Raw genomic sequence first — 144,179 nt, forward strand, 5'->3', positions numbered from 1 at the left:
TTGACAAGAATATTCTTATACAGATAGAAAAGAGTAGCATCGTGAACTATCATTTCATGCTTCTGCAAGCAATTGGAGAGCAATTATATCACACTTAGATGGACCCATGGCTAAGGGGCCATTCTGAATGACTGCTTTCCAGTTAGTGAACAACAGACCCACTTACTGGAGTTGCCAGACCAGGGTCGATAAACTTGTGTGTTACTTTTTATCAGAACTCCAGCCTCTGACTTCCCCTTGGAGGTGACACTGTTGCATAGGGACTGGATCACCAGACACTGGTCAAAGGTGTCAAGAAGATGCACAACGCTGAGAGCAGGCTGACATGTTTTGTTCTTTTAAGTAAAAAGCAATTGATCTTTTCTTATTTTGTGACTTGTAGCTGGGATTGCTATTTTGTTTAAAGGTGATCTATAAAAATGTAATGTGGAGTGAAAAGGGTAGATGAAATAGCATATGAGCCTATCAACAGATCCACAGTTGGACTCAGGTGATGTAGCTGGCAACAGCCAGAGGGCAGAGACAAGAGTGACCAGAAGAACTGGCGCTGGGGCTCAGTCCCAGTGTCTCCTCCAGAGCCCGCAGAACAGACCCTCAGGCTTCCAGACCCTGTCGCTGTCCACCGGTTCGTCCCGTTGGCTCCTTGCTCCCTTTCACAGAAACACACTGCCAGGAAGATGCTCAACAGAGGCACAGGGTCCTAAATATTATGTAACAGATGATTAGCTCATATTAATTGTACAGAGTAATGGGCTTCTGTCCATACTTACCTGGCTTCTTCAACACCTCCCTCTTTCTAACACCCTCTCTGTCCCCTCTCCTCCAACCCCAAGAGCCACTAGGAAGCAGAAGACAGGGTGAAAAGCTTTACACTCACCCCATGATTGCTGTGCTCTTCCATTTAAAAGGTGGCGCTGTAACACAAGGGCTTTCTTATTGGATGGGGAGTGGAGAAAGCCCAATCAGAAGAGCCCAATCAGAGGAGCCCAATCAGAAGAGCCCAATCAGAGGCACCCAATCAGAAGAGCCCAATCAGAGGCACCCAATAGAGGAGCCCAATCAGAGACGTCCAAGCCGAGGAACGCAAGCAGAGGCGTCTTCAGTGGAGTGGAGGAGGGGGGCCGCGGGCTTCACTGTTACGTTCAGGAAGAAAGATGGCGCTGAGCTTAGGCTCTCCAGATGCAGCTTCTGTGGGAGCCCAGGCTGAGGCTAAACTAGTGAGATCCGTGGTCCCTGGAGCCCAGACCGAGAGGAGAAGCCCGGCCACCCTCCCTGAAGGGCCTTGCCCTCCACCTGCGGCTGGTGTCACCATGGCCAGGACGCGGATGGACTGGCCCCGAGCATCCTGCTTCCCCGTGGCGGTCCCCGGGCGCTCCGCACCCCGCTCGAGGCGCCCTCGGACCCGCGGCCTCTCTCGTGGACGCTCGCCTCCGCAGCATCCGGGTCCCGCGCGCTGAGCTCGCTCCTTGCCCTGGCCGAGCTGCCACTTCCGGTGTCACTTCCGGCGTCGGAGCGGGCGAGCCGCCCTGAGGCCCCGCCATGCCTTTGTAGGGCTCTGAGGACGGGGAACACCGAGTCCCTCGTGGAAGGATCCCAGAGCTGCGCCAAGCGACCTCATAAAAGTGGTCCCCGTAAAGTGCGACCCAGAGAGTGAGCCGTGGAGCTGGGACATGGCCGTCAAGGCAGGCCGGGAGCGGACTCTGTCTCAGAGGACCTGCTGTCCTCGGGGCGACAAGCCTGCGGTCACACAGACGAAGATGGAAACTCCAGCCCAACGGCCGGGCCTCCCCACTCTCCGACGGCCACCATGGAGGGGTCTTAGTGTCCCCAGAGACAAGGCGTGCGGAGATCCCCACGCAGGCCACTCTATCTCCATGGCAACAGGACACTCTGCTCCTCTCCTTCAAGTCCCACGTCATGCTCCCTCTTTCCCAGCCCCATCTCTCACTTTGGCAAGGTGGAGGTGTGTGGAGAGCATCAGATTTTACAGGATTATTATTATTATTTTTTTTTTTGCGGCATATGGAAGTGATTTTTGAAGATGGAAATACATGGAATAATGTGTAACAGTCTTAGAGTCAAATCAAACAAGTAGTGACTTGACACATGGTGTCACAGTGTATTCATCAGGATTAAACACAGGAGTTTTGGGCTGGTTTCACTTGTGGGAGAAGTATTGTGAATTAGATAACTGATAATTCTCTTATTTCAAATACACTCCTTGATATGCTATGCATTTTATCTCAAAATACATGCCAATAAAAATTCACTTACCTAGTCAAAATGCTTGCCTACTAAAACTTTACCTATGAAACTGTCAAGAAAACACACACAGACAAAAAGCCTTATCAGAATTATTTTATTCACATTTATCCTATGTGAGGTTACCACTACTTCATTTGACAGTTTAAAAATCATCCTGTAAACAAAATTAAAAAATGACAGCAGCAACAGCTAAAATAAAAACAATGTGTAAGAAAATAAAAGGAATGTGTTGAATATTCATAATAAGCAAAGGAAATGTGAACATGATTGTGAATTCGACAGAAGAAAATTGTCTCCCACCGTCTGTAAAAAACAAAACCATAACTGAAAAAAAACAGCAAGAATTCAAAGTGCAGGTGTGCTAGCTTTCATCTCCACATCTTTTCAGGAAATAGAGTACTATTCTTTTATATAAAGTGACAAGTTCCGTTTTAAAACATGTAGTTACGTAATCTTACAATATCTCTACATGGATTTAATGGGAAGATAGTCATATGCAATACATAGTATCATTTCTTGAGTCTATGCAAATGGTAAAGTTCATTGTTTTATTTTTTTGCTTTATTTGCAGTGAGTGACAAGAAGCTGAAAATCCAGTGTCAGAAGCATAAGTAATTTTACTTTTTCAAAAACAAAACACAGAAAAGCAAAAGTCTATCCCGAGCCCTCTGTGGTCTTCGCTGCTACATTCAGATTTGCTGAAACGAAAGCTGCTTTGCTTTCAGTGGATTCTGTTCAGCTGACAACAACAATCAGAACAATTTGTTAATGCAAAATTGTGTGTGTCCAAATTGGTCAAATATGAGTGTTATGCCAATATTATATAAAAAATCACCTACACTTTAATAGTTGTTTGGAACCCCAAATGTTTTCTCTTGAAGGGGAACACTTATAGAATGTGATTTTAGAATAGTGGGCTTTTATGAAATATATTCCAAATCTTAAAAAATGTTTTTATACTTGCTGAAGTGGTATAGGATTTACCCCAGCTGACAATACCTTTCCTTCTAGAACATTTCATCTTCCTTACAGACCTAATTTTACTTAAAAGCCCAAACCCACAAATGATGCTGCCTTAGCTTTAAACAGCACTGTTTTTAAACCATGGATAAGGCTCAACAGCACAAGTAGTAAGTTATAATACACACATGTCACTGACAGATTCATCTTTTGGGGGGAGTTCACTGGTAGCCCCCCTCCCCGAGGTGTTTAAATATTTCTCAACAGTTTTCATCATATTATAATATGAAAACATTAGGCTTAAAGCCAGATACTAATAAATATTTAATTTAAAAGAAAAGAAACCGCAACACAGAAGAACATAAAAAAAAAGCCCCTTGCCCCCGCTTCCTCCCTGTCCCCAGTGAGGGTGCCACCCGTCAGCCTGACATGGCTGAAATCTCATAGTCACTGGCCGAGGTGAGGGGTTTGCCCATCATCCGGGTGTTTTTTGCATTGGTAATCCTGGCCATCATGCACACAGGCTTGTCAAAGTACTTGACCAGGGCAGGCTCGGTCAAGAGGGACGCCAGGAACTGCTCGAAGGTGATGGCCCAGTCCCGGTCTAGGCTGGTGCTCCGGGGCAGTGCTGCCGTGCCCTGGCCACTGCGCACCAGGACTGTGTCCTCCCCTATGTCCTCGCAGTGCAGCTTGTCCTCCTCGTGAGAGCCAGCACTGAGTACTGAGTATGAGGACATGGAGCTGTCATCCTTGGTGTCATCGTCAGAGATGAGCATGGAGGAGCAGGCCCCATTGTCCCGGGGTGAGGAGTCCTCCAGCTTAATGTCCTCCATCTGCCCCCCCAGGGAGTGTTCCTCACTGTCCGCTGCCAGGCTGGCCGGGAGTGGCTCTGCAGACTCCACCATGTAGGGCTGGCCGGGCCCCTTCTTGGGGAAGAGCACGCCTGGGATGGCTTGGCTGCAGGGCTGCCCACTGCCACTAACCCCACCCTCCTTGGCAGGCTGGGCGATGAACAGCTTGCCCACCTCTCCGATCTCCAGCAGGAGACTGGTCACTGCTGCGGTGGCGTGGTACAGCTCCTGCTCGTTGGGGTCCTCGCTGAACATGTTATACATTGTCTTACACAGCTCAATAAACTGGCCCTGAAAAGTGAGTGGAAGTCACAAAGATCATGAGCTCCTGTGGGGAGCAGAGAGCAAGATCTGAAAAACCATTGAAATGATGGAGTGACTCCTAAAGAACCCCAAAAAGTCCTCTATGGGGGATGGATGGACACATTGTTTAGTTTCTTTATTGGGATTTCTATTCCTTTTTTAATCTGAAAATTTCAAACATCCATGAAAGTAGAAAGAATGAAATAAGAACCATTCATGGACCTATCACCTAGAGTTAGAGGTCATACTTTGCTTCATTATCTTTTTTTTTTAATTGAAAAAGAAAATCCCACAATCATCCCATCTCACACCTACCTACTTTCATAGACACCTCAAATTTTCTAACTTTAGCACTCTCGCGACATAGCCCCTCATCTCCCCAGAGTTAACACCTTCATTCCCAGTCAGATGACCTCTCTGTTCTTCTGTTAGGAAACTTAGCATTTACCCTGTTTTGTAATTATTTATATTACTTTTTTCTCCCTCATTATGCTTTAGGTCTATTTATTTATTGGGTAGTACTGGGGTTTGAACTCAAGGCTTCATGCTTGCTAGGCAGGCATGTTACTGTTCAGCCACTCCACCAGCCTCCACATTTCAGCTTTTTAAGGAAAACGTGTAGCAGACATCTTCCTGGGCTGGCACAGAGATATGAAGACTGCACGGGCTTATCTTTGGAGTGTTTGTGGGTATTTTTTATGATTGGGGTGAGATATTTGTACTCTCAAAATTGTGTATTTTGTGACTCAAATTTTCTCTGAGGAGCTCATTCTCACATATATTATTTTTGCAAGAACAAATTTTTATTTAAGAATAAATAATGTATTTTTGATGCATAAAAATAGATCCAAACAGATACTAATTAAAAGCCCCTAAGTTACCACTGACGTTGAGAGGTATTTATTATACATGTATGGATGACAGGGGAAAAAAAAAAACAAACAGCTTCAGGGTTAGCAATGAATGAACTAAATGGGTAAGCACTTACCTGATTCAGTTTGGGTAAATCCTTAGCATTCTTTGATTTAGACTTATTTTCTGGGGTCCAGAGTCTCAGATAATTACGATTTTCTTGAGAATTTGCCCTCTTTCCTAAAAGCCAAATGTCAAGAAGTAAGCATTCATAGGTCAAGAAACAAGTGCTCAACTAGCAAAATGGTAAAAACAGAAGAGAATATGGTACCTTTGTCTTGCCTCAGACTCACTGTGACAAAGCCATCATCAGCACTCTGTTTGCTTCTGCTGTCCAACCCAACAACTACCAAGAGATGTTAAGAGAATGGCAGGATGTTATATAATAAAGCAGGGACTTAGCATTTGTAGTAGAAAATAGAAGAACTGTAGGAAAGATGGCCTGGTCTAGCAGACAAAGCAAAACCCAAGCACTCCCAGTTAAATTGGAATTTCAGACAAACAGCAAGAACATTTTTGGCCACAGTATGTCTCTAATATTACATGGGGCATGCATATTTATACTGAGAAAATTATCTTTTATCTGTATTTCGAATTTTACTGGATGTCCCATGTTTTATCTGACAGTCTCATCCCAGGGTGATGGATTCTCCCAGATTTCTTTCTAACAGTTTGGATTCAGTACACAATTAAAAATTAAAGGGATGAAGTCATGTGGTTGTCAGAGCTTATAAAACATGCTGGTGGTTGTCCCAGTGATGTGATTTCTCTCCCTTCCTTGCCATATTATCATCTTTGTGTAAGTGAGATTGATTTTTTGCCAGGCCCTGAAAAAGATCAGGAACTTAACTTTAATTTCTGGGAAATTAAAATCTATGTTGGTAGAAGGAAAAAAAATTCTTTTGCTAAAATGTTATGTGCTACCAAGTCCCTCAAGATTCATAGTTTGGCATTTCAAATGTATGATTTTTAAAGAACACATTTATAACTTTTCTTTTTCTTCTTAAAACTGGACATTGCAGTTGGACTTCCAAAAAGGAAGGTGTGCAATGCCCTCAGAACTGTGGACTTTGTCAGCCGGAAGAGCATATCCCCAAATGTGGCTGGCCTAAAAGTCACCTGACCCTTCCAGTATATGGTGTCAGACAGCTCTTCACCCAGACAGCCGACAGTGTACTGTGCCCACAGGAAAATTCCTCCTCTCTGAATGTTGAAAATGACTTAGGAAACAAGTAGATATCTAAAATATTTCAGTGTTGTAAGTGTATGCAGTGGTTATTGTGAAAATGTTTAAAAGCTATGTTTTCAAAGAATTTTTAATGACATTAGCATTTTCACTGGATTTTAAGTGAAAAACTAAGATGCAAAATTCTATAGGTAGCTGGGAACAGGTGGCTCACACCTGATCCTTGCTATTAGCAGGCAGAGAGCAGGAGGATCATGGTTCCATGCCAGCCCAAGCAAATACAGTTCATGAGACCCCATCTTGAAAAATCTAATGTGGTAGAGCACTGGCCTAGCAAGCATGAGGCCCTGAGTTCAAACCCCAGTGGCACCAAAAAGAAAAGCTCAAAGTATAATTAATAAAACACATACACACACTAAGTATTTTAAGACTGACATTTAAAAAAAATAAAATCGTATAGGTAGTTTGATACCAGTTTATACATGTATGTTTGTTTGTGCATACATAATCATGTACTTTATATAAAAATAATGAATAATATTTCAAGATATTGTCAGTTATTTTTGCGTGATTAAGATTTGAAAACAGTTTTATCTCATCTTACATGTTTTAATCTATCTTTAAGAACATTCAACATTAAGCAGTTCTACTTTTAGAATTAGAAGAACATCGTTGGTGAGATGTGGTGCATGCCTGTAATCCAAGTTACGAGGGAGTTGAGGCAGGAGGCTTTCGAGTTTAAGGCCAACCTTCAATGACAAGAACAAAGCTCTGTATGTGCTTAGAACAGATGCAGTTTTTTTTCTGAGAGTTTTCCATACACAGTTGGCTGTGGATATGGAGGAGGACCGACTGCATTTTAATCTTTGTAGGCCACATGGTTTCTGTCTCAACTGCTTAGTTCTTCCAGTGCAGCATGAAAACAGCCACGGGCAATATATATGAATAAGCATGGCTGTGTTCCAACAAAACTTTATTTACAGACACTAAAGTGAAAATTTGATGTGCTTTACACATGGCAAGAAATAATAGTTTAGTTGTGACTATAAAAAAACATTTTAAAATGTAAAAACCATTCTTAGCTCACAGACTGTATAAAATAAAACAGTGAGTTGAGTTTGTCCTATGGGTTAGTTTGCCAGCTCCTGTTAAGGGACCCAGACACACATAGAAACATGGCTTCTAATGTAAACACCAACAGCAATTCTGGACAGCTGTATACTAACAGGACAACATTCTTAATGAGCCTGGTCCCAGCAGGGGAGGGAAGCAAACACGTAGCTTGTCCTGAGCCAGGGAGTCTCAATATTCAGGTTCCCTTTGGGAGATTAAAGCACCTGCTCCCCAGTGGGGGCCTACCCTTGAAAATTTGAAGGGAAAGTAACATATCAGGCAGCCATACTTCTTTGGCTGGCTAGCTTTGGAGACAAGTCTTTTTCCAATAACAGAGGGCCCTGTGGACAATAAATATAGTGCCCTAAAGAGAAAGGTCACCTACCATGAGTGCATTCTGGGGTGATATCTTCAAAGAAGTACTGAGTTGCTTCAAAAGCAGAGTCTGGCTCATCTTGATCAGAGGATGGCTCTGGAGAGGGAGAAAACATGGCTATCACATTGGCAGGACTGTACTCAAGGAATTATGGGAGGATGAAAATCCAAAGTTCTAATGGTGAGATGAATCACATGCTAGAGGCTTGTTGTCTCTTAAACCTGAGTACAGGTCACACCATTTCCATCCCCATCTTGTTTTTTAACAACGTCACTCCAAAGTGTCCCTTTACACTTTCCTTTTTATGGAGAATCGCCTGAATTTTTTTTTTTTTGAATAATACTTTACAAACCAAATTTAAGACATTGGATGAAGAAAATACCCCAATCTACAGTTTTAACCTCTATCCTTCATGCCAGCCTCTTCTTATTTTTACTTTTCTAAATATTTTCTAGCTATATCCCAGCTAAGCCTTGTTTACAGCTGAACTCAAAACCTCAGCATTGTGCCTGCTCATTTCTGCCAATGGTAAAATGGCTCCCCCAAGACTCAGACACCCAGCACTATCTCCGTCATGTCCTCTCTCGCAATCCTTGTGTCCCACATGTGACCAAATGTCCTTTCCTCTTCCTTTTCCAGGTGCCTGCACTGTTTTCTATGACCCCAATTCCTGTTTGAGGCAGGTGCTGATTCAGGAACTGAATAGTAGCTATTCAGTTTGTCCTCAATGGCACCTTTTCTGTCAAAAACAGGCAGATGGCACACACCAAAAAAAAAAAAAAAAAAAAAAAAGAGATTTCATTACAGGTCCTGCTTACCCATACATGTGCTGCTCCGTGTGGCTCACTTACCAGGCAAGACATGCATTTTGTACAGGAGTTTGAGTTTCTCTGTGAGGTCCCCGTGGGATGCAGCACCTAGAAGTCACAGAGGTACAAGGGTCAGGTGTGCAAGTGATGCTCCCAGGCCTAGTGGCCCCCTTAAAAAGGCTACTTTTTAAGACAAAAAATTGGAACCAAGATAAGATGTCTGTGATTTTTCCTATGTTTCATTTTAGTTTATTCTGACATATCTACCATTCTATATAATTCACCGTGTCTTTTTTGTTTTGTTTTGTTTTTGATGGGACTGGGGCCACCACAGCTTCAATCCAAAGAATCCTGTTACTTTTTTTCCTTTAAAGTCCATATTTATTCCAGAAATCTAAAAATCCTTTGTAAACATATATTCTCAGAATGCTCAGATATAGATGAGCCAATCTTGGAAAAAGAAGGACAAGAAGAACCAGATGAACTGTGTTGGAAGGGACACCAGGGATTGTGTCGTCCAAGCTTCTGCTTCCTGCCAGGCTCTCTCTCCTCTCCCCTATCCACAGAAGGCAGTGGTCTCACATCTGCTGGAATAGTCTTGGATAGGACCTCACTACAGCCAGAGATCCTGTCCCATGGTGTGTTAAATAGTGGAAGTTCTTGTTGTTTTTACTTTAGGCTAACGGATACTTAACCTGTGTTTTCAACTTTATAAAGTCCACAAGCCCCAAGAAATGTGAAATTTTGTGTTGATGTGTGTATGTCCACAGCTCTTATCAGTTCTTAAAGAATCCAGGACTTAGCTGGGGATTGGTGGCTCACACCTATAATTCTAACTACCTGGGAGGTTGAGATAAGGAAAATTAGGGTTTGAAGCCAGCCTGGTGAGATAGTTCACAAAACTCTATCCTGAAAATACCCAACACAAAAAAAGGGCTGGAGACTCGAGTGGCTCAAGTAGTAGAGTGCCTGTCTAGCAAGCATGCCTGAGTTGAAACTCCAGAATTGCCAAAAAATAAAAAAAAAGAACCCAGGCCTTGGAAATGGTTCAGAACCCCTACCCATGTTGGACTCATTAAAGCCAAGCAGGACAGGCCTACTGCCCTCTCTAGGCAGGGATCCTTCTAGTTTCCCACGTGGCTGTTCCTGGTCCTCTCCAGCTTGTCCTTTCAAGGCAAGGCTATTGTTTCAGGTTGCACAGCTCTGGAATTTTCAACTGTGTCTATGACAGGGTTTGTTTGCACACCCTTCCCTGTTCTTATCCCACCACCTTCTATGCCAATTCTCAATCAATATATCTCTGGGTAGGGTTCTAGAAGAAGTTCCCTTTTGCTGTCTCACAACGATGAGAAAAGAAACAGCCTTTGAGACAGACAGTTCTCCTTCATGTCTCCATCATGACTCACTAGGCCTCTTGGTTCAAGTTAATAACAGGTATTTGTTGGTTGGCTACAAATGAGTATCTTAGCAAGTTAACTTTCACAAGACTTACTTTTTTTTCTTTCTCTTTCTCTCTTTCTCTTTCCCTCTTTCTTTCCTTCTCTCTCTCTCTCTCTCTCTCTCTCTCTCTCTCTCTCTCTCTCTCTCTCTCTCTTTCTCCTTACTTCCTTCTTTTTTTTTCTTTGTCTTGGCATGTGCCTGTCTCTCTGTCTCTTCAATACTGGAGTTTGAACTCAGGGCTCTGTACCACTTGAGCCATGCCTCCCACCCAAATCCTCCATCTTCTGCTTTACACTGGACTGTGGTCCTTCTACCTATTCCTCCTGTGTAGCTTGGATGACAGGCATGTATCACTATGCCTGGCTTGTTGAGATGGAGCCTCACTAACTTTTTGCCTGGGCCTCATGATCCTCAGGATCTCCACCTCCCGAGTAGCTGGGATTACAGGCATGAGTCACCATGCCCTTCGCCAGCTTTCATTATGAGAATAATAATAAAGAGGATAGGTGATGCTGTGGTTTGAATGTTTGTGACTCCTCGGCCCCCCACAGTCCATCCCCAGTGTGGTGGTACGAGGTAGTGGCCCTTTGTCCACTAGAATCACCAGGGCTCTGACTGTGGGATTGGTGCCTTACACAAAAGGCTTGAGGGACCCTCCTTGCTTTTCTACCATGTGAGGATACATAGAAGGTGCCACCTGTGAGGAATAGGTCAGGAAAGAAATTGAATCTGCTGCTCCCTTCATCTTAGACCTCCCAGCCTCCAGAACTGTGAGCAATTAACTTCTGTTGTTTCTAAATTACAGAGACCAAAGGATTTTGTTAGAGCAGCCAGTACTGACTGGCCCAGCACAAGCCATGCCTCTCACCATCTGGATTCAAACCCAAGTTTGTAGTTGTGTGCCCTTAGGCAAAGTGAATGCGCGTGAAACACTGGGCCAGTGCCTGGCAGAGGAAAGGCTGAAATTATGCCAGTGCCTGCCAGTGCCTGCACAACTTCCCTTCATTCATTGAAAGGGCTGGGGTGTGAAGTTCTAAAGCAGCCTAGCCATGCCTGACCTCATAAAAGGCAGTTCTGCCAGGCTCTCCTCTTTAAGCACACAGAGGAGAGCTTTATACAGCCATTATTATTTTAACCTAAGAAGACTCTCTCCATGTCAAAAGTTTCCAGCTGTCTCTGACTTTTCCACATGTTGATACAGATTAATCGTGCTCTTCAGAATCTTTTTTGCACTTTTTTTTGTGTGTGTGTGTGTGTGTGTGTGTGTGTGGCACTGGGGTTTGAACTCAGGGCCTCACGCTTGCTATATAGGCACTCTATCACTTGAGCCACTCTGCCAGCCCTGGAATCATCTTTTGTTCTGTGCCTGACTTTTTGCCTTTCCTTGAGCATGTTAAATAGGGTCCAAGGTTACAGATTGGCACAATTAAAGTACAGAAGAATTCTTTCTTGTTTCCTTCTGGCAGGCTGACTGATGCTTGCTGCATCCAGAACCTCACGGAAGCGGGGAGGAGGCTGGGACCAAGCCTCTTACAGATGTCTTTTTTTCCTCTTACAAATGAAACAAGAGTCTAATAAGAACACAGGATGGGACAAATGAGGCAGTGAGGCTGTTACCAGCCATTGCTGCTGAGTGCTGGGGGTGGTGTGTGGTCATCGTGTGCAGTCCTGCATCCCAGGAAGTGGAGAGCAAAGTGCAGTTTGGTCTCTGTGGGTTTTCAGCCTGTTATTAAACATGTTATGAAATGTTCTTCAGAAATATTAAGAAATTATATATAATTAAGCTTTACATGAATGTAATTATACATTACATAGAATATATATATATATATATATATATATATATATATATATATATATATATATTTGTCAAAAAGAAGCAATCCAAAAAGGACTGGTGGAGTAGCTCAAGTGGTAGAGCACCTGACTAGCAAGGGTGAGGCCCAGAGTTCAAATCCCAGTACCACCACCACAAAAAAAAAAAATTTCAAAAGAAGCAATTGACCACCCAGGCATTTCTTTCTCTGCTAAATCTATCCTTTGAGGTTTATGCTGACATTTTTTGATTGTCATATGCAAATATGTATTGTCTGATTGTTTTGAGCTCATGTTGACAGCTGTTCCATGTGGAAAGCAATGACTTATCCATATAACACAGGCAGAAACTAGAAGCAAATTTTGTGATCAGTTTACAAACTGATCTGCCCTCTAGACCCAGCCTGCGGGGGAGCACAGGAATGTGAGGTCCAGGGGCTGTGTCCCATCATCCCCAGCCTAACTCACGCAGTCCTGTCACATCCTTACTTAGTCCAGAGACAAACTCCCGGAAGTTAATCAAGGAGTCCCCATTTTCATCTAACAACTGGAACAAGCGGGAGGCCAGCACGTCGGAGTGAGCGCCACACGCCCATGGAAAGAGAAGCACAAACATCCCCTTGAACTGCTCAAAGTCGATGCGATACTGCTCCAGGTATGGCAGGCTGGGGTCATGGCGGTCCAGAGCATTGCTGCTTCCACCCCAGTAGCAGCTGGTTAGGTGCTCAGCCTGAAAAAGAGTGAGGAAGATGTGCTTCCCATGGCCCCAGATCACATCAGTATTACCCCAGTCGCACCATAGTCAATCTACAGTGTGTGGTCTCTCTGCTCACACCTCTACAAATAGCTCTAGAAAATTCCCTAGCATCAGATCCACTATGGTGAGAACAGAGACCCAGGTTCAGCAGACAGCTTTCTGATCCTGTCCTTGGAAACAAGGCAGCATCTTTTTTTGGGAGGTCATGGGACTCAGGGAGAAGAATCCTCACATTTTAGGAAGACTAGAGAAAAAGCAATTGGTAGAAAGGTCTGGAAAGACAGCCAGCCCCACACAGATATTTACAAATAGCTCTGGGTGGCAGGTGAGGGAGACTGGGGGAGCATGACGAGGAGGACTCTATACTTTTACTTCTTTTCCTGCTGCACCATCTGACCATTTCACTACAAGCAGGTATCCATGTGGCAGCAGAAAGAAATCCTTCAAAACTGGTCTTTCTCCTTGGCCTAGGGATTCTGAGAAAGAAGGGTGTCAGCTGTGAGCTTGACACAGAAATTCTGTTCTTACTCAGAAAAGGAGCAAAGAAGACCGATGTCTAAAGCTGTCATCATTGTTTGCTGGACACGGTTGTCAATAAGATAAGAAAGAGGAGAGGAGGGAGGAAGGAGAGGTGGTGAGAAGCAACAAGGTTTCCTGCAATGCAGCCTTGGCCCAGGAAAGGCAGTGACAATGTCTCTCAGCGTCTTGGGTGTATTACTGGCTACAGGGCAGAAGCAGTGTGAGGGGAGGTTCAGGTTACTGTGGCCTGCTGGTTAAGCCTACTCTGAATTGTCATGTGTGGCTAAAACCCTGTGGACAAAACATGTAGTCTCCTTTACCTGAGCTACATCAATTGGTAACAGTCCTCCAAAGCAGTCTTCTGAGTCAGGTGACCTGGCTGTGGTCACCTCCATGATGCTCATGACCACCAGAGAAAACAGTTCACACAGATCATCTCCTTTATCCCTCATGAAACCCCACAACCCATCATTGGGGGGCAGATAGTGAAATGGAAGGACCAATTTGGAAAGAGTCCAGGACAAACTCCATAAAGGAACTCAGAGACACATTTTCTATCAAACTGCCTCACAGTACAGTCTGATACCATTTTCCCCCAAGTTTCACCCCCAAAGCCCAAGCAGCAAGCTTCTTGGGAGAGGGACCCCATCAGTCCTTTGTATTTGTAGGGGAACTCCCACAAACTGGCTTTGTTAAAGACCAAAACGTCTGGCAGGGCTGGGCGCCAGTGGCTCACACCTATAATCCTAGGTACTCAGGAGGCAGAAATCAGGAGGATCACAGTTCAAAGCCAGCCCAGGGCAAATAGTTTGTGAGATCCTATCTCAAAAACAAAAATCAGAAACCAAAAACCAAAAAAACCCAAACCCATCACAAAAAGGGCTGGTGGAATGGCTTAAGGGGTAGGCCCTGAGTTCAAACCCTAGCACCACAAGAGAAAAAAAAAAGCCTGGCAGAGTGCCTGATATACATCAATGACTAAATATGTGCTTGTGAAAAATGAACTGAAGCCAATTGAAATGTTCCAAAGTTTCAAGAAAGCATCCATAACAAGGTTTTTTCTTTTTTTTTTTTTTTTGTGGTACTGGGGTTTGAACTCAGGGCTTCATGCTTGCTTGCCACTTGAGCCCTCCACTAGCCCCCTAACTAATGTTTTTTTATTTTGGATTTCAGAGTACCAGAGACACCTCCCATTCCAGAGTCCAACCAAGGGTCTCTGGTTCTCTTTTGGGGCTCTGAGGACTCAGGCCCTTGTGTTTGTCAATGCACGTTAAGGGAGGGTCTTGGAGGACAAGAAACGCTTGCCTTCTTCTTTAGGCATGGTCTCAGGGTTCAAATGTCACACCTGGTACCTGAGGTCACAGAGCAGAAGCAGCCAAGCCCAGGAAAGATGAAGCTTCGAGGTTCTCCAGATCTGGGACTTCTGTACAAACAGCATTGTGTTCCTCCTTCTGAGGTGCCCCAAGTCCACCTCCTCTTCCTACTATCACAGCCCTTTCTCTTGCCTACCCCCAGAGTAACCCCCACTTCTCTTTAGTTCTCTAGGATCCTGGTCTTACCCCACAACCACGCTGCACAGCCGATTCCCCTGGTCCTCAGCCCGCCTGCCAAACCTGGCCTTGGTCAGATCATCCATTTTCCTTTGTGAAACAGAGGGCCCCTTCTTTATGGATAAACAACCAACACCGAGCAGCTAACTACAGGTGTTTAACTTGTATGAATAAAACATTACTGAACTGGCACATGGTGGAGATGTCACTCTCAGGTGCTGAATGGAGGCTGGGTTGGGACTTCTGTCATCCCCTCTGTTGGTAACAGTGTCCCTGTACAAAGCTAACAAGCCATGAAACTTTGAGGACCTTGGTCTTTGGGTCTCAGTTCTTCATCAGAAGGATATGAGGGCCAAGGTATATTGATAATTGTTAATGGAATACACACTTTTGGCACATGTACTGGGGGGAGAACTTTACCAGGCACTAGAAAAACGCAAATGAGTAAGGCAGTGGTGCCCTCTAGTGGCTACCAGGCAAGTGGGCCCATCAGCAAGAACATTTACTCCAAGCTGTCCCTCTGTAAGAATTGTCAGGGTTCCACCCTGACCCCTGTGCCTCTTCCTCTGTCTTCTCCTGTACTAGCTCTGCATTGCTCAAAACAGTCAAGTTTATTTCTGACAGTATATTTCAGATTGTGATAACATTGGTACTTACATCAAAGGGATCTTTTAAATACTTTCCCTGCCAATTGTCACATTTTAACTGATCATGTTGCTAATGATAGTTATGGCAAAAAGTATTTTTTAGAAGAAAAATATACACTGATTTTATTGCTAACATATTTTCTTATTGGGGATCAAGACTGTTAGGTGCTCAGTTATAAAATGGAAACCACAGAAATGTAACCAATGATGCTTTTTCTGAGACATTCAAACAGCTTAATATTATCTTTTCCTAAGGGTGCTTTACAGCTTAATATAGAAAATTATAAGTTACAAGAATTTCAGCCTGATTTTTAAGAAAGCAATAACCTATTTTCTTAGGCTCAAGAAAAGAGCTACAATATTATCTGCAGTAGAAGGAAGCTAACATAGCAACTTAAATTAGTCTTAAGAATCTGCTTATTTTTATACTAAGTACTACAGTTTTGAATGCCCAGCTCTGTCTTCCTGGTCATGTATGCAGAGACTCATGTACCTCTTAACTTCACAGAAAAATCAAGAACTCAAGGAATTATTAAAGTGAACCCTTTCATCTTTCATCTCTTTGAGTGGGCAGAGATTTGCTTTGAAACTCACCTTGAAGAGAGCATAAAGTTCTTCCAGCTCATCAATGGTGAAGGAAGTTTCTGTCACAATGGTTCGTACCTGTGAAAGGAATAAGAATGGTGAATTTCACAAACTCAAGGAATGCCATATTGGGAAAGCCCCTCATCTTTTTTGGCTAAGCCCCCTTCAGTTCTGTCATTCAGGGATTCATGAGCCAGCAGGAGAGGGATCACGAATGGAAAAGGTCTCCTGCTCCTCATCAAAGACTTACCACGTTGCGTTTCGTGGTATCCTCCAGTGTCTGGATGACTTTCAGTCTCTGCTTGAACCTCATCTGATCAATCAAATCTGCTCGGATAGTTCCAAATTTCTGCAAAGGAGCCATAATGGTATTTCTGAAAAAACCTGCTAAAGTGCACTGTCATGTCTTCAGAGTGGCTGAAATTCTTAACTCATGGAATAAAAGACTTGTCACATGACAGGTGACCTAGACTATACTCTTATTTATGGTCTTAAAGCCACTTAGGGACTACAAACAAACAACCTGGGAATTCTGAAGCATCTCTCGGCTGAATGAAATTTCAAAGTCAAACGTGTCTTTCTCAAGGCAACAGCTCAAGAAGAAGAAGGCATAAATTAGGCTTTGAGTGACAAAATGCTTTAGAGAAACAATGTTCTTGACAAGAGAAAGGAAAGATGAATTAATAATAGACTAGAGGGTTGGGTGAAATAGTGGTAGGAGGCTCCCAGCTCCTTCAACAGTAGACATCCATATGGGCCAGGAACCTATGCCATGTGCTCTGCAGGCACGTGCTGACCTGGCACCTCTTCAGACTCCAAAATGCCTCGCACTGCCTGCATGTTTGTGGAACTAAATTTCCCATCTGATGGTAGAGAAAGAACAAGTAACGCTTTATGTTTGTTAGTGATGCAAAAGAAAAAGAAATTCTACTTCAAGTATGAGGCCTGATACATGCTAAACAATGCCTGCAATGAATAAATGCATTTAAGGATAAAGGAAAAGTGAGAGACAATACTAAGTGTTGGCAAGAGTAAGGTGCAATCCAAGCTCTCCTATACTGTTGCTTGGAGCGTCAACTGGCACAGCCATTTTGGAAGTCTTTCTAGCGATATCTACCAACGAAACAGATGCATTCCTAAGCATCTTGTACCTAAAGAAAAGTGTATATAGGTTGGACTTTTAAGTGTATACAGTGTATATGGGTGCCTGTACAGCTGCAGGCCTAGGGACTTTACCCCACATGGGATGTAAAACCACTGGCTTACATTCTAATTAAGTAAAGGAGTAATATCATCTGATTCTGGTTTAGAAGGACCACTCCATTCCCAATGCTTTATGCCTGTCTGATGTGCTGCCCAACACACTAAGGGCTCCATTAGTGGCTAGCATTGTCAGATTTAGGAAATAAAAACAGGAAATACAGATAAACTTTATTATCAGTATGTCCTAGTCAACATCAGTCCTGTATTTTATGTAGTAACTCTATAAACAGCACTGCTGTAGAGCAGTGCTGCTCCCTGTATATTTCCTAGGTTGTGGATTACAGCAAAAGTCTACGCTTTTCGAGTTCTTTCTACCTTCTCCTTATTTTTGAAAGGCCTAATTCATGGAGCTAAGCTTTGACCCAGGCATTCTTTCTCATAATCAGAACAAAAGAATACACTGAAATTTCTGGCCATGGCCAGCCTATCTTCTACCAGTAATGCAGGCAGTGGTTGCTATGATGGTCATCATTAATAAGACAGACACATGGACTCATACCTATTGTCCATATGCACAAACTATGCCTGTGTGTGATTAGCCACATCTTCCCTACTCAACACTTCTCACTGGACCAGGTCCCTTGAACACAAATCACCTCTGATGGCTGTTTGTCTGCTATAAGGCCTACAAAGGGCCTTCCAGAAGGACATGTCAGCCTATAAGGTAAACTTTAAGGCTGGAACTTTTCTTCTACTTCTGTATAACTGTCAAAAGTACAGAGCCTCACTCACAGGGTCCACACAGAGAAAAATGACACCTCATCTATCCACATAATCTCTTTCAATAAGGGCTTGGCAGGATTTATAGCAAGTGAGATTTCACCCACGAGGCATTATGGGTTAAGTTATGATCTCACCAGGTGGATCAATTTCAGACCAACCTGGGAGCCCTGGGCCCTATTTCAAAAGATGAATGTGCTTTCAGTACTTCTTTCCTACTTTTCATTTATATGACTAATTATTCTGCAGAACAAAAAGAAAAGTGCTGTGCTATGTACCTCAGAACACTCAGGTGTCACGCCTTAGTCCAAACCAGGTTACATTGGCTTCAGTGATCAGTGACCCCATTCTGCACTTAGGGCAGTGAATTGCAGCCCCTACTTGGAAACTCATGGGGAGCTTAAAAATAATTATTCTTGGGCTTTCTCCAGAGATCCAGATTTAATTGGTCTGGAATGAAGCCTGGGGATGTATATTTTTTTAAAAAAAAGCTTGATTTAAAAAGTTTTAAAGTGATTTAATGCACAAGCAGGATGGAGAACTACTAGTCTCATGGTTAGAAGGGGGAAGAAGATGGGCAAGGATCTATGGTGCTCTCTTTAAGCTCATCTATAAGGTGTTGGAGAGCCACTGCAAATGAACAGGTAGTGACAATTAAGCAGAGAGGAGGCAACAAAAACCCAGCCATCATGTGTTAAAGAGCAGGTAAGGCAGGCAGTGATATAATCAGAAGTGCTGCCTTCCCCAGCAGAGGAAGGAAGCTGTCCTGGGTCCTTCAGTAGGAGGCTTGGCAGCCTCAGGGTACCATTAGGGATCAGCCAGGCAGGATGCAAATGGAAACCAGCCTTCCGCCCTGTCTCAGTTGTCTCTTTCCCATTAAAAAAGGGCAAAGTGCCAACCTCAGCGTGTTGCTAGCTTATGTGCTGTCAAGAGTAAAGCTGAGTTTCCATACTCTAAGCAGTATTACTTTGATCCAGAGTCTTGTAACAATAAAGGTTCTGAGGGGATGCAATCCGCAAGCACAAACCATTGCCTACAATCTTACACGATCTTTCTCTGAAAGAATAAGTCATCCCAAATTTCTGATAAGAGCATTATCTAAAAGTCCTGGGGCAATGATTTTTAAAAATGCTTTAGGATAATAACCAGCATTGAAAACAGTGAAGTGAAATAGCATTTTTGTTGTTGTTTGGTTTTTTTTTGAGACAGGGTCTTACTACATAGTCCAGGCTGGTCTGAAACCCACTTGGTAGTCCAGGCTGACCTCAAAATCACGATCCTTTTACCTCCATCTCCAGAGTCCTGGAATTAAAGACATGTGCTTGCTACCATATCTAGTGAAACAACCATTATTAATTTCTGATAGTGGAAATATAAATGGGAAAATCTTTATGGAAATTGTACAGTGAGGGCCAGAGGCTTGGAAATCACATTTTTTTTATCTACTGCTGCAAATTAATTTCTAGGATTCTAAGAATATAGTCAGATGTGGTATTTGTGTTCAAGTTTATCATAGAATGCCATTATCAGGCTGAAAAATTAAAACAAGGCAAAGTAAATGTCCAACAAAAGGGGACTTGTTAAATAGATTTTGTTAACTCATTAATGCACAATATTAATGCACAGTTTATTGAAATCATGCCTTCTAGCTGGGTGTGGAGTGTCAATGAAAATTTAAAAAATAATTATCAGTCTTTCTCCCATAATGAGTTAAAGATACATATTTCTGACGAGGTTTCTAGATTCACACTGGTTTTAAGCTTTGACTTTAAAAGAGATTTCCTGACCTTTCCTATTGCTTTATTTCTCATCTCCAGCTTGGTGCTAGCTGGAAAACTAACAATCTCGAGTATTCTACAGAAAGCACAGCGTGCCCAGCAGAACATTCGTGCTTTCTCTCACTTAATGACTGTTACTATAGAAGTTTACAGAGCCAAGGATGAAGAAATAAGAAAGCAAGTGTCACGGGCACTGAATCCCTGGCACCCCACAAGCTTCCAGCAGCTCAGGGACACATAGTCAGTCCTATGGTCTCTCCACCCTAGAAGCTCCTTCGTTCTGAACTCAGCAGTAGATCAAACTGAGTTAAGGGTATCACGGACCAGCAGGTACCTCCTCAGCAAGGTCAAGCAGTTTCACAGAAATCCCAGGACTCGGGTCCATGCTAGCCTGTAACAAGGCATTCATAGGTCTCAGATTATCTACTTCAGAAGATTCTTAAGTACTGAGTGTGGAAACAGGGAATGAATCAACCTGTGAAGGTCGCCACACCTGCTCCCTACAGCCTTTCTCCAATCTGCCCAGCTGCTGCCAGATCAGGCTTGAGAGCAAGTGTAACAAAGTGAAGGGTCAGATCTCATTGTGCCATTTGCTACCAAGGACTTAGACCTGCTGAATGTCCTAGGCTGCATATGGTGTCTATTTCAGGAGACCAAAACTCTCAGCTAGCAGGTAGCTGCCTACCTCTGGCAACTGGTTCTCACAAGGTAAAAGGAAGCAGGTAAACCCAGGGGTTGCACTATGGTTGGAATATTTTTGTCCTCTCCAAAACTTGACTCCCAATACAACAGTGTCCAGAGGTGGGGCCTTATGGGAGGTCTTTAGGTCAGGAGGACTCTGACTTTATGAATTAATGCTGCTATTAAAAGGGCATGCAGGAGTGGGTTCTCTTTTCTGTTCCTCTGCTATGTGAAGACATGGTCTTCCTCCCTTCTGGAGGACAGTGTTCAAGGCACCATTTTAGAAGTACAGAGCCAGGGCCTCAATCAGCCAGCACCTTGACCTTGACCTTCCCAGCCTCTAGAAGTGTGAGAAACTAATTCCTGTTCTTTATAGATTGCCTAATCTGTGGTATTCTGTGACAGCAGCACAAGATGGTCAGTGTGGGACACATGTCCAGCTGGGTGCTCCTGGCAACCTCAGGGCACGGTTAACACCCTGAGGAGGCAAAGCCTACCTCGTAGGAAGTTCCGATGAGTCCGAAAATGTCCACCGCTGGATAGGGCTCCACATCGTCACTGAGCAGGGAGTGCAGGTGAGGGATAGGAGGCAGTGTGCTGTCTTTGTTGGTCACACTGTCTAAGTACCTACGGGAAGACGTCAGCAGTCACTGGAGACTAATCAAGAATTCACCCATTATAGTTCTTACTCATTTCCTGCAAACTCCGCATTTGAAAACAAAACTAGCACTTCCTTAAGATCAGAAAGAAAAAGCATATGAACATAAATCCTCAGTCACAGACAGATGGGGACATCATGACTGCCATCAAGTCAACGGGGACTCATGAAATGATGGAGAAAGAACCAGGGGAAGAGACCCGCAGGCGGTTTTCCAAGCTGGATTTAGCACTGTACCTTCCCAAAACAGTCATGGCCTCTCCGTCATCCTTGCAGTTCAACAGTTTGTCCACATTTGCATCCAGCACAGCCAGGGCCAACTGGAATATCACTTTGATTCCTTCATAGAAGAAACAATCCACGACCACCACTGCACTCTCAAAAGGCATCACGCTAAGAAACAGTGTGAGGAACCAGGACAGGGAAATGGTGGAGATCACACCCAAGTCCTGCATGCAGTCGTACAGCTGTGGGACATAGTCGCGTGCAAGCTCTTCAAAGACACCTTGGTCCACCAGTGCACCTGTGAGGGCGTGACACAGAAGGACATCGGTTAGCCCTACCTCTTCTTCCTGAACAGCCCAAGCACATGGCTTGACTGTAATAATCCCGTTCATAATCTAGTCCCTTTCTGCCACTGTCCACCACTACCGAATACGAATGACCAAGGTATCCACATAGCTTAGGTACCAGCTTAGCTCTGACAGCCTCTTCTCCTTCTGGGGGTCTTCCTGTCCCATTTTTCTACCATACAGGAGCAGTAACATGACAAGAATAAAGACTGTTGGAAAACCCAGTTTACAAAGATTGCATGACATACACTCATTTTGTTGGTGATGCATGAAATATGCTCCTATGTAGCTCCAGAAATACCTGTAAGCAGCTTCTTTGGCAAACTTAAAAGAATTCCACCTGTATACATTCATAATCAACTAAATGACATTGTTGGAGAATATTTTCAATGAAGTAGATTTGTTCCTAAAAGTTTACAAATATGATAGAACACAAGAGGGAAGCATAGAGCAGGCATACCACAAGGAAAAATTTGTCCTGATAAAATGAATGTCTAATACTTGAGAAGGGATTACAAGAAGTAATGGCAATAATTCGGTGGTTGTTTGCTTTATAATGAAACCTTCTGAAATATGCCTCATAAACATAGCATTGGATAAACCTTTATATGCTATTTTCTCCCTCCAAACAATGCCACCTTGGATATTTCTGCTTTCCATAGGTTTGATCCTCTTTATTAAGTAATTTTGGTTTTTTTGGTCAGGCCTCTTTATGTTTTTTTTTTTAAGTTCTTAATTTTTTTTATCATGCTGGAGGTACATTGTGGCATTTACAAAGGTTCTTACAGTATAGCAAATACATCATAGTTGAATTCACCCCTCCTGTCTTTGTTAATGGTTGGTGTATTTGGTGTAGCTCTTACATGTTACAAAGTGACCCACACATCAAGTGTTTTCTAGAACAATTTCTGTAGCAATGATACCTGTGGATTCTGTTAGACTCCATGAGGCTCTTTTTTAATGTTCTTAAATTGCCTTTATAGAATAAAACTATCACAAAGAGCAAGAATCAACTACATCTCCACATTTCACAGGTCACCTTCTTTACAGCTATATTTATTCAAGCTCTGGCATTTCCATCTTGAAAAATGAGCAGCCTGCTCCTTTGTCGCTAATGGCAGTCTGGACATGGTGTTTGAGCTGGTTCCAAGCTAAAATCATCTTGCCGATGAGATACGAGTTCAGATGAGAGCCACATGCCCACATACCGACCACTCTGGTGTTGTAGTAATCCGGAAGCATACGTTCACACAAGGCCACGAGCAGCCAGAAAGCTTCTTCCTCTTTGGCGTAAAGAAGCAGCACTGAAGTGACAATATTCATGGCCTAATGGATGAAAGAGGATGTCATCAAATACATCAAACACACTTTAAAGTATAAACACATTTTTAACCTAAAAAACTGCTGAGTTATTTTTATAGCCTCCAGCACTATCAATCTTCTTCTGAGTTTTGCTTTATGATCCTTTAAAATGTAAAAGCAAGTAGTCTTTGAGCCAGTGATTGCTAAGTCTTTATTAGCACCACTGTTCATCTAACTGAACCCTACACGTGTACAGGCAAATCCTTATTCCAAAAATTTTGCCCAAAGGCTGTTTGGCAGAGCTTTCAACTTGCTAAAATCTCTCAGTATTCTTAATCTTTAACTCAGTAAGGTAAATATTTCCTTTTAACCTTCCAAAATGGCTTCTATTACAAGTAGACAGGTTCTCCTCAGAGAACAATGAAGCCTTTCAAAGTTGGAGGCCTGGCCCATTACTTCTATCTGGGTAAAAAGATGGTCATGATAAGTAACAGTGATTAAATTCTAAAGTAACCTTACTTTATTAAAAGATACTATCAGGCAACTCATAACCACTCAGCAGCTCAAATATGTTAATAGTCCCCTTAATTAGAAAAGGAAGATCAAAAGGTAAATATGAATTCTGTTATAGTAGAAGCCAAGTAACTAATGTACTTCCTTTGATCTTCCAGATTCCAGAAATTGTTCCTCAGGCTTCTACAATATAAAAGGTATTTTGGCCTAATAGGCTCTTTCTTGCAAGTCTTATTACTCTCTTAAAAGTGAAATCATTATGAAAATTCCACTTGAGAATTAACCTGCTGTTTCTAGTCCATGATCACGGTTACAGTCAGTTCCTAGGCCAAATTGGTTTTTCAAGGTTCTGGACTAGGAAGTGAGGGACAGGGAGACATGAGACATTCCAGTAACAAGTCTCATACAGCTAAAATACAGCTGTATGAGAAAAAAGCCAAAGCTACAAAGTTTAATTAATCAGTTTGGAGGCATATTTAAATTAAGTCTGATTGAGAAGACAAATAATGGGGTACAGTGAGACAGGTGTGTGTGTGTGTGTGTGTGTGTAGGGGCAGGAGTTAAGCCTTTTTCACTTTTTATCAGGATGGTCAAAGAAGGCCTCTCTGATGATGTGGTCTTTGACTCTTGGAGTTTCCCAAATTGTCCCTAGGTGATTTTAGTTGGCACGCTGGCAACATTTTTGTGTTATGCTGAGTTAGACATTTATTTTACTGTGTATTAAAATGTAACCCTAGCACAGGAAAGCTGTGTTCCAAGGACATTATTGCTTGAGAGGATGTGCCCATCCCCAGGGAAAGCCCTGTGCTGACATGCAACCTGTGCCTCCAAGGTGGGATGAGGGGAAGACCAGGAATGGTCAGAAGGACATTTCGCAGGTCACCCAGCTAGACAGTGGCTGGCCAGGAAGGATACCATGTCTTCTGACTTCTTTCTCAGTGTAGTAGTTCTTGACTCAGGGTGACTTTGCTCCTCCAGGGAGATTTGGTAATGTCTATAGGTAATTTTGATCATTGCAGGTAGGGCTCTCACTGGCGTCAAGCAGATGGGGTCAGGAATGTTACCAATATCCTACAAAGCATTGAACAATGTCCCCACAAAGAATTACCCACTCCACAATGATAGGGCCATGGTTGACACATCCTGGTTCTGCAATAGCTCCATTAACCATAAAGCTTTCCTTTACAACACTGACTGGCTACTGAAACAAAAAACTAATTTCTGAAAGTATGAACTCTCTGTGACATTCACCTGGCAATACCCTATGTTGGGATTCCGAAAAGCGTAGGCTGTTAAGACTCTCCTCAGAGCAGCAATGCCCATTTCATTCTGGAAAGCTGGGTGCTCTGGAAGGGAGCGGTGTAAGTCCCTCTCAATCTCTTCAGTGGCAAGATTGTACTTCCCCATGGACTTCTCCACCAGATCCTCATAGTACCCAGGATGTGTGGCCTTTTCATTGATGGCACCTGGGAAACACACAACAGATACAAAATTTAAAAAGGAGAGGGGGAGTGGCCAGGCATGGTGGTGCATACCTGAGGAAGGAGGATGGAAAGTTACGGGCCAGCCTGTCTGCTGAACCTCCTCACTCCCCTTTCACTTGGAGGAAATTTGTAAAATAAAATCAAATCCATACAGATGTGGTATGTTTCAATGACACCTAAACTGGTTCATTTTCCTGTGGCCTGCTTTCCTGTTCCTGCTTCATAACAAGGATTTAAAAAATTCTCCGAGCATTTCCAGGCTACAAAACTGTGCTCCAAGCAGCTTCTACAGACAGTTCTGAGGGTCTTCTTAGGAGTACAGGGGTTGGCAATCAGAGAAAGCCAGCTTTGTCCTCCCCCCTCTTCTCCCTCCCTCAACCACAGCAGCTTTGCTTTTATTTTACTGGGCTTTTGTTAAGATTTCACTTGTAAAGAAGGATGCCTTTCAAAGTAAGTTTGAAGCTATTTGCTAAAGGGTTAGCTGTGACGGACTTAAGTAGCCACATGGATGGGTAGGAGGAGGATGTAGGACTGGAGGAATTTTAAAGTTGCAGGCAGTGGACAGGGTATTCCTGATAACAGTGAGCCATGTTACTGATGGGAGATTCAGATGGCAGGAGTGGGAGTGGAGAGCTGGGCTGAGAATGCTCACATGAGATATTTGTGTTAAGACTCTTGAAGACAGAAAAACCAAATAGGCAGATATCTAAAGCTAAATCTAAATACAAATCTATATTGCTACTAAGAAAATTGAATTCACATGAGCCCATACCTCACACCATATACCAACACCAAAAACACTTAAAGATAAGACCTGAAACCAAAAACTACTAGAAGAAAACAGCAAAAGGGCTCTTAAGCCAATCATACACAAGGCAAAGGCAGGAAAAGTAAAAATAGGTAAGTAAGAGTATATAAAATTTCAAAGCTTTGCACAACAAAGGAAACAATTAATAGAGTGGAAAAGCAGCCAATAGCATGGAAGAAAATATCTTCAAACCATGTATCTGATAAAGAGTAAGTATCCAAAAAGTAAAAAAATAAGGAATTCATATAACTCAATAGCAAAAAACAAAAAATCCAAAAAACCCAAACAACGATAACAGACAGACATGAAAGCACAGTGGCAAATTCAACAGAAAAAAATTGTGCATCAAAGTACACCACCTAGATATGAAAAGGTGATTCATAGATCGGGAAAATTTGATAATGGGCTTACATGTAAATATATATTTAAAACTCTTACACTCTGTAATTGAACTCTTAAGCCAGGCTCATGTCTGTATTCCTAGCTGTTCAGAAGGCAGAGATTAGGAGGATCCCAGTTTGAAGTCATACTGGGCAAATAATTGAAGAGACACTATCTCCAAAATACCCAACACCAAAAAGTGCTGATGGAGTGGCTCAAGTGGTAGAGCACCTGCCTAGCAAGCGTGAGGCCCTGAGTTCAAACTCCAGTCCCACCAAAATAAATAAGTAAATAAATAACTCTTTACACTCTGTCATTAAAAGACAACCTAATTAAAAGTGGGCAAAGAAGATAAATGAATGGCTAAGAAGCAAACTAAAACCTTCATGAGCCATCAAGGAAATTCAATCAAGACCACAATGAGAAGTTACTTCCTATGACTAAGATAACTGTAATAAAAAGATAGTAACAAGTGTTGGGGATGATATGGAGAAATCAGAACCCTCCTTCTTTGCTGATGGGAATGTGAAAAGGTGCAGCTGCTTAGGAAAACATCCCACCAGTTGCTTAAAAAGTTAAACAGAGAAATTCCACTTCCAGCTCCATACTCTGGAGAAATGAAAGTGTGTACCCACGCAAATGCTTGTACATGAATGCTCACAGCAGTAATATTTGTAATAACCAACTAACTAAATGCTCATCCATTGATAAATGGATAAAGAAAGTGTAGCACATGTCTACCAGGGTAAATTTCACTATAAAACAAGGAATGAAATGATATATCCTACAATGTGGTTGAACTTTGAAAATGTTATTTTAAGCCAGGCATAGTGTTGCATAACTGTAATGCTAGAACTTAGGCAGAGGCAGGAGGATCATGAGTTCAAGGTCAGTTGGGGTACACCATGAGTTCAAAGCCAGCTTGTGCTACACAGCAAGACTGCCTCAAAAGTCCAAGGTCTGGGGATAGAGCTTTGTGTAGAGTGCTTGCCTAGCATGTGTAAGGCCCTAGGTTCAATCCCCAGAACTGCAAAACAAAAACAAAAACAAAACCTAAGTGAAAGAACTCAGTTACAAAAATTACACATTGTATGAGTCTATTTATATGACATATTCATTCAGGGTAGATAAATCTATAAAGAAAGTATATTAGTAGCTGCCATGGGGATGGGAGGGGTCTTGAGAGAAATGGAGAATGACTGGTAAAAGGTATAGAATGTTTTTTTCTGTGGGGGGACAATGACAATGACAATGTTCTAAAATTAATTGTGCTGATCACTATGCAAGTCTGTGAATATACTAAAAATCATTGAACTGTACACTTTAGTAAATTGTGAGTTAAATCCTAATAAAGCTTTCACATGAAAAAAGAAAAAACAAAAAATTATGTGTAGAATGACAGGGAAAACATTCACAGCTTGGAAGCCATAATCCCTGACCCACTGGGCTGGTTCATCCTTGACACTGATGATGACTGAGAGCCAGGCGACCAGTCAACCCTGCCTAGGGAAAGGCGGCGTGGTGCACAGCATCAGAACATCGACTTTGGCTGTTCTCAAGGGGACCTATGGCACGTCACTTCAGTGGGCCACTGAGTCCAGGTGCTGGGGCAGTGGCCTTCCAGGTCATGGGAAGTGGGTGAGTCTCAGGATGGGTTCCCCAAGCAGGAGCTGGGGGACAAGCTGGCTTCTACATGAATCCCACCCCAGTGTGTGGAAATATGGGCTCAGGTATCCACCCAACAGAGGGCAATGTGCAGACATGTCACCCTGCAATGGCACAGGAAACATGGGGTATCACCCTACAAGTATCTACCTCTGCAACAGCACTGTGTAGGGCTGTCGTGCGCTAGTTTCCTGGTGCTCCTTCGGAGTTTCATTTTCATCTAGAATGGGACTATAAATAACTTCTAATTTGAATGAGGAGTAGGAAATGAACTTTTTCATTACCGCCAATGATTGCAAGCTGGTTGTCAAGGTGACCAGTTCACCAGAACACACAGAAGACAAAAGAAGACTGTATAGTACTGATCAACTTGATCTGTAATTAGAGAAAATTTGACTCGAGTTTGGGCTTCTAAATGAGGTGCTGTGGCTGGCTTACTTCAGGAAAATGAAAAAAAAAAAAAAAAGAAGACAAGTAAACGAGACTAGAACAAACCAGGTTTACACAAAATAGATACAATCAGTTATTTTTCAGGACTCAATCCTCATACTTCTGAGATGTTTGTGTATCTTATTATGGGCAACTTGACCATTTTTATATACTTTTAGAAAGAGCTAAAGGTTTTTAAAGGCTTTTCTGTAAATCTGGTAACTACTTTTTTCAGTTTAATGTCATTTTTCAGTAAAGGAATTTAATAATGGTACTTGTGTTAGACCATCTCAGACTCAAGTAAAAATATTCACGTAAGTCTGTTTAGCATGATTTTGCCTTCTAAGCCTCCAATCTGGATTTAACAACTGATTTACCCAAAGTTATATTCTGGTGTTGGACAGGAAGACCCCTGGGAAACATGGCAGAAATAAATAATTCATAAGTTTTAAATAACTTTCATTATAGTATATTGCTAAAATTGTTTTATTAGTTTTTATTTGTTAATCTTACTGTGCCACATCTTTACGTTAAACTTCATCATTAGAATATATTATGTATGTATAAGAAAAAACCTGGCACATATAGGGTGCGGTACTATGGTGGATTCAAGCATCCACCCCCAAGGAGTCTTGAAAAGTATCCCCTGAAGATTGGTAGAACTGCTTACCACTCAAGATAGAATATAGGGAGCCACCTCTGCAGCTCCAGTGATGACCAAAGACTTAAGGAGGAAGGACAGTCAAGGAGGAGGAGGCTTTCTATTCCTTCATTTTCTCCCACCTCCCCAATCCAACGAGGGCCCTATGGGCCACTTAACCACTCTCAATGAAGTCATCATAGCAAGGAAACACGAACTCCCCAGATCACAAAGTACTGCACTCCCTTACTTCCGGTTCTGTTTTTCCTCAAATAGCCTCATTTAAGAAATGGAAGAGACCATTTCTTGGTGTTGTCAACATTAAACTGCTTACTGTGGTCCCTACAGAGTAACTGACACGCTGCACTACTTAAGTGAGGAAATGTGCTTTAGCTGTGACTCGGGGACCCGCTCATTGAAAGATGCTGGGATCTGTGCTTTAGCTGTGACTCGGGGACCGCTCATTGAAAGATGCTGGGAAACAGACCCCCATGTGAGAGCTGGGATCCGGGTACCTGAGAGCAGTAACCAGAGCTCCCCACGCATGCTCTCGGGGATGCCCTTCAGCACCAGCTCCCGCGTTTTCTCCGTGCGGTACATGCAGATGCCTTGTCCATACTCAGCAAAGTGAATCTTCCAGGCTTGCTCTTTCAAAAACTCCTTGGCCTAAAAGACATAATGAAACCTGACTACATTCCAAAGTACTCTGAAGAAGATAAAGAGAATTGTGATGGAAGGTCACATCTTCCCTGGTGAATGGAGCAGTCAAGTTCTGGACAGAATTCATGAGAACGGAGAACTCAGATTTTCTGAAGTTCTTTCTCAACTTCACACATTTATCATAGCCTGTGGTTCTGCAAGGAAGCTAAGTCAGAATTCTACTTACCTGACAAGGGGCAGTAGAATGCAAGTGAAAGTGAAATGTTTTTTAAACATGAGCTGAGAAATTGTGTACTTATTTGTTGGTTGACTTTTCCAATAGTTAAAAACAAAACAGTCACCCTTACCTTCTATAACTCTTGCCCCCTTCCATAAAGCCACTCTGAAACCTAATGACATATTTAGATAAAGATTGGCTCCATTTTTAAGGAAAACTCTCCATTTGAGACTTTTATAGACATTTATGTCCATTCATATAGACCTTTATGAGTTTACATATATGGAAACATTTTAATGGTATTGTTCTAATATGGCAAGTTTAGGGAAACAGCAAGAGGCACCCACCAATTTCGGGTTGAATTCCTCGGGAGACCGCTGCCGGTACATGGTCATCAGGGTCTGTGTGGCTGTGGGGACACTGTTGCTATTGAGGTTAAACTGGCGCTCACCCTCAGCATCAGAGCTGGTGCTTCTCTGGGGACTGGAGGAAACAAGGCTGCTGGGCCGAGAGTACACCTGCGGGTGCACAGAGGAGCAAGACGTTGGGAGGAGGTGGGCACTGAAGCCTACAGCTCTAGTGCTGTCTGTTTAGGTGGCGATAAAACCTTATGTTTTCCTAGATGTTTCTGCTGAAGAACCAGGAGAAACACAGCTAGTTGACACTTGGGCAGGGATTAGACAGCTGCATGGCTTACAGGATACAGCATTTCAATGTTCAAAGTAGGCCTACTTTGTATTTTAGATGCATGTTTGCAACAAAGTAGTTGGCTGTTTGTTGCTCTGATTTGCTATATGCAAAAATGCCACTGATCAATCAGGAGCTCATGGGACTGACAAATTTCTTCTCTAGTTTCTGCTGCCTCAAAAATGTCCATATAAATGGGCCGGGCAGTCAGAGACCCAGATGTTATATATGATCTTACCATCTTTAAACTCATTTTAGGTTATACCTAAGAATAAACTTGCTCTATCACTCCAGCTAGTCACCAATTTTCTCAGTGCTTCCATTTCCCTGAATGTTAGTCCAAGGCCTAATTCAATGGAAACCTGATGTCATCATTGAAAAAGTCATCATCATGAAGCTGTGTTTCAGATCTGAGAGATTTTATTTAGTGACTTCTATACCGTTCCCAACAATGTCACTATTTGGACAGGAGTCACTTGCTGTGTAATCAGAGCAAGTCATTTAAATAATATCCTCAACTGTAAAAGAGGCTCAGACCAGATGATCTCAAAGGTTCTTTCAGCTCTGTGATCCCAAATACAAACTCCTTGAGAACTAAAGGTAGTGTTTTATCCTAGCCTAGCTACAAAGCTGGATGATCAACCAAAACAGACCAGGCTGTGAACACTCTCTGGCAGAGTGTAAGACAATCCCCACCACCTCCGGGTGTCTTGCACGCACCTCATCATCTGAACTGTTGTAGCTTCCTGCGAACTCTTTGTCTGAGTATATTTTAGAAGTCGTCTGCTGCAGGAAATCGGAGATCCTCTGCACTAGAAAGTCTCTGTCTTTCAAATTGGCAAATAGGAAGGTCATCCTGTTTCTCGTGCTGATGGACAGAGGGCTTGGGAGCACACTGGAACTGTCAGCCTTCTCTACGATGGTCACCTGAAGAAACATGAGGCAGTCAGCATATGGATCAAGAGCCAGTCAAGGGCAGCCTCCAAGCAACATGGAGGAAGGACACAGCACATTGACTGCTCTGCAGGAATGACCCCTCGTTTACTGAGGCAAACTGGTTCCTTGACTCTGTCCCAATAAAATAAAAGTGCTCACAGCAAATCAAGCTGGAGTTTATACCCAAAACTGGAATTACCTTGCTGCTTTCTAAGCTGGTCTTTCTAGAACTGCTGGTTCTAAACTGGAGGTGATTTTGCCCCCACTACTACCCCAGAAGACATTTTGCAACATGAGGGGCATTTTGGGTTGTCATAAGTGGAACAGCTGCCCTGCAATAAGTCTGGCCCCCAAATGTCAACAGTACGAAGACAGAGAAACTTTGCTATAAAGTACTTCTTTGTTTTTCATTAAACTCTCATGGAGCCATGCGAGAGAGGGCTCCTAGCTGCTACATCATCCATAAGGCACAGAAAATAATTCAAGATACTGGTTCCTTTTTTAGACAGATTTTAAAACACCACCCATCCATCAAGCATCTCATTTAGACTCCAGGGCTTTACATTCAAAGTTTGCAAGGATCTATCCCTGAGCAGACGTGATGTAAACAGCTTAATTGCAGCCCTATCTGCACTAGCAGGGTGTGTGTGTGTGTGTGTGTGTTGCATGCGCGTCCACTGAAGTCTGTCTACTACAGTGGGAGAAAAGAAGGAAGGAGAAATGTCTGTCTTAGCTCTGAACTGAAGACAGATTGGTGGCTTTTAACAGGACTTTCATCAATGGAAGTGTTGAAACTACTTTCTTTAACACTTTAGGAAAAACAATCCCATGGCACACATTACATGGTTTCTTTGAAACAACTCTGCCGGTTTCCCAAAGCTTAGTTTCTTTCCCTCTCTTCATTTCTATCTGCAAGCAGTCTCGGCAGGGCCAACTTTAATCTGCACATCTCACTGTTGTGCGCAGAACTTAAAAACTTTCTCCCCCACTCCAGGCTCAGAAGCTTATTGAAGCTATCTAAAAAGTTTCATGGCCTCAAGTGCCATGTACCGGATATGAAATATGTATATATGTGAATACATAGTTATATGTGTACTTTACATATAAATATTCCTACTTTTAAAGTAACCCTCGAGACACTTGAACGCGAACATAATGCAAAAACAAAATGCTACAAAGTGAAAAAAAATAACCTCTTTTCATGAAAAGGATTTTCCCGTGATACTTCACATGTGCTAAACAATGCTTATTTTAAAAATGTTTAAAAAGCTTCTTCTTTGTCCTTTTTTTGGTAGTACCGGCTTTTGAATTCAGGGTCTTACACTTTCTAAGCAGATGCTCTACCATTTGAGTCATGCCCCAGTCCATTTTGCTTTAGTTATTCTTCTTTTCTTCTCTTTAGTTATTTTTTGAATGGGGTCTTGCTTTTATGACCAGGCTGGCCTGGACCATGGTCCTCATCCTTGCACTTCCCGTGTACTGGGATAACAGGTATGTGACACCATGCCCAGCTTTTCATTGGTTGAAATGGGGTCTCACTATGTGCCCGGGTTGGCCTTGAACTGTGTGTGATCCTCCCCATCTCCATCTCCCAAGTAGCTAGGATTACAAATGTGAGCCTCCATGCCCAGATAAAAGCTTCTATTCTGCTATCAAATTTTTGCTGGTTCTTTTGGTTATCAGGTGTCTGGGACTAAATGGAAGATGCCAGAAGGCTGAAATTTTGTATCTAAGACACAGGCTAGTAGTATATAGGGTTTAGGAAAGTCAAATGGACCATGAACCCAGGAAGAGGAAATCTCCCACATAAAACATCTGGACATTCACATGAGTTATAAAATATTTTTCACTGACAAATGAGTTTTAGTAAAATTCTATGCCATAAGCTTTGTGCATCAGGAAAGGAGGACAGCCACATCAGAGTTTTCTACAATGTATTGAGACACATTTCACTTCCAACTTGGCTCATAAAACAGACTGGAATTTTGTCAAGTCTCAGTTGATAGTGAGCGTTTTGGAAGTAATTAATTGGGGGGGGGTACTTCATCTGGAATCTCTGACTAATGAGAATGCTCATCAACTGCTCAGCTTCCTGCTTCTCCACCCCAGTTATTTCTTTAAAACCCACAGCAATAGGATTCTGTGTAAATATTCAACATGTGACCATTTGGTCTATGTTAAACCAATATGTAGAATTAACAATCTTCCATCAATATTTCAACTTATTTACTAAAAATAATAAAGCAATCCCTGGCCTGCACAATTCTGGAAAACAGCCATACCAACTAGGATGCAACATTTCACAGAGGCGCCTAGGCTTCACTCAGCCTGGCAAGGTGCCGAGGGTCACAGTGAGAACTGTTCCGCTCAAACAGACTCTGGAGGATGGTGGGGGTCCCAGGCCCTCGTTTTCCTGACATGACCATTATCTAAAGGTAATACAACTCACACCAAGTCCTCTGCCTCGCTCATTAGTTGGGACTAGGGACTCCCCCATTAATGTACCTCAGTAATTCATCAGGCCAAGAGGACCGCTCTGCTGTCTCAGTGACTGTCACTTTAAAGCTTCATCCTCTGACCACAGCATGCTTTATTTCTAAACATGGCCTCCACAGACTGGCTTTCCCTCTGATTTACTCTGAAATGTGACCAAATGGCCTCTGCCCTACTAGGGCTGAGGATATCATCACCTTCCTCTCAAGCCCCTGAGCTCTCACTGTTGTGCTCTCAGTGGCACCAAAATGGACACAGAGCTGGCTGGACCAGAGACCCAGGGTGGTGACCACAAAGAGGGCAGATATCTGGACAGCAGCTTCTAGACCTGCTCTGCTCCTTTGGAAAACAGTGATGACTCGCTCAGATTAATCAGTGGTTTAGCCTAAGTCCCAGAGTGCGTTTCCCTAGCTATTCCAGGTAACTCTGCTTTACCTATTCAGGTACTATTTGATGAAGAAAATTACATTTAGAACAAGGAGAAGAAAATTACATTCAGTAACAGGTTATGGCAAAGACTTCTAAGAAGGTAAATTTGGTGCTGGTGGCTCATGCCTGTCATCCTCACTACTTGGGAGACTGAGATCTGGAAAATTGCAACTTGAAGTCACCCCGGGCAAATAGTTTACAAGATCCCATCTCCAAAATAATCAGAGCAAAATGGACTGGAGATGTGGCTTAAGTGGTAGAATGCCTGCTTTGCAAGTGGGAAGCCCTGAGTTCAACCCAAGTCTCATTAGGAAAAAAAAAATTGCAGGAAAATGTTATAAAGTCCATTTTTACAACCAAACATAAATACAAATGATCTAACCCCCCTCAGAATTCATCACCAACAAATTATCATGCTCTCAAAATATGTTATAACACCAGTTAGCTGACTCTATAACAAATAAGGAGAATTGAATTTGTTAATTATTCAATATTTTGCATGGTTTTTTGTGGTACTGGGGCTTGAACTCAGGGCCTACACCTTGAGCCACTCCACCAGCCCTATCTTTGTGAAGGGTTTTTTGAGATAGGGTCTCACAGAACTATTTGTCCAGACTGGCTTTGAACCACAATTCTCCTGATCTCTGCCTCCTGAGTAGCTAGGATTACAGGTGTGAGCCACCAGTACCTGGATTTTGGATTCATTTTTGACCCGCCAATTCAGCATCTAGGAATTTGTAACTTAAGGAAATTGTGCCTATGACTGGGAAAAACTGGAAACGATGAAAGGCCTAATCATAGGCAAATGAAGAAATTACATATATACATGTAACTGAATAATATGCAATCATCAAAAATTACATTGTGAGAGAATATTTAATGATTGAGGAATAATTTAAGATATATTCTCAGTTATTTCTTAGACTTTTACTTGCAGACTAGTCTTCACGGGGTCTGGGATGGGCTTAGAAGCTGGCCCTGAGCACACAGCCTGGTCGTTCCACTGCAGCAATCAGCACAACAGGCCCAAATGAACACTTGGCTGTCTAACTCAGGACTCAGAGTAGCACCCTTGGGCCAAGCTGTCCTCAGGCTGTGAGCCAGGCGTAAACCATGTTTTCTAGTTTCTGTTCCAATGCTTTAATATTTTGGGGCCTTAGTGACCTTGGACAAACAGCCCCTCCCAGGGCTACCGATTCCTAGAACACTGCTTTCATCAGTAATCCAGCCAACCCAGAGCCCACACCCAACCACCTTCTTTATCATGTTCACACTCAGGGCCATCATTTCCCTGCACTAGTCATGCCAGGGCCAGGAACCAGACAACCACGGATAGCCACGAGCCTCAAAGTTCACATCTACAAAACTGTGTGAACCAGCCAATCCTAAGACTGCGATTTCCCTCAGAAACCACAGTAAAGGGTGTTGTCCTCATTTTTCCTTGCTCTTCCTTCTCCTGAGTAACCCTGGTGCTTTCTGAGCCATTTGGATGGCCTCTCCTCTTAGGTACTGTGACCACAACAAGCTATCTTTCCATAGCAGTCATCCCCTGATCTGTATGCTTCACCACCTCATAAGCACAAAAGCTTCTTTTGAAAAACCAGGCTACTTCTGAAAGATGAGATCCCACAAGTCACAACTGTGACAACAAATGAAAGGATGATAAGTGCCACCAATGCATTACGAACATTCACTGATAGTTAAAAGTCAACCAGTTTGCTAGTTAAAACAAAACCATCAAACAAAAACAAAACTCCTGATTCACATAGAAAAGTATTATAAACAGAACTTGATACTTACCTCACGGAGCGGGATTATAAGGCTGCAAAGGTTTTCCTCCTTGCTGGTGAAGCAGATGTAGTTTGTGGAGACAAACATCTGCCCCAAAATGTGCATTTTGTTAAATGGAGTCCAGAGGGTGCAGTCAGTGTGACCATCTAATTTTTCATCTTTGGGCAGCCGGAAAAGGGCACGGTACCTCTCACTCTTTGCCCTGGCGTCAAGATCACTGGAAAGTGATAATTACAATTCACTTACACAAGAACACTGGTCCCCCAGCCCGCCATCACCCTTTATGATCTTTCCTGTCTCATCCCTCCCTGCCTTGGCTTTGCATTGGTGTTAACTCTAACCTAAGAATTTGAAGGCACAACAAAATTATTTTAATGGATGAGGTCCCTTGTGTAGCCATTTTAACATCAGCATCTGTAATGCCAAAGAACCCAGGGGAAAGCACACCTCTAATCCCAGCATTTGGGAGGCTGAGGCCTGGACAAGGAAACCCTCTTGCTAAAGAATGCAATCGTTTCTACCAAAGTTATCACACTTACTCTTATCCAAAGTCACCTTTGGGATCTTATCTTTCAAGACAAGACCTAATGAGAATGCAAATAGCCACGTCAATCTGCTGGGTGTCCTTTACAAACAAGACTGCACAAAGAGATCCTGGAACAACCCACCCAGTGGAGGACTCTGGTTTCCAGTCTCAGAAGGATCTCAGTTGACTACAGACTTTTTGGAAACGAGTCCCTTTTTCCTGTTCAAACCTCTCCCCTCAAGCTTCCACCACCCTCAGCCACTCCAGGGTCCGGTTTATGGCTCACAATGCAGACAGGCTGAATGCAAAAGCTCCCCCAGTGGATCCTCTAGTTATGAAGTCACCACATTCTCACCAATGCCTAAGGCATGAGCCCACATAAGCATATGCTCCACGCATCCACAATACGTTCTTATAGCTTACTCTCTATGCACACTTCTGCCCCTGCACCTACCCTCACCAACACACCAGCCTCCTTCCTTCAACCCTGTTTAATTTTTTCCTTTCTAAAAAAGTAATACCCCACTCCTTTTACCTTTGCATTTCTTTACAAAGCAGTCTACACTTGCCTAGTTGCTTTCTTGACTATCATTTGCTATTTAATCCACTGCAGTAATGACATCCATCCCCCACCATTGTGTCAAAACATGTCTCAAATCACCAGCATCTTAATTAGGACCACTACTTTCAGATGCCAGCTAGGACCTGATAACCAATGAGTTACAGTTTCATGTGTCTTACTGGATTGGTCTCTGACTGGATGTTCTACAGAGCTATCTCTTCCTTCTCTCATTCCTCATCTCAGTGGAGGGCAAGTCCTTGCAGACAGTTACCCTCTAGAGGCTGACTTCTCCCTCACCTCTTTCTGGCTCTGCTCCCAAATCCAGACTTTCAGACTTCTCTGCAGCCTCTCTTCCTCCCATGCCCTGCCTTTTTCTAGCCATATGGTGGACTGATCTCCCTCTGCACTCTTCCCCTGGGTTTCTCCCTTCCTGTACTTCCTTCTGCTTGGAATATGCATCATATTATACTTACATAGGTAATTTCTCTGAAGAGCCCAGTTCAGAGCAGCTCTGCTAAGAGCCACGTGAGCTGAGCTCAGTACTTGCCATATGTGTCCATAGAACCAGAAGGACTCCCCGCACACTGTGTGGACACCAGTCATGTCTGTCTCTCTTACTGAACTGGGAATGAGTCTTTCAATATTGTATCTGTACCCCGGAAGTTGTTCAGAAAAGCTGATGTGAATCAATGAATGAATGGGCTCCCTGTTTCTAAGGTGACACTCGAAGTCTCTACCACCCACCGTTTTAGAGCAGACACTTTCTTGGGAGATTTCCTTTTCAGTTTGGGCAGGGATCGATCTTGCTCAAAGCCTTCATTGTCTAAGAGTTGCCTCATGGCGATGTTGGCAAGCTGTTCCATTAACTTGAATGTCTCGTTGATGTTGAGGAACACAGAAAAGAAATGTTCGCTGGACCGTGTGCTCACTTTGATCACATCCGGAAGAAGCAGTGTGGCATTCTTCTCAAGCTGAGTGATGTCCACCCACCGGATCACCAGCTTGGCTGAGCACAGGTGACAAGGCTGGGTCAACAACTGTTATGGAAGATACTACAATCCTACAACCCAATTCCTCAAACCCACCAAATTCCCTTAACTGACCCCATCACTCTTGCCTTGTTAGTCTGAAGAGCAAAATATGGACCATATAATCTGTGATTGGGATTATTATGGATTTAAGTCCATGTCTATTAAAGCAATTATATCTTAGCAACTCTTTATTGCCGAATGACTAATTTCTTTACAAATATCAAACTGAAAATAATTAAATCTGCTTGTGAAATAATAAAAAAAATAGTGTTAACTTAGTTACATACAAAGATGTATTTCTAATACTTGATCTGGTTTCTGGGCTCAGGGAAAGCCTCAGTAGACTTTACAAAGCTTCCCTCTTGAAATTCTAGATTCCTTACCTTCCCTTCCCATAAGGAAAGAATAAAAGCACAGGTGGTTAATACTGAGGTACATCCAACCCTGCCGGGGGACCTTCCCTTTCCAGTAGCTGCAGGAGTAATAGTTGACAAGTTTCTCTTCTTCAGGCATCCCAAACAGTCTGTGGAATTTTACAATGGCTTCCTTAAACTTCTCTGTGTCATCATCCTCCTTCACATCATTGATTTTGTTATATTCTGCAATGATACCCTAAACAGGGGTAAAATGCAAAGCGACTGGTGTTAATATGGTTGAAATGTACATACTGGAAAGAAATCATTTTTAAGGTAAATAAAATCATTAATTCTTTTCAAAGGCAACCCCCCACATTCTATGCCAATTAACAAGTAGTATTTCTATGATGAAAGATTTTCAAAGGATTATATGATGTGTTTAGTAGTGCTATTTACTTAATTAAATTCACTTGAAATGATGCTCAATTTATTTTATAAATGAGGAGTTGTTTTTACTAAACTTTTCATGATAGAGCCATCCTCAAGGTCAACTTCTGCCTTTCTCAAAATCAACAAAACTTCACCATAAAAGAAGAAGAGAAAAGAAAATCAAACACATATCACTAATGGACACTTGACCAGAGACTCACTGTCTCAGAGCCGTTCATAACATCAGGAAGCCTTGGAGGAAAAAAACAAGTTGTCATTTGAGCAGAGATGAGAGCAAACTTTATAGTTGAGAAATGAGAGTAAATTTATTTCAGACACAGCTGGACAGGAAATGAAGTATTTGCATAGCAAGTAACTGGCAAATCTACTGTTTAAGCATTATAGTAGCTTGAGAAGTCATTCCTTGCTACCCAACTCCTCTGCAATTCCTTCAAAACTGGCCTCTACACTCAGCGCTCAATACAAAGTGCTCCCTTGAATTCTGTCATCATTAACCCCCGACCTCCAGCTCATCTTCATTCCCTCTGAGCTCAAGGTGAGGTCTCAGCAGCCTCACTAAGTCTGTGTGAACTTGAGCATCTCTGATTCTCCTTGACATGAAGGACCCTTTCTGAATTCTCAGGACAGGAAACTGCAACAGCCTCATCATACCCAGAATTCCTGCCTTGGCGATCTTAAGCTTCTAGTATATTCTTCAGGTTCCCTACAAATTTATTGTCTTAAAAATAATTTTGATTAAAAAAAATCATATTATCAAAATTCTGTGTGGTTCCTCAACTGCTGCAAGTCCTAGATTCTAGACAGTGTACATTTTGGATCCATCGACACCAAAACCACCCTGTTTCCTACTAATAACTCAGTCCAGACAGTCCAGGGCACCCTCAGGGCTCGAACACGACATGAGCTGTTACCGTGCCGTTTTGTGTGCCTAAAATCTAGAACAAGATTGTTACCTGTTTCATTAATTCTACCAAACCCCAAAGTCTGCTTTAATTCATCCCCACTGCCATGTGAACCTTCTCTGAACCATATTCTTCCCCCCCATATAAGTCCTATTCATTTTCTGCATTGTGTGTTGAGGTGTTCCTTGAATTTTATTCCCTGATTTTCCATGGCCAGTCTTTCCCTCTTGCTGTCAGCAGTTGTGACAATGAGGGGTGATAAAAAGAGAGGGGACTTCAGTCTTCCAGAACCCCCATCACCATCAACTCTCCTTAAAAGTAAAATATGAACAACAGCTATACCAGTGAACAATGGAATTATTTTGCTAACACGACCTCGTAAGAATTCTTCAACCTGTTCATCTAACAGTTCTCCAGAAATTACTACAATGGCTTCCTGAGTGGCCTCCCATCAGGGTTCTTTCCACACTCTGATTCGGTATGGCCACTTCCTAGAGCACAGATCTGAGCATTCCAACCCTCAAAACCTCCAAAGAATCCCAGTAAAAAAGAAAAGAAATCCACACTGGATCTTGTGCCACAAAATCCCTTCTCCAAATGTTGTCAAGTCATCCTTTCTGGGTTGGGCATAAATATCTCATTCCCTATGAAATTAAGCCAGTCTTAAATGAGGTCACTTCTATGCTCTTTTAATTTACATTTTGGTGGAAAATCTTGTTTATATGTCCCTCCACCACTGAATATGAGCTCCAAAAATAAAGTGTCTTGAACATTTTTTAATCACCAGTATCTAGCCTAAAAAGCTCAATACAATATTATTAAATGGAAAGATGCTGTCTTCCCAAATTAGAATCTCAATCTCTCAATCTCTCTCTCTCCTTGTCTCTCTGTCTCTCTTTCTATCTCTTGACAGTACTGGGGTTTGAGTCTTAAGTTGGTTGGCAAGCACTCTACACTCAAGTCAAACCCAGTTCTTTTTGGTTTTTCAAATAGAGGCTTGTGTTTCTTGCCTGGGGCTGGCCTCAGACTGCAATCTTCCTACCTGTGCCTCCTGCAGAGCTGGGATTGCAGGTGCATGCACCCATGCCCCACTTGTTTGTTAAGCTGGGGATCTTGCTAACTTTTTGCCTAGCCTGGCCTCAAACTGTGATCCGGCTGATCTCTGCCTCCCAAGTAGGTGGAATTACTGGTGTGTGCCACTGTGACCACCACTGCAACCGAGCTAAATGTATCTCAAGAGGTCATGTGTTGGTTTTCATACACAGGATGGTAGTGTGGCTGGTATGAGAAGTTAGCCAAGAGCTTGCTTGAAAGGATACGTAAAGTAGGTTGCCTTCCTCTAACTCCTCTGACACTGCTCCACTGGGGAATGGAGGCACTGAGCTCAGTGGAGGCCAGGGAGGCCTGTTTTGGACCCTGGCTACTCTACAGATGACTGGGCTTTGGCAGAGTACTGTGTTAGGACTTCAGACAACCAGAGGAAACATGAGGACATCAGACCTCTGGCTGGGGAGGAAAAGTCAGCTCAGAGGGGCAGAGGGATGAAAAAGTGATTTTGTTGTCAGGGGCACCTGTAATTGTGGCTAGGGAAAGATGGAAGCAGGAGAATCACTGCATGAGGCTGACCCTGGGCAGAAAGCATGACACCATTTCTGAAAAATGAACTAAAGCCCGTGTGATGTCTCCAAGTTCAGTGCCTTAGGGGAAGGTAAAACATGTATAAGAAGTCATGAATGAGTACATAAAAGTAACAGAGCGAGAGCCCACGAACAGGGAGCAGCAGAAGGGTCCCAGGACCCCAAGTGGTCAATGAACTCAGAGTAAGTCCAGAGACCCTTGAGTGGGCCAGGAGGCTCCTCTGGACCACCGTGTAGGGAGAACACCAGAAGTGATGTACAATGAACCTATGGCACCTTGTGGCTTTTAGTGGACAACCAGTAAGCTATTGAAAAATCTGCTGAATTCTGCTCTTCCAGAATGCTCATTTGAAGGTTGAAGAGAAAATGATTTTAAGTATGAGAGGACTCCTGAGGCTGTGAACAGAGACATAGTCTAAAACAACCGGGGCCTAACATTCCACCATCAGCATGCCAGGCTTTGGCAACTAAGTCAACATAAAGCTAATGAGAGCCCCCACTTCCACTTCCCACCATTAGGAAACGACAGGCTCCAGAATGCCAAACTGTTCTTAGCACTGCAATATTCAGTCAGGAGTAGAAGGAACACAGGAATGGAATGGCTCCTTCCAGTAAGTTCTAATGTAAAATAGGTCATTCTGGATCTAGGCATCAGCTCCCTGTAACTTAGGAAAATTAATACAGCCTAGATATGTGTTATTCTAATATTGATGTCAATATGCAAAAGGTAATGACAGGTGATTTATAAAAGAGGAACATGAACTTGACAAACATGAAAAAAAATTCATCTTCATAATCAAAGACAGAAAATTGAAATATTAAGACATTAAGTTATAAAATCTTTTAAACAGCTATAAGTCTGAAAGAAAGCAATGTGTAATCGCACAGGAATTCTAACATACCAAATTAAAAATTTTGGAAGGGGCTGAGTATAGTGGTGCATGCCTATAATCTCAGCTATGTGAGGAAGTGGAAATTGGAGGCCAACTGGGGCAAAAGTTAGGAAGACCCTATTTCAAAAACCAAGCTAGGATAGAGGTGCACACCTGTAATTGCTGCTAGGTGGAAAGGCGGAAGTAGGAGAATCACTGCGTGAGGCTGGCCCTGGGCAAAAAGCATGACACTCTATCTAAAAAATAAACTAACGCAAAAAAGGGCTGGAGGCATGGCTTAAGTGGCACACTGCATAAGCACAAGGTCTGAGTTCAAATCCCAGTACTGCAAAAAAATTTCTTTTCTGGTTTGTTAAGATGTTCTAACTACTTAACCTATTAATCTACATTTTGCAACCAATTCCAAAGGGGCAGGGACCCAACTTGTGGGTAGAGTTACATGGACAAAGTGTTAAGTGTATTTTTGTTTGTACCTGTGCCTTGTGGCCAGTGACTTCCAGACAGACACCAGTGAAGGCAATTCTGGAGTCAGTTTGGTCATTAACAACTAAGATTGTCTGACTGGCCAAGGGGGACAGAAAGCATAGTCCCAAATTCCACATGTACAGAGACTACTCTTATGTTCAACATGCAGAGAAGTCTAGAAAGAAATGTACAAATGCCAGGTGTGGTGTTTGGACTATAGTCTTCTCTATAGTTAATTACTACATTTATAACTTGTAAGTAAATTAGATCTCAAAACAAATAACCTTGCTGATTCTCTTAATTGTGAAAAAACTCATGAAAGTGTGCACTCATTTGGACCTTGGTATGTGTGACATTTCTTCACACATTGTTGCATTAATAGCAACACCCTTCTCCGAATTACCTTCAATCTGACATTTTTAACTCAATGCAAACAGTGAGGAAAAAGGTTACTTGACAAAATCTGCCCTTGATCCATTCATTCATTCCCTTAACTGTCATTTCTAAGCTGTGGTGTCTTCCATAGCTCTTCCTTTGTGCCAGTTTCCCAAACAGGACAGCATGAGAGGCAGGACCATGGGAGGCCAGGAGAGGGGAAGAGAATGTCTGGGCCCTGGCTGGAAGCCCTGCTCCCTGTCTTTACATCTTCCTTGCACCAGCAGGCTGCCCCTTTTGTCCAGCTCCCTCCTCCATGATGTGATTTGGGGCCCTGGGACTCTCTCCCTTTACACCACACCCAGACCTTCAGAGATGACTTAAGTGCAGACATCCTAAGATCTGGGTTCTACCTCTCCTCCACCTGATCCTTCCCAATGTCTTGCCCCTGTGTGCCTGGCTCCCTACCTTCCTAATCTCTAGCAAGGATGGAGAAGCAGCTCAGTGTAGGGTGTGTGGGGATCCTGTGTACTATCTTTGCAGTTCTTCTGTAAATCTAACAAGTATTTCAAAATAAAAAACGGTGCTATTAAAATGTTTAAACTTTTTTTAAAAACATGTGGAAGAATTGTATGAATTAATATGGGCTAATATATGAATTAATAAGATTCATATTAGTTATGAAAAGATATAATAATGGCTGGCTGCCAGTGGCTCATGCCTGTAGTCCTAGCTACTCAGGAGGCAGAGATCAGGAGGATGGCAGTTCAAAGCCAGCCTGGGCAAATAGCTGGTGAGACTTTATTTCAAAAATACTCAATACAAAGAAAGGGCTGGTGAAGTGGCTCAAAGTGTAGACCCTGCGTTCAAACCCCAGTAGTGCAAAGAGAGAGAGAGAGAGGTATAATGTCATAATATGTTATGAAGACAAATAAGTGAAAAAAAACTGCAGAACAATACATATGTGATAGAATTAAATATTAAATGGGGATAAGGAAAATATACCTGCTTATTTTTAAGAAAGAAACACAGAAAGGACAGACTGAATGATACTGAAGTTGCCTCAGGGGAGTGAGAGGGGAACACGGATGCAAATGGGAGAAATTTTTCTTGACTTCTGGAAGCATGTTAATGTTTTCTATATTCAAAAAAGAAAGTCAAATTAACAATGCTGGAAAGGAGAAGGAACCTAAAACTGAAAGCAAACTGACCCAAGTGGGTTAGGGAAGGTACAGGATGAGCAGGGAACATTCTGTCACACACGAGTAAGGAAATACTCAGAAAATAGTGAAGCATATGTCACAGTGTTATAATGTCTAAGGGAGCGATTTGCAGGGGACTTCTACCAGCTAAATCTGGGACAGTCTGAGTATCAAAAAAACTAAGTCCATTATGAAATATTAGCTACTGAGAAATGTTGAGTCTACATCAATAATAAATAGTAAATGAATCAAAGGAGGGCAACTGGTAGATGAAGTAGAGAAGTAAATCTTCACTTCACAAACTGTCATATTAAAGACTGAATCAGACAAATAATCACCAATGGATGGTGAATCAAGAGGGAAATTTTGATAAGGAGCAGGATATTTGTGTAGCTTTAAAATGTTTTCCTGCAGAAAAATTACCATTTGCAAAGACAAAATTAGTAACTCTACAATGGAGAAGTTAAATAACACCTTGACTGGTTTTATAACACCACCGAGGGTCATATGAGAACCATGTGCACTGAGAAATGACATCTTGAACAAAAATTGATTCAAATTGTATCAAAGAACTTAATGTAAGATGAGATTTAGAAACTCCTCCAGGAAACCAGAGAGAAAACAGTGGAAGATACAGGCATAGGCAATGATTCTCTGACGAGGACTCCAGTTACCCAGGAAATAAGAGAAAGAATTGACAAGTGGGATTGCATCAAATTAAAAAACTTCTACACAGCAAAAGAAACAAATTATAAGAATGAAGAGACAGCCCACAGAATGGGAGAAAATCTTTGTCAGCTAGTCATCAAACAAAGGAATGATATCTAGAATATACAAAAAGGTCAAAAAATTAAACACCAAAAGAATAAATAATCTAATTAGTAAATGGGCAAATGAATTTAACAGACAGTTCTTAGAAGAATTCCATAAATATATGAACAAATCTTCCTCATCTTTAGCCATAAAGGAAATGTGAATCAAAACCACACTGAGATTCCATCTCACCCCCATCAGAATGGTGATCATCTAGAAAACAAACAACAAATGTTGGCAGGAATGTCTGGAGAGCACGTTGACTGAGATAAGCCAAGCTCAAAAAGCCAAATACTGCATGTTTTTGCTCATGAACAGAATCTAGACCTAAAATGGAGATAATGATAATAATAGGGCATTAGTATGGAAGGGAGACTTGGAGATCGGTGGGAAGGGGTGGGGAAAGCAGACAGCTGTCCGTTGCTTGGAGGTCAAGGGGACTGAAGGATGTGATGACAGCACAGTAAAACCCACCAGATACTGTCTGAAGGCAGGCGGAGGGAACACAATGGACGGTGACTTCTCGAAGCACACTGTATACATCTATGGAATTATCCCTAGGACACCTCTGGTGTTATTAACGTAAGGTGATAAAAATAAAAGAAAAAATGATAGGTTGAGCATAACTGCTCATGGCGCTCCACCCAGGAATTGAATAACCTGAACTGCATATCCAACAAAAGATGGAATCATCTGATAAAATCTCAAGTGCAAAATGAAAAGTGTTCTATTAGAAAAGCAGAATTGATAACATCAATGTTAGAAAAAGTAAGGAAAAGCTGGGGAAATGTTCGAGACTGAAGAAGACCACAGCAATGGAAACCAGTGCAAGGCCTTCCTCCATGGAAGCCTGCACTGGAGTGGAAAAAGAGAATAGCACAAGAGGTATGATTGGGCCAATTAAAATTAGGATATGTACGAAACGTTACAATAATAATGTTAAATTTTTTGTGTTAAATAACACAATTAATAACTGCAGATTTTTTTTGTAGCATATCCCTGTTCTTAGAAAATACACACTGGAGAACTTAGGAGAAAATTCCCCTCAAAACGAGAGCAAACGGACACATGAATGATGAAATGTTGCCTGCCACCAGGTAAGTCTGCCTATAGGGTGTACAGGTGTGTTTGTGGGGGGTGCTGAGTGTGTGTACATTTCACCATGAAACTTTAGTTGTTTAACAATTCATGTTTGATTTTATCATTGCCACATACACACATACTATGTTTATAACAGATAAGACACAATTTTGTGTCTACATGTATGAGTTCCATTCAATATCATTTTCTAATTGACTCAAGTCTGTGCTTACAAGTGCATTAAAAGATTAGAACTCAAGCTGAGCATGGTAGCAATCCCAGCACTCAGGAGGAGGAGGTAGGAAGATCACAAGTTCTAAACCAGCCTGGGCTTCAAAGTGAAACAACAGGTGTGTGTTTTACACAGTCCTCATTTTGTAACATTTCTATAAATGTGAATTTTTGCCAATTAAAAAGCTTTTTAAAAAATACACTACCTGTATTTTCCCTCTCACAAATGTGGTGATGTCATTCTCATTTTCAAAGATAGAGAGCGTCTGCAGCAAGTTCTGTTCCAGCCACTCCCAGTGCTCAGTGATTTCCTTCCTGGAGCCACCTGTACAGATGTAAAAATGACAGTAATAAACATTATGTCTCAAGCCAGAAGTGTGTTAAAGACCAAACCCACTTCATCAGTACTTAATGTCACCAAGGAAAATTCTTCCAAGAGCTCTGGCTGTAAGTGCTGTGTCTCCTCCAGAGGAAACACTGTGTCTCCTCCAGAGGAAACACATGTACAGCAGTGAAACAAATGGAAACCCAAGAGTCAGCACTGCTATGAGCAAGTCTGTGCAGGTGAGTCCAGAAGCTTCCAGGACCCTGGTCCACAGTGGAAGGCAGCAACATGTCCCACATTTGCTTTTCTGGACTGGATGTTCAGCTTCTCTTTTTCTCCCTTCTGGCCCTTGCACTTTACAGAGAAACACAGATGTTATTAGGATACAGAGTTTCCATTGTTACACTCCACAGTATGGGAGCTTCTGCATGCTACTGGAGATCTGAAGAAACCACCTTCTGTAATGGGCCAAAAATTACCCTCGCTCTCTTTCATTATGAATGAGATGCGAAATGCACCATCGCTAGGAAACAGCATCCGCTCTCACTAGCACAGCTGCCTTGGAACACAGGAATGAGGTCATTTTTGCAACCTCCAACCAAGTCGCTACATTTTCTGCCACTTAATAATGTCACCTCACTGGGCAACCTCCAAATTTAAATAATTGTCGCCTTGTGATATATATAACCAGCAAACTACTTTCTGCTCACACTGCAGGGCTAAATGGGGATGCCATCAGGATGTGGTTATAAAATCCTAGAATAAATTCCCTTTATGACTGTTGATAATGTTACAGAAACAGTTTTGAAAATAAATTACCAATATGTCATATATATAAATTGTACATACTACTCATCTGAGTACTCAAGAATGGTTTTGGTCAATTCATTGACTTGCCCTTCAGGCACCTCTTATATTTCCAGGTTATCTTTTAATTGATTTCTTTCCTTTGTGTTCTTTGTCACCAGTAATTCAAGATGTCACAGAATCTCACTGTGATTCCTGACAAAGGAAGAAAGACAGGAGACACAAGGTATCTTTACTTGTACTCAGAACTCTGGACCCAGCACTGAAATCTCTTATATAATGATATAAAGGTTTGAGGGACTTCAGAACAAGCAAAACAAAAGGAAACCCAAATTCATTTTCTCTGAATACCGAAATTGCCTACAAGAGAGGCTTCTGGGACTGGGGATGTAGCTCAGAGTAGGGCGCTTGCCTAGTACAGGGTTCCATCCCCAGCACTGCAAAATAAATAAGTAAAATGTAAAAGGATGCTATGTAAAGGGTCAAAAGCAGATCTCTTAGCAGTTGGCAGTCCTGTGAAAACACTAAAGAACAGATTGTCCTCTTCGTGGACATTTGTCATGGCTCACTTCTTTGAGGCCATTGTCAAGCAAGTGTAAAAGCAATAGGATGCCTCTGTACTATAGTGTCATGAAAACACCTGGAACTCAGGACACCTGGGTCCCCCTACCCATCAGCCACCAGCCAGCTGAATCACTTTTGGAATTTTGTTGAATTTCTGTCTCAAATTCTCTGCATGAAAAATGGACACAGGGCTAAAAAAAGTGGTAAGCACCTATAATCCCAGATACTTAGGAGACAGAGCTAGGAAGGCTGAAATCTGAGACTGGCCCAAGGCAGAAATGTAAGACACCATCTGAAAAACACTAAAGCAAAAAGGGTTGGAGATGTGGCTAAAGCACCTGCCTAGCAAGCACAAAGCACTGGGCTCAAAAGGACGTGAGTGATAAGCCACAACAACCATCCTTGCTCATGTCATCATATCAAACCAACAGTGTAGAATCTACAGATGCACTTTGGAAAGCAGAGAATGCTTTCAAAGTACAGGACTTATGTGGAATATTTAGGAAATGAGTCACCTTGGGGAGTTTGCTAGAGAACTTTGAAACATTTCAACATTTAAACAGTAACTGCAAATTTTTCTTTAAAAAACTGAGTCCTATGAAAGGAAGTTGAACTGGCCAAAGTAAACTATACTCACAGTGGGGATACATCAAGAACCCCTTTGAACATTGACTTAGAAATTAATAATGAAAGGCAGGACTGCACCATAGGTACAGTTGGGAGGGTACTTAAGCGAGGAGAGAAGGTGAATGAAGGAGATGAAGGCGAGGGAATGTGGTTGTGGGCTTCATATACGAAACAGAACAATGAGACCTCTTGTAATTCCTTGAAGTGGGGCGGGAAGAGGCTGAGAGTGGGAGGAGATGGTGGGGGTGATCTAACCAATGTACAATGTAGGCCTATTTGGAATTGTCACAATGAATCCCCCTGTACAACAAATAAATCCTAATTAAAATAAATAAATAAATAAATAACTGAGCCCTCTTTTTGTCTTTAAGAGGTCACTCCTGCCACAAGCTGGGATATGGCAGTAACACTAACAGTCTTATACAGAATGGATGCCTTCTGAACTCACTGGCACTGCCCTGCACCTTAGGGCAGAGGCACTCCTGATCCCAGACACCCACCTGACTGCTGGGCTTCTGCACATCCACCAAACATAATTCCCAGCTTCTGGTTTTGCCCCTCACCGGCCTTTGCATACCCCGATCGTGAATGTGCCTCAGTGGCTGAGCCCTGGCAGCCTGGCTCTTGGCAGGTATCTCACCACACTCTGCTGCACTTTTTGACTCCCTGTTACACCAGACACAGAATCCGATCAACCATCTGAGCTCAACCTCACCGTGCCCTGATGTCAGGGGTGGAAAGACCCAGCAGCACCAAGATCAAGGGCAGGACGTGTGCGTCTGCAGCTTCACACATACTGTCTTCAGAGTTTGCTTTCTGCACAGATCCATGTGTGTGCATGCCCCCCCTCCCATACACACACAGCAGAAATGGTGTGTGCACTCATTCAACAAACATTTACTCAGACCTCCCTGGTATTCTACCCAGCTCCACATGGCTGATGCATCTTCCCCATGTCATCTTCAGTCAGGCATTGCTTAACTATAGGGATATATTTTGGGAAAGACATCATTAGGCAGTGTTGTCATGTGAACATTACAGAGTGCTCTTACACGAACCCAAGTGAGGCTACAGACCTGCGTGGCATTACCATCCTGCATATGACACAGCTGTAACTCAGCAGATTTGTGTATCTAAACACATCTACATAGGTTTATTTACTCCAGCACATCCACAAACACATAACATGTTGCATTAAGAAGTCACCCTGGTTACTTCACTAGGAAAGTTTCAGCTCTACTGTGATCTTAGGAAAACTGTCCTAGGCAGCTCATGACTGTTGTCATCTGAGCATTCTTATAGTGAAGTTCGGGTTGACTGCTGCCATCATTTCCCACCTGTCATCTGTTCCCCTGTCACAGGTCCTGCTGCTCCTCAACCTGTCCATTCTCCATTTCCATAGTCCTCGCCCCTTACCACCCAACACTGGTTCACTATAGGAAGGTAAAACCCACATACTGGTCACCACTCCCATTGCTCCTCCTTGACTGTCTTTGTTCTGTCCCCAACCTGTTGCTTCTCCCAGACCTGTCAGTGTCACATGACAAGGCCACACTGTAGAGTCATCAGCAGCTAGTCCCTGCTCCATCATGCTGAAAGTGCTCACTCCTTTAGGTCTCCAACTCCGCAGCTTACACAGTGCCTTGGGCCTGCTTCTGTGCTACCAGAGGTTCTCTGGATATCTGCTAACCTAAGATTCCAAGAGTTCTAGAAGACCAGGCTTCAGGTGAGGAAGAACTTTGTACACCTTTATGTGAAATAATTATCACCATATACTACGTGAGGAAAGAAAAAGACTATTGCCATCAGGACATGGAATTCAGCTACGAGAACCAAACTATGGGCTCCTATCTCTACCCAGCAGACACTTCCCTGGAGAGTAATGGACAAGAGTCTTTTATATTTACATTTACGGCACAGATGCACCACTTTCTCTAAACACTCTCCTAGATGGACACAGGATAAGGACAGGTGTTGGGCCCTGGGTTCTGGAGACCAGAAGTATGATACCCCATGCAGACTGGGTTTGCTCTCTCCACAGATGACACCAATTTCAGAGATGCCACTCCAGCAAAAAGTATTTCTGGAAGTATATGCCCAAGTCTGCCCACTTCCCCACCCAAGAACAAACATAGCATCCAAATTACCTCTCAGAGACAACACAGAAAATGCACCTGAACAGTTTGGGAGCAACTTCCACTTTTTCTAGATCATTCTTTAGGTATCAGCTGTGATTAAAAAAAAAAGTAGGTCCACATTTGACAAGCTAAGTTATTCACACTAATTTCTGAAAAATAATAATCTTTATCATTGAGAGTGGGTTTTTTTTTTAAGAATATTAGCCACAGGTATCAAGTGTATGTCTGAGTAAATTTTAAATTCTCTCCCTATGTGATGGGAAATACTAAATCGCTGTAGTTTGAAATGTATCTTGAAGTACCTAAAGTGAAATAAAGAGGACTTGGGGGGCATGGCTCAATTGTAGAGCACTTGCAAGCCCAGGGCCTGAGAGACAGAGAGAGAGAGAGAGAGAGAGAGAAGAAACTGGAACTTATTTGGTCTCTGAGGATTAAGAACAAAGGTTTAGGCCTCACTGATGAATATTCAGCAGATATTTCTTTTGTGAGACTGCAGCACTGACTTAAAAAAAAAAACCTGAACTCCAGAAGGACTAAGGTGGAAATTCTCACTGACCACCATGTGAGTGTGTATACATGTGTGTGCCTATGTTTATATATATGTAAATATATATATAATATAAACATATTTTTAAATATATATATATTTTTTTTTTTAAAAAAACACTCAAGACACAGCAGAAAACAAAATAAAACGAACGTCTCTAAACCTTCTAAGGGTAAAGAAGCTATCAATGTAGTACGTTCAGATCCAGAGTGGACATCTGGATTACCGAGTTCTCACTCCCAGGTGAGTTAGTCCTTAAAAGCACAGCTCTTGAAGTTGTCAAATAAAGGGAACCAAGTGAAGATACCATCCGTTTTATGGCTCTATCCAAATGCAGCCATAGGCACAAAGATGATCATTTTCAAGTTCACGTACCAAATGAAGGTAAGAGCGGTGCCTGGGATACTGGAATAGCAATTACTGGCCCTGCAAAGCCACCACCAAATTCCATAGGCTCAGACAAATTTGTATTTGCAGTGAGCAAAGACAAGATCTGAAAAGAGTGCTGTGATTTGAAACATTTTCAAGGAAAAAAAAAAAAAGGAAATCTATTTCTTCAAAACCACATCTAATTAAAGCTACAATTATGAACAGTTTAAGTAAGATGATAAAGATAACGTTCTGTATGATTTGTGCTTACCAAGGCCAGGTGCCAGGCTTAAAATGTAACAGGAAGACCATAAACTCCCAGCAATCCTGGGAGTAGGCCCAGTAATGTGCGCTTTTCCGTTCTATGGAATCCAGTCCAAACTTTCTGGCTCTAAAAACCTGTGCTCTTATCTGCTATACAATTACTGCCTCCTAACACGGTGTACAAAGTGTGACTACGATGAATAGAAGTTATACTGCTTGGGGTAATAAGGACCCAAGAATATTCGGAAAGCAATATTACATAATGTCTAATATTGGGGCTGGGATGTAGCTCAGTGGTACAGCGCTTGCCTAGCATGCGTGAGGCCCTGGGTTCGATCCCAGCACCAAAAAACAAACAAACAAAAAACACATAATGTCTAATATCACACCTGGCTTCATTTCCCCATGATGCCACATACTAGCTTTGGGGTCTTGGAAAAGTTACTTAGCCTCTCTGTGCTTCAGATTTCTCATCTGTGATGTGTAGATAACAAGCCTTGTCACATCGATTTGTGCTAGAGAATAAGATAGCAAACGTAAGCAAGGTGCTTTTTGTGCTAGAGGCTAACTAAGATGATATATGTAAGGTCCTAAGCGTTGACGGAGAACACAGACATTCTTACGCTGTTACTTTTGCTATTACAAAGCAGCAGAACATGAAGACCTCATCTTGAAATGTGACTCAGAAAACATTTCTAACTTCTGACACAGAAAACACGAACCGGTTGTCACCATTGTCTGATGAACGTATGATTCAGCTGCAGTCCCCGTGGCCCTGGAGCTCAGTGTGTGCATGATGGAGTATCCATGTTACTGCAGTAAGGAACGCCTAACAACTCCTTGGCTAATGATCACAAGCTTCTTACACGACTGCCTATAATCTCGTCGAGTCGTAACACGCTCGTTGCTTTATAATCACTGTTAGAAAAGAGAGCCCCAGGAACTCGTCTGATTTGGGCAGTAAGAATCAGTAAGTCTTATTTTATTTCAGCGCCAAGGCCTCTCCTACCTGGACGGCAGGAGTGTAAGTGACTATCTTTCTGGAGGGCACCTGGCCTAAATACATGCACATTCTGACTCAGTGGATCCACTTCTGTGAATTTATCCTAGGTAATGTTGAGATTTTGCTGAGGAGGATATTCACTAAAATTGTTCAAAATGCAGTAACCTCGGAGGAAAAAAGCATCAGGTTTTCAATAATACCTTTTTAATTATATGAATTATACCCAATAAAATATTATTTACCTATTAAAATTGGTATTATAGAAATGCATTTTGTTGATGTAGAAAGTACTTCTAATATATTAGTCTTCATTTTTATGTACTTTAAAATATATAAAAATATATAAACTTATATATAAGTATATATTACATATAAAATACATAAACATAGAGCTATTTTATATATAGTGTAATACACACATAAACTATACTTACATATTGTGTGTATATACATAGATATTTACGTGTAAGTATATAAAGTTTGCCTGGCTAGAGCTGGCTAGATTTGTGTTTATGGCTTTGTCCTTTTTTATTCTTTTTGTTTATCTATATTTTCTAATTTTTGCTATGAGCATATATTGCTTGAAGAACAAAAACCAAATTTTGGGTTTTCTTTTCACCTGCTGTGTTCCCAAGGATACAAGACTTGTACACAGACAAAGAAAGGGTTATAAAACTTCCACATTATATCCATCTCATGTGGAAGACAACTAAATTACCCAACATTTCCTGTGTACTGTAGAGAAATTGCAAGAGCAGACCAATTAACAATCGTTAATTACATTCTAGGTCTGACAGCTACTGACTGAAAGAATGTTTAATCATAAAACCAGCATGGTGCCATTGAACAGTCAGGGATGGAGCAGAGAGACCTGGGATTTGGCTCAAGATTCACATAACTAGCTACAACTGTGAATGTGAACATGGGAAAATTCACTTTGCCTCAGTGTCCTCCTAAAATAAGAGGGTGGACAAGGTCATGACTGATGTATCTTTCAGTTCTGAAACTGAATGGCCAACGAAGCCCGGATGAGAATCTGGAACAGTATAGAAAAGGAAAGCTGAGTCAATGGGCAGACCAAGGCACTATTCAGGACTGGGTTATCAAACAGTATAGTTCATACTGCCAAGGGCCAAGTGATCATTGCATTGGCAGGAAATTACACTTATAGCCCCCAAATTCTTCTTGCCTGGCAAATCATACACCTAGGAGTTACAGTTAGGACTCCTGCTGATCTACAGGGAGTGGTCTATGTCAAGACACAGATGGTAGTGGATGTTGAATTAAAGACCCTTTAGTGATATCCAAGGCACATGACGCAGGACAGGGTTTTATAATCCTATGAACTCTGTAGAGCAATGAATTAAACCCACCTGATTTTCTGCTGAAGTTTCTCTTAGAGCAACAATTCATGAAACTCTAGCAAGTTAAAATGTTTCAACGTATTTTCCTACCAAATTCCAACTTTGTAGTTAATGAAAAAGTCACATTAACATTAAAAACAGAAAGGTCAACATATTGAAGTAATCTTTTTTGGTAGCAGCTTCAGCTCTTAAAAATCTTCTTCAGAAAGGGAGCCAGTAATTTGGATTTTGAATGCACATTGGAAATCGTTAGGAAAGAACAATTAGTGGGTGAATAGGATTTTGCAACGACTGTCACTTCCGTGGAGTCTTCCATAAGGAAATTCTGGAGCTGTCTCTATGGGTAATCAATATACACAAATGCTGAAATCATTCTGGGGTTATTATAATGAGATCACGCAGTGGTGGCAGCCCTTACTTACTGGGAAAATTAAGTACAACTCTTGGGCATATAAATTATGCCACCAGTAATTATGGTGCACTGGTCTTGGCTGGACAGAAGACTGAGGAATAGCTTTGTAACTCTGGGTTCTTCCCCACACAAAGTTCACAGGAAGAGAGAGCTGCTTTGTAGAATGGTAAAGCCCTGAAACAGGCTGTAGAATAATATGTCAAGCAATTGCTAGAAAGTCAGTGGTGGTCCATTTTCAAGGCAGAGCGTTTAACTTTGGCTCCGTGCCTCACCTTGCGGATGCTGGGAGAGGGCCAACTGATAAGGAACTTCAGCTGGGAAGGGCAAATCACCACAGAATAAGGAAATGCGTAAAAACTATGTATGTGCCAGAAAGCATATACCCTGCCACAAGGGGAGCCAAATACCACCCCAAGTTCACTTCTAGAATTTGACCAATCCCAAAAAAGGCACCCTTCAAAATAATCCAATAGGAAATTTAGGTGACATATGAGAAGGATGTACACTCCGCAGTACTGAGACAATGAGGAACTGGGGGAGGGGACTTGTGTACTATCATACAATGCTTGTTGTAACCACTTTGGGTATCTCTGCTCACCAGACACCTAATCTTGCAAGATCCACTGTACTCTACGTGTCTCTGAGCCCAGTCTTTGAGTTTGGACAGATGAGTGTATTTCTCACAGCAATGAACCAGAAAGGTGACTGCTGAGAGGCAGAAGAGACCAGTCACAGAAGCACATACCAACTCCTCACATCACCTTAAGCTGATCTGGAAGGACCAGAAGCCTAGAGGCCTGGAAAGAGAGACTGGGGCTCTGAGGACTCTGCTCCTCTCAGGATCAAAAGCACCTGATGCATAAGTGCTGGAATCAGGGAGGTGAGTGAGGACGGAGACAAAGGTGTCCTTTCTCTTCCCTCACCAAGCCAAGTAGTATAGGTGCTCTCCAGGATTTTTCTTTTCTTTCTCCATGATTTTCAATGTCCTTCGCTTGCTGACCAGGGTCTGTTTTAACACTATTCCCGACTGTGCCAACCAAATGAGACTCTGTCCCACCACGATGGCCCACATGGCATTTCACCGTCCAGTTCCTCCTTGTAGTGAGTGCACCTGCACAGACGGCTGGAGCCGGTACAGTGGAAAATCCATTTTCTTCATAGTGCTGGCTTTGCCTCCGCCTTTCTCCTCCATCCCCTTCCTCCCACTCAGTCCCTATGCTTGGTCTGGGTGGTTTGCCCAAAGCCCCAAACCCTAAGCCATTCTTTGTTTCACAGGAATGTGTAAATGATGAGTGGAGACTTTATTTCTCATGGAGCTGTTTGCATCATAACCAGACTACTTTAAAAGGGATATAACTACAACGCTAAGATTTCCAAATCCCTCCTACCAAATCCTTGAGGGAGCACAATTGGATCGCCCGAGCTTTCCAGCAACCTGACATCACACCCAGGTATTCTCCTCTATTAGCATAGAAGGCCTACCTAAAATTCTGTATTTAGTTAGGCAGTCAGCAGTCTAACAGAACTGTACAGTACTTATGCACACTGGGCTGTAAATGACTATTTACTTGTACCTCATGAGACTCTGAGTTTCTCAAGAGCAGAGACCAGATCTAATTGTCTTGGTACCTTTAGATTCTAGCACAGCTTTTCTTACCAAGGGACCAATTTAAAAACTGAATAAAGTCAGCTGAACGAGCTCCTGATGGCTAAAGCTGAAATAATTTGAGCAAAAATTCAAGTAGAGTACAAAATAAATATCCAGGAGTCTGTACTGACATAAATAATTGAACAGAGGGAGAGAAAACCACATCTGCTTTGCAGAAGAATTCCCTACCCATAGCATAGATTTTCTATCCTAAAAGAGGGGAAGAAAGATATCCCATTCCTTAAAGAAGGACTAGGCTTAGTGACTTTCTTCCCAAGAGTACCATTTTGCAAGTGAGAAGAGAAAAGTGACTCTAGAGGACAGAAACCAGAAACACAACTTCAGGCAGGTTATTTGGACTTCACCTGTCATAAATCATGTTGAAAATATGTACCCATGACAAGATGAGATGAAAATGACACTTCGTCTCTGTGATCTTCCTTATTAAAAACCCATCACCCCCGTCTAACCACAAGAACACCACCAGACAAAATCCACCAGAGGAGCGTTCCACGAGACACCTGGGCAGCATCCCTCAGAATTGCCCAGGTCCTTCCTAATAAAGCAATCTGGGAAAGTGTCCCAGTCAAGAGGAGCCTAAGAGAATATGAGAACCAAGTGTCGTATGGTGTACTGGCAGGATCCTGGAAAAGAAAGAACACTGGAAAAAGCTAAGGCAATGTGCATAAACTATGGGCCTTCTTTTATAATAGCGTGTCAATGCAGATTCATTAATTGCAACAAAGGTACCATGCTAAGATATTAACAATAGTGGAAACTATGTCACCCTGTGGCGGTATATTTGAGGTCTCTGGGCTACCTGTCCAACTTTTCTGTAAATCTAAAACTGTTCTGAAAAGGAAGCCAATTAAGTGTTCAGTACCCTTGCTTTTCCTACAATTATTTAAATAGCCACAGGTAAACAAGTTTTTTTTTTAAAGACTGGCCATGTTGAATTAGCAATTCTTGTGAGAAATCCAGGAGCAGGACTGTTTACCAAAATTTCAGGAAGAACACAGCACACAGATTATCATCAGGGGCACTTATTAAGACATACCAAGTACATTTAGTACACCCAAACACCCCACAAGTTCTCCTTCATTTCCCAGCTTCCCTTGCACTTAGGTGGGGCTCATGTGACTAGTTCTAGCCAACCAATGGAGTGTGAGCAGAAGTGACATGTACTACTTCTGGCCTAAGGAAGTTAAACTCAAGTGTTTAACTTGAGTTCCTTCCTCAGGGTGTCACTACTGACAGGAGGTCACATGATCCACACAGGATCAGAATGAGACAGTTTATCATGTTAAGCCATTACGACTTCGGGGTCATGTGTGGAAATGGTTAAAGTTCATTGCCCTAAACTGCCAAGTGATTTCATTCAGTAAGTACATGTTCCCTCCCTTCTGACAGGAAGCTCTGACTCAAGTTTTTCTGTATTTTTTATGTCACAAGAGTACTGGCACTTACCACAGGCAATGGTCCAATAAACCAGAGAGTCTGGAGTCTGGTACAGGATGCGGTAAGGAGCCACCCGGGCACTGGAGTCCAATACCACATCAAGGGTCCCCACGAGGAGGCCTAAGGATAGAGAGATGAGGAAAGAGGTGAGAATTTCCCAGGGTATTTTCCCAAATTCTCAGAGGCAGTGTGATTGTTCCCCTTCCTCTGGATCTCCCAACAGCCTCACCTCACACTGTACCCAGACTTGACACCACCTTCATTTTAGACAAGATGGCGCTGAAGTCCAGTGGTTCACACCTGTAATCCTAGCTACTCAGAAGGTAGGGATAAGGAGGATCATGGTTTGAAGCCAGCCCAGGCAAATAGTTTGCAAGATCTCTCTCAAAAAAAACCCAACACAAAGAAGGGCTGGCAGAGTGGCTCAAGTGGTAGAGCACCTGCCTAGAAGCATGAGGTCCTGAGTTCAAACCCCAGTGTCACCAAAACATAGATTAGATGGTGCTAGCTCTATATTACTTATTTTAACAATGTCCAAGAGGAAACTGCACAAGGTGAAAAACTGTTTGAGAGTTTAATGTAAGGAGAATAAGTCACCGCAAAGTCCCTGTGCATGGTGGCATTTATAAATTCCCATTAATAAAAATAATACAGTACTGAGTACATAAATGCTGGGGTCTCACTTCATCCACTACATGCCTGATAATGTATTTTTTCCCATTTTTGGCTATGAAATAAATTCTTAATTTGAATTACAAGAACTCATAGGAACTTGGCATGAAAATCTGATTCAGTGTGCCAGGCTGCCCCACCTATTATTTTAATCTGCCAGCGTTCCTTTTGTACTGAAAAAGATTAGAGAACCTCAGCTCAGTAAACATTTACTTTCTACTACGTACAAGATGAACCCTGTGGGCCCAGAGCGGAACAAAGACAGAGTCCCCAGGCCATGTGCAGTCTAGGGACCAGAAGGTCACACAGTATTTTAATGCCATGTTTAGGAGTGAGTGAGGAATGAGAAACAGAGATTTTCTCATTTCAACAGTAGTTCTTCACCATTTCTGACATCATCACTACCACCTGAGATAACTGGAGCCTGCTTGTACTCCAAAATGACACAGTAGTAAGGCTGAGGGTGAGGACATGTGTTTGGGTAGGCAGAGCTTTGCATGGTGTGGGGAAGATCAGTGGTTCACTTACCCGAGGGTGACCAGGTCCTCACAGACACCTGCTCACATCGACTGAGTTCAGAGAAGCCTGACCATTCAACAACGGCATCTCACCATGTCTTTGTAAGAAACACAAAGCCCCATGCTCCCTCAAGAAGAGGCAGTGTCTTCTCCCTCCCAGAGGGAAGGTGACAAGAAGGAAATTAAGACCAAGAGGCAGCTTGGTGCCCAAAGCTGGAAGGTGCCTGTAAGGAGAAGGCTACAAGACCATGGCTGAGGATCCCAACCAGTGCAGGAGAGGCACACCTAGTTTCTCACACAGCAGCCCCCGTCAGTATACTGAGCCATGATCAGACACAGTGATGACAACAAACGGATCCTGATAGCTTCAAACTGGGAGCCTGTGGTGAGTGCAGACTTCAGCTGGGACCACCGTTCACCCAATGTCTCCATTCCAAGGAGGTGGGCCTCCTTCACCCACACCGAGCCAGCTCTAGACGCTGGAATCACACACACACACACACACACACACACACACACACAACTACGTTTAATAAACTAGATCCCTTCATTTTCAGAATAAATTCAAAGGATTCCTGTTGTGTTCTGGATAAGTATCCCCCAAAGGTCCATTAACAACTAGCCTGTACGTTCACCCATCTTAATCTATTTTCTGTTGTTATAACAAAGTACCAGAGACTGGATAGTTTACAAAGAATAAAGGTTGCCATGAATTGGATAAGTGACTTGTAAAGGCCCAGGTGTGAAAGTCTTAGTCATAGAAGTGGTGGAACCTCTAGAAGGTGAGGCTTACTAGGAGGTCTTTAGGTCACAGAGGACATGCCCTCGAAGGGGATTATGGGACCCTAGTCCCTTCTTTTCTCTTTTTTGCTTCCCAGCCATAAGCCCAGCCGTCTGCTTCACCAGATAACCCCACCAGTGCTATGAGGCACACTCACCAGGAACCCAAAGCAATGGGTCTGGCTGAGCATGGACTCATGCTTTTCCTTTATATGTTCATTATCTCAGGTATTTCACTACAGTAACTCGAAGCTGACTAAAGCAATCCCATCACTGAAGTGCCCATAATGATCCTCCACACAGGACGGTCTCTGAAGACTGAGAAAATAGGACTTAGAGCATCAGGCTGTTGGCGGGGCAGGTTTATGGGGATGGCTTTGGGTCACAATGATGCTGAGAGGTGGAGACTAAAGGCCCACTACTGACGGCTACTGTCAGCTGGCCCCAGGCTGGCCTCAAACTCATGAGACTCCTGCCTCTGCCTTCCAAGTGCTGGGATTACAGGAGTGTACACCTCACCCAGCTACCCATCAGCATCTCATGATGTATTGTTTTGCAATAATATACTGAACTTTATGCATATCAAGGCATTACCATACTAAGTAAGTAACACCTGGATCTACACAATATTATTGAAATTCACTTCCTTCAGCTATGGCAGCCTTGGGTAATAGAAGAACTATGGGATAATGGACTTGTGTTCAGAAAAGCTCAGCTCCAGGTCTGGCTCTGTTATGACCACTTTTGTGGAGTGGACAGGCCATTTCATTTCTCCTTGCTTTGATTTCCTCAATGGCAAGGTGATTATAATAACACTTGCCCTCCTGAACTGGGAGTGTTCATCTAGAGGCCCAAGTGAGGTAGACCAGGGAGAGTGCGATGATTGTCCTGGGTCTTTATCCAGGGACAACACATTCATTTCGATTCCTTCCAAACCACAGTGGCTATTAACTGACTTGCACACTCCAGAAAAAAACGAGTTTATGCTAAAGTGGAAATGATTTCATTTTCTCTGGCCTGTGTATAACACATTGAGAGTAAAAGTGTCGGCAACTGGGGAGTTTTCCAGGGGGGTAGGTTTCCACATAATGGCACAAAGCTGGGTATTTTTGTGTTTTATTGTGACTCAGATTTTCTACAAAGATCTCTAATGGCTTAGTGTTGTGTATGGACGAAGGGTGCATTAATAGGAAAAGCAGAAAACAGTGCTGTCTGAAACAAATTGAGTTCCCTCCTATGTTAGTGAAAAATCAAATGCATGTTAAGGACAAACGTTAGCAATAAATACAGAAGCGTCCCTCGTCATAAGTGAGTGTTAGCAATACTTCCTTCTTCTTGGGTCGAGGGAAATAAAATGCTTAAACTACTGCACATATCAACCTACGTCGATTCTCAGGCAGCCTTCAATCTAGGTTAGGGCTGAACCATGGATTGGCCCATGTGGTTTAAAAATAAGCCAGTAAGAGTGTCTTCATAGACAGAGGCTCTTCCAAGGACAAGCAAATTTCACTGGCAGCCCTGGATCTACTATCGCTCACCTCTGAGACCCAGCCTCCAAGATCCTCAGTTTCTCCATCCTTACTGGCTTGCTAAGATCCTGTATTCTCTAACACAAAAGAAGGAAGACCTCTGAAATGGTCTTTCCCAATCCACATAGCTTGATCACCACAATGGCCCCCAATTAAAATCCATCTCCAACATCCATTATTCTAATGAGCCAAACCTCTGGTGTCAGAGATAAAAGAAAACTGAGTGTCTTAATATAGACCCCCGGAGGAAGTGCTTCTGATTAAAGATGCCAGCTCACCAAGCCTGACTTGCATCCATGGCTAGCACAGCAACTTCCACTAAGATTTAGATGAAAACTACACACATATTTTTTCCCCACAGGGTCTATGTTGAAATATTTTATACAGAATAATATTGCATACTCACATTAGAATTTTTTTTTTTTTTTGGTACTGGGGTTTGAACTCAGGGCCTATACCTCAAGCTGCTCCACCAGCCCTTTTTTGTGATGGGTTTTTTCAAGATAGGGTCTCGCAAACTATTTGCCTGGGCTGGCTTTGAACCACAATCCTCCTGATCTCTGCCTCCCCTTCCACCCCCCGAGGAGCTAGGATTACAGGTGTGAGCTACGGGTACCTGGCTCACATTAGAATTTTTGTGTGAAAATTTAAGGCACTGGCCATCCAATTAGAAAATAATATTGTGAGCTGAGGTATGCAGCCGGCCAGTCAAATCAGCAAATACTTCCCACGCTGGGCCCCTTAATGTCCTGGTCACAATGACCCCATTTGGAACACTGTGTTCCTCTGTACACTCTTGGCTCCTGCCACCTTGAATGACAAACTCCTACTTATTTAGTGACATCTCTACTCCCTTCGCAGTTGTCTGTAACGACTGCTGCATGTTTTAGAATTACTCGAACATCTTGTCTTGGTTCATTTCTTTTCTCCAGATTAGGAATTCCCTGATGGCAGTGTCAAGTTGGTTCTTTGGGATCACAGACCCTGCACATTGTTTGGAAGTCACTGAGCACTAAGCACAAACTTGATGAAGAGACAAGTTACGTACTTTAAAAAAAAAAGCCTAAATAATAAATTAATTAATATCGTGTTGTCTAACCTCTATTGATATAAGAAGTGAAGACTCCAGGAAAGAGAAAATATTAGTCCTCCTTTATCTATCTTCTATCTACACAGAATACTAGAAGTGAGAAATCCGGTCTAGAAAATCCAAAAAAAACCCCAAATCAGCCATCAGGATTTTCTTAGAAGTCTCCTTACTCACAGCTCTGGAATGACTGTCAAAACACTGAAACTTTTCATCATTTCCCACACAAAGCGCTGTCTCAACAGCTGTTCAAGTCAGCTATTTCTGGTGTTAAACAATCTTCAATCGCCTGAGATAAGTAAACCAAATTATGGCCCTCAAAATAACTCTTCTCTGCATCTACCTATTACATAGTTCAGAAGTATCGTGTAATTCGAAAATGCTGTCTTCCAGGAGACTCAGAAAACACGATGAAAGTGTTCAGTGAACCTTCCCCCCAGGCGGCAGGCACTAGGGCTGTGTGCAAGAGCCCTCTCCCTGCACACCTGGAGCGCTGGCTGGGACTGGCACAGGCCAGGGGGCTCTGTGGTTGCAGAAAGACCTCCACCAATGCTCTGAGGCAGGAATGTGTCAGGAGAGTACTGGGGATGTAGGAAGGTGCTCTAGAAAGCAACCAGTCCATCTACTTATGATCTTGGGTGATTTCATGTTAATCTGAACAGGATCTAAAGCTCACTCAGTCCCCTCCCCCCAGTTCCTGCAGCCATGAAGTCAGTCAGAGATGAGGTCAAGTTTCCATGTGCCATGGCAGTGTGAACAGGGAAGTGAGCTCAGCCTTGGCTCATGTCCTAGCCAGTTCCTTAATCTCTCTGTGCCCCTACTTCCTGATACAGAAATAATAATGGGCCAGGCATTGGTGGCTCACGCCTGTAATTCTAGCAAGATACAGAGATCAGATGGATTGAGGCTCCAAGCCAGCCGTCATATAGTTCATGAGATCCTATCTTGAAAATACCCAACACAAAACAGGCTGGCGGAGAATCAAGTGGTAGGACACCCGTCCCAGTACCACCAAAAAAAAAAAAAAAAAAGAACTCACCCAGAGAGTGCCTAGTATTAACTAAATACTAACGTTTAATGAAGTATTAAGAACCATCAAAAAGTACAGAAAGTCAAAAAATACATATACTGCCACTCTAGTCTTAACATCTGCTCCATTTGCTTCAGATCCGCATTGTCAAAGAAAGACAACATCCCAGACACTGTAAAGGTCCCTTTGTGTCCCTCAACCCTAGCTCCCTCTCTCATAACCATTCTCAAATTGTTCTGTGTTCCTCCCACCCATGTCCTTTACTTTTATTACCCAGGTATTTGTACATCTATTAACATCGAAGGGCTTTGTACAATTTACATTAAAGAGAAAGGGCAGAGATCGCACAACTTAATTGTGCAATAATAATTTTGCAAAATTTACTTAAAACTCTGACTGATTCACTTTAAATGTGGTACAGTATTGATATCCAACAGGATTGTTGTTGCCCCGGTTCACGTCCTAGCACAGTCGATGAGTGAAGGCACCAGACAAGAGTTACAGCAAGTTCACACACAGGAGTTAAGAGTAAAGCAAGCACAAAATTTATTGGAAGGATAGCAGAGCACCCTAACGGGTGGGACTCAGTTCATGAGATTATATAGAGGCTACATAGGGAAATCTCATCAAAATAAACAAACAAAACCCAGACATGTTTAGGGAAAGGACAAGACTTCCCATTCTCCTACTTTTGGAAATGAGTATGGAGATTAGCAATTGTTGCCCAAAATCAAGAAAACTCAAAGGAGCTGAAGGTGAGGGACTATGCTTGGTGAGTGTCATATACGCATGAAATAGATACAAAAAACCTCTTGCAATTGCTTTAAGTGGGGTGGGGCAGGGAGGAGGTTGTGGGGTCCCTGGGGTTGAGGGGGATGGGGAAGAGGCAATCTAACCAACATACAAGGTAAGGTTATTGGAAATTGGCACAATGAATCCCCCTGTACAATGAATATATGCTAATAAAAGTGAAAAGAAATTCAAAAAGTTAAAGAAAGAAAACTTAAGATCTAATTATTCGATGAAGTGCTGCACCCAGCACACAAATGCTGTGTGAACACTGTGTCTGCACACCATACTGGCAGGGGTGATATTAGAGAAATGGTCTCTGTGTGAGCCCGGTGCCACTGGCTCACACCTGTAATCCTAGCTAGTCAGGCTGCAAAGATCAGGAGGATTGCGGTTCAAAGCCAGACCAGAAAAATAGCTCATGAGACCCTATCTTGGAAAAAAAAAAAAAAAACCAAAACACACAAAAAAGGGCTGGTGGAGTAGAGTGGCTCAAGGTGTAGTGCCGAGTTCAAACCTCAGCACTGCAAAGAAGGGAAGGGAGAAGGGGGAAGGGAACGGAAGAGAAGAGAGAAGAAGAAAAAGAAAGACAGAAAGCTGAAATTGCCAATGCACCTGGGCTCACAGAGTCCCATGAATGATGTGAAAGCACACACAGCTGATGTGGCCAGTCTTATTATGCTGAAAGAACAACACGAGCCACAGCTGTCCCTGAGTGAGGAGGTGGGGGGTGTGAGGCTTGGTGGGGAGGTGACTGAGGCAAGAGATGGGGTAATGTGTTTTTCTCTATTTTACAATCTTGAAGAGACAGTTATCTCAAGTCCAGGAATTACTAACCTTAAGGGAAAGAAGCTAAAAGGCTATGGATCAGCAAATAACAAACCCCAAGAGTAGCGTTCTACCTTCAGTATAGACTAGTCAGAGGGAAATTTTATTTTCCTAAGTATCCTATATTCTCCCATGGCCTCAGAATCTGTAGGAAACAATGAGTTCTCAACAAGCCTATAATGAACTGTGTATAATCTTATAAATGACAAAAATGCATGCCTCTAATTTTTTAGTATTAAATTCAACAGATACACTGTTCCAGATTTCTAGATACTGGATCTCAATAATGATAACAGACACTTCAAAAACCTGTGCTTTCAATCACACTCAGCTAGGGAGAGAGAGGTCTAGGGCCATCTGGAATCAATTGTGTTAATTTTAAAGAGCTTATTCGTAACATTTAATTGAGAAAAGAAAAAAAACTGTTTTCACAGTGCAAACTAAGATAAAAATCAACACACTGCCATTCAGGCAAGAATAAGAGAATGAAGGAGGCCTGGGTTTCTATTGTGCATTTATCCCAAGTGTTGAGAATCTGATCTAGTGTATTAGGTCATCCCCAAGAGACCCTTACCTCATTTCCTACCAAGAAGCAGGCAGGCTAATGGGAGCAGAAAGACAGAGCTAAGCGAGGCGGAGCACCTGCTCTGCAATTCCTGATGTCAGGTCTGAGCCATTCATGCTCTCAGGAGAACCCAGAAAGTGAAAGTTCAACAGGAGCAAACTGAGTCATGACTGTTCCATTTTCTACCTCAAAAGATAAAGCACAGGTTGGTTTACAGCTAAGCAAACAGCAGAGAGCTGAAATCCGAGGAGCATCTAGTACGCCTGCTCCAATCTCCCCAGCACGAAGGCCAAGCCTTCCAGGAGCTGCTCCAATTCGCCTGGCAGGCCAGACTCTTAAAGTCACATGCCTCCCTCTTCCCAATAGAGAGCAGTTGGAACGGGTTTTTCTTGTCCTTTGGTCACTACCTTAGAAGGAATGATTCAAATACACTCCAGTTAGGAGCAGCTACCTATTTGTAGGCCCCAGTGCAAAAGGAAAACTGAGTTCTTTTGCTCAAAATTTCTTCAGAATTTCAAGATGGCAACAATAGGACATTAAACCAAGCTTGGGAATCCCTAAGCTCAGGTCCCTGTGCACAGGCTATGCACCTAGAAGTGGCTGTGATTCCAGAAGTGTGATGGTGGTCTCATCCCACAAAGTAGCTTCCCTTCCTTCTATTTACAGAGGCTTTCATTCACGCAGCAGGAAGGTGCATGGGTTCTAATCTTGTCTAGAGGGAGGTCTCAAAACCTGAAACTCACAGTCAGGGCCAGCCAAGGTCAGCCCTGAGAGGAAGAGGTACTTCAGATGCTACAGTTGTCGTTCGTTGCTAGGAAGCCCAGCCAACAGCTAAGCCACAACCACCTCCTGGACACTGTGTGATGCTCCCCGGACTCCTTTGTTCAGGTAGCCCACATCTGTAGGAGCTGCTGCCCTCAGAAGACAGTCACCTCTCCTTCTCATTCCTGTATTCTCTTATGCAGTACCTCTATTACTACCTGAGAGCATAAATAAGCTAAAGAACAGCTTCGTAATGAAATGCTATCATCTAGAAATAATCCTGAATTGGAAGTATGTCTTCTCTAATGATGCTCGGATATTTAAAATCAGGTCCTCAAATAATGATTTAATGGCATGGTAAAAGGTATCCAGTATGTTGTGTAGAAAAAGTCAGCATAAAAAGAATTTTTGTTTTGCATGAAGAAAAAGTATAATCTCATCTATATTATAAATTATATTATATTTTATTATATTATATTATAAATTATATTGTAATTTATAATTTATAATTATAAATTATATTGTAATTTATAATTTATAATTATAAATTATATTATATTATATTATAAATTATATTGTATTTTTTAAAGATTACCAAAATAAACACAAGAACTGGTGTTGTGGCTCAAATGATAGAGTATTTACCTAGCGAGCACAAGGCCCTGAGTTCAAAACCGTATATTGTGAAAACAATACACAGTAAAGATGAATACTAACATTACCTGGTGAGATGATAATTTCTCACTAACTTTTTCTTTATGCTGTTCCGTGGTTTCAAAAATGTCTCAAATGTTCATGCACTGCTTTTATAATAAGAAAACAAAAAAATTGAAAATTATTTCCACCATTATTCTTTGGGCTTTCTTTATTCAAAGAGAGATCATGTCGGCAAGTAAACAGATGGCTATTGTGCGGTAATAACCCTACTACTTCCTTACAGATAGCCATGGGTTAGAAATCTTGTTGCTAGGATGCAGCACTCAAGCTACTGGTCAATATCTAAATGAATGTCATCCACAAAAACACACTGTGATGGAGAAAGGCCTGGGATTTGCATCTTAGAATATTTTAAAGTTCATTTTCCCTGTGGTATATGATGCCCATCAATGGTAAAAATTGGTGTACATTCATAAACACAGCACTGCATTGCTTAACTCAGTTGTAGGCACAGATGCTTGAATAGTTTGCTTACCCTAAGTCAAAAAGTGTATAATCTCAAAAGCTACAAAAATTAAACAAATCAAATTTAGTTTCACCATTGAGTGTTCATTAAATCCATAAGTCCCCATGGTGTTCAACCTTTGGCTATGCATAAACGAGGCACAGAAAGAGGTCATCTGTGCTTAGAATGACTTAGGGAGTATCTAGAAGGATGCACATTTGACTGTTGATCGTGGTTACCTTTGGGGAAAGACCACAGACCTTTATAACTATTAGAATTATATTTTAAGCACAATACCAGTAGTTCAAGCTTATAATCTTAGCTCCTTGGGAGGCTAAAACAGGTAAGACTGGGAGGATGGAAGATCATGGTTCCAGGCCACCCTGGGCAAAATTTCTGAAAGCCCATCTCAACTGAAAAAAGCTAGACAAGGTGGTGCGTACCTGATCACAGCTACAGTGAGAAACTTAAGAGGATCACGATCCAGTATGGCCTGGACAAGAAGTGAGACCCTATCTCCACAGTAACTAGAGCAAAAAGGGATTGGGGGCATGTCTTAAGTAGTAGAGAGCCTGTCTAGCAAGCACAAAGCACTGAGTTCAAACCTCAGTATCACCAAAAAAAAAAAAAAAAAGAAAAAAGAAAAAGAACTGTATTTTAAAGCAATTATTATTTTGTTGGCACCATTTGAAACTTTCTACTCATAATTGTAATAAAGTAATAAAAAGAAACAACATGGAAATAAAACATTATACTAAAGATCCTACCTTAAGAGTTTATAAGCAATAAAACTGTAATGAATAAGCTTCTGATACTTTTTGTAAAGGCCACTGGCTACCCTAAGAATTGGTAACCCGTAGTATCACTGGGGTGGGGGTACCTGGGGAAGCAGAATATAACATTAGATAGAATAGGGTTGCCTTTGACCAGGGACTACAGTATCAGCACACACAGAGCTAATTTGTGGCCTAGAGTGAAAAGATAAGGTCAACCATGCACCCCAAGGATTTGAGTGACAAAATGTTCAGGGAAAAGACAAGTACCTATAGGAGCAAAAGCTGAAAGGCTTCCATGAAAAAGAGAATGCAGAAGCCAGCCAGATTACACAGAAGCAGACACTAAAGTACAGGTTGAAAAACCCAGTCATCAGCAGGAAGGGAAGGAGTAGAATATGGAGAGAAGCCAACAAACAGATTACAGTAGCATCCTCGGGAGCCACACAGCGAGAGCAGAGAGCCACTTCCGCCCAGCTGGCTTGCTTCTGGTCAGTGTTCCAGGCCTGGTTCCCGTTCCACGTATCTTGGTGAACAATCCCAGGTACTTGAATCCAAGATAATTTGAATAAAGTCTTTGTGCCTTGCAACCCACTGTGCCCAACTAAAACCCTAGCTAACCTCCTTGGCTCCCTCCAGATAGGGGTCTCTGAGAACACTTTCTGTTCTACACTACAGTGTGCCAAGTTTTGTATAACAAGGTGCCAAGGCTTTACTGGCAATTTAATAATATGCTTTACAGCTTGCATCCAAATATTCTAAAGCAGATAAAAATAGCAGCTACAGAAGTGTAATTAAAACAATCACGTTGCTTACAGGGGAAAGAGACAGTGGCAGCTTGGCTTGATGACGGGTCTTGTGTGACGCCATCACTCTGAGAGCAGCAACCTCACCTCTAGCTCCTCCTCAGAGGAATTCCAGGTCAGGTCTGGCTTAGCCTCAAGCCACTTGGACAAAGCTGAGGATGCTTCACAGAAAAATGTCAGTTTGTGATTGTTAAGTGAGTACAATCTTCACCAAAGGTCCAGACAAGCTCTAAAAAAGGAAAAATCAAGCCAGAAAATAAAGAAACCATGGCACCAACTAATGGGAGAAGACAAACAAGGAAGTCAAGGTGGTTTGCTTTCGAAAAGCCAGGTGTCTACATCCAGTATTCACCCTTATTTTGTCAAGATGTCTTCCAATATATGAAAATGACCTGCACGTGTAGGTGAGTCCCCCATGGAATACACTACACTCAACTGAGATTTCCTAAGAAGTAGTTCATGGATGGCCTGGAAATAGCTTGCAAACCATTTTGAAAAATATCAACAGAGGATGGAGAGAAAGAAGCACTGGCAAGAACAAACAAAAGCAGGTTTGGGGGTGAAGCAGACTTACATAAATGTAAGTAGCCCCAGTGCTGCTTTCTCGTGGGAAAGGGGTTTTGTCTGAATCATAGGATAATTATTATATTTGTTTCCTTTATTTTACTTTATCTTTTGGTGGTGCTGGAGTTTTGAAACCAGGTCCTCACCCTGCCAATTGAGCCATGCCCCCAGTTACACTTGTCTTATTACAAAAAAAAAAAAGAACAAAAGCAATGCACTGAGGTGGGAGTGTTTCTTTGCAAAAAGCCTGTAATCCTAACTACCCAGGAGCAGAGATCAGGAGATTGCAATTTGAAGCCAGCTCTGCAAAAAAAAAAAAAAGAGATACTTCCAAGAAACTTGTTTTTCATGCTGTAAACCTGTCACACAGTTGATACCAACAATGTCACTCACTGCACACATTCTTCAATTAAAGATTGAGAAGCAAAAATGAGAGGTGTGGAAATTATTTTTTATATCATTTTAGTATGAATTGAAAATTTAAAGTAATGAAGGACTTGTTAGGTTGCTTTCACCTTGAACTTTATCTTCAACACTTAGCTCCCTAATCTCTAAGCAAAATCATACACACACATACACACATGCAGTCACCCCTCATTATCTGTGGGCATTGGTTCTAGGGCAACCCAAGGACATCGAAATCCACTGATGCTCACGTGCCTCACCTAACATGGGCAGTATTTGCGTTAACCTATGTGCATCCTCCCATGGACACATGTAGAGCTCTACATTGCTTATCACACCTAACACGATGCAGATGGTATTAAGTCATTGCTACACTGTACTGTTTGGGTAGTGATGACAAGAAAGAAGTCTGTGCGTGTTCAGCACACATGCAATTTTTTTTCCTCAATATTTTCAATGTGAGGCTGGTTGAGCCCGTGGGCTGGTTGGGCCCCAGACGCAGAATCCATGGATGCTGAGGCCAACCATATCACAACACACTAAGCTCATTTAGCGCATGGTCACTTAAACTGGGTTTAGGGTACAGAGGACTCTAAAAAGCCTTCAATAGGAGGTATGGCTCAAGTGGTAGAGCTCCTGCTTTGCAAGCATGAAGCCCTAAGTTCAAATCCCAGTCACACACACACACACACACACACACACAAAAGCCTTCAATATTTGATCTTAACGCTATCTTTGGATTTAATGAAACACAATGAAGCAAGGGAAGAATAGAATTACATCAAAATAAATGTTTCCAACTTTTTAAAAACACGATTACATGCCAGTGTTTTCCAACCCATCTCCTCTTTGAATAAACATGAGTTTCACCTTCTTCATCCCATTGTTACAGCCAGCCTGAATGAGGGTCACAAATCTGCAGAGAATCAACACATGTTCCCTGGACCAGAAGATGCAGACAGAAGATACTGCCCAGCTCTCTGTTCTGTCATTAGCATTGAGAGGAGAGAGACAGAGGCAGACAGAAATACAAAGGGAAAACAAAAAGTCCAATTTTTCTTTCTTTTTGAGACAAGGTCTACTATGTATCCCAAGGTGGCCTGGAACTCACCATGTATGTAGCCTCAAACTCACAGTCCTCCTTCCGTGGCTGGGATTAAGGTGAGCAGTGTATTGTTTTTGCTTTTAATTTAAGATGCTTCTTCACACTGTGCAGACAGACCTTCCTGCTTACCAGCTACTCAATAAATGATTAAGACTTGCCAGTGATTCTTCACTGACACCACACCACTGCCCCCTTGTGATACCATTTTATTTATGACTAGCAAATTAATTCCTCCACAGTATGTACGCATATCCTGCACACAATAAACCTTCACTTTCAGCTGATAATTAGCAAGGGCAGAGCCAGGCATCTCATCACAGCACTTGCTGGCTTCAAAACTTTTCATTTGCTAGGTGCCAGCCAGGGCCTCTGAAGTCTAGCCAACAGATCAAGAGGATAGATTCTCTACACAGCTCCAGGTGGCACGAAGATGATGTGATTGGGAGAGTGGTGAACTCCCTACTCTCGGGTTCCCTTGGGTGCGGCACACTGGTGTCATGACGGCAGGCAGGAAGGCCACAGTGTCCACCACTCCATTCTATGTGCACTGGTCACAGCTGCCCAGTGCCTCTCCAGGAAGCAACGGCGAGCTGGAAGCCCATTTGTCCCCTTAGCTCCTTGGGCAGGTGGGGGCCCCTGGGGTGCCCTGCAAACACTACTATCTCCTGTGCGTGCCACATGTGAAAATAGATGGGAAGGTCTGAGGTAAACTCAGCCACACAGAGAAAGTCTTCCACTCACTTGTGGTTTACACACATTTCTATTCCTCCATTTTCAATGCATTTTGGCAGCATTTCAAAGAATTCAGAGCGTATCACTTCCCCATGGTTTGCCACTAAAGTTACCCTAAAAATGCTTTACCTTATTTAAATGCAATCTACACGGCCTTTTTCCTTTTTGAGGAGAAATACATCTAGTGTGCATATCCAGATGTGACTCATAGGAGATTTTCCTGATCTTTGCTTCTCTTTGTGCAGGTTCTTGGAAAACTTTTATTTATAAGAACTGATAATTCCCCTTTTCTATAAGTGTCATCTTCAGTGCTCACTCCTTTGAGTGAACTCAGAGGAAACTGAGTCCAAATCATCCCAGGTGATCTGTACCAGGGTCTCAGTCCTCCTTGGCTTTTCCCACATAATCAATGAATAAGCAACAACAATGACTGATGAGTTAGCCAAACAGTTAGCAAATTACAATATGCCTATTTTCAAATAATTTCCAAAAAGATAACCAGGGAAACTCCTAGAAAAACTAAGCTATTTATATTAAATCTGGGAGAGTACCAACAATCTAGAGGTAACATTTAGATGTTTGTACTGGTCTATTTCTTTAATGGAAAGATTATGCCTACCATGGTGGGGCCCACTTGTTGTGCAAAGAAATCAGAGGAGGGAGATTCAAGTTCCCATTTCTCCACTCACAAGCTGTATATCTGCAGATAAGTCACAGCCTCTCTGGCTATAGTTTCCTGTGGCTAAGTCAGTGGTAATTTATCCTTCCTACCCATCTCCCAGAGTTGTTGAGAAAATCAGATGTCACACTATACAAAGGAGGACTTCACAAACTGTAGACTATCTTGCTCAGTGTAATGAAATAATATTTAATTTTGGAGAAAGGCAGGATCTTCAGGTCATCGTCTATTTATTCTTACAGAGAAGGGAGTGAGTGTGAGATGAAAGGGTGTTTGCTAAGACTTTGTTCTGAGCCTCAGTGGTCACCATGGGTAACAGTGTCTAGAAGGTGAAGAAAGAATATGGTGCCACATGATAAAAGCGAGAGCACACAAGGAAGGGGTGAGGATAGGTAAGACACCTAAAAAATTAGCTAGCATTTGTTGCCCTTAACGCAGAGAAACTAAAGCAGATACCTTAAAGCAACTGAGGCCAATAGGAAAAGGGGAACAGGTACTAGAGAAAAGGTTATATCAAAAAGAATTAACCTAGAAGGTAACACCCACGCACAGGAAATCAATGTGAGTCAATGCCCTGTATAGCTATCCTTATCTCAACCAGCAAAAACCCTTGTTCCTTCCTATTATTGCTTATACTCTCTCTACAACAAAATTAGAAATAAGGGCAAAATAGTTTCTGCTGGGCATTGAGGGGGGTGGAGAGGGAGGGGGCGGAGTGGGTGGGAAGGGAGGGGGTGGGGGCAGGGGGGAGAAATGAACCAAGCCTTGTATGCACATATGAATAATAAAAGAAAAATGAAAAAAAAAAAAGAATATGGTGCCAGTCCAGAAGGCATGGAACTTCATCCTGATCATGAAACACAGATCACCTGTGTCAAGGGCACTTGGCTGGGCATGGAAAACCCAGTCTACATCTCTGCTGACTTGAAGAGTAGGAGGTAGGAGTGAAGAAAGACAAGGTCCATGCAATGAGCATTTGCTCATCAACCAAGGAACACAGACACTAGATACTGCACGATGGCTGCCCTGGACTGGTGAATCTTGCAGAGGACAGTTTTGAAGTGTACCTCAGAATTGGGCTCTTGGTGGACTGTAGCTTTTAAAAGCATAGATTTTACACAGAGAACTGGGTGGAATCCCAGTTCTACTGCTTCCTTGGAATCATGACCTTAGGGAAAGACATATAATTTATAAAAGCCATGATTTCTTCACCCCTACAATGAAGAGAATAATAGTATCTTGCTGACAGGGCTGTGGTGAGGATGAAAGGAAATGGTACACAGGAAACATTTGCAGTGTCTGGCTCTTCGTGTGCGTTCAGTAAATGGTTATCTACCATGATTACTAAGTGTGGCAAGGTGGCCCACCAAAGTAGGAAGGCGCCCAGGTGTGTGGGGGAGAATCAGTATGTCAGCTCAGTGGCGAGAGAACGTTTGAGAGGTTTGCAAGAGTCATAGATTGTGGCCGGCTGCCTCCTGATAAACTGTTAGGGCTTCATGTTACCAGTGAGTGTTTCTGACAAGTATATAAAAAGTCACTCCAATGGTAAAGTATACTACTTATGAATAGAAGCAGAAAAACTAGTTAGGAAGCTTCTGATAAGGGGAAGATTTATTGAACCCCTCCTTTTATGGCAGGAGAACCTTCCTAATACAGAATTACCTCTTTAACCTTCACCAACACCCAGCTAGGCATTACTCCCAATTCACGGATGAGGAAATGAAGGTTCAGAGCCATGAGTGAGAGAGGCTGGGATTTGTCCCAGCCTGTCCCCTGTAGTGCTTCCCACACTCAAGGAGAGAAGGGCTGCCAGGTGTGGGTGGAGTAAGGGTAAACTAATCCCAGCAAAGGACTGGGCAGTAACACTGGCCACTCAGGGGAAAGGGTCAGTTCTCTGCTGCTATGTATCTGTTAGGGGAAGACTTCTTAGTGTACTCTCCCCGGGAGGACTTACCTTGGGAGAGCTGGTTTCCAAGGTGACCCATAAGCTTCCAATCCCAAGGACAAGTTCCAGCCTCGGCCAGCTGAATACTTCCTGTTTGTTCTCCCACAAGAAAGGACATAACCCTTGTAAATGGAACCACAGAGTAGATAGCTATGTCTGTGTACCAAAGTGGCGCCCTGTGGCCCCATGGGCCAACTAAGCTTTCCAGGTTCCTAAAAGATGCTTCCTCACCAAGGTCAATGCCCTCACTCAGCCAGGCCAGCTTCCAAAGGATGTTCCCACAATATTCTGGTAGTGGAAAACTGGACCTAACTAGTGGGGAAGACACTGGCTACCTTGAAGGGCCCTCTGAGGGCCAAGGGGTAGCCTGAGGGCATGGTCCCTATTTCCATTAAAAGCTTTGTTACTCTCTGGTTACTAAGTTACAAAAGGGGAGAAAAGAAGTTAAGATGTATTGTATATGCCAAGCAAACAAATATTTCAATTAGCCCTTAAGATAACAATAAAAATGTCACCAGTAATGGCTAGTAGCAGCAACAACCACAGGTCAAGGGCCATCCTAATCCCTTTATGTGCATTTTCTACTTGAACTCCTGACATTCTTAGACATGTACACAGCTATTGTCCATATTTGACAGATGAGGACCCAGGGTGCTGAGGGAAGTGCAGATGGCAGCTGCCCTGCCTCCACATCCTCTGTGTTGGTCCACTTCCCATTACTATATTGAAATACCTGAGATAATTAACTTTTAAAGAGAAAGGGGCAATTTTAGCTCACACTTTTAGAGGTTCCAAGATAACGTAGACTCACTGTTTTGAGCTCCTGGTTGGCAATGGGGGAAGCTCATGGCAGAGGAAATTTCTCACCTCATGGTCAGGAAGCAAAGAGAATGAGGAAGGGCTGGGTTCCCAAAATCCCCTTTGAGGGCATGCCCTTGATGACCTATGAATCTCGGCCTTATCCCCTACAGGTATGCCATCATCTAAGGGCCCTACCCTGAGGTCAAGCCTTTAATACATGGGCCTTTGGGGGCACTTATCCAAACCAGAGCAACCTTCACCCTTTATAAATTTTCCAGTCTCAAGCACTTTGTTGCAACAACAGAAAATAGACTCAGACAGCTGGGTACACTGGCCTATTTCTGACCTTGCTTTAGCTCCCCAGGATCAACCCGCGATGACCCATCCCCCTTTCTTCATCTTCCTAAGCCCCAGAGCAGGGAAACATGAGGCTCTGGAACTTAGCTATAGGCTCTATTTTGTGCAAGAATATTTAAGAGTTCCTACCTTTCTGTTGGTGTTACTGAGAACAAGATCATCATCTCTGCCCTAGTGTCTAGAGTTTCCCCAGCAGTTGAATGCCTGCCTGGTATCTTGCCCAACACACAATTCCCCTGGGCAGAGTTCTGCTTGCTAATGTCTGCCCATCTCTGCCTAGACTTTAACCAAATACCATCTGCTGAGTCCTTGCCAGACATCATGCCTAGTCTTAGTGTGTCTTAGATCCTAGCTCCATTATCCCATGTCTGGCCTGTGTCAGAACTTATCCCCTCCCATGTCCTGGGATTATCACAGGCCTGGAGTCTGTTCGCCAATCAATGGAAGTAATAACTGATGCCCCATCCATAGTAGCAGGGGCCTTTGAGGAGTGAGAAAAGACTTGCTGAGGCCAAGCTTCAACAGCAATAGCTTCCAGGACTGGAAATATGGCTCAAGCGGTAGAGTGTCTGCTTTACAAGTGCAAAGTCCTGAGTTCAAACCCCAGTACCACCAAAAAACCCCACTAAAAATAGCTTCCAAGAGCAAAGGGATGAGTTTGAGAAATTCCATTGATCAGTGATCACATCTCAACTCCACAATGAGAACAACAGCAACAGAACACACAACTCAGAAAAACAGGAGAACAGTGTTGAAAACTGCATGTCAGTGTAGTTTCTGAAACCCTTTCACTTAACCTTTCCACCTGGTTCTATAGAGACAGGGAAGTCCCTGTCATAACAAAGCCAAGACCACAAATATTTTTATTCAGTCTGAATTTAGGTCAGAGGTCTAAATGTGTCCCAAACAGATAATTCACTTACCATTTGATCATTTGTTCACTGGGCAAACATTTGCTGAGTGGCTTAATATGTTTCTGGAATGGGGTTGGGTCAGTAACGCCATGCTGATTTTCAGAAACCTTTCCTTTAGTAACTGGGGAGTAACCAGTCTGCTAAATAACGTCCACCGTGATCCTGACCTAATGATACTTCTTTTTTTTTTTTTTTTCATTTTTCTTTTATTATTCATATGTGCATACAAGGCTTGGTTCATTTCTCCCCCCTGCCCCCACCCCCTCCCTTACCACCCACTCCACCCCCTCCCGCTCCCCCCCCTCAATACCCAGCAGAAACTATTTTGCCCTTATCTCTTCTTAAAAATGATACCATTCTTCACTGGCAGAGTGGCTCAAGTGATGGAGCATCTGGTTAGCAAGCATGAGGCCCTGAGTTCAAATCTCAGTACTGCCAGAAAAAAAAAGAATAGTGATCCACTGCAAACTTTCACTCTTCAACTCTTACTAAAACAACTCAAACATTACTTCCTATCCCACGTTGGTGGTTTTTATTTTTATTTTCCTAGGGGGTTTTTGGTGTTATTTGCTTACTTGGTTTTCATCTTTCTTTAGAAAGACTTCCATCACTGTTTTATCTGGAATGTGATCCTCCTCCCTTCCTGGACATGATTCTGATCATCATCTCTTTTTTTCCTCCTTGGAACTGGATTCTAGTAATTCTCCTCCCTGTTCATCAAGTTGTGTTCGTTACCCTGTGGGGTTCGTTACCTCTTTTCCCTCTCTTCTTTCCCTTCCTTTCTCCTTTATTTCTTTCAACCTTCTTGGAAGAGACGAATTTAATCTTTTCTTAGCCTATTACCTCCCACCACATCACTGAAGTCATACTGCCTACCCATTAGCGTACTTCAGTGAGAAAGCCCTTACTGTGTCTGAGAGATTATGGTGTTTTTGATGACAAACGCTTAGTAACTACCTCCGCTTCTCTTCGCAGGGCCCTGGGTGGCTTGCTTAAGTAAAGAGAATGTCCTTCCACAACAACCTAAAGACATTATGACTTCAGCTGCCGTCATCCTTGAGGGTTTAATAGGAGACGACATCTCCAACACACCTGGCATCAAACTAACTCACAGATGTCTCTACTTCCCAGGCTTTGTCATAGCTTGCTTCCAATCTTGATGGGCTCTTAGAATTACTGAAATAAAAAAGAAAAGCTTGAATGTATAGGTTCCTCAAAAATGCCAAGTTTAAAGACCAAAGTGCTACTTCTCCACTAGTCTAATGAGGTGGTAACACTTTCTGAATACCTATTCATTTCTACTCAATCCTCCTTCTATCTTCCTGCCTAAAACTCCAAAAAGTGCCAAGGAGAAGAAACAGGATACAGGCTCTGTAAATAGTTCAAGAGGCAACTGAAAGATCCTGGTCCGCTGTCAGCTCTGCTAAGCTGTGCCATGGCCAAGAAAGATTTAGGATGAACCAGCAGAAGCCCTACATCACATGGCTGTCATCCAGCCCAAGTATATGAGTACCATCTTCTCAATGGCGACCTAGCCAGCCATTAGGGAGGAAAAACTTTTAAAGGGTTTTTTTGTTTTCAAAATTATCTTTGAGTCTTAGAATGGTGAAGACTTTTGGATTTATCATCCAAAAAGCCATTAAAGACCCAACGAGTGCTTCTACATGAAAACCTCCAAGTTCTGCATGGCAAAAACACCATGAAGTTAAAAGACAACCTGGAGAGAGAAATCTGCAAGTCAGATCACAAAGGGCTCATGTACCTAATATGTAATCAGTTCCTAAATGTTATGAAAGCTATAACTACAAAACTCATGCTTGGCAAAGAACAATAGCAAAGTTTACAGAAAAAGGAAAACAAATAGCTCATGAACATTCAAAATGTTCAACATCACTTAAAAGAAAAATGCAAATTAAAAATACATTTTCCCTTGTCAGAATGGCAAAAATCCAAAGTGTGGTAACACATTCTGTTTAGCAAGACTGAGAAAAAACAGGCATTCCTCACACATCATTTGTGAGCGTGGAGTATAAAGACTGCAAGTATGACATCCCCATACACCTTTGCTGTGCCTATTCCAGCCTCTCAAACCCCAGCCTGGGACATAGCCTGAAACCAGGTTGGAAAGGAGTTTAATGATCTATGATGCCATAATCCCAAATTAGCACAAGTAACGATCTCCGCACAGGGCACATATATTTCAACGCGCATTTCAAAGCTTCTTTCGTTAAGTCTAACAAACCCAAGAAATTGATTCCAGTATTAAACATCTGTGCAAATTCTTGTGGAATCAAGCCTCTCCAGTGTTGTGAAGATGGATATATTTTTGCATTCTCAGTGTGTTTGTGTGATTAGCACCCAACATCTGTTTGATGGATGAATGAGTAAGTGAATGAATGAATGAATACAGGAGTGATGAATTCATCAAAGGCAAAAATTAGAGCCTATTAAAGTAACACATGCTATAAGCCATGTGGTCTCTCTTTAGCATCTTATTTTATCTCTCTTACTATGCTGAAGCAGGATTACCTTTTACAAATTAAAATCTTTCTCCCAAAGATGTTCTTCAAAAACCCTCGACTCCAGGAAAATAAGAGTTACGTTTCCATGCACATTTATTTTAAAGCATTTACAGGTGCAGTATAGGGAGTTGTCTAATCTTGGCCTATTGCCAAAGTTCAAGCTAAAACAAGTATCTCACTCTGGAACGTGACAAACACTGTTCCACCAAACGCAGTGCAGAGTGACTGCAAAGGTCACTGACCACATACTTCACAGACATTCTTCTGATACCAGGAATGTTGACCCCAATCCAACAGAAGAGGGAAAGAAACAGAATTCTCTCTCAGATTCAAGCAGTGGATGACTTACATCGCGAATGTTATTTTGACTTTAAATGGAAGAAACACAGTGCTAACAAAGCTTTCAATAGTTTCTGTTACCCATGGTAGACAAAACAGAGATCTACTTTCCACAATGAAAATTAAGCGCATGGAATGTAATACATTTTCTGTGGTATTTGGGGCCCGAGGGAGGTACTTTTTGCAATGCTTTCTCTTTCCATCCTGATTCTTAATCCTTCCCCTTTTAGGATTTTGTCTACCATCCAGTCCTCATAATTGCAATTAATTGGTTATACTTTCTCTCTCAGTTGCCAGTTAAGATGTCACATAACAACAGAATAAAACCACCTCACTGGATGTCAGGATGCAAAACTCTCATGTAAATGGTGTAGGAAAGACATACACCAGGTATTTTGGTTTTCATAAAATCTGAAAGATATGCATAGTTTGTGTAAATGCCACAGTTTAATGAGATTTGACTAATGCTGGAAGATTATGATGATATGGAAAGGAGAATGCATTTGACCATATTCCCAATGTTCCATCTCAGCAGCCAAGAGACCAATGGTGGCACTAGGGCACTAGAGCAGCTGCAGTCCAAGATCCAGGCTGAGTCCCCTTCTTTCCAGTTTTCAAAACAGAAATTCTCTCGAGCAATTATATCATTCAGATCTGAACAAGCACTCTGCTGAAGTGACATCATCACCGATTTACCCAGATAGTTTGTTGTGGTCTCTGGGGAGCCCAAAATTTCAAAGTATTCCCACATGGCAGGGAGTATGTCTTCCCTGCCATAGACTCCTGACCAATTAGGCAGAAAAAAATCTTCATGCATGGGTTAGTCAGCTTTGCATCTTACAATTTCACTTGGCCCTATTGCCTTTGGGCCTGTGGCAAGGCAGCACATCCTGGTGGGAGAATAGGAGGAAACTGCTCATCTCATGGGGGCGAGGCAGAAAAGAGCCAGTATCCTAGTATCTGCTTTAAGGGCACTTCCCCAATGATCTCCTTCCATCCCCCTAGACCCTACTTTTTTACTTTTTTTTTTTTTGAGGTACTGGGGTTTGAACTCAGGGCCTCACACTTGCTAGGCAGGTGATTTACCTCTTGAGCCACTCCACCAGCCCATAGGCCCACTTCTTGAAGAATCTATCGCCTGCCAGTGGTGTCACAGGCTGGCAACCTTTACATATGGGCCTGTGGAGGGCATTTCAGACCAAGCCACGACAATCTACTTTGTCTCTTCCCTTCAGTCCTTGAGTCCCACCCTGACTCAACACACTGAGAAGTTTTTCCTGAGACTTCAGCCCTTGACACAATCACCAAGCCTACACAGGGCCATTCATGAGTAGCTCTTCCTCGTTAGCCTGCTCCAACAACAGAAGCCTCGCCTACACTCTGATGTGATCAGAAGAAGCCTTTCACTTTCAGTTGTTGGAACCAGGGGAAAATCAGATACTGCTAAATCTTTCAAAGACACCTAGACAAAGAGTGTGTCTGACAGCAATGCCCACGTGCTAGATCAGGGAATGGTACATGTACCTGTGCGCACACCAACATTACTGATGCACAAAATAGCATGGGGCCGAGCACCACAGACAGTGGATGTAACTAATGGCTTCTGTTCACCTCAAAATGGGTAACAGTGCAGACAGACCTTCAATTACGGCAACAACCATGGTCCACCCTGAACATGTTGGGAGCTGCTATTCGAAGCAATTGATCAGACAGTTCTTGCTTAATGTCAATGAATTCCACTTAAATGACACCTATCATTGGTACCTACTCAATCACAGGGTCATTCAAATTTGCACATGAAGTTCTAGACCTGCAAAAGGGAAGGCAGGTAGGCCTCAGAGTGTTTAAGCAGGTGGACTTCAGGCAAACCGTCCTGGTTCCCATACCTCTGCCTCAGGCACTGGCTGAGCAACTTATGCCACAGAAAGATAATGGTGAGTGCTACTTATTGGGGTTGGTGTGCAAGTCAAATGAGAGAGCACGTGGAGGCACTCTCACAGTATGAGCTCTTCAGAGATACTCAGCTGGTGTTCCATATATTATTACAGTTAGTAATCCTTGTGTGTAGTCTCACTTCCAAAATCCAGACTGTCTTGTCACTATTCACTGAAAAAAAAAAATTCTGGCACAACCAAAATGATTTGCAAAAGAGCAAATGTTTTGCAAGCTGGTGCAAAACATTTTTTTTTTGGAGGTATGGGGTTTGAACTCAGGGCCTCACTCTTGCTAGTAAGGCACTCTACTACTTGAGCAATCCCACAAGTCCTGCTCCTGGTGCCTGTCTTGAGCAACAAACACTTAGCTAAAATCCTATGTGATTCCACAGTAAAACCAAAACATACACAAACACAAAAACCACCAAGTGGCCAGGAGTGGTAGGTAGTGTACACCTGTAATCCCAGCACTTGGGAGGCTGAGACAGGATGATCATGAGTTCAAGGCCTGCCTGCCTAGTAAGTGCAAGGCTAGTATTGCCAAAAGACCAAAGCCGACCAACAAAAACTAACCAAAAAAAAAAAACCACCACGCCAACTATTTGGAGTGTTCAGACTCATTACTCATGTGATCTTCATAAAAATCCAGAGGAACATATATTTTCTCACCTTATGCTTATATGAAAAAGCCAAAGCTAGTGGAGTCGGATCTCAAATTCAGGTCTTATAGGAGTGGTTTCGAATGCATGTATAATGGTATTCCATACTTCTGAGCAGCTGTGCATTGCAGAAAGGGTGAGTAGGAGGGCAGTGTTGAAATCTAGCCCCAGCTCTATCTGGGAGCCTGGGCTTCCAGGCAACACAACTCAGAAACACCTCTTTCTAAGTACACAGAGAGCCCTGGGTAGGACCTGCTCAGGTAGAGGCTCCAACACCATGCTCTTAAACACTAGACTTCTGTCCCTAGAGGTACTACCAGTAGAAAATATAAACTCGACAAAGCATGTATAAGCATATGAATAAGGTATAATATGAAATGGGCTCTGAGTTATTAAAGTGAAATAGAATTTAGAGGTACAGGGTAGATTAGACCTCAATCTTCCTGCAGACTTCCAGGACAGCAGGTCTCCATGGACAACAGCCTGTCCTTGTCACAGATGAGTCACAGGTCTTGCTTGGAAAGACAGTCAAACACTAACAGCTCTGTTTGTACACTTGCAAATGTACTTAAATCTGCAAACACATTCTCCTTAATAGTTAGATACTCATGTAAGATATCTCAAATATAACTACTAGAAGACTTTTGAGAAATCAGAACACCCTTCCCAATTAGGACACTGGTACTGTTTAATCACTCCTGTTCTTCAAGAACTAAATAGAGAAAGCAGTGCTCGGTACTCATCTCATCTCAATAAGTTCTTATTTAATTAGCTTAAGTAAAACCTGATCTTGGTTCAGTAATAACAGCCATTCCACTTCCAATCAAAACCAGTTTGAAAATAGAACTCACATATTCTAGATCCTTCTGACCAAAGGACTCAATGGTCCAAGCTCCAGAATTCTCTCACTGTTTACAGGAGAGCAGGTTGTCTGTGGCAAGTGTGATTATTTGAATTAGTAATGCTTGAGGGCTAATTTCGAAGATGCTAAGTGAATAACATTCTTACTGATACAATCCAGCTATGATCCACACGATCATGGTGACATCTGCAGGGCAACTAGCAGCCTCTGACAACTATGTCCATAGGGCACAGACTTCCCCAAGGTCCCTGGTCCCCATCTCTCACAATTATCTCCCTGGCCCATTTATCACCTGATATTCTTAAAAAACAAACAAGCCAGGGCACCAATAGCTCACACCTGTCATCCTAGCTACTAGAAAGCAGAGATCAGGAAGATCACGGTTCAAAGCCAGCCCTGGGCAAAAAGTTCAAGAGACCCTATCTCAAAAAAAATTGATCCCAAAAGATGGGCTGGTGGAGTAGGTCAAGTGGTAGAGCACCTGCCTAGCAAGTGCATGAGTTCAAGCCCCAGTACTGCCAAAAAGTAAAATAGAATAAAAAGAAAACAACAACAAAACCCCACAACCATTGTTTTTTGTAGACAACTGTATCTCTACCTATCAATCATATCTCCATCAAGGGTAGAAAATAAGGTGGGTGAGTACATGCTTCAAAGCATTTGGGAAAAGATATTTGTGCAATAAAGTATTTCTAAGCATTACCATTTTGGAAAACTGACCTTTCCTATACAGGTTTTTCCTTCTCTCCTCTGTTCCCTCCCTCCCCTTCAAAATAACTATTTGTTTTTTAAATGCTGGGAATTATTAAATACCCAGATACTAATCCTTCCTGATTTAGCTGGTGTTAGGACCAGACTTGCCCAGGAAAAACAAGTCTTTCCAGAGAGATCTCTTTGAGAGGTATTTTCTAGGTCCCCCAGGGTTTGGGGGGACTGAAAGTTTGAAATTGCTTGATGCTGGTTGATTTCAACACACTACACTAAAACATTAAATTCTTATTGCATGTGTTCACACACTCATTTCCCTAAAGCTAGCATCTCCCTGCTGGTGGCTGGGCAGGCTAGACAGGTGGGCTCCAGGTAACAGGTAGGTGGCTTTTCTCTCCACTTCCTGCCTTCATTGTCCAGAATGAAATCATAGCCAGGTACACGGATAGATGCTAAAGAAACGTGGCATCTTGGGGCACAGGGGACAGTCCATGCTTTCTCCCTAACTCCACGTGTGCTGTAAAAATAATCCACTATTTATTTCCAAAGAAAGAAGCAATAGTCATGTTTCATCTAGGTTCCAAAAAAAAAATGGCCTGGCAATTTACCATCCCACTTTTCTTTTTCTTCTTCTTCCTTCCTCTCTCCTCTTACTTCCTTCCCTTCCTTCTTCCCAATATCTGTCTGCTCCTTGTTGACATGGCTGCTTTATTTACACACTATTCTTTCATGCTATGGTATTGTCACAGAGCTGCTGGCTGCTTGTGGATTTCTGATACTGCCACAGCGATTGTTTCTTATTTTGTTGATAATAGGGAAGGAAAATATTTGATCAAAGACAACTGTATTTGAGAACGCAGAATCCTAACACCATATTAAACCTGACTAATGTTTTTTGCTTTCAAAAATTTTTAGGTTTTGATCCTCACAATAAACAACTGAAGTGACAGGAGGAATTGTCCACATTTTCTGAAAGAAAACAGTGTCAAAGGAGTTAAGAACCATGGTCACACATGTGGGAGACAGTATCACTGGGTTCCTTTCATGCCAAAAAGACCTTTCAGAAAACAATCACCAGAAATGTTTAAACTCTTTCACCATAAATATAATTCACAATGAATGATGCATTCAGAACTTTTTATTAAACTCTATTTGCCACAAATAATCCCAAATAAGAACACATACTCTACTTAACATCTACTCTGTGTTTGTGAAGATTATTATCTTATAAGAGATTACTTGCATTTATTAAGCTTTTTGAAAATTCTCTTGCATTCTGTGTAAGCTTTGTGGGTCCAGTTGGTTGAGATTAAGGGGAATAGACTTATTCACCCAAAGACTTTATAAAATCCTGTGCTTGTCTGAATTTAAATGAAAATAGGTTATAAGCAAAAGAGAAGTAAAAATCTGCAAACGTCTTTTAAGCATGCATGTGCTAAAGTCTAGCTGAGATGCTACATCCAACTGTACATGTCCTGTGACAAATTGAATTGACCACAAAAACAAGAGTGAGATGTGTCCTTGCTGACGAGCCAAAGTTTTATTGGCACTACAAAAGGGGGATCCCAACTCATTACAGATATTCCTAGGAAGGATGCAACCTAAATTACTAAAGTGGTGAAAAGTCATGGAGGATTTGTGTGGCAAACACGGCCAAGACTGGAATAACACTGACAAGATGAACTCAGAAAAGAATGACCCACACATTTGTGAATCTTAAAAAGCAAAATGACTTGACACCATATCAAAACTATTGAACCTGTTGTAAAGAAGGACTGAGGGAAGAAGGGAAACTGGGCTTGGTCAGGGTAAGGGAGCAGGTAAACAGGTGAAAGTTGGGGGGCAGGTGGCCCCTCTTCCTAAGGATAAGAGGATACACTCAAGCAGGGCCACACCTGAAGAGTGGAGAACCAGTTCTCCTCCCGAAAGCTGTTTAAGTGAGGCAGAGGATGGGTCGCCATGATAGCTGTGCTGTCCAGGCAGGAATGTGCAAGGACTGGGCTGATGGCTGAATCATAAAAGGGAAATGCCCACTTGCCCTCTGCATTTGGACCCTAGTCTCTCCATTCCCCTGTGAGGAAGGAGAACTAGCCAGGAGCCACGGCATCACCTGTCAGTCCAGCATGTGCTGCGTTACTCAGAATCCTAGTGAGGAGCCCCTCAGGAGAACTGCAAGGAAGAGGGACAGCCTGGCCATCTGTCCTCAGACTGAGGAGGGACCTTCATTTGCTTACTCCATGCCTGGTCTCTCCCACCACACACACACAATAAGAAATGAGGACCTGCATTAAAGTGCTCCATTGGGTATTAGGATAAGAGAAAAACACTAAATCTTCACCACCATAGTCAAAGACAGTGTTCCATCTGATTGTTTAAAGAATGTGTAGAACACTGAACATTTCTACCGGGTTAGAAGCCAAAAAAATGATCTAGAAATAGTACCAGACTTCATGCAATTTCTAGTAATCCTGCTGCAAGCATAATAATAAATTCCTGGAGATTAAAGTGGTGAAAGTTCACAGTTGAGGAGAGAAAGACTTTAGGTATTGGCTCTTGTTTTGATTCACAATCCACTTAAAGAGTTGTGGAATGTGATGGAGGCTTAGGTCCAGAAAAATGCACATTCAGTATGAATTCCACAAATCTTATATACGATTTCAGGTTGTTCAAGCACCTCCCAAAATCTCTATCAGTTTAATGTCTAAAAGAAAAAACAGTGAGAATGCAAGGCTGTAATGATCTCATGAAAACCTAAACAGTTTTATGTCCACAAGAGAAAAGAAACATGTACTAATAAAGAAAATCTGTATGCTATTTAACACAACTACATTAACAAAAATCAATCTGAGCCCCAGCTCCTTGGAAAGTGGAAGCAGGAGGATGGTGAGTTCAAGGCCAGCCTGGACAAAGTTAGTAGCAACCTATCCCAAAAACAAAACACAAACAAAAGGTACACCACTTGCCTAACATGCCTGAGGCTCTGGACTGCCAAAAAAAACCCCCCAAAAACCAATCAGTATAATATGTTAAATTTAATTTCCCCTCTTTCTTGGTAGCCAAAACCTTTTTTGATATTCACCACTATAAAATAAATATGGTTATTTATTTTCTTTGTTGAATACCCTTGTAAACAGATCTTTCTTTTGTTTTGTCTTCCATCCACATGTTTACTGCCCTCCTCACTTCAAAACTTGGATGGCTCCAGGCTGGGCACTGGTGGCTCATGCCTGTAATCTTAGCTACTTGGGAGGCTTAGATCAGGAGGATTGAGGCTGGAGGCCAGCCAAGGCAAATAGTTCTTGAGACTCCCATCTCCAAAATAACCAGAGCAAAATGGCACTGGAGGTGTGGCTCAAGCAGTAGAGGACCTGTTTTACAAGTGTGAAGCCTTGAATCCAAATCTCAGCCCCATCAAATAAAAATCTTGGATGACTCCATGCTGTGGTCCCAAATACAGCTGAACGAGGAGGCCTGAAATGGGGAATCTCTGGAAATCTTTTTGGGGAAATAGTTTGCAAACTTCCTCCCTGGCATATAGTTCTGTATCTGTAATCCATGACAGCCACTAAGAAGCAACGACATCAACCATGGGAGAAGGCGCAACCTCACTCTGACAGTCCCCTCATCTCCACACTCGAGACTGCATTTCTAGGACTGGACTTGCTGTGCTTCCAGCTCCTTTAGCTCTCCAAAGAATACGTGCCTCTCTTCCTCTGCCCCTTATCTCTCTGGTTAGTCCTTTTCTCTTTCCAAACTCAGCCAAAACTGAGTACAAATCCAACCTCTGCCTCTTACTACCAGGGTGTCTTCAAGGAAGATGTGTAACTCCTCTAAGTGCTCATTGTCCTCATCAATAACAGAGGGAATGAGGGGATAATATCTAAGCTTCAAGGATGTCATAAAAACCAAATGAGCAGGATGCCTGAACCACAGAAGGATTTCAGCAGATGTTAGCTCCTCTGTCTCTACACCCCACATGCTTTTAAAATGTAATCATGCATTAACAAAATACAACTGCCACAACAATGAGGTTTTGAAATTTAGCTTTAAACCAAAGATTTGAACATCTATTCCAAAGATGCTTCTAGAAATAACACATTCTACATGTTTCATTAGAGCAATAGATATGCAAATGTGATCAAATGAATGGAGTGAAAAAGTGTAAATGAATTAATCATTTCTATTTTTTATGCTTCATTTAGAACCCACAGATAAATCTGTTAAGTCCTGTTTATTTTTTCTTCTTAAAGACCACTTTAGTTCCTAGGCTAGCACAAAGAGCTAACAATTCCTTTCTACGACTGAATTACACAGAATTTTCTTTATTAAGCAGCACCAGTCTAGGAGGTAGATCAGTGGCAGAGCACCTGCCTAACCACGTGCAAGGCTCTGGGTTCAAGCTCTAGAACTGGAAAATTACACACTTGTAATCCCAGCACTCTGGAGGCTGAGGCAAGAGGATAGAGATTTCCAAGCCAGTCTGGGTTACATGGTGAGACCCTATCTAAATAAATAAATAAATAAATGTTAAAGGCAAGTAAGCTAGGGAGAAAAAAAAAAAAGACAACTAGATTAAGCAGAGTTCACCTTTTTCTGCTGCTGCTGTTTAAAGTAGAAACAGAGATTAAGTCCTTAATGAACGAGTTGACCTTTACTTTAGCAAGTACCTGCCCAGCAAGTCTCAAGATACAGGTTCTGAGAAGCACGAGTGGAGATGGCGCTGGTATTGGGTCTGCATTTCTCAGACATTGGTCACCTCATGCACCATTCACCTGGCTTTGGACTTCATCCGAATGAGTTTCTGATGGAAGGTTAGGAGAACCTCAGTGGATCTGAGACAGTGCAGCTCTGAATGAAGGGGCAGCAAAGGAATGACAGATCTGTGAATATAGGTCAGGGTATGCCATAGGGTGTTCCCAGAACAGAAAGTTGGCTGCAGCCTCTCAGATTCTTCACATTTCCACAGGGAAACCTGGAGTTATTTTTCTCTTACTAGTTTTTAAGATCAGCTTGGAAACACCAGAAGATGTCAAAAGTCAGTTCAAATCCCATGCAAATTATGCTTGCTTGTTCTTACTGATTTTTTTTTTTTTTTTTTTGGTGGTGGGACTGGGGTTTGAACTCAGAGCCTCATGCTTGCTAGGAGGCACTCTACCACTTGAGCCACTGCGCCAGCCCTTTTTTGTGATTGGTTTTTTTTCCAAGATAGGATCCCAAGAACTATTTACCCTCAAACCTCAATCTTCCTGATCTCTGCCTCCTGAGCAGCTAGGATTATAGGTATAAGCGCTGGCACACAGCCTTACTGATTCTTTGTAGAGCAAAGCAATGTCTCAAGACATACTCAGATGGGTGACTAAGTCGTTCTGAGGGAAAATTTCTCTTGACGTTGATAACAAGCAGTGGGGAAGGAATTCATAGACTAAGTAAGCAAGATCTGCTTTTGGCAACCTGTGCCTCTTGCGTATCATGTAAATTTTATGAGCCAACCTCACCCAGTAAGAGACTGTCCCCACCCCAACACACAGATGTTATTTTATAGCTCCATGAGGAACTAAGAGAAATTTTAACTGCTTTTCTACGCAGGAAAAAAAAATTAACTGCGAAGAACACCTAAAATCGGCCACTTTGTCTACACTAAAAATTAATAGAACAAAAGCATTTATCCTAAAACCAAGTACTTGTTAAGCAGGTGGAGCTTCAAGAACTTTCTTTGTTATTTCTCTCTCACCACTGGGAGATCTTTGATCCTTTGATTATCAGTCAAAAAATTTCCCTACTTGTGAAGGTCTCCATTGGGTGCAAAAGGTGAAAAATTTCAGTACAGGCTAATGCTCTACCCAAATACAATCACTTACACTCAAAATAAAATAACACCCATATCCCACCAAAAGGCATGACAAATAATAAAAAAAGAAAGCACAGAGCAAGTAGAACAAAATAGAAACCACTTTGTAAAAGAGTAGACATAAACCCAAATCACATATATACATTGACCAAAATATCCTATTAGGAGACAGAGATCTTCAAAATGGATTAAGAAAGGAAAATCAACTCTGTACTATTTATAAAAAGCACATCTAGCTGGTGGAGTGGCTCAAGTGGTAGAGCGCCTGCCTAGCAAGCATGGGACCCTGAGTTCAAACCCCAGCACTGCAGAAGGCACATCTAAAACAAAGTATAAATAAACACTGTAAGTGAAAGCATAAAAAAGATACTATACAAATGCCAACCAAATAAATCTTTTGTAACTAAAATAACAAGCTGTTAAGCAATTCTGGAGATAGAGATGAATATTTCATAATAAAAGACTCAATTCACCAGGATCATATTACAATTACTAACGTATATGTACCTACTAACATAGCCTCACAGCATACAAAATAAAATTTTAAGGAACTATAACAAGAATAATCAAACCCATAATTATGATAGAGGAATTAAACATAACTCTCTCTGTACCTGCAGAATTAGATTTAAAACTTAGCTAAGACATTGAATACTAGAGTAGACATACTAAACTTGATCAAATGAGTACAAACAAATCATTTATCTGGCAAGCACAAACTTGTTCGAGTCAAGCATAACTATTAACATCACAAAAAACTGACCACCAGCAGGCATAAGACGGCTTTAGAAACTTCAAAGCACGGAACTCATTTGAAGTATGATTATGGTTTCTGACTTCACTAAAATAAACATCAAGATATTTGAAAATTAAGAACTACACATCTAAATAACTCTACATCAAGAAAAGAGCTAAGAATGGAAAGTGGAAACTATTTTGAGTGAAATAATCATTAAAACACTACATATGAAAAAGTCATGTAATGCAGATAAAGCCATGTTTGGAAAGAAATTCATAGCCCTAGCATGTATATATTAGAAACTAAAGCTAAAAATCTATATGACAAGGATAAGTCCTAGAAAAAACTAGCTGAGAGGAAAAGAAATGTTTTTAAATGCTTGAATAGTGCTATAGTATTCAAGACATTGAATCCATAATTTAAAATATTTCCACAAACGCAGTTTCAAGGCCAGACAACCTCATTGATGAACTCGGCCAAACTTGTAAGGATGAAATAATACTGATTCACACAAACTCTTCCAGAAAGTAGAACAGAGCCCACTTCCCAGCCTATTTCTTAAAGCCAATATGACCTTGGTATTCAAATTTACAAGGATGTCATGAAAAAGAAAAATTACAAACCATCTTATAAGGATACAAAAGTCCTAAGCAAAAGATTGGAAAATTTTGTGAATAAACATAAAAAGAACAATTTATCACAGCCAAATTGAATTATTTTATACCTGCAAGTTTGGCTAAACACCTGAAAATCAGTTAATAAAAGTCACCACATGGGACTGGAGGTGTGGCCCAAGCAGTACAATATCTGCTTTGCAAGTGCAAAGCCCTGAGTTCAAACCCCAGGCCCACCGAAAAAAAAAAAAAATGTCAACACATGAATAAAAGAGAAAAATCACACCTCAACAGGCATAGAAAAGCATTTGAAAATCTCAGCATCCCTATTATCAAAAACTCTTTGCAAACTATGAATAATAACTTCTTAAAATAAAAAAAAAAACTACAAAAACATCATACTCAATAATGAACAAATGTTGAAGTCTTTCTTTTGAGCCCTGGAGAGGGGACAAGGATATCTACAATTACCATATTACCTGCAACTGTATATGAGGTCCTAGCAGGTGAAGAAAAGAAAAGAAAATGTTTAAAACACACAAAGATTAGAAAAAAAACTGTCAATATTATCAAATGATGTGGTTGTATACTAGAAAAAGTATACAAAAAGTATACAAAAGAATCTACAGAGGAATTACTGGAATTTGTTTCTTAAGTTAGCTACATTTTGGGTACAAGGTCAAGAAAAAAAAAGTTACTGTATATTCTACACCCCAGTAAAAAAGAGTGACAAAAATGAATTTATGACAAAATAATATCCAACAAGATGAAAAAATATTAAAACACCTAGGATTAAATTTAATAAGATGTGTGAAACCTTTATATAGAAAACTATGACATCAGTCAAAGAAATTTTATAAAACCCAAAGAGGAACATGCAGACTTTAAATTGTTAAGACAATCATTTTTCCAAAATTATAGATTCCATGTAATCGCAGTCAAAATTTCAACAGTTTTAAAATCTTTGATGCTGCTGTTGCTTTGTTTAAATAACCTAGTAAGCTGATTCTAAATATTGTATCAATATAAAAGTCAAAGACTAGCTAAGAGACTCTTAAGAACAAGATAAGAAAACTCAATCTGCTAAAGCTAGATTGTAAAGCTACAGTGTGACATTGGAACAAGACTATACACTAATAAAAAGAACAGACAAGAGTCCAAATCAGGTCACACACATTTGGGCACTTGATTTATGATAAAGATAGCCCTTCAGAGAAGTACAGACAAAATGTTCTTCCTAACAAATTATACTGTTAAATGAATGTCCTCAAAACATATTTTAAATAAAATTTTGCCCCGACCTCACACAACATACAAAATTATAAATTTGACAGTTAAAACTATAAAGTTTCTAGGAGATGATATATAACATCTTTATAATCTTATAGCTGAGAAAGACTTACTGAATAGGACACAATAAAACACTAACATAAGGGAAACGGAATCATTAAAGAATTTAAATGTTAAAATAAAAACCTCTGTTCTCTTTATGGGACTGAACAGGCAAGCAAGAAAATGAAGGCTCTATCACACATTTAACCAACACTGGACTCATAGCCAGAATAATCCTACAAACCAATAAGAAAAAGTTAAGAATGACATAGTCCACAAAAAACTTGAACAGCCCTGTCACAAAATATTTCAAATGGTCACTAAACACATAAGAAGGTACTCAACTTCATTAGTCAGGACAAAAGAAATTAACCCCACTTGTGCAACCAGAATCATGGCTAACATGCTGACAAGGATATGGGGCAAGGGACTCACCCACATGCGAGTGGGATGTATTGGTACAGCTACTTAGGAAACAGTTTGGGATTGTCTACAGCTGACAATAAGCTAGCACTTCCTCTCCTGGATATGGGCCAAGTAGTACTGTAATGGCCACAGGTACCAAGAAATACCTACAACGATGGCCACAGTCACATTTTCCATAAGGCCCCGAATCAACAATCCAAAGGTTCACCAACAAAACAGAGAGTAACCAGTAGATAAATAAACCATAGTATATTTCTGTGACAGTTTAGAAAAACAAACGAACTAGAATCACAAGTAACAACAACACTTATGAATATCACAAAATAATCCTGAACAAAAGAATCCAGACATACTCTATGGTTCTATTTCATTCCTTTCTGAAAAAACAAACAACAAACAAAACCACAAATGAAACAAAACAAAAACAGACAAAACCAAAATATTGTGTTTTGAAACATGTTCTTTGTGGGAAAAAATATAAGAAAAACAAGAATATGTTTACCAAAAAACATCAAGATAGTTTTTATCTTTGGGATGGGTAGGAGTGGTGATTGTCTGGGAGTCTGGAAGGCTTCAGGCATTAGTAATATTCTATTTTTTATCCTGGTATTGGTTGCAAAGTGTTCACTTTGTGATAAATCATTGCATTCTGCACCTATTTCGTTCAATATGCTTTTCTGTATGTGTATGAAGTCTCACATTAAAAGGTTAAATAAATCAAAACCTATGCAATAGGAAACTTCTTTGTATCAGCATGCAAGATTGTCTTGAATCGAGAACAGAATAGCTTTCTTCTTTTAACTGACAAGTCTCCTCACTTTGGCCCATGATTTTATACAGCTTTCTATGTTAACACCTTGCCAAGCACCATGATGACCACACATGGGGTACTCCCAGCCAGTTCACAGTGGACAGGTTTCCCACTTATCTGTCACCATTCACTTGCTGACTGATTCAGCTAATGCTCGTTGTAGAAAAGTCCTGAGATCTTTCAGAAAATCCCCCACAGCTGATATTCAACACTTGCTCCTTTCTCCTCTCCTCAGAGCCCATCTTTTTCTTCACCCAGTTCTCAGCTCAAATGTCACTTGAAGAACTCTTGACTGTAATCCCACTGCCATGCCTATCCCTGGCTGGAGGTAACGAACACCATGTTTCTCTCCTTATGTTGTCATTAGTGCTTGTCATTTTCAGTTGGCTCCCACCTCCATCTCTGGGGACCACATCACTAGGACTCCCTGTCCACCTGGCTTCTGTTGGGCTCTGCTGGTGGAAAGTAATGGCAGAAGCAAAGCAAGACAAAAAGATCCAGGGTATGTCCATCCTTGTTGCTGTGGCACGTTCAAGCTCCTCCCTCCTGGCTCCAGCATCTATGGATCCTGGTAACATCACCCTGCCTCTTGTTTCTTAGACCTGGGTTGGGAACAACTCGTCCTGCAATGCCTGTCACTGATTCTGATAATCCAGCCTCCATCATTCTAAGTTGGCATTTCCTTAAGCTTTTCATTTGAACCAGGATGAATTCTGTTTTTTGCTGGGACCCTACAGAGTAGCAATTTTACATTAATTTATGTGATTATTTCATCAACATCTGTCTTCTGCTAGGCTATGAGCTTCATGACAGTGGCACTTCAGAAGCTGCCAGCAAATATTTAGGAGTTTATCAATGAACACATTAACTCACATTAGAACTAGAATATACTGTACTTAGTACAAGGCTTTCTAAAACATTCCTGTTACACTTGACACAGTACCAATCTGTTACACCAAATATTTTACCTCTGTTGGTTGAAAATAGCTTTTGTTGGCAGGAATATCTGTACTCCTGAAGATAATTTCAATTGTTCCAGAAAAAATAGCTGCAATAGCTGTGAGTTCTCAAAAGATATAATTTTACCCATCTGAAATAAGTCATCGATATGTTAAGTGGGCAACAAGGAATGCCCGGTGGCTCCAGTCATTTAGAGCTCTAAGTATCCACAGGAACATGACATAAATATGGAGTAGAAAGAGGCTCTGCACCCCTGAGTTTTTCACATCTATTGCAAATGACCTAGGTAGAGAGTAGTGGTGTAGGAGTTAACTCCAGCAGGACATGTTTGTTAAAGGGATAAACTATCACTGCCATTGTACAAGGTTTAAAGGAGGGTAATCTAGGTTGGACTAATATTAGAAACACAAGTTACACATCAAATTTATACCTAGATAACTTCTACAAAAGGAACTGGAAAATTCTCTGTGGACTTGCCCTCTTATGGTAGAAAAGTGAAAAAAAAATCAGATTACCTACAGGCCTTCTGAGGCACCAGCAAAACCTTTCAAACATGCTCTGCCTCATAACGCTAGGATTTTAACCTTGAGAAAACGAGTTTATAAATGTCACCACAATGAAATACATACCATACCAAGAATTTTCATTTCATAGCCTGGCATTATGAAGGCAATTCCCTAGCATGCAATGTCCTGGAGGGTGACAGAATTCATAGTCTCAACTCTGCAGAGGTCAGAGGTCATCTCTTTTCTGCAGTCTTCCCTGGTTAAGTTCCTATTTCTTCTAACTTTTCAGTATAAAAAGTACTCCACTCAGACCGTCTGAACTAACCGGGGCGGGGGGGGGGGGGGGGGGGCGGGGGGAAGGTTCAATTTCTCCAGTAAGGCAGAAATTCAAGATTGTGTGTAACCTTCCACCAAGCCAACTAGTCAGTTAAAAACGGAAGGCCTGATACGGCGGTACCTGTGCTATGGGTCTGATTGATCTTCCAATCCTAACCGATATGCCATGGCTTCAGTCACAGTGAACATTGCTAACACTTTGTGAAAGGGTTTAAGAAGTAACCGAGTTGACTATTTATAAAATAGAGCCATAAAAATGCAATTCTTCTAACAACCGGAGCCAGATAACTTGCTTTGTCTGATGTCTAACTGGGTGCAACAAAAGAATTCCTTTTTTTCCTTATTCATTCTCTGAGGTCATAACTAATATCGGAAATGACCACATCGGCTCCTTACCGACTGCTTCCCTGGGAACAAAAGAGTTGTTGCCAATAAAGGCAGCGAAGCAAAAACCATCCTCCATCTCCCTTCTCCATATATAAAGCAGCATTTCTAACGGGAGGAGAGGACGCAATACCGCGTTCGATTCATAAGGGACAGCAGGTCCCCGCCCCAAGTCACTGGTCACCACTCTTACCAACATCGCCCACTTAGGGGGCGCCCAGTCCGCCCACAGCCAGACAGGGTCAGAAAAGGTCTGTCGCCCAGTCTGAAAATCACGATTCCCGACGCCCCGGGGGACCGGGCGGGGCCCGGGTGCTCGCGGTCCCTCCCGCGGGCCGGGCCGGGGGTCCTTACCCGCCAGGCCGCCCCCGCCGCCTCCGTCGCCGGCGTGTCCCTTCCTCCGCTGCAGGATGAAGTAGGGGTTGGCCCTCTCGGTGACCCACAACGCGTTGGCCAGCAGCACCTCCTCGGGGTTCACCCACATGGTCCCGGCTGTCGCGGGCGGACGCACAAAGAGACCGCGGCCCGGGTCGTGCAGTCGCCGCGCCCAGGCGCGCGCGCTCCGGCCACCCGCCCGCCCGCTACGAGCGGCGGCCACCGGCCACTTCAGCAGGCGGCGGCCCTCGGCGCCCCGGCCACCATCGAGCCCCAGCGGGCGTCCGGCGAGGGTGACGGGGACGCCGGCGCGGCGAGCACCATCCTCCCCGCGGCGCCGCAGACGCCCAGGCCCGCCGCCCCGCAGCCGGGCTCCGGCCCACGGCGGCCGGAGGAGCGGGAGGAGGAGGAGGAGGAGGAGGAGGAGGAGGAGGACGTGCGGCGACTCGGTCCCCGGATCCCGCAGGGCTGCGCGCGATCGGCCCCGCGATCACGACCGGGCTGGGCTGGGGCGCGATGCCGGGGAGCTCCGGGGTCCCCACTCCGCGTCGGGGCCACTCGCTCCCTCGCTGGAAGGACGCTCGGGACACTGCGAATGAATGACGACAGCGCGGCTCACTCGCAGCGAGCCCGGGTGACCCCAGTTTCCGCGGACGCTGGTCTTCGGTAGACCCCTGCAGCTGGAGCCTTTTGGGGACCTTGTGCCGAGCGCTGGGCCCCACGCCCACCCCGGGAGGGAGGCCGCTGCCAGCTGATTGTGTGTTCAAGATTGACGCTCCGTGGGACAGCGCCACCCCTCTTCCCAGGAAACGAGTGTTTCAAGGTTCCAGACCTGCAGCTAGATGCCCGGGTGGTGAAGTGGACGCAGCCAATGGTTGGCGATGTTTTCGTTTCCTGCATCCCTAAGACAAGTCATGCGCTAAACTTGTCACCGCCTGTGACCCCTCCCCCTCTCCATTCCATTGTAATAGAGTGGCCCAGCTAAGTGCATTACATCACTTCTTTCCTTGACCTGTAGGGCACAGGCAATAGCGAAGTTGGAAGCCGCCCAAAAGCTTATACCAACTAATTCACACTAGAGCTGTTCCTATATCAGGATTCGGGAGATCTGAGGAGGACCCGGCATGGCAGGATGCAGAAATTTACCCACACTTAATGGATGGATTAAATCTTTTAAGTGAAACCAGGGACACATAAACCAGGCAGCTTTAATCCCTAAACAGGTTTACTTTCCTGCCATACAGGCATACATGGAGTCCCCTGTGGGCACAGCCTGCATATCTGATGACTTTTGGCTCACTCACGCAGGAGATGGGGGCAGGGAGAGCAGGTTAGCAAAAACAGGCTCCTCTTCCTAGATCGTGGGAGTTTACCACTGCTTTGCCCAAGACATTGGACAATGCTAGCAACTTTCCCTCTTTCCAAATGAGCAAACCACTCATAGGAAACATTCTGTTCCTGTATCTTAAATCCCCTCCAAGACTACCTATTGCCAAAGTGATTGTATTGAGGCTAGACCTTTAAGATCTGATCAAGCCATAGAGGCTCCATCTTCATGAATGAGATAAGAGGTTTCACCCAGCAGGCTAGTTTGCTCTCCAGCTGTCATGTGAGGACACAGGAAGACCCAGGTTACCAGGTGTGGGCGACAAGTTCACGTCTGTCTGATCAGCCTTGAGAATTGTGACAAATACATTCTCTTCTTTACAAATTACCTAGGCTCAGGTATTTTATTATGGTCTTAAGACGTGTGAGGTTCAACAGTTTTACTCAGTAGCCCTGACTGTATGGCACAATTCTTTCAAAGGACTGAAAAGAACAATGCCATTCCAACAAGGCCGTCACTGTGCCTGATCCCTGCCCACCTTGAGAACTCTCAAGAATGGAAGGCTCCCTTCACATTACTGCACTGGCTGATCTATTTGTTTATTTTTATTTTTGGAAACAGGGTCTTAATTTTGAGTTCAGGCTAGCCTCGAACTGAAAATCCTCCTGACTCAGTACCTAGGAGTATAGCAATGCACTACCATACCTGCCCAGCGGATCTACTCCCTCTTTAGGAAACACTAGGCTTCCGGACATTTGCAGAAGTGTCATGTATATAATACAAACTCAAAAATGTCATTGGCACCTTCATTAGTACCTTCAGTCGCAAAGTTTGTAAATAAAAAACAACAAACATAAGATTATTAATCACAAAAATGTAAAAATTGTATTAGCACATGTATATAACTTTCAATATTTTGGAAGTGTTTCCGTAGATATCCTTTCACTTCACAAAACTAGCATTAAAAAAAAAAAACAAAACTCTAGCCAAGTGCTGGTGGCTGACGCATATAACCCTTGCTACTCAGGAGGCAGAGATCAGGAAGATCACAGTTCAAGGCCAGCCTGAGCAAATAGTTTTCGAGACTCTAGCTTAAAAAAATCCATCAGAAAAAAGGGCTGGTGGAGTGGCTTAAGGTGTAGGCCCTGAGTTCAAACTCCAGTAGCAAAAAAAAAAAAAAAAAAAACCAAACAAAACCAAACCAAAACAAAACTCTACAAAGTATCAAATACTGTCACTTGAGGAGTTCTCCTCCTTCTGGGTCATGAAGATTGACACAAAACCTCTAAATTTAAGGTATAAATTTAGCTTAGTTTTTTTTAATCTGCAGATGCAAAAGTACCACTTACTTGTACAATTCAGGCATTCAGTCACTCACTCACTTATTCCATATGAAATTACTGGAAGCCTAGTATCCTCTAGGCCCTAGGAACACATATCGAACCAGTCATAAAAACCACTGCATTTGTGCAAATTAAAATGTAAAATTAATAAACACCAAGACAAATTGATAAAAGTTTGGTTTGAGAACAATGCTGGACACTAAGAAGACAGAAGACACATTTTTTAACCTTTCTTTTCAAGTTTCTAAGCAGGATTAGCACATGTATTCCAGGACATAGGGCCACCATTATTATAATAAGTTGCAACAATCTGTAGTAGAAGGACATTGCAGAAATATCAGGGAAATTACAAGGAGTTTATGGTGACTTGCTGATTCTATGTTGCTAACCGCTCATTTGTTAAAATGTGGCTTTAACTTAAAAAAAAAAAGGACAATCAAATATACCTGAACTAGAAGTGACACAGGAGAACCTATTTCATCTGACTAGTTCCTCTGGATACTTTCAGTTTTCAATTCATTCTCATTGGTTTTAAGCCCAAGGATCGCTCCATACCACCAGAAGAGGAAAGCACTCAACAGATGGCTAGATAGGGTAGGGGCCAATGAAGTCATTGTGTGTGTCTGTGTCACCCTAGCTCTCCCACTTCCCCTCCTCCAAATGGAAAGAATCAACCCAATAGGGTTGACCCTTGAGTAATTAATTGGTTTACTGCTCGCTGATATATCTGACTGAGGCAAAAGGGTAGTGGGATTGTCTTTGGCAGTTCTCATTCTCATTCCTGCAGAGGATTATTTTCCTACTAATCCTCTGAATTTTGACAAGTCCTCTACATTACCTTCTTGGGTCATGCCCCTCTCTTGGAAATATTATAGAGTCTTGGACAATTACTTATTTCTGCACATGCCCACCTCTCCACTCCCCCAATGCAATGACCACTCCTTCATGACACAGCTGTACCAAAAGCAAGGGTGGTGAGGCTGCTGAAGACTAGTATTTCTAACCCCTCCATCCCTAGTAGTTCTAGGAATCCGTACCAGCCATCAGGGAACTTAACTCCAGTTGCAGCCAAGAAAGAAATGCACTGGGGTAAGTCCATTCCTCCCCACATCCCAGAATTTCTATCTGAAGGCCATGTTTAAATGAGGACCAGGGAGGGTGAATATAGTGCAAATAATGTGTACACATGTATGTAAATGGAAAAATGATAGCTGTTGATAAAGGAGAATGGTGGAGGGGGTGAATTCAAGTATGATATATTTAATATATTGTAAGAACCTTTGTAAATGCCACAAATTCCCCTACCCAGCACAACAATAAAGTAAATAAATAAACAAGGAGCATGTTTTCTAAATGCCTCCCCTCCATCTTCCTTGTCCAACCTGGATGGATGGTAGCTCTAGCAGGCTTTGGAATTTCTCCTGTCTAGTGAGGTTTCAGGGTGAGGTAGAAAGGTTAATATTGTTGTGAAGACCCAAGGCTTTTCAGTGGCATTGACGTCAGACCTAGAGTCCTTCAGTACAAGTGGCTAAACCAGCAGGACAAATTAGATCAATCAGTCACCACAGTGTCAGCTGTACAATTAATAGAGCTGGTTGATGATACAGACGCCACCGTCTTGTTCTAGTTGAAGTGGCTAAACAGATCTATAGCCAGGACTGACCTCATACATAGTGTGATCCCAGGAAGGAGGCTCTTCAAAATCACTCCCACCTGTAACAGTACTGCCATCTACCTGTTCAGTCACTACACTTTGAATTCTGAAATGCTCTGGAAATATGAAAATCAACGCAACATTGTAAAAAAACAAATGGAACATTATTTCCTTCTACGTCGGATGCAGAAGATCTCTGTCAAATACACCTCTGGTCCAGGAAAGAAGAAAGGGAAAGAGGGAGGGAGGGAAGGAGGGAGGGATGGAGGTAGGAAGGAAGGGAGGGAGGAAGGGAGGGAGGAAGAAAGGGAGGGAGGGAACAAATCAGTATTAGCAGAGATTTGTTTTCATATTAATTATTTATTAAGTTTTGGCATGCATTATTATTTGACAGGTTTTGACAGTTGGAAAAAAGAGATAAGGAAAAGACTTTAAACCCATCGAGGTAGAGAAACTGTCTACTTCAGAAATATCTACTTCAGGTGCACTGAGACAAAGATCATTATTTCCCCCTGGCTTAGCACCTGTGAGTCTGTCAGTGCCCAGCAAGGACATGGTTTGACTGGATTTCTAAATTTCAATTAGGTTCCAGCTTTAGGGAGGAAAGGTCCCTAGCACAGGCTGGTTACAGGTATACTAAGCTCCTCATTTTATATGCAAGGAAATTAAAGCACAGAAGAGTGAAAAGACATGGCTAGGGTCACTTGGGTAGTTAATGGATTACAACCTTCCCTCCTTTGTCGCGCAATATTTGTCATACTATTCTGCAGAATTAAAATGGGTCCTGTGTATGTAATGCTTTCATGATCGTGACTGTCATTGTGATCTAGATGTTGAGCTCATGCTCTGATTGGCTGGATCAGAGCCATGTGCTGCCCTGGTGAGGGTGGTGGCAGAGGAGAGGGGTCAGTGTGTAGGGATTGGTCCTCAGAGGAAAATCAGGGAACTGTTAGAGAAAGGGACAAGATGTGGACAATCTTCACAAGAGATACACACTCCATACAACTGGCAACTTGTTTTTAAATACTGTGCTCTCTTGAATATAAGTTGTTGTTGCATAAGTATAGCATTGTTTTCTTTCTTGCTAACAAACCTAGTGATTTGACTCTTTTGATAATTAGGGTCAGAGGTTATTTAAATTACCTATAAAAAGAAAAGAAGAGCCAGGCTGGTTGCTCACTTCTATAATCTTAGCTACTCAGGAGGCAGAGATCAGGAGGATCGAGGTTTGAAGCCAGCCCAGGAAAATAGTTCATGAGACCCTATCTCAAAAAATCCCTCACAAAAGGGGAGCCTGGTAGAGTGACTCAAGGTGTAGGCTCTGAGTTCAAACCCCAATACTGAAAACAAAACAAAACAAAAAAAACCCAAGTGTTAGTATTAGACATGTAAATATTAAAGGTTAAACACAAATTGGGGCCAGGTACCAATGTCTCACGCCTGTAATCCCAGCTACTCAGGAGGCAGAGATACCGAGGATCGTGGTTCAAAGCCAGCCCAGGCAAATAGTCTGAGAGACCCTATCTTGAAAATCCCCTTTGTAAAAAAGGACTGATGGAGTGGCTCAAGGTGTAGACTCTGAGTTGAAGCCCCAGTACCACAAGGGAAAAAAAAACCAAAAACAGACTGGGGCATTGATAGATAAGAGTAGTGCTTTTTCTGTATTGTTTATGTGATTATAAACTTAATTTTTTTCCAAACAAAAATTTAGTTTTTTCCAAACAAATTTTTTTACCCTTCTAAGGGTAAAAAAACATTTTCTAGGAATAACATTTTCTAGGAATAACATTTAAATTTATCTTCATGACATTTTTTTATTCCAATATGTACTTTTTTAAATATAAAAATGGTGGTGAATTTTGCAAAGGTTCTCTTAAGTATTCAGGAAAAAAAAGTATACAGTCTCCTTTTTGAAAAAAAGACAACTCAATTGTCTTTTGTCATCCTGACAACACTCTCATTAGAGAAATACTGTATTCTGTCTTGAGTCTCAAATCTTCCAAGCATTTTTTTGCTGTATTTTACTAAATAACTTGGAAGGAAGAGGGCTATCTAGACATTAATACCAACCCAAAATGACAACTGCTACCCAAACCCTCTGATTTATCAACTGTACACAATTTATCAACTGTATAGATAAATGTCTGTTTTTCCAGCTTCTCCAAGCTTCCAAACAAGGTTATAAATCATAGAACAGACTATGATCCTAAGAGCTCAAGACTTTGGAAAACATTAGGTATAAAACAAACTCACTCATTGCACCAAAGGAGAAAAACTCAAAGGTTAAAAAAAAGAGTTGACTGTGGACAGTTTTTATCAGGATTAAGAAAAATGCAAAACAAACAAACAAAACAGGTGGAGGAGGATCCCCAGGGCTTCTCTTAAAGCTCTGAGTTTTCTTACAGAATGTATTGTCCTCAGAGATGACTTTTACTTCTATAAAATGTTGTCCTAAATAGACATTTTCATCATAAAATTGTCCTGGGGAAAATTTTGCTTTTTGTCATGTGTAATCCTTTTATAGGCTGTGAAATGTAATCTTCCATAAAAAGGGGATGTGTTAAATCACGATGATTTCTGTTTCAATGAAAATTACAGTTTGCTTTCAATCGGAATGATTCAGTCAGATTGACATTCTGTCCTGAAAGAAACTTTTAAAAATGTAATTTCCCCTTTATTCCTTGCACAGAGCCAGTCCTGTCACCTAAAGAACACTAAGAGAAGGCCCATGAATAAATACCTGCTGACTGCATCCTGCTCTGAAACTGTGCCCTGGGGTTCTAACATGACATCTCGAGTAAGGAGCACTTTGAGAGGAACCAGAAAACTGTTTCAGATGTGCCAGTGGAAGACCACAGCATTCCAGAGGAAGACGGTTAAATGCTGTTGTAGAGATTACATCTTATCAAATCAGCTCTGTTACTGCTGACGCTGTACCGGGACCTCTTGAAGCTGGTGCCAGATCACATGTAGATTGTGTTAGAAATTGGAACACGTAACGCCCTGAATTATAAGGGGTGCGTGTGTGTGTGGTGTGTGTGTATGTATGTGTGTAAGGGGTCACAGCTATTTTACAAACATATACATCTCCAATTCCCATCCCCTTTGAGGTTTAATTTTTAATCACATAAAGAAATCATGTTAAGTCTACAAAAGATTGAAAATATAGATAAGCAAAAGAAAAAAATTCTATGTCTATAGTGTCTTTCATTCATTCTAGGCTGGGTGCTAGTGACTCACACCTATACCCCGGGGAAATAATTCATGAGACCCTGTCTCGAAAAAACCCATCACATAAAAGGGCTGATGGAGTCACTTAAGGTGTAGACTCTGAGTTCAAATCCCAGTACCACAAAATAAACAAACAAACAAACAAACAAAAAAGGAATGCATTCATTCTACACATAAAGTTTTGTAATTTGACTCTTTCCACAACAATTTTGCAAACATAGTCCCAGATTTTTACAAATATCTATATATACGTCTGTATAGACACAATAGCTAATATACAAATATATATAATATAAAATGTGTATGTATCTATTCAAACAAATATATGTATATATACAAATGTATATTACATATATAAACAATATATGCTTATATTAATACATGTATATAGATGTACATATATGCACATTGATATCACTGCTTATATTGGTTGCATATTACTTAATTATTTACTTCTTCACCATATTATAGACACATCTACAATGAACATATTTACATGTGTTTGCCCATGTATCTGTTTTCTGAGAACAGGCTGTAAAATGCAGAATTTCTGGGCCGTCTAAATGGGCCCTTTTAATGTTCTTGATGCAGGTTGTCAAATGACTTCCTGGAAAGATTATGTCTAATAGTTTCTTTCAAGAAATAGGACAAAAGGGGGAGAAAAAATAAAAGAAGGAAAAGAAATAGGATAGCACCATATCATAATATGACTGTTACGTTTTTAAGATTTCCAATGGATACAATGATTTTTTTTAAGATTAGTTTTGGCTTTTGGATAATAACAAGTATGTTTCCTATAAAAATGAGATGCTAAAAAAGTATAAGAGGAAGCAAAATTCCTCAGAATATCACCACATAAAAATAGCAATTGCTCTTTTGGTGAATATCCCTCCAGATAGCAAGAATTACTCTGGTGCTTTTTCCATTCCAGAGTTAACCTGGAGGTCAGGACTGCAACTATGGACATAGACAGTGAGGGCTCTGGAGGAGGAACATGAGTTTATGCTCTGCTTTCTTATGGATGTGTACACGAGGCTGTGATCGTGTATACAGCTTGCCAAAACTTGAAAGGGAAGCAGGGCGCAGTGCAGTGATTCTGCATTTCCCCTTCACCAAAATCTGTGCTCATCGGTCCTCTCCTGCTACCAATACAGACCCGAGGTTTCCCCTGGAGTAGGGTCACCTACTGTCCCAGTGTTTTTGTCCAGCAAGGAGGTTTTGACACCTGTCATCTAGACCTCCTTTTACAGTTAAAAACACAGATATCAAATGCCTCCCCCCCACACCATGATTTATTTTCCACAAAAGCTTCACCTTCTCAGATGTACTTTTGCCAGCCATGAACTTTTTTAAAATTTTTGACTGTACTGGGGTTTGAACTCAGGACTTCACCACTTGCTAGGTATGTGTTCCATTGCTTGAGCCACACCTCCAGCCCTCCAATCATTGTACTTTTATGGACACTGACCCCTTCCATTGTCAAGGGGTTCCTCTACCGTATTCAACATACGCTGCTCACTCTCTGAACATGCTTCCTTTTCTAGAGAAGTCCCTCAAATGACAGCTGGACTCTTTCAGCTGGGACCCACTCAGCCCCCACTTGGCTCCTTGGTCATGGCAAGGCACCAAAATGGCACTAGATCCTTACGCAACCCTGGATTCATCCTTCTGATGAGAATTCCTCTGTTCCCAATCAACACAACACTTTCAGCTTGCTGGTAATTAAAATTCCCTACTGGTGATGAGTAGGGTAGAGAAAGGGAAGACAGAAATTTCTGAACCTTTCTCTGTCACTCGCAAATAGGTCAGCCCTCTCAACAGACACAGCACACCTCTGCTTCTGGGTTACAGCTGCTTCAACATGAGGGTGTGTGTGTGAGAGAGAGAGGGTTAGGGGGAGCTAGCATGTGGTGTGGTTTCACTTGGATAACAGGCCCAAGTTTTCTTACTGTTGAATCTTAAACTTATGGTAGAAACCCCCTGGTGACAATCCTACCTGGGATTCAACTTGAGGAGACTAGGGACAAGACTATGGTGTGTGTGTGTGTGTGTGTGTGTGTGTGTGTGTGTGTGTACTACACACATTCTGCATGTTATATGACTCATGTTTATTGAGCAAGAACTATGTGTCAAGGTCATATAAATTATTTCATTTAATTCTCACAGAATCCCTATGAGATGGGGATTGACCACACTAATTGAACTCCAAGTTGCAGAGAAGGAAATGAAGTTACAAAAAGATAAGGTAACTTGATCAAAATTACACAAGTTGGAAGTGATAGAGTCAAAATTTAAAACCAGATAATAAGCCCTTTTGTACAATTGATACATGCTAACAATAAAGTTAGTAACGGATTAGACTAGCAAAAAAACCCAAACATCTTACACATAGTCTGCACTCTTAAACCTTATGCCATTTCTCCCTATAAATACTGCATTTTCGCATCACTGTGCTTGTTATGATTCTCATTATAGTTATCAGCACTAATCCTTAATAAGCTTCATCACATGATGGAATCATTCCCAGCCACCTTTAGTCGTTTGCTCTAAGAGCTTTGTATGCAGCTAGGCAAGGCTCTTACAAGATTCTATAAAAACACTGAAATGGAGGCTGGCAGAGTGGCTCAAGTGGTAAGAACACCTGCCTAGCAAGCATGATGTCCTGAGTTCAAACCCTAATATCACCAAAAAAAAAAACCACCCCAAAACAAACAAACAAACAACCCAAAAAACAACACTGAAATGATGGGGAGGGTGGCAATATGTGTTAAGCTAGAAACCGTTAAACATGGCGAAGAACTTTTATGTGCTCTCTGGTCTCCAGTTCTTCATTCTTTATTCCAGTTTCCACCGAGAAACTTAAACTCTAGCTTTTCATTGCTCTTCCTTTTCTTTTATTTGCCAGTGATAAAATTTGTGTGGATGAATAGTTCTCAAATTTTATCATGCACCCAAAACACTAGAAGTTCTCATTAAAAGAGAATGATGGATCCCAACCCCAGAATGTCAGGCTCAGAAGTCTGGTAGAAGCCTGATAAGCACCTCCAACAAGTTTTCCAGTGACTTGATGCTATTAACCTAAGGACTGCCCTTTTGAGAACCACTGGTGTAGGTCAGAGAAGGGCACTTCAGGTGGATGCTATCTTTTTAGACGACCATGGATTTACTTAACTGGAAGTACGATAGGTATTGGGCTGTAGTCCTGGCTTCATTTATCCCTTGTCACCAGACTCTGACTTAGTGAAATGATTGAAACTCCAGTACCACCAGTCACACACACACACACACACACACACACACAAAAACACACATATAAAACCCTTAAACCTTACCTCCCAGTTTTACATTGGATCCCAAGTCACCCTGCAACTCTGTATTCCCTTGATGGACTTGGCTTATAGCTAACACTTTAATTGGCTAATTGCAAGTGAACACATATTAGATGCTTAGTGCTGTACAGGATGCTGGGAAGATACTGTTGATGAAAAGAAAACACTGGCTGGAGGTGTGGCTCAAATGTTACAGTGCCTGCTCTGCAAGCATGAAGTCCTGAGTTCAAAACTCCAGTCCCACCAAAAAAAAAAAAAAAAAAAAAGGAAGAAAAGGAAACAGGATCTGTACCTTCGTGAAGTTTATAGCAGAAAGGCCTCAAATATTAATGAACAAATAGATAAGTGTAAACTTAAAGAGGTTTTATTTGGGGTGGAGGTGATACTGGGGCTTGAACTTGGGGCCTGTGCTTGTTAGGCAAGCACTCTACCATTTGAGTCATGCCCCAGTCCTTACAAGAATAAACTTAAACTGTGACTTATTAGTCAGTTTTCCATTGCTATAACAAATATCTGGAATAATCAGCTTATAAAAGGAAAAGTCTCACTTTGGCTCACAGCTTTGGATGTACACCATCATCAGTTGGCCCATTGATTTTGGGGCCTATATCAAGGCAGCAAATCATGGTAGAAGCATGTAGCAGAGCAAGACTGCTCAACTCATGGCTGAGGAGAGAAAGTGGAAGAAGTTAGAGTTCCTCTACTCCCTTCAAGAGCTCACCCCCAAAGACATGAAGACCACCCACTAAACCCCACTTCTTACAGTCCCATGGCCTCCCAATACATGTCAGTGAGGACCAAAATGTTAACACACAGGCCTTTGTGGGGCAGTCAGATTCGAACTAGCATATGATGAATGCTAAGCAATATGTAGACATGGTACTCCTCAATCATAGACAGGAATTTGAATTAACTTACAGTATCAGTGCAATTCTGCCCTAAGGTGAGAGGATGAAAAAAATCCACTGAACGATATGTTGCATGATATTTATTTCAAGTGTTAATTAAATGTTAAACTTTAGCAATAGGAGAACTGTTCAGTCATAGAACTAAAAGCCCAGGAAGCCCCTGTGCACTGCTCAGTGAACTGGAATATGTGATAGTTTAGTAAACTACAAATCCCCTGATGTCTCCACAATCTGGATCCCAAATAATATCTTAAATGATCATAAGACTCTGTAAGAGGTACTTAAACTGCTCCTGCTGAACAGCACTGATGCCTTACTTGGGCCCATGAATTAACCAAAAGCAGGAGAAAAGCTTCTTTTATATCTTTGTCGAAGCCATTAACCTTGCAGTCACCTTAGAACTCAGGAAGGACAGAACTGATAACATCTTTAAGAAAAGGGACAGAACTATCCCGAAGGAATAGTAGAACCTCTCAGGACAGACCACCTGGCAGGCAACAACAACTCTCCCAGAAACTCTCCTAAAACAAGGACTGAGATAAGGACCAGCCAGGCCACACCAGTGACTGGGACTGTTTAACTATGCAGACCTTTTGCTCCGGGGTGTATTGAAACCTGACACTCTTGTCTGTACCACCAAGATGGCAAGAGATGGACTGAAGTGTTAACTTTGCCTCCTCCCACAGTGTGTGCCAGTCCATGTAATAAATCTCCTTTCTCTACTTTTCTCTGTTACTGTCTCTTTATTTGGCATATGGGGTAAGTGGCTGGATCTGACATATGGAAGCCCAGTCGTTTGGCCTGAGGTCCAAAACTTTGATTTCAACACTAGTAAGAACAGATCTGGGCTTATTTCTCACCTATCCAGTAAATTCCCTTGTGTTTGGAAAAAATATCTGACAGAGTTGGAGAAAATCCTTCCACTCTAATTGCAAGAGGTGTTTAAAATGCTTTTGCTAAAAAGCAATGTCTACTTAAACCTATAGCTCATGTCTGTACCCTGAAGATGGCTGAAGGTGGGCTGAGTTCTTACTTTGCCTCTTCCCAGGGCATGTCCTGAGCTGTGAAATAAACCTCCTTTCCCTGCCTTCACCAGGCCTATTTATTTGGCATTTAGGGACGAGTGATCAGACCTGGCATGGAATTTCAGGAGTTTGTGCCTTGGGTCCAAAACTTCAGTTTCATAATATCTTTTAATAGCTTTTATAAGTTTGAAAGTTTTTGCTACATTTCTCCTCCTCTGAAGGAAAAAGAAAAATAAAAAATTAGAATACCATAGACTAACAATGAGAAAATATGATGCTGTCCTCAGAAGGGTCCAGTCCTGTTCCAAACATCAATGAAGACACGGCACGTTTTCTTAAAAGCATATAGTCTCTCCAAGGCTGGCTGAAGAAATCTGAACACAGTCTGGTGGGAGAGGGTTGTCAAACACAGTCCTTTGTGTCTTTTCTCTTTCTCTTCCATTCCTAAGTATAAATCAAGAAGAATCTGGAAAGCTGAGTCAAAATTCCCATGGCAGAATCCTGACTTCTTGGGGAGCTGGCACTTGAGGACCATCCCCTAGGTCACGTGAAATCCAGGAAGAGGTTACAGGGCACTGGACATGTGGAGGCTGTCTAGGAAAGACTTTTGCTATGAGTCATGCTATAATCATGGGGAGGTGTAGCCATCCAGACAACTTTAAATACCTCCTGATAGCTCTGAAAGTTGGAAGGATGGCCAAATTTGGTTATTTCTATAAAATATCTAAAAATGAAAATATCTTCTGAGCCAGAATTTATTTCTAAGAATTTATTTTACACATATACTTGCATATGTGATGAAGAGTGTCCATCTATTTTATTGTGGCATCATTTGAATTAAAGCACAAATATCCTTTCAACAGAATAGGGACTATAAAAGTTGTGCTAGCTGGGTGCTGGTGGCTCACGCCTGTAATCCTAGCTACTCTGGAGGCAGAGATCAGGAGGATTGTGATTCAAAGCCAGCCTGGGCAAATAGTTCAAGAGACCTTGTCTCGAAAATACCCATCACAGAAAAGGGCTGATGGAGTGACTTAAGGTGTAGGCGCTGAGTTCAAACCCCAGTACTGAAAAATAAAAAGAGGCTTTTGTTATCTTAGTGTATGAGTCAGATAGAGTTGCCATAACAAAATGTCACCGAGTGACCTAATAAACAGAACTTATCTTCTCAAAGCTCTAGAGGCTAGAAGTCTAGCATATTTTGATCTCTATCCCTGGTTTACAGATGGTACCTTTTCACTATGTCCTCAAGAGTTGGGGGAGGGAGGGTGTGGAGAGAGAGAGAGAGAGAGAGAAAGAGAGAGAACCTGCTGTCTTCCATATCTTTAAGGACCCAGTTCTATTTGACTAGGTCCTCACCCTAATGACCGAATTTAGCCTCAACTTCCTCTTTACCTCCAAACACTGGGGAGTGATGACTTCAACATATGAATTTGGGGGAGGGAGGCACAATTCAGTTTGTAACAGCTGCTAAGTGAATTTTAGAGCACCAGTATATTTTTGCATCAGCCTGACATTTCACCCATCCAACAGACCTCAGTTTGTGGTCCTTGTAGTGCTGATAGAAGCAAGTGAAGAGGTACAAAACAGAACAAGAGATGGTAGGAGGAAGATGGCTCTTACCTCTGGACCTGTTATTTCTTATGATCTTCATGTTCTATCATCACCACTGCCCCCAACCCATCCAAGATCCAAAATCAACCTCTGGAAGACACGTAAACACAAATAACCTCTTATTTCTCTTATTCCAGAATGCATGAGATTATCTAAAACAAAGAAATTGGTGAAATAAAGCAGTACCTTGGAAGAGTTAACTGTCTCGGAGGTCAAATGAACTTCCGTTTGTTTTGCCACACTGGATCTTAGTGTGAGTAGGCAACTGGCAGGCATACATTTGAATGCAAAGATTGAGGGCTTCAGCATCTTCAACTGAGTGTCCTTGGTTTTGTCAGAGCAACCTGACTTGTACCATAGTCACTGGTAATTTCCAAAGTTCCTGTGAGGCAGGCTAGAATTAGGGAAAGTTTGGGCCTCATAAAAACAAATATGGCTTAATATCATATGTGTTTGTAGGTTACCCACACCTGGTCCAGGGACCACCCTCACCTGGCCCAGGCACCATCCAGGCCCCTCCCCCGCATTGATTATTGATGGGAATCACCTGGCTCCTCCCTTTTAAAAGCACCTGGAGAAGGGAAGCGCCCTCTCTGCCTCCAGATTCCACCTGTGGCCACCAAGCTCCCTTTTGTGTTTCCCTTCCTAACTTTTAATAAATTCCATTTATACCCACGTGTCCCGCCATGGATTCTTCCTGGTGGAACACAAAGAATTTGTATGTCTTCTGACCACAGACTCCACCATGCTGCTAACACCTGGATGAGAGCACTTGATTGAGCTGGCCATGTTTTGGGTTCCAGTGCTTTCTAAAGCAGGGTGAAGGACATCCAGCAGGCATGAGAACTACACCGAGGTAAAGGATGAGGGCAGAGGTAAGTCAGAGAAGGAGTCTCAGGTTACATGGCAAAGATGGGTGCAGATGGCTCTGGCATCTGTTGATCCTTCAGTGGTGTGCCACAACTCTTGGAGTACAATCCTAATAAGACCAGTGGTAAAGGCTGGGGAAGTCTCAGAGAGAGACAAGAGAAACCTGACAGAAATAGAGGGAACTCTACCCAGAGTTTTCAAGTTCCTGTCACAGTCAGAGACAAACTCAGAGATGAGATAAAGTAAGGAATTGGGAGGAAGTTTTATTCTGAAGTGAAAGAATACCCTCAAGAGGTAAGCGCAATTAGGTGTCAGTGGCTCATGTTTGTAATCCTAGCTACTAGGGAGGCAGAGATCAGGAGGATGGCAGTTCAAGGCCAGCCCAGGCAAATAGTTCGTGAGTCCCTATTTTTAAAATACCCAACACACAAAAAAAGGGCTGGTGAAATGGCTCAAGTAGTAAAGTTCCTGCCTAGAAAGCATGAGGCTCTGAGTTCAAACTCCAGTACTGCAAAAAAAAAAAAAAAGAAAGAAAGAAAAACTACAATAATGGAGAAAAAAGAGGTAAATGCAGGTATTCTTAGAGTGAGTCAAACGTGCTTTTTTTTTGAGACAATATATTTTGTGATCAAGCTTAATAAAGGGGAGGATTATTTATGAGTTAAAGCAAGGAAAGGGCAGGGAATTTTCAGAAGTGGTGGAAGTTTGCCCAGGATAGAATTTATTCCCCCTTTCTGTCCTTATTTGGGGTTTTCTGATGTGTCATGGTGTCACGTACAGGATGGGAACAGCCAATTCTGCAAGGCTAATGATATGTTGAGAGGCAAAGGACAGATAGCTGATCAGCCATTTTGGTCCAACATGGTTCTGGCAAGGTCTTATTTCACTGTGGAGGGTCACCTGACGTCCTGCTATACCACAGCTTTTTTTTGCTGGTGCATCAGCCTTTAGCGGACCCTGTAGCTTCCCTTTCTAGTGGCCTGCCTCACTAGTGTGGTCTGGTTCACACCTCCTCAACCTCATCTCCACCTTCCGTCCTCATACTTTATGCTCTTGACTCAATGACCAATTTCATTTCCGCATTTCTTTGTCATCTCTTACAGTGTTCAGAGCAAGCCTCATCACCTTCCAGAAGCTTCTTTCAGACTCACAGGCTACCTATCTCTTTTCTGATAGTCTAAACTACCCATTTTGCCCTCTGCCTTTGATGTTTTTTCTGTTTTTCTCCCCTCATCTCTCTCTCTCCTCTGCCCTCTTACCTCACCTAATAACTTACTTTTATATCCTAAGCTTCTGCCACAGTGCCTGGAGCCCAGCAGCTATTTATAAAATGCATGTTGACTTGAGGAGTTTAATGTTACTGAGTACTGCCTAGATGACTTAGCTGAGTTTCAATCCTTACTTATCTTCGAGGACAGGATGCCTGGAGGCCAGAAGTCCCTCTGAAGGTGGGCTAGAGGAAACTGGTTGGATATAAGATGGCTGCCAGAGTGACCCCAGACAACCTCTAAATTCATTATAATCTCATTTGCATGTTAAATGGTATACTATCCAGTGCCATGACAGTGAACAATTGCCATGGCCATGACTGGAAAGAGCCATAGCAGAAGAGAAGAGAGACAGTGCTCAAATTCCCCAACACTCTCCACTCATTCCCAGAAAATGTAAGGAAATATAGTCCCCAAAAGTGACCACATGGAGAGGAGTGAACTGGCCAAGAGATTCTTTATTGCCGGGTGGGAGAGGGAGAGAGCAGAGAGCCAAGAGAGAGAGAGACAGAGGGGGCAGGGGCTTAAATACCCCTCAGTGGGACTCGGCATGATCTGATTGATTAGGATCTTATGGTTCATGCTGATTGGAGGTTGGGGCAGAAGGAGGATTCAGGCTAGACTTGAGGCAGGACTGTGACCCTGGAAAACAGAAGCTTAAGGGCGCAGTAAGAACTGAAACCTATCGGCACCATTATTGCCAGCATTCCTCCCTTTTTTATTTGTTAAGGAAGGGGGGTGTTGTGTTCGCTCTGGCTTCTTTGAGCTGGCAAGGGGCGGTGTAGGGGAAGGGAGGGTTAATTGGCAAACAGTGTTGGGGTGCTGAGCCCCATGATGGCGTACACCCAGACTCTGAAAATGAAGATTTCCTCTTCACTGAAGTTGATGCAGGTCCCTTGTAGCCATAGGTCATAGAGTCTTGAGCCAATCCTCCGACCTCCGCATGGTGGTATCAGCCAACTATCCTGGCGTTTTGTAGAGGTTGGTGTCCCTGGAGGTACAACTGGTTAAATTTTTGATTAGCAATAGCAGACATGCAGTGTGATACAAGGAAGGAAGCTTAAGAATAGAACAGCAAGAACACAGGCATCAGGATGGGCATTGGCCAGGAGAACCACTGTGAAATGTTGTCCCCTAGACAATTTCAAGAGTCCTCCAACTACAGAGAGAGAAATGGGTGGCCATACATTATCTAAGACCCAAATAGGAATATTACGAGGAGCATAAAAATGTGTCTGTTCAGGGACTGCATACCTAGGGATCTAAATTCTGCAAAATCCTATAACTGCCAGGAAAGCTGTAAGCTGTCTTATGATATGGGGGTTGGGAAACGGAAGATTGGGTTGATGCATTTAAGACACAGGGAGTGAGTCTGTCCCTTTAAAGCCACACCTAGGTAGGTGACCTGTGGGAGGCAGGGGCCCTCGGGATTTAAATGTAACACTCTTGGATAAAAGAAAGCTTTAGCACATTATTTTATGTAAATTGACACTTTTAACCTTTTAAATGTTTGTACCATATTTAGATAAAGTATAACATAACACTGTTACAAGGTGGTCATTTTAGACACATAAGCAAATATGTAAATGAACTGATTTAGTAGTACTTAAAGCTTGACAAGATCAGCAGAAAACACGAATAATTTCTTTGATAAAATCTTTCTCTGTAATGGTTTTTTGTAGATGTTACTCAGAGCAGAACAATATTAAGATAACCTTGTTATTTTATAGACATAGAGGATTTGATTTTAGTTTGACATGACCCTAAAAATCTTTTAGGCAACTCTTAGATTACATTCAACTTTAACTTTATCACACACCGAAGCTTTTATTATGCACTTTTAAAACTTACTTAGATCTTTATATAACATACTAAACCCTTTGATGGCTTGTTCTTAATCCCTCCTATTTGAAACAATCTTTAGGATAAACCCTTTTTTTAAAAATCCCTTCTCATCCAAAAAAACATTCCTTTTTCCTTTAATGTCTCAAAAAATACATTTATTACCTATCTATATCCTTTCCAGTTGTTTACTTTGTAACTTGTATTTTAAAATTAACTTTCATAAGAATTTTAAATTTATTATAGGGGCTGGAGCAACTAATTAGTAGCCGTTGTTGTTTTAAGGAATTTATGATAGGCATAAGGCCTCATGTCCCTCAGGCTTGAGGGGATATTGTTTTAGGTGTGGAAACTGTGAGGAATTTGAGTTTTATTTGAATAGGGAGGGCCATCCTGGCTCACCCTACACTCATCCCATCAGTCCACACTGTGAGATCTATTTGTTCCTGAAGGAGGAGGAAGCAGAGATAGCTGCCTGGGGGGAGGAGAATTTGAGCTTTTAATTGAGATAGTAAATCCCGTCCCAGCAGGGACACTGGAGTTTTAGGTACTATGAGGAAAGAGTGACAGAAGAGGAGGTCTCCCCAAGAGCAGGCCAGAGGCCAGGTAAACTAGCGCTCTAGGGGCTGGCCAGATTTGCCCCTAACGATAACTTTTGTCATTGGACCAGGGGCCAGGAGAAAAAGGTAAAACAGAGAAACGAGCTCCACTGTCTAGGAGGAAAATGACCTTTTGTTTTTCTGCCATTATGGCTCCTCAACATTGATGCCAAGAAGTGGAGTGTGGCCAGGAGGCTTGGACCCATCAATCCATAGGAAGAGGCACCTCACCTTCCATCTGGTGACGGGGGCACTTAGACCTCCAGTGGTTACCCTTGCAGAGGGCAGGGTCCCGGTTGGGGGTGGGGCTGTTTCCTGGGCTGTTCCCCTTTAAGCATTCTCTGCAGAAGTGCCCCTCCTGTCCACCACAGTAGCAAGTTCAGGATACAGACCCCAGTCGGGTGGGGCCCTCTCTGAGAGCAGCAATGAGGCCATGGTGTCTCTTATCTTTTTCTCTCCTGTTAGTAAGGTCCTGGACATACAGACGTAGCCATAAATACAGACATGGCTAGCTGTATTACTTGGTTCATTGACTTTTCCCTTCAGCCAGTCTGAGTTTTCATGAATATCTGGGGCTGACTGTTGGAAATTTATCTTTGAGGAAAACCTCTCTCACCTGTGACTCTGAGTCCACCATGGCATGCTTTCTGATAGGTTGTTGCTGTAAAGTAAAGTTGTTATTTTACATTGACACCTGACACTCTGGAGAGCAAATCTCTGAACTGTTCTGGGCCTCAGTTTCCTCACTTGAAGAATGAGGGATCTGGTCTAGGTTAAACTACGTTTTTCTACTATGAGATGGCTGAAGTGACATTAATGCCACTTATCTTCTTTACCATTTTTTATTTTTTTTTAGTAATGCTGGGGAATTGAACCCAGGGCTTTGCACATGCTGGGCAGACATTCTCCCATTGAGCTACTTCCTCTGCCCCAAATATTATTATTATTTTTTACTTTGGCTGTACTCGGCTTGAACTCAGGACTTTCTGCTTCTAAAGCGGCACTCTACTGCTTGAGCCATATAATCATTTCCAACCTGAGTGGCCTGGGCCAGAACCCATTGCTTTTCTAATGAGAGAAATTTGTATAGGGGACCTTAGTTTACTTTTTTTTTTTTTTTTACTTTTATAGAAAAGGTCTAATTGAGTATGGTATTGTAATTTAAGGAACCCTGTGAAGGGCACTTCTCTTGGTCACCCAGGGCATACTGAGGCCAGGCCTCAATACAAAGCTTCCAACATCTACCAGCCAAAGACTGGAAGATGCAGGTCCCATCTAGAAAGAACAAAACAGCAGGCAGCCTCTTTAATAAAGGCTACCTTTTTAACAAAGAAATCATTTGTAAAGTTAGAGAAGGGCATTCAGAGGGCATTTCATGCCAATAACAGCGCCATACGGGAAACTAGTGTTAATATTTGGAGGGAAAAATTTATGCTGAGGCCAAAGGTATAGAAAATTCTAAATGAGAAGTTTAGAGACCACAGTAATGTCTATTTTGTTATTTCTGGAACTATAACCTTGAGCTAACAATTGGCTTACAAGGGCTGGGTCTGATGCCCTGAGGAGTGAGGTGGGGCTAGGAGCAGGACTTGTGCAAGGCGCCACTCCCTCCACACACACCTGGGACAAATGACCCTGACTGCCCAGGCCTGATCCTGTGGCCCGTCACCCCTCCCCCTTCCTGTGTGCTCTGCGTTTATTCTAGGGGAAGTGGCGGCAAGCTGCAGTCATCACCACGTGTGGCTGGCGGCCCAGGATGTACTGGGTCCTCTCTATGGATTTTCTTAGCTATGGCAGGCGTTTTTGCTGTGTCCAGAAGCCGGCATCCTGTGCACAGTTGCGCCTGTTTGCTTTCCCTCCTCCCCTTGTGGGGGTGGAGTTAGAGCGTAAGCGTGGCAGCTGCAGGTTTTTGTAAGCACTTTTGTAAAGCAGCTGATTTAAAGTTACTTTAGACTGAGAGGCCTGGCAAACTAGTTGGAATAGCTTAAGTTGTAAGGTTCCATGCTACAGGTTTTTCATGGGAGGCAGGGTCCCAGTAAGCCCAGGGAGGGGAAGGCAGACAGAGACAAAGGACACATGGTGAGACCATGGAGGAGGCAGAAAAGGTGTCCTGACATCTTAGGTAAGGGAGGGGAAGGCAGAGCCTGGAGGCATGACACACGGGATTAGCCATCACCTGTGTCTCCAGGTTGCTCTCATTGATTGGTACTGACAGGCTTTCAGCAAAACGAAACCTCCACTCTCCAGTCACCGAATAAAGCATGAGCTCTCACAGAGCTGGAGCCGCCTTGATGCCAGAGTTGGCAAGGAGTGTCTTGCTTAACTCCATGACGGGGAAAGATTTTCAGGAAGATAGGAGGAGATAGGTATGGTAAGCAGTGCAAGAAGTCTGTTTACATGGGGAAGGAGGAGGTTTGGAGAGGAATTGGCTGATTTAGAAACTGGTTTACAGGCTGATAGAATCTGCACAGGGGAACAGAAAGTACAGAGGGAGGGTTTGAAATCAGAGAGCCGGATTTAGATGGAGGTATGAAAAGGCTTGGACATAATGGAATCTCTCCCCATCGTCCCAATCGCTCACAGTAGTTATATGTCCCATAAAAGGTTGGGACTTAAAGACCTGAAAGGGGCCAGTGACTTTGGTTGTCTAAAGGATAAGTGGGCCAGATTTGAGTGCAAAAACGGATTAAATTTTTTGGTTTTATGTCTGGGGTCAAACCCAAGGTGTCTAAATTATTGAGGAGGCATCTCAATGGGGAGTCAGATGGCAGAGAAGACGTAGAGGCACCCATTATGAGGGACCTGGTCCTGGAATGGGAGAGGAGGATATTATGTACTGTGGAGTGTCCTCGCGCAGCACAAATATCTGAGAAAATGCAAAGTGTATGAGAATCAGTCACTGAGTTCAGGTGGTTTGCAGGTCACCTGGGTCCAGGCTTTTTGACGTCGGGTCTCTGAGACCCATGACAAAATGGAGGCAAGCCCGACAAGGAAGGGAATCCCTCTACCGCCTGAGCTGCTGGAGATAGCCAAACAGGGGGAGCGTTTGAAAACCCTGGAGACACCGAAGGGAGAGACTGCAAAGGGAGCCCAAGAAGGGTATGTGGACTCACCAAAGAATGTCCAGTGTTGGATGCAAGCAGGGCGATCAGGAGGATGAGTCCTGGCCAGTCACGTCCTCAGGGTAGTTGTGGGGTGAGTTGGAATGGGGGTCCCACCAGGATTAGTGGGGAACCTCCATCCGAGTCATGGCACCAAAATGTAAGGAAATATAGGCCCCAAAAGTGACCATGTGGAGAGGAGTGATCTGGCCAAGAAATTCTTTATTGCCAGGTGGGAGAGGGAGAGAGCAGAAAGAGAGAGAGAGAGAGAGAGAGAGAGAGAGAGAGGCTTAAATACCCCTCAGTGAGACTCAGCATGATCTGATTAGTTAGGATCTTATGGTTCATGCTGATTGGAGGTTGGGGCAGAAGGAAGATTCAAGTTAGACTTGAGGCAGGACCGTGACCCTGGAAAACAGAAGCTTAAGGGTGCAGTAAGAACTGAAACCTATTGGCGCCATTATTGCCAACAGAAAAGACATGAGAATTTGGCCCCTTTTTTAGCCTACCCCACATTTCTTTTTTCTAATATCTATAACTGCCCAGCCCCCAATGGTTGAGAAATTGACTTGTCAGTTTATCTCCACTTCTCTTTTCTTAGCCAAGAATAAGTTGAGCCTTCACTGCTCAACTGGTGCTCAGTCTTTCTTTTCTTTTTTTTTGTACTACTGGGTTTTGAACTCAGGGCATCACGGTTGTGAGGCAGGCACTCTACCACTTGAGCCATTCCACCAGTCCTATTTTGTGTTGGGTAATTTCCAGATAGTGTCTCGTGAACTGTTTGTCCAGTGGGCTTTGAGCCTTGATCCTCATTTCTATCTCCTGAGTAGCTAGGATTACAGGCGTGGGCCACCAACACTTTAGTCTTATTGATCCCACAATTTCAATAGGAGAAAGGACACAGTATGGGGGTAAAAACTGGCAGCACTAACAGGGCATTGCCGGACATGGGAACTAGTGTGTGGTATCTGTTTACACACTCAAAACTTCCTCCTAGGGAAACTCGTGATTAGAAGACTCATTTGGGACAACCAGCAGATTTTCTGTATTTGATATTATTGCTCTCTATGCATTCAATGCACAGAAGTGCCTGCCAGCTTGCAAGTTTGCCTACTTTCTGGAAATGAAACTAAAGAAACACTTCACATGATGTGCAGTAAGACAGCAGGTTGAAGAGCTAAGTGTCCTTACTCCTGGATCTGAGTAAATGTCATTCCTTCCTTCCTTCATTCATTGACTCATTCATGCATTCATTCCTCAATCCATGGTAGTCTTATCTGCAGGTAGGCACCTCATCTAGGTGCAGAAAAGGAGAGGCAGGCCCTGTTCTCCTGGACCTCACTGCTCCTTTGGCTGATAGGTGTGTAAACAGCTGATCCTTCTCCTGGAGCATTTTAAAGTTTACTGTTTTTCCTGGAAGGCACATGACAGGGAGTTATTACAATAACTCATTCTGTTCCTGAGAGGAGTAAATTAATATTTTCACAACACTGTATTTCATAAGGAAAATATGTTCTAAAGCAATTGTGGAGAATTCAGACATTTGCAAAGGAGATTTGCAACATTTTCCTATAATTACTGTATATTGAGATGACTGAATTTTAAAAACTATCTTAAAGTTGCTCTTAGGGAAGGGTAGTTAGGTAGGAGAAGTTCTGTGAGGAAAACTGGAAATAAAGAAAAAAATCCATTTGCAGTAGCAAAAGTATTTCCTGTTTTGTCCAAAAGGATATGATTCCTAACAAAAGTTAGAAATGCAAAGACTGGCTCCTAAAGTGTGTTTAAGGCTAAAATCTAGGACACGCCTTCTTCTAGAAACACATTTTTGACACTAGAGAATAAAAACTGTAACCCAACCTGACTATGCTAGCATAGTCTGGAAACTTCCTAATGCAGCTGGGGAAAAAGAAATTAGGACAGTGGGAGGCCAGGCGAAGGGTGGTGGAATTGTGGGAGAGACACCTGAGGAAGCCTATGGATGCTTCCTGTTTAGAATGGCTCCCCAGGACAAGGGAGACCGGACTAGTGTCTTTGGGTCAATGGCTTGCTTCCCTTTAAGCAAAGCATCTGTGAGAATATTAGCATTTAAATAACATGCAGCTAAGAATAGTACTTTCCACTCTGTGATGTTCTGGTTCCGGATCTGTTATACTGTAGGAGCACAGTGAAAACACTTGTGCAGGACAGATAGATTAGGCTTTAGGGAAGTTATAAATAATAAATATTAAGAGGGCCAGACTCCAAAATTAGAACCGGGCAGTAAACTGAAAAACCCAGAGCAGCAAGCTCCCCTCCCATCACCTCCTTTCAGATGTTAAGTTATATAATAGCGGACATAATGGGCCAATCTGTGTCTGTTTTCTTTGAGATTTTAAGAAGCTGCAAAGCTCTTTGGATGGGCAGAGAGACAAAAATTTCAGGGCACATATTCACATGGAAGTCCTGAAACTCACCTGTCATTCCTGTGCTGTGGGTAGATCTGGATCACAGCTTCATGTTTTAGAAAAATAAGCAGCATTCACTTTGGCCACCCAGAGCCATTCTCTCTGATGACTGATAGCTTGACCACAAGCATTTCCCCAGCTCCAAGTACATAAAACCCATGAAAATGCCACCTTTTTGGGCTAGTCTCCTACCCCTGCATTTCAGCCAGGAAATGCCTTTCTTTCCCTTTTGTTCTGTTTCTCTCTACTTCATCCTCAAATAAATCTTTGTTAAAACTTCCACCTTGTGAGGTTCTCCTTTTTCTGAGACTGTTCGAAATTCTTTTCATTGTTGATTCCAAGTTCCTGTGATTTTTCTACGGAAACTGGGAAGCTGAAGGAACCCCTTACTCCTCACCTGGTAAGTTTCAATTAGCAATTTGTGAATATATAGCACATTGAATATTGTTTGAGTTGTGCAAATTTTGAAAATCTAACATATTTGTGGATGTAAGATTCTTTTCCTTTGACAAATGTGATTTGTGTGTGTCGGGCATTTTTCAGAATGTGTGGCACTTTAAGTCTTTAGGAATTGGCACACTGGCAACCTGGTTAAAGAATAAAAAAGACAACACACCAACACTGGTAAAATCTACTCTGAAATTAAGTCGATCCAAGCTGTTTCACTTCAGAACATCCTATGAGCATGAACAGTACTGAGTTCACATCAACATGCTCTCCTGGTTCAAAAGCAAAATTCTGTCAGCAGTGATTGATTCAATGGAGTTAAAAGGTCAGTGATAAATAAAATGAAGTCTGGTTAGTTAGTCTGTAGATAAATAGAAAATCTGGTGTCTTTTTAAAAAATTAATACCTCATAAAGCAAAATTTTATTCCTAGAACTAGACGAACCAACTCCATGCCTTTTAATGAAGCTTAGTGTGTACACTAAGGTACATATTTACTAAGGCAAATATTCTTCAGGGAATATTTACCCTCAAGATATGTCAACATTTTTTGGAAGGGTATTTGATGTGTATGGGATTATTTCTTTCAATCTTTTTTTTTTTTTTTTTTTTTTTGCTGTACTGGGGTTTGAACTCAGGGCCTACACCTTGAGCCACAACACCAGCCCTTTTTTGTGATGGGTTTTTTTCTTTCTTTTTTCTTTTCTTTTTTTTTTTTTGAGATAGGGTCTCACAAACTATTTGCCTTGGGCTGGCTTTGAACTGCAATACTCCTGATCTCTGCCTCCTAAGTAGCTAGGATTACAGGTGTGAGCCAACAATGCCCAAAGGCTCTTTGAGTCTTGGAGTTTACATGTGGGTCAACTATTTTCACTGATAAACTCATTCTTCTCAATCTAACAACAAATGGATTTTAATAAGTAATCAGTAAGTGTCACTGAGCTGACTGATCACTTAAAGCATTTGGCCAAAATTTTGTTTTTGTATTCATAGTCACAACTAAAGAAGTTTGTTAATTATGCAGTGGTTTTTTGTGATAATGGGATTTGAACTCAGGGCCTACACTTTAAGCCACTCCACCAGCCCTTTTTTGTGATGAGTTTTTTTCTGAGATAGGGTCTCATGAACTATTTGCCCTTGATCCTCCTGATCTCTGCCTCCTAAATAGCTGGGATTACAGGCGTGAGCCATCTGCCCCAGCATGCAGTGTGTTTTGAAAGGATCTATTACCATGTGGTCACTTCCCATCAACCAGGCAATTGGTCAGTTTGACTGACAACTATATAACATTTCAGAGGCTATTTAGCATGGCACACCATGACTGATTTCCTTATTTTCTTTTACTGGCACAGAAAGCAAATGACTCTCTATTAAGCTGGCCTCCCATCTCTGCCTCTATGTTTGCTCTTTGTGAAGAGGTGATAATTCATGTGAAAATGAATTAACAGAGTAAGAGGGCACCTAGTCAGTATTCAAGTGGGAGGCACACTGTACGATGGCTCAAAATGCCCAAGAACTAATCACAGTTAAGAACTGAAGAAATTCTTAGCATCATAGTCGGTATAAAAAGTAAGAGTCTGTAACTTCAGTTTCAGTTCAGCAGGAAGGGTTGAAATTAATAAACCAATGGACAAGGACCCAAAGGACATACATTAGAAGAAAAGACATTTGTATTCAGAGTATGACAAGCTAGAAAAGTGGAATCGAGTCTCAAATAATGCCTTTGTAATTGCAAACTCTAGTATCAAAGATTATGACAGTATGGTATCATACCTTGGGGGTGTAAAATGTCTTGAACCTACTTTACTGTATCTAGTAGTAGCAAGGCTTTCTCAGAGCTGTTTTTAGTGATGTTATTCTAGAAAGTTTCTTTTTCTAGATGGTGATTGAGAAGCTAAAAAATAAATGGTGACAGGTACCACAACTTTACTGCTTTTTGTTGTTGTTTTTTTGTTTTTGTTGTTTGTAATGGCATGTTCAGAGACTTTATAATTTTGTTCAGAGACTGCAGAACCTGGAAAAGCTGATGTTGCTGTTAAAACATAACATTCTGCCAATTTTGGCCTTCTGTGTACAAATACGTACATACACATTAAAAGAGTAGGACTTTGAACATGTTAGCTTAAACTCTCTGACTTTGTTTATTATATCTAAAAATTGGACAATAATAGCAAACTTACATTGTTACAAGAAAAAGAGAACAGCTGAGCACCAGGGGTTCATGCCTGTAATCTTAGCTACTCAGGAGGCTAAGATCATGAGGATCGAGGTTTGAAGCCAGCCTGGGGCAAGTAGTTCCAAGAACCCCTTTCTTGAAAAACCCTTCACAAAAATAGGGCTGGTGGAGTGGCTCAAGGCTTGAGTTCTAGTTCCAGAACTGTAAAAGAGAAAAAATGGACAGCTTTTTTGGCAGTGTTAGGGACAGAATCCAGGGCCTCATGCATACTAAGTAAGTGTTATACCACTGAGCTACAGCCCCCATCCTACATAAAGAAAGAATTTTATATGCAGTAGAATTCTACCAAAATTTGCTATAATGCATATTACATATACACACATAGGTACATGCCTGTACACATATCCATCATACAATACACATCTATATATCATATGGAACGTGTGTGTGTGCGCGTGTGCACTTACGTATGTACTTGAGAGGAACTAGCCTGGGATAGAATTTTAAACAAGAGAACATATCTGATTAGGAGACAGGTTAAATTCCAAGAATGTTATGGAGTAGGATCCTGAAAATTAAACCTCTGGTTTTTTTTTTTTTTTTTGCAGCACTGGGGTTTGAATTCAGGGCCTCAAGCTTGCTTGAGCCACTCCGCCTTTTTTTTGTGATGGGTTTCTTTGAGATAGGGTCTTGTGAGCTATTTGCTGGCTTTGAACCATGATCCTCCTGATGTCTGCCTCCTGAGTAGCTAGGATTACAGGTGTGAGCCACCGCACTGACAGAAAATTAAATTTGTGAAGATGGAGGTGAAGGGCAAAGGAAAGAGAAGGTGCTTTGGGCAGGAAGAAAAGCCCTTTCGAGTGGAAAGTTTGTGCAGTGATCCACCTGCACAAACTATCCACCTGCTCAGAAACACTGAGTTGGTGAAGAAAACCAGTCACTTGAGTTATTTAGTATCTGACCATCTTGTTGAAAATGGTCAAGGGGGGAGTGACAGAAAGTATAGAGCATCAATTAGAGGCTGGCAGGACATTGATTCCACAAAAAACACATGTCCTAATGCCAGAACCTGTGAACATGTTAACTTATGTGAAAGAAGGACTTGCAGGTGTGATTTACTTAAAAACCACGAGCATTTATGCTGGATTACTGGAGTGGGCCCAATCTAATCAGAAGTGACACTTAAAAATTAAAGAGGGAGACAGGAATGCCAGAGTTAAAGGGACATTTGAAGATGCTACCTCCTGGTTTTTAAAATACAAGAGAGACTCATGAGTTAAGGGGTACCTCTAGAAGCTGGAAAAGACAGCTCCAGAAGTAACATGACCTGGCTAAGACTTGATGTTGGACCAGGAAAAGCCATTTTGGAATTTTGACCTCCAAAAATAATTGGAGAATCAGTTTTGTTGTTTTAAGTCACTAATTTTCTTTGTTATGGCCATGAAAGGGAAGGGACACAAAAGGAGAGAAGCAGTGGAAGTGGTGATGCAAGGTGTATGCAGGTGACAGAGCTGGAAATGGGGAAAGGGTTGAACTTATGTTGGAAAATTCTGGTGAAAGGTTTTTGAACAGTTATTATTTAATGTTCTATAATTTTCTCTCACTAGCACATGAATGTGGAGATTTTTTTAAACTAGAAAGTTCTTTCATTTTCTATACATATATGAATATGAAACATGGAAACCTGTTGAAGTCATTTTAAGAAGGGGGCAGTGGAAGAGGGAGAAAATAATGGAGAGGGTGAACCAAACAGGGATAGATTGTTTGTATATATGGAAATATCACCACAAAATCCCCTCCATAACTATTATACACTAATAAAAACATTGAAAAAAGAAAACTCTTTCACTTTGACTCTACACCTCAAACTCTACAAATTTCTTGGACACCAGTGCTTCTCATTTTCTCCTGACCCAAAAAGAAGTAAAATAAAGACCTTTTCTTACTTCTCCTTAGCCCAATTGTAGTATTCTGGGGTTATCAAGTCTAAGTTCAGTAAAATCTAAGAGAACCGAAAAGGGAAAGTTTCACTTCCAGAAAGAGCATGAAAGTGGTCATGCTTATGTTGTCTACTCTTTAGAGCCTATGTGACCTCCTGCACTGTTATGGGTCAAGTCCAAGGCATGGAGGATTAGTACTGCCTGCCCTTACCTACTACCAGAGCCAAGAAATTGCTTTTAGATTCTTCAGATATTCTCACCCCTTTATTCCATTCTAGACAAAAGACGTGTGCAATAATGGTGCAGTGATAATGTTCTCAGTTCAATAAATACTCAAGAGGATAGGAGGTAAATGGAGCTGATGGCCCATTTCCTTTGATAAACAAAGGCATCTTCGTTTTGTTGGTAGATTGTTAGTAAGTTTGTATTAGCATAAGGAATACTTTAAATAATCAACTTATAGAGAGAAACAAGAGTTTTGTTTGGTTGTTTTTGGCAGTGCTGGGGATTGAACTCAGGTCCTCACATGCTAGGCATGTAGGTGCTCTACCACTCGAGCCACTCCATCAGTCCATTGTGCATTGGCTGTTTTTGAGATAGGGTCTTGCTTTATGCCTGGGCCAGCCTAGTCTATAATTGTCCTATCTGTGCTTCCCTGTGTAGCTGTGCAGCGTGTACCACTGTGCTCAGCCATTAGTTGAGATGGGATCTTCAGAACTTTTCCCCTGGGCTGACTGGCCTCAAACTACAATCCTCCCAATCTCTTCCTCCCAAGCAGCCAGGATTATAAGGTTGAGCCATCACAACTGTCCTGAGAAAAGATTTATTTCGGCTCACAGTTTTGGAATGACCATGGTGGGTTGACCTTGTTAGTTTTGAGCCAATGGCGAGGCAGGTCATCCTGGCATGGAGCATGTGGCATGACTAAACTGCTCACCTTCATACCAGGATATAAAAATAAGGAAGAGAAAGGATTGGGGTTCCATTATTCCCTTCAAGGGCACCATGATCAGAAAGGGACCCCATTTAAGTGCTGCACCTTTAGTATTGTAGAAGTGTACCTCTTAAGAGTGCCATGTGCTGGGGACCAATCCTTTACCACATGGGCCTTTGTAGACCACTTATCCAAGCCATGGTAGTAGAGTTTATAGAGAACCCAATACCAGAACTAATTTAAACTTTCTTGCCTTTAGGAAAAATTCTAAAGGTGTCATACTTGCTAAGCAAGTACTGTACCAGTAAGCAGTATCTCTAGTTCAAAGTCACATGTTTGAAACTGTCAAATACAGTTGTGGGAAAGCAACGGCAAGGCCTTCTTTGGCTGTAGTGAAGTCAATTGCCTTCTTCTCCCTCTCCGTTTAATTGACGGTCAAACTCTTTTCTTATAACTGTAGTGGGGTAGTATTGTGAAAGTAGTATGTTTACATATTTCCTCCCTGCTCCAAACCCCTAATGAGAACCTTATTTTCAACCCAGTTTTCCTGTTCTTCCCTTTAAAAAAAAAAGGGAAAATTTCTTCTTGTTAGACCAGAAGGAAAATTCATCCAAATAATAAATCTTTGAGGAAAAAAAAGGAAGAGGGAAGAAGAAAGAGGAAAAGGAAAAAAATGGTACTTTGAATACGAAGAAAGTAGAGAGGGTTGAGCTGGAGCTGTTGTGAGAACGAGTAGGAAAAGGAAATCGGGTTGTAGTGAGTGTTGCTGTGGACAGTGCTTGGATTTCTTTTGATGTCCATAAGATTTTTTTTTTCCAGTACTGGGGTTTGAACTCAGGGCCTACACCTTGAGCCACCTCACCATCCCTTTTCGGTGATGGGTTTTTTGAGATAGTGTCTCGCAAACTGTTTACCCAGGCTGGCTTCAAACCACAATCCTCCTGACCTCTGCCTCCTGAGTATCAAGGACTACAGGTGTGAGCCACAGGTGCATGGCTCTCCTAAGATATTTGAGTAAAGAATGCATTAGCTTTTAACTCCTTCTGCCAGTTGAAGTGTATTTCTTAAATATTATACCAATACTGAGCCACATGGGTTCAGGTATAGAATTTCTTATTCAGCAGCATTTTATAGGTATTTACCATGGCCCCACATTAGTCAGCTTTCTGTTGTTGGGATAAAATACCTGAGGTAATTAACTTATAAGAAAGACATTTCAGCTCAGAATTTCCAAAGTTTCAGTCAATGGTCACTTTGTCACTTGTTTTTGGGCCTGTGGCAAGGTAGAGCATCATGGCAGGGAACACATGGTAGAGCAAAACTTCTTACCTTGTGGCAACTGGAAAGCAAAGAAGAGAGAGGGAGGAGGGGCCAGGGACCCAACATCCCTTTCAAGGGCACACCCTGATGACTAACTTCCTTAAACTAGGCCTCAACTTCTAAAAGGTCCACCACCTCCCAATAACACCATGAGCTGGTGACAAAGCCTTTAACATATGAGCCTTTGAGGGACATTTCAGATCGGAACCATAGCAGCCAGCATAGGATCTGAGTACAGAAAGAAGAATAAGATAGCCCTGATCCCAAGAAGGTGAAGGATCTACAGTGAGGTGGATCTGTGTAATGAGTGGAATAAAGCATTTCAGGTACTATGACAAGCCAGACAAAAGGTTTTACACCACATCCATCCTGTTAAAATACAGCAGCAAGGTACGTTCAGGGTAGCTGGGAGTGGTGAGGCCCAGGATGGTCATTACATCTCCAGAGAAGTCCTGACTGACCTAGGAAGGTAGCAGTGGAAGAGGGCAGAAAAATAAGGGAACCGTGAACAATGGAACCACATGCCACTTTTCTCTGGAAGACTCTGAGCTGCTAAAATGTTTTGATGAATATAGTTAAGCTGCGATTGACAATCCAGATAGAACAACAAGGCCAGAGTGATCCCCTCCTGATTGTAAAGAGGATTCCATTGCAGTAGAAAAACAGAAGACCAAGTCAGGTGACGGTCTTCCATAGTCTGTACAGCACAAGATTTCTCAAGGAGAAAGAGCTAAAAGTCCAGTATTGTATTTCTAAAGACACAGCAGGTGACTGCCAACGTCCTTTAGAACTGAAACTCGGATGGTCATACTCAGAGTGAATGTTAACGTGGCACGGTGAAGCGTGCCTGACGTGTCTAGCTGTGAGTGTCTGAGTAATCTAAACGTGTTTGACGTGATGATACATATGACTAGCTAGGGACACTTCTGTCCTGGCAGCTTTACTAGAATGGAGCAAGATGACAATGGGGAAGGAAGATAAAACCAAAGATAGGAATTTTTTTTTTCTAACTTTTCTTTGCTCATGAACTTAGCTTTTGTCTTACGTGTAAGCTTGAGGAAGGCAGTAAGAGATGGAATTGAATCAGGCTTCTCTTTTCAAAGATGCTTAAATAAGAAAGTGTTTCTGTGCCTTGGCTTGTCCATTAGGGAGGGAAGGAGGTAGAAGTGGAGAGGAGTAAGACAGACATTTCCTGAGTGCAGATTCCATGCCAGTCATGGTGGTGGGCCGGGTACCTGTGCTGTCACTGGCTCAGAGTGGCAGGAAGCGGTGTGTTAAAGTTAGACAGGGGCAGGTGCCCTGTTGGGAGCCCTGAGCCAGCCACTCACTCTTGTGACTTTGGGCAAGCTATCAACTATTCCCAACAACTTAACGCTTCTGGGAATTTTGCCCTGTCCCAGGCACTGTGTCAAGTGTCACTTGTTATTTCTTATACTCTTCACAATAACCTTATAAGTGAGGTACTTTTATTATTAATTTTTTAAAAACTAAGGCAAAGAAAACTTAAGGCAGAAAGAATGGTATAAAGATTCCAGGCTCCTGGGTTCTACAGCGATGCTCCTGGAGTTCACATCCCAGCCAGACCCTTACTAGCCATGTTCCTTGGCAAATGGCTCCACCCCTCTCGAGGCATGGCAGCAAGCCAGAGCTGAGCTTGCAGGAAGAACACAGTGAATGTCAGCTATTATTATGACTCAGAGAAATGGCAGGTGTCTCTGCTTGTGAAGGACAGCAGCTGCCTTGACTCTGAGTAATCGAGGTAGGAAACACATTGGGGCCTCAGAACATGGAGTGGAGGTCACCAGGTGTACAGTACACAGGGGTGTTGAAGGTGGGTGTCCAGAGCTGTGCTCTCACTGGTTCTTTTCCACTCTACCAGGGATGTTTGTTCCTCTTTCAGTTCCCCTTTGCTCTGGGTGAGAAGTGGGAAGGGGAGGGGTGCTATGCCTTGACATCTCTGAAAAACAAATCAAGACTGCCAGCAATGGGTGACCTAGGAGGCTATGACATACCCACATCAAAAGGCCACCAGCACCCTGTCTGTGATATGTATGTAGCAAATCCAACAATAATACATCACTATTTTCTGTTTGAGGGACTTTTTATTTGTGTTCTAGCACTTTGAAGCCCAGTGGTAGGGCTGTGAAATAAATAGAGACTTCTATGTTATAGTGCTTACAGGATTCTTTAATTAAGATTCATAAAAATGTCAAAAAATTTGGTTTAGAAAGATAAATTCTTACACATGTGATGAAAAGATGAAGTATTTACAGAGCCTATTAAGTACTGAATTCACTTTGTGCTTAGGTTAATTCTCAGTACTAGTGGACAGTGCTCGCAATAGCCACTGTCTTTGTAATATGTGGGCGCCCTGGGAAGGACTGGGGTCCCTTAGTCTCAGGATTCCACCCATCTTCCCTGTTTTCCCTCAGCAACAGATATGAGGGGTTTGAGGAACAGCTTGACTTGTCACCCAATGGGTCAGGAGAGGGAAGGTCCTGCTCTGTGTGAGTATCAGCATGGGGCTCAGGGGCCCTTACCTCTCCCCAGGGTGCTGGAGACTTGGGAGGAAGAGAGGGGTGAGGTCAGGCTGTGGTGTAGATGGTTCTCAGCTGAAGTTCTTGTCCCCTCATACCCTTCCCAAACAAGTCCAGTATGAAGAGGAGTTTTATATTATCTCTGTATCATGTATTGCATTGTGATTTCCTACCTCCTCTCCTACTGTGCCCTAATTTCTTCTTATTAATAAGTTCTGTATTATTTTTCTTGATCTCAGAAAATATTTTAAAATCTACTGTGCACCAGGTACTTTCTAAGTGATTTAAAAATAATTGAACCTTCATAATAAGACTGTGAAGCAGCCCAGAGCCCTGCAAAGCTGGGAAGAAGGGAGGGTACACAGAAGTGGGGAGGGTGCAGGGAAGAGGGGAGAGTGCAGGCAGCCATTTTGTTTGTTTGTCTACAACTGAAAGGACCCTCCTCTGTCTGGAACAGCTGACCTGAGAACTTCTGTCTTATCTACTCTCAATTTTGCAACTTTCTTTGTCTAAGAAAAACTGTGGATGATCCAACATAACTTCTGCATTATATCAATCATGTGTTATGTTAAAAAACCATATATGTAACTGAACCAACTATTGCTAATTTGCTTTTAAGAGACTTAAACCACTTACCCTAATGTTATCTGAAATTCATTAGCTCCTCTCCTAATAGAGGGACCCTCCACTCTCGCCCCCCAAAAAGGGGATATCTTTTTTCCCTTTGTTGTCACAAAGCCAAAGACCAGATCCAGGCTGAGTGCCAACAGCACAAAGAATGGAGTCAAGAATGGAGAAGCAGGAGTCTAGTCTGCATATCATCTTCTCAACCCATCAGAGGTGGGGAGTCACAGAAATAGGGTAAAAGAAATGAAGGGAGAGGGCAGGCTAGAAAAGGGAAGGAATATTCATATCTTTTCCTGGAGTAGGAGGAGAGTTTCCTAAATTTACACACTACCACTTTTTGGTACTCTTATGGTCTAGAGTTTTTTTTTTTTCTTTTTTGGCGGTACTGAGAGTCTCACACTTGCTAGGCAGGCACTTTACCACTTGAGCCACTCTGCCAGCCCTTGTTTGTGTTGGCTCCCTAGTGCTATTTGTCTGGGCTGGCTGCGAGCCACGATCCTCCTGATCTCTGCCTCCTGAGTAGCTAGGATTGCAGGTGTGAGCCACCAGAGCCTGGAGGTCTGATATTTCTTGTTAGTACAGTTGGTAGCTGTGTCACTTAATATGGAAATTAAGTTGTATTGAAATTAGAGGCCGCTGGCAGCTATTGTGCAAGCAACCTTAGATCCAACAGGTTTTGGCTAGTCTACCTGAAGAAAAACATCTAGCCCTCAGACATCCAGTTCTCAAAGATAATCCTAGCAACTCAGGAGGCAGAGATCAGAAGGATCACAGTTCGAAGCCAGCCCGGGCAAATAGTTCTCGAGACCCTATCTTGAAAAAACCCATTACAAAAAAAGGACTGGTGAAGTGGTTCAAGGTATTGGCCCTGAGTTCAAGCCCTAATACAGCAAAAAAAAAAATAATAATAATAATAAATCAATCAATAAATAAGCATGATTAGGGCAGGGTAGAATTCAGCTAAGTGACCCGCCAGTGCACTGGCAATGTAGCACGTTTGCTTTTGGGAGTTAGATTTACCTTTGCTTTCAGATAATCACCTCCTGTGACAGGCTCAAATTGATCTGGTATGATCAGCTAGCTCTTCAGCAGCAGAATGATAATTCTTCTCGCTTTCTTAGAGTGATGAAACTTAATTCCTGTAGGTCATGAGATTGACTTAGAGGTTTTAAGGTTTCTTGTAAATTGTATCATCTCTTAAAAAGGTTTACGTCTCTTGTTACTCCTTTCCAAACTAAAGATGAATCTCTGAATAAACAAAGGCAAATATGAATTGAATATTTTAGGCTTTTTGTGACATTCACTACATGTTGCAAAAGACAACCTTGATTTTTTAAGCTATCATGGATACACTTTTTGTGTATTCTATTCCTTGGATATTCAAAATGTCCAAGTTGTTTTTTACTTTTCAAGAAAGAATAGAAAGTACCACAGAAGGGGGAAATGGTTTTCAATGTATTTCTATGGAAGTGGAATGTTAATACATTGCAAAACATGGCAAAGATTGGTAGCTGTTCCTTCAGTTATGGCTTGAATTTGTTACTGATTGTCAGTTGCCGTTGGGTATGATGACGTTGTAATGGCCTTAGTTCTTTAGGTACAGTGTCTAAAATTAGAACACCATCCCAGCAGCAAGAAAAGGAAGATAAACTGGCAAAGAGAAGCATAGAGAGAAATAGGCTTTTATTAAAAGTGACAGCACTCTTCTGAAGAGACGTTTTGAGAGAAAGTCCAACTGCCCGAAGCTACTGCTGTCTGGGTTCTTTGGTAGGCAATGGGAAGGGGAAATCTGTTGGTGTGAACTTAGCATTTTGTGTCAGTGCTTAACTCCACCAAAGTGGGCTACACTAAGTGCATTTGTTGCCTCGTGATGGGACCTTTGTAACAGGGTGTGCATTAATTATAAGTCTACACACTTGTTCTATATGGAATATCTCAGATGTGGGGGTGGGGACATCCTCTTTCCTACTCATGTCTGGCGTCTACTCTAACAAATCGTGTTTCTGGAAAATTCACACCTTGAGGTCCTAACTCCCAATATCTCAGCATATGACCTTACTCAGTGATAGGGTCTTTACAGAGTAGCCAAATTAAAGTGAGGCCATTTGGGTTGTTCCTAAGTCAGTATAACTGGCATTCTTGTAAAAAGTGGAAAATTTGGGCATACTATCACATTCAGTGCACAAATATCTTACTATCTACATCCATGCCTGGATCAGTCCTTGAGACTGTGTTGGGCCCAGGACTTGTTTTGAGCAGTAGAATATGGCTGAAGTTATGTCATGCCAATTCTGGGCATAAGCTCTAGGATGGCCTGGTACTTCAAGCTGCCATTTGAGAAAACTGGCTTCCAGGCTGGAAAGACTGGAAAGGCCCTAGAGAAAGGAAAAGACCCAAGGTAGAAAGGCCCAACAGTCCATGCATGCCAGCCAAAATCAGTCTTCCAGCCATCCCTAGCAAGGGATGTAGATGTTAATAAGCCATCTTGGACATTGGAGCTGCAGTCATTGCTGATGTAATTGTAGGGAAGTCCTCCAAGTAAGATCAGCCGATGTACACACTATTCAACTTACAGCATCATGAGTGACAATAATATATTATTATATATTATTATAATAGAATAATATTTGAGGCCTCTGAGTGTTGGGGTTTTTCATTACGTATAAACACATAACTTAACATTCCCTTACTCTATAGCATTAGACCTTCCAAGAGATCACATACTGGCCAATGGGGTGTGAGGAGCAATAGTCAGCTTCACTTCCCAGATATGTCCTTATGTTCCTTTCCCTCTTGTTCCTCCAGCTGCTCCCTGGAGTGTGTTCATGGGGTCCACCTTTGACAGTATACAAGAAAGTTCCTAGAGCTAGCTGAGCAAAAAGAACAAGATAGAAGGTGCTGGCCCTGCCATGCCAGTCTCAGACTATTACATGACAGAAATAAACTCTTGGTTTACTGCTGTTTCAGGCTTCAACTACAACAACTTAACTTGTATCCTTATTAATCTATTATGGCCATACTACCCTGAATGCACTCAATCTCGTAAAATTAATCTGTAAGTGACAATCCGTTGGTGAAAACATGTAGTCTTTTCTTAGATTTCTCAGCATGCTTTATAATCTTTTTTTTTCCAGGAGACCATTTTTGTACCCTACAGTAAGTTAGGACACTTTCTTAAGAGAAAGAAACTAAAATACAGTTGAGTATATGAAAGCATATGTACACATAAATGTCATTTATTCAGTTTGAAAAATTACTGTATGTTTTTCGTTCTTAGACCTCAGAAGGAATTGGGGACAGATTGCAGATCACATCCTTCTTGTATCTCAAAGTTGGCAGTGCACATGAACTTGTCCTAGTTAGTTGTGCTCAATTTAACTAGAAACCCATGGAACTCACTTTGGGAAACAGTCTCATCCAGAAGTGACCAGAATGGTTCCTGTTGACATTGTGTGTGTTGAGTGATTGTTAGAAATAAAGACACAGAAACAGAGAATCCTCTCTGCAAGGCAAAATTTACTTCTGCAGAAGGGTGCTGAGGCGCGAGGGACACAGCAAGCCCAGAAGCAGGAAGTCTGTCTTTTTACTCCTGATGCAGTGGGTTCTGCCCCTTTATCAGAATTGGTCAAGCTCTAGTTCACAATCTGCTCACAGTTGGCTGAAATTTGACACTGGCCCAGAGGAAGGGCTAGTATTTGCAGTTTGGCAAGCAAGTTTGGCAGACAAATGGGGCTTTCTGAATCCAGAAGAACAACTTGGGACCTACGCTTTGAACCACTCCACCAGTCTTTTTGGTATGGGTTTTTTTGACATGGGGCTTGTGAACTATTTGCCCAGGCTGGCTTTAAACTATGATTCCCCCGATCTCTGTCTCCTGAGTAGCTATGATTACAGGCATGTGCCACCAGTGCCCCACCCCGCTGGAGGGTCTTTTTACTACTTTTTCTTATGTCCATTTCTCATTTTTCCTTTTTCATTAACACCTTCCTTTTGCTTTCTGTATGATTATGTCTTCCTTATAAAAATCCTTGAAAAACATTGTACATCTAATGTTATAATTTGAATTTGAAATGTCCTCTGAAGTCTTATGTGTTATGGTTTCCAGCTCATGGGCTTTTGGGAAGTGACTAAACCATAAATCACGAGGGTGCTCAGCTAATCAATGGATTTATCCAGTGATGGATTGATAATTGAATGAACTATTGGGTGGTGGTAGTATTTGGAAGGTGGTGGCTGATTGGAGGAAGTGGGTCCCTGGTGGCAAGCATTTGAGGGGTAGTTCTTGTCCCCAGCCTTTCTTTTGATTGGTCTCTCTGCTTCCTGGCTGCCAGGATATGAGCAGCTTTGCTCTACCATGTGTTCCCTACCATGATGTTCTGCCTCACCATAGCCTAAAAACAATGGAGCCAACTGACCTGGACTGAAGCAAGGCACAAATTAAACCTTTCCTTCTTTTAAATCATTTTTGTCAGGTATCTTGTCACGGTAGTGGAAAATGACTAACACCCCTAAGGGTAAAATCAAGGCCTTTGGAAACAAAAATTCCGTCCTTGAAAAAACTGGTTCTCTGAGCCCTCTTCCTGATTAGGCCTCAACCTTGGCCCCTGGTAAACAGCAGACACTTAGTAGAAATGTTTTAGTCACTACTCTGACACCAAATAGGAGACGTGAACAAACACTAGCTTAGTTTCTAATAGCTCAAGGCTGAAGCCCTTTAACAGCCTGTGTGAGAAAACAATGTCACCAGGGAAATTTCACTGGCTTCAGCCCAAGCATGGTAATGGTAGACAGTCACATGGGAGGCTGGCAGTTATCAGCCCTGTCTTTTCTCCTTTGGTGTGTGACTATTCTACTACCCAGACTGTCTTTTGAAGGGCCTGAGCCATCTCTTTACAATACCCCCTGTTCCTTTCCTTCCCAGCCCAGGGGCACCTTGCCCTAAGGGACACCATTACCTGAAGGCATAAAGATAGGAGACATTTGTTTCTCCTCCCAAGTCTACCTACTGAGTGGGTCACAGATGGCCTTGTCTATGTACCAGCTGTCACACCTGTCAGAGCTCTGCCCTCAGCACAATCAGCCTTTAAATGGCCTTCTTCTCTTTGTTTCAGTGAAGTTGGACTCCTTCTCTACTGCACTGGTTAATACTGAATACTATCTATTCCTACTGCTTTAAGTGGTGTACAGCTGGCTTGTGTTGGCAGTCAGATTGTTGTGCTGTCTGCATGTTCTTCACTTCTTTCCATTGTAAGAAAGACCATCTTTTCTATAAAAGTATATGTCACTTCTTAGATTACTTAAAATTCTTCAGGTCCATCTTAGGTGATTTGCATTGTTTAAAGGGTTCCTATTTCTTCTTCCGGATTCTTGTACAGCTCCATTGCCTGTGCCCTGACCCATTCCCTAAGCCTTTTAGCCAGTCGAGAAAGACTGTGAACCTACGACCTGGACAAATCCCAGGTGAGGGGCAGGTACAACTGCATCAGGGACATAAGGTAAGGAGAAGCCACTGTCAACAATTTTGTGCTCATGTGTTCACTCTGCTGGAGTGAGTACATACTTACACCTTTTTGATCAAAAGAAATTGCCTTGCCAAGATTTTCTCTGTCTCCGGTTTTGGCACCAGAGGGTCTTTAATTCCAACAATTTGGGGGCTCATCTGGGATTATACATTCCATCTAGGAAGGCCTCCCCCTGCCCCCTGCCACCCTTCCCCAGGGAGATGCGTCCTGCTGCCTGGTTGCAGGGGCCCGACATTCGGCCGACAGCAACAACTTTCTGGACCTGCAAATGAATTTGGACTCCAGAATTTCTTGACAACGTGGGTAAAAGAGCTCTAAAGATAAGGACTGTGGTGACCACGTAAGTTTTGTGCACAAACCAAGACAAGAAACATCACAGGGGTGACCAGGGAAATTTCACTGGCTTGGTGGTCAGACTGGAGGCTGTGTGATGTGTGAATGAGATGTGACAGGTGACATGAAATGAAAGTGGATCCTGATCCGCAGTTCTGAGGCAGCAACATACTGTTCAAGGTGGAATTAGATTCTTGAATCTAATCCAGATCAGGAGCTTATACTGACCCGCCAGCTACCAAGAGGTGCCTCAAGCTCCCACGATGGATGTGGCCAGAGATGGACAAAGTGAAAGAGAATCAGAGTGCAAGAAACCTCCAAGGAAAAGGGGGGTTGAGCTCCTGATAGACACAGCACAGTCAACCAGAAGCGGGAAATGGGCAATAAAGGCAGCAAAGAGGGAAGCCAACAAATAAAGGTCCAGGATAAAATACCCTCTGAGAGCCCCTAGGGAAGATGTTAAGATATTGGGATGCTAGTCCCTATACTAAAGGGAAAAAGAAACAAAGAATGGTCAAATACTGTTGTTTTATCTGGACCCAAGAACCGATCTTAAAGCCTTTTGTTTTTTGACCAATATTTGGGTCTGATGAGGATTGGGTTTACCAAGTATTAATTCAACATGTAAACGACAAGAGCCCGTCACTCAAGAGGGGATGGAATATTCTTTTTTTGAAGACAAAAAAATGAAACTCCTTCTAACTGGGACTTACTGTCCTCCCTTTCCTCCTTATAACTCCACAGCTCCTATGGCTCAGGTGCCAGAGCAGCCGCTGTGCCCCCACACCCCCAACAGGCTCCTGCTTCCCCACCTCCCCCTTCCAGTTAGAAAAGCCCAAGTTAGACCCCCACATGTGCCTCCTCCAATATGTGGATGATTTACTTCTGTTAGGGGATAACCAGGGGGAGGTGATTAACACAACCATTAGTTTTATAATTTTGGAGGGGCTGGGAAGCTAGGGACTTTGTATTTCAAAGAACAAGTTACAATTTGCTGAGACTGAAGTGAAATATCTGGGACATTTGCTTACTAAGGGCCAATGAAGGATTGGTCCAGAAAGAATAGAAGGAATCACTGGTTTCCCGCTTCCAGGAACAAAACAAGAATTAAGAAAGTTCCTTGGCTGAGTGGAATATTGCCAGTTAGGAATAGACTCATATGCCCTTAAAACTAAATATTTATATCTCAAATTTGACCCCCTTCTTTGGATCCCTGAGGAGGTAAAACCAGTAGATGAACTAAAACAAGTGCTACCACAGCCCCCGGTGCTAACCTTGCCCTCTCTTGAACAGCCTTTTCACCTCCTTGTAAATATAAACAAGGGAGTTGCCCTTGGGTGGCCTTCTTATCTAGATTCCTAAATCCTGTCACCTGAGGTTGGCCTGCATGCATTCAACAATAGTGGCTACAGCCCTTCTAATTGAAGAAAGTAGAAAAATCACCTTCGGGGGAAGTCTTGTTATTAGCACTCCCCATCAAGATAGAATGATCTTAAACCAAAAGGTGGGTAGATGGCTGACAGATTCCAGGATCCTAAAGTATGAGGTTATCTTGCTAGGAAAGGATGACCTGATTTTAATTACTGATAAGGCCCTAAATCCAGCCACTTTCTTGGCTGGAAAGCTGGAGGGAGGAGCCCCCAAACATAAATGTTCAGATATTATTAAATATCAAAGGAAAGTAAGGCTAGACCTCAGGCAAACTCCTTTCCAGACTGGGCTCCATTTCTTTGGGGATGGATCCCCTCAGGTAATTGAGGGAAAAAGGCATAATGGAAATTCTATCATAGATGGGGAGGCCATGACTATAACAGAATCAGGCTGACTCCCTAACAGTTAGTCAGCACAGACTTATGAATTGTTTGGTCTAAATCAGGCCTTAAAACACTTAAAGGACAAAGAAGGGACCACATACACTGATTCAAAACATGCATTTGGTGTGGTCCACACCTTCAGAAAAAATCTGGATGGAACAGGGTTTAATCAACAGCGAGGGCCAAGACTTGGTGCATGGGGAATTAATTCAACAAACACTAGAGAGCTTGAAACTACGCCCCCCCCCCCCCCCCCCGCCAATAGCCATAGTCTATGTGCCAGGACACCAAAAGGGGGTAAACTTTGAGGTTTGGAGAAATTCTTTCACAAATGAGACAGTGAAACAGGCTGCTCTCACCCCCAAAGTCCTGGTCTTCTGTCTCATCCTGCACTTTCCTGCCCCCCCCCCCCCCATTATCCCTATCTTTACCCCTCCCAAAGAAGAACAACTAAAAAAACTTGGGGCAGTCAGGACAGAACAGAGAAAATGGAGTCTTCCCTGATGGGAGGGAAATGATCTCAAAGCCCCTATGAGAGATCTCTTTTCCTATTTCCATCAGGGGAGCTGCTAGGGACCCCAGGCCATGTGTGATACAGTTTTGCAAGCCTATGGGTGTATAGGAACATAGATACTGGCCAAACAAGTGTTAGAAGGCTGTCTCACTTGTTGAAAAATGAAGAAGCAAGCCCTGAGACAGAGACCAGCTGGAGGTAGAAACCCCAGGTTGCGACCTTCCAAAGCGTTCAGGTAGATTACACTGAGATGCCCAAAATAGGTCATCTTAAATACCTCCTGGCTATTGTAGAACATCTCACTCACTGGGTCAAGGCCACCCCTCTCTCGGGGACCACTGCTCTGAATGTAATTATGGCATTACTGGAACACATCATCCCAAGGTTTGGAGTTGTAGAAAATACAGATTCAGATAATGGGAGTCACTTCACTGCCAACATCCTTAAGGGACTTATGAAGGCTCTAGAGGTCAAATGGGAATACCATGCTCCCTGGCATCCACCTTCCTCTTGGAGGGTTGAAAGACTGAATCAGACTCCTATAAATTAGCTCACTAAATTAGTCTTAGAGACCAGATTACCTTGGATTAAATGCCTTCCCACAGCACTACTCAGGATAAGGATGGCGCCTTGGAAGGACACTGGCTTCTCCCCTTATGAAATGTCTCATGGGCTTCCTTACCATAGCTCTGTTACTGATGTGTCTACCTTTGAAACCAAAAACTAGTTCCTCAAAAATTATATACTTGGATTGTCCTCTATCTTACTTTCTCTAAGGAAAAAGGGATTGTTAACACAGGCTACTCCACCTGACTTTCCCGTTCACCAGCACCAGCCTGGTGATTATGTGCTGATCAAGACCTGAAAGAAAATAAGCATGCAAGCTTGGGAAAGACCCTTCCTGGTCCTGATGACCATAGAAACAGCCATCCCAGGCACAGAGAGGGGATGGACTCATCACACACGGGTAAAGAAGGCCCCCATCTAACCAGAAGGAACAATGGACCGTGCGCTCACATCCAGGCAACACCAGAGTAACCTTAAAAAGACTATAGTGAAATTATTCTTTCTCTTTCATTTGGGAAATGGCATGTTTATTATTAATGTAACTAAGAGTACTTTACCCTTAACTGTTGAATTTGATGCATGCCAGATCCTTCCTTGTGGAGAACTTACATCCCAACTCCAGCTCCAAGGATACACTTCTGTGAAAATTCTAAGGGCTGGACCAGACCCCGAGGCACTAGTAAGACTCCAATTTCCACCATCCAGAACAATCGACAGTCTTTTAACAGACAGCAGTCGAAGTTACAGCTGTTTTGGACACACCCCTCTCCTTCTTGTAAAGATAAACAGTGTAACCCACTTAGATTGGTCATAGAAAGCTCTTGGAGTATGGCAGAAGAACCATCCATATTTCATAAATATGGGTTGGGGGCGGATGCTTCAGGAACAGACCCTTTAGGTGCCTTTGAGCTCCATCTAGCTCCCAAACCCTCTCAGGGGACACCCAGTTCTACCTTCGCTCCAATGTTACTCCATGTTTGTACAACAATCGAACTCAGGTAACCATGGTGGAAGTTAAGGACCTAAGACAAACTGTGGCTGTTGAAATCAGGTACAGGGATACAAATGCTTGGATGGAATGGATAAAATATTCTGTCTGCACATTAAATAATGTTACTACTACTAACATTACTACTGGGAGGCCAGAGCCTGAGTTGGTCCTATTTCCATTAGGATGGTCCTCAGATCCAGATGGAATGTATTGCATGTTTGCTCTGTTTTAGGATGCCATGGCTTAGGGTAACGAATCCTGCAGGACGCTATCACTACTGTTCCCAGAGGTCAGAGGTCCTGTGGGTCAGCCCCCGAGGACTATTAAACTACTTGCCCCAGATGTCAATTATACCTCATGTCTTACCAGGCAGGGGGTACAACTGACAAATGTGGAAAACCTGATGTGATACAGTGAAAGCCAGTCCTTCAACAGTCTCTCCAACCAGTCCACACTCTCGGTGGACAGAGCAATGTCTGGTAGTACTGCAGAGGACCTTAACTTGAGACTCTACCAAGTAACTGGGTAGGCACCTGTGCTTTGGTGCAGTTGGCAATCCCTTTCACCCCAGTGTTTAAATCCCCAGCCCGTGCCACAACACCTAGGAAAAGGAGGGACATAGGCATAGACACTGCAGCCAGCTCCTTTGATCCCCATGTTTACATTGATGCCATTGGGGTTTCTAGAGGGGTGCCAAATGAATTTAAAGCCAGAAATCAAACTGCAACAAGATTTGAATCAGTACTCTTTTGGTGGTCCACCATAAATAAAAATGTCAATTAGATTAATTATATTTATTATAATTAACAAAGGTTTGTTAATTGTACCAGGGACGCTATCAAAGGAATAGCAGAGCAATTGGGACCAACTAGCCAGATGGCTTGGGAGAACAGGCTAGCATTAGACATGGTGTTGGCTGAAAAGGGAGGAGTTTGCATGATTGGAGTTTCGTAGTGCACATATATACCAAATAACACAGCCCCAGATGGAACTATTACTAAGACCCTATAGGGATTAACTACCCTATCTAATGAGCTAGCTGAAAACTCAGGTATAAATGATCCTTTCACTAACTTAATGGAAAAATGGTTTGGGAAATGGAAGGGCTGGATGATCTCAATCTTAACCTCCTTAGTCATAGTGGCCGGAGTTTTAATTTTAGCAGGATGCTGCATAATTCCTCATGTCTGAGGACTAATACAGCAGTAATTGTGACTGCCCTTACCAAGCAATCACCCCCACCCTACCCAAATGATTTGTTCCTATTAGAAACACAGGAACATGAAAGCCAACAGCTCCTAAATGAGTTTGAAGAAAAGAATTTAAATTAAAAGAAGGGGAAAATTGTAAGAAAAACAATCTTTTCTATCAAAGTATATGTCACCCTCTTAGATTACTTAAAATTCCTCAGGTTGCCATCTTAGGTGACTTGCATTGTTTAAAGGGTTCCTGTTTCTTCTGGATTCCTGTATAGTCCCATTGCCCAGGAAAATTTTCTGCCAAATTATGTGCCCTAACCCATTCCCTATGCCTTTTAGCCAATCAAGAAAGATTGTGAACTTTTGACCTGGACAAATCCCAGGTAAGGGGCAGGTACAACTGTGTCAGGGACATAAGGAGGAGCTACTGTCGGCCATTTTGTGCTGTGTGTCCACTCAGCTGGAGTGAGTACGTGTTTGCACCCTTTTGATCAAAAGAAATTGCCTTGTCAAGATTTTCTCTGTCTCTCATGTGTCTGTTTTCAGCACCAAAGGGTCTTTAATTCCAATGCCATTCTTCTTTGCACTCATTTTCTTTTCCACCAAATATTGGAAGTGGAATGGTCAGGCTGTCCTGGCCAAGAATAACCCTGTCTTACACGGAAGCCCAGTCACTAGCACATTCTGATTTTTTTTTTTCTGAATGATAGACTCAAATGTTGGATAAGACTTAAAAATTCATTTTATTTAGTCTTCACCCCCTTTTTTTCCCTCAAGCTTTTCTATTCCCAACACTTACCCACTTTGCAGCAAGGTGTACACCAAAGATATGTTGGGTGCATATTTATTTCTTACAACAAGAAATAAATGCACTCTCCTCACATAACTCTGATTAGCTAAAGCAAAGGTCTGAGTTCTAACCTTCCCTTTTCCATTCCAGTTCTGGAGAACTGAAGGAACATCCAGTGCAGAAACATCAGGGATATCACTCTACTTGAGATTCTATGTGAAGACTGATATTGTCAGTCAAGGTCAGAGGTGCCTGAATGTTTTGCCAGGTGCTTAGGGAGAACATTTGGAGTGGGATAACTTCATGGGGTGACTTGGAGGGAAACCTGGTGTAATCGCTGACAAACTGGAGGGCTGGGGTGAATACCCAGCTACCCCATCTACAGATTGAGTCAGTGGCTGTGGAGGTCCCAGATGTCCCAGTGCTCACGGAGGCCACTGTGGTTATCAAGGACCAGTTACCAGACAGGTGCCTCTACCAGGGTGACCAAAAAATGGAGACCAAGGCATGTAACACCGTTAATAAAACCCAAACTTCCAGGAGGAAAGTTTTTACTCAGAAACCACACAGGAAATATTTCAGGAACACAGTGAATGTTCAGTGAATTCCCACTACATGCAGGAACTGTAAAGGATGTTTTAGAAATACCTCATTTGATTCTCTCAAAACCCTAATCACAAAGCTTTCATCACTATACCTTTATTTAAAAAAAAAATGGAGCTGGGAAAAGAAGAATAATTGACCTAAAAGTATCCTCTTAGCAAAAAGCAGATCACGGACTTGCACTGTGGTCTGGTTCCTCCCTCCCCCACCTCTAATTCCCAGGCACCTTCTGGCATTTCCTCCAAAAGCCAGGCATACTCTCCACCAGTCCTGAGCACTTGCTTTCCCTGTTTGGACTCCCCATTCCTTTGCTAACTGACCAGGTTTCTCCCTTCCCTCAGCTAGGTCTCAGTTCAAATATTACCTTTCAGTAAGGTCTTTCACTACCCTATCTAGAATGGCCTCTTCATCCTTGTCAACCTTTATTTGCAATAGCCTGACTTTTTCTTTTAGCTACTGTTTTCTCAGCCTGGATCTCTCTCCTGAACTCCAGGCTATGATAAGAAGCTGCCACCTTGACATCGCCACTTGGCTGTCTATTAGCCTCCTCAAATTTACCAGCTCAATTATGGAAGTGAGCTCCAGTTCCCTTCTGCCCTCCCCAACTGTGATTTCTGCTCATTCCAATTAATGGCAATTCTGTTTTTTCAGCTCCTCAGAGCAAAACCTTGAGGTCACCTTTCACTTCTCTCCTTTTCTCTCTCCATCTGCTCAATCTGTCTGGAAACACTGCTCTCTACCTTCAACTGAGATGCTGACTACAACCACTTCCCACCTCTGTGAGCACCTCCTGGCTGAGTCCCCATCACTGCTTCTCACAGATCTCCTGCAGTGGGCTCCCAGCTGATCTCCCTGCTTCTGCTTGAGGGCCTTTCAGGTCACTCTTCACACTTTTAAAATATTTTTCAT

The 144,179-nt window shown here is 42.3% G+C and overlaps 1 protein-coding gene across 1 annotated transcript; it reads right to left on the reverse strand.

The window, feature by feature from the left end:
* Positions 1-2,342: 2,342 nt before the first annotated feature.
* Tbc1d9 (TBC1 domain family member 9) lies at positions 2,343-96,612 on the reverse strand. Its single transcript, XM_020171471.2, has 21 exons — positions 96,382-96,612; positions 58,254-58,364; positions 46,925-47,043; positions 38,698-38,926; positions 38,028-38,289; positions 36,205-36,412; positions 31,267-31,473; positions 30,207-30,377; positions 29,498-29,648; positions 24,827-25,041; positions 22,969-23,086; positions 21,426-21,711; positions 21,028-21,157; positions 16,339-16,437; positions 16,098-16,166; positions 12,520-12,760; positions 8,818-8,883; positions 7,976-8,062; positions 5,563-5,637; positions 5,368-5,471; positions 2,343-4,367 (listed from the first exon to the last, which is right to left on the reverse strand). The coding sequence occupies exons 1-21, from the start codon at positions 96,509-96,511 to the stop codon at positions 3,645-3,647; spliced, it is 3,801 nt and encodes a 1,266-aa protein (XP_020027060.2). The 5' UTR covers positions 96,512-96,612; the 3' UTR covers positions 2,343-3,644.
* Positions 96,613-144,179: the final 47,567 nt, after the last annotated feature.

This window comes from Castor canadensis, chromosome 9, assembly GCF_047511655.1.
Source record: "Castor canadensis chromosome 9, mCasCan1.hap1v2, whole genome shotgun sequence".
In the NCBI taxonomy this organism is placed as follows: Eukaryota; Metazoa; Chordata; class Mammalia; order Rodentia; family Castoridae; genus Castor; species Castor canadensis.

Bases quoted from the DNA above. Each gene is read 5' to 3' on its own strand.
- Tbc1d9 (XM_020171471.2), bottom strand. From the start codon at position 96,511: ATGTGGGTGAACCCCGAGGAGGTGCTGCTGGCCAACGCGTTGTGGGTC. The intron at 30,378-31,266 runs GTGCGTGCAAGA...GTGCACCCGCAG, and splicing joins ACAACAGTTCAGATGATGAG to GTGTACTCTCGGCCCAGCAG. The intron at 4,368-5,367 runs GTAAGTGCTTAC...CTCACTTTTCAG, and splicing joins ATTTACCCAAACTGAATCAG to GGCCAGTTTATTGAGCTGTG.